This window comes from Carassius carassius, chromosome 5, assembly GCF_963082965.1.
Source record: "Carassius carassius chromosome 5, fCarCar2.1, whole genome shotgun sequence".
Classification (NCBI taxonomy): Eukaryota; Metazoa; Chordata; class Actinopteri; order Cypriniformes; family Cyprinidae; genus Carassius; species Carassius carassius.
In genome coordinates, this window is record NC_081759.1 from 22,835,827 (window position 1) to 22,980,005 (window position 144,179).

Below are 144,179 nucleotides of genomic sequence, written 5' to 3' on the forward strand. Positions count from 1 at the left end.
TACAGGCTTATGTCTTATTTTTGTAAAATGTATTGCATTGCATATTTTTCCCCTTTGTTTTTGACAGAACAGGACTTTGCTGGGAAGTAGTCCCCCCCTTGACCTATTTTAATGACAGTTTTACAGAAGGTAGCAATGCTATAGTCTTTTTGTCAGTGGCCATTTCTATGCTAATGGTTTAATTTTCCTTAATCAAGGCTTACATTTAGTACATCTGTTAGGAATTAACTCATCCCAGTTTTCCTCTGAACTGAAATTGAACTCTGTTCATGTTACCGTAAATCACAAGATGACTTGCCACAGTTGATACATATTTGGCATGATGAATTCGAGCAGCTTATTTCTCTTTAGCTGCCTTACAAAAAAGTAAAATGAAAATCTATGGATCTGGTTATTGTCCCCTTTTGGTAACGGAAAACCTGAATGCTTTGCGGTGGGTAAATCCCGAAGACTAACCGTGAGCTTGTTAAAAGTGGGGACAGAGAAGCCAGAACATTTTCCCTGTACATAAAAAAGAAAGAAAGAAAAGTGGATGGCCTGTGACCATGAACTCTCTGTAGGGAGCTCATTCCTGCTCGTGCAGACATGCCAGTGTGATCTTTACACATCAATGACTCAGCGAGACTGAAAAAGCCATCAAGGAGACAATCACAAAAGTCATAAATGTTGAAATGAGTGGTCATGGAGAAAATATATGTAATGTTGCTTTATGTCTGCTCTTTCAGTGTAAGGAAAGTTAAAATGGGACCGGGATGTTCACAAAAGCATATGGAACATATAGAGAGCTCTGTTTTATGCATTTTGCACAAATTCATTGTTCGTAGTGGTTACAGATGAATTTGGGATTTCTTTTTGTTTGCAATAGCAAAAAAGTACATTAAATAAGGCATCTTGTATAATCCTAAGGTGGTTTATTTTACCATAATGAATGGTGTAGACTGTCCAATATAACACTTATTACACAACATAAGTAAATGTGTTGATGAGAAATTGATGATTTAAAAATGTTACAAAAATCATGGTTTGTGTTCTACTGAAGAAACAAAGTCACCTACATCTTGGATGCCCTGGGGGAATGCAGATAAACATCAAATTTTCATTTTAGGGTGAACTAATGCTTTAATGCTTCATTTTAGTTATTTAGTTTAGTTCATTTTAGTTTTATATATAACATTATTTTTCATATAATTTACCATTATTCTACACTGTCCCTTCTCCTATGAAAGATCTGATTATTTCCTGGTTTCATGAAGCCCCTCCCTTAGAAATACACAATGGGCTCAGATTGGTTAGCTTGGCCAATGTGTTGCAATTCGCTAAACTGCATGCAGTCCAGAAACACCACGCCCCTCACCTCAGTAGCATGTGCTCCGCTGTTGTATTGTAAACAATGGCATCGTCAATATTACTTATCAATTTGAGTGTGTGTGTGAAATGCGGTGCTGAAGTGAAATAGCTGGGCAGTTTGAAAGCTGAATTATAATAGGCCGTCTCATAACCTGCAGGTCGGGTTGGGGCGGGTAAGGAAATTTAACTTTATTTGAGGGGCAGGCCAAATAATTTCATAAAAGCGGGACCCGCGGGTTGGAAAAAACCCCGACCCGCGCATCACTAGTGTGCATGTTATACTCATGGGAGTAGTATCGTAGTGTCACACTGCAATATGGCTTATTTCAGATGCCCTTTAAAAACACTACAATTATTCAACCCACCAAAGTGGCTAGTTGGAGTCATTGTGTTACCCGCCACAAGCAAAATCCACCCGCATTTGGCGGGTTGGTGGGTGTTAATGGCAAGCCCTGATAATGACCGCTGAATATCGATGAGCATGATTTCACCAAGTACAGCATGTTCCTAGAATCAACATTCCAATCAGAATTGAGACATAACTTTTCAGGAAATATCTGGGGAAATATGTATATGGGTAGGGTTAGGTTTTGTGGTAAGGATTGGGTTAGGTCTATATTTTTGGACAGTTTGATACAGGATCAACAAAAGATTTTGATCATGGAACATGTCTTACTTGGCAAAATCACGGTAACCGCTTAATATCATAACTAATCGTTTAAGCCTCGTTCAGACTGTCAGCCTAAATCCAATTTTGTGCATTTCTGGATGAAATCTGATTTGAATAACTGACTGTCCACACAGCATATTGCAACTGTTCATATCCGATTAGTGTGTCCATAAGCACTCTTTAATTTTTACGGAATGTGCATTGGTTTCTATGTTAATGCAGTTGTGTTGTTATGCCTATGCTAAAAACAACAGTAACAGCAATACAGTTTGCAATACAGATGTTGTCTTACGACATTACAACATGTTGCCGTCGCTAGGGCTGGACGATAAATCGAAAAATAATCAAAACCGAAATTCATAACCTCTAACTGACGTAAATTCCCCATTTCGGTTATTTCGTTTTTTTAATCCTCTTAACACTTCCCCCTTAAAAGCATACTAGCGCGTGTGTAGCCACATGACTCTGCTCTCCAGTCAGTGGCATAAAAGCAAAAAGCAAAACACGGAGGTGAACGCCGGTTCAACACATAGTGATGGCGTGTGAGCGGTGAGCCTTGCGTCTTCACTAAACTTTGTCAGTTGTATTTGTTTTATGGTTTAGACATTCAAGCGATTAGATGAATGGATGTGTATTCTTATATCGAGCTACCATGTTCACGCAGCTGCATTGTGGCATGAACACTCAGCGCTGTCCTGTGATTTATCACTAAAGTAGCTTAGAATCTCAAAACTTATTATAGCATGTTTGTGTGCAGCGCACATGAAGCACAAGCGTGTGCATAGAGAGCATCGGTCGGCGGTTGCGCTGCGGGTTCCCGGTTTGTGTCCGTTCTCGGCAGAGGTAGGTAGTAACGAGTTAAATTTACTTCGTTACATTTACTTGAGTAAATTTTTTGGGTAACTAATACTTTTTGGAGTATATTTAAATATGGGTACTTTTACTCTTACTTGAGTAATTTTTTGGGGAAAAATATGTACTTTTACTTCGTTACTGTGGGCCACGCTCCTCTCGTTACTTTTATCTTAATGCAATAAATGTTATAAATGCTTCAGTTTGATCCAAACGTGCTGTCTACTTTTCTCTGGGCAATGAGCGATGCCCATTCGCGAATTCAATTCAATTCAAGTTTATTTGTATAGCGCTTTTTACAATACAAATCGTTACAAAGCAACTTTACAGAAAATTATGTTTCTACAATATTTAGTAGTAGCTAGTAGTTTGTGCACGTTTGACAGGATTTTAGAAAAATAAAAATAATAATAATAATACAAGACGTAGTCAGCTAGATGATGAACTATCAATATTATTAATTAATAGTAATTATATGATGCAGTCACACATGTAGCAATAATTGTTAGTTCTGTTTGTTGATTCAAGGTTAGGATCATCTGGGGTCCTCTGAGGGTCAGCATCATCTCTTCTCAGGTGTTCTGGATCCAGACTGGAGCTTGTGTAAATCCTAGTCGTGGCAAAACATAGAAACAAAATAGAGACATCATTAGCATAGCTGCTGATCCAACAAAGTAAAATTAGTTTAACCCAAGCTAAAGAATAAAAATGCAGATGCAACTACACTCACAATTTAAGAGATACATTATTCGAATGCTTGGCGAAAGAGATGCGTTTTTAATCTAGATTTAAACAGAGAGTGTGTCTGAACCCCAAACATTATCAGGAAGGCTATTCCAGAGTTTGGGAGCCAAATGTGAAAAAGCTCTACCTCCTTTAGTGGACTTTGCTATCCTAGGAACTACCAAAAGTCCAGCGTTTTGTGACCTTAGGGTGCGTGATGGGTTGTAGCGTGGTAGAAGGCTAGTTAGGTACGCAGGAGCTAAACCATTTAGGGCCTTATAGGTAAGTAATGATAATTTGTAACTGATACGGAACTTAATAGGTAGCCAGTGCAGAGACTGTAAAATTGGGGTAATATGATCATATTTTCTTGACCTGGTAAGGACTCTAGCTGCTGCATTTTGGACTACATGTAGCTTGTTTATTGACGAAGCAGGACAACCACCTAGAAGTGCATTACAATAGTCCAGTCTAGAGGTCATGAAAGCATGAACTAGCTTTTCTGCATCAGAAACAGATAACATGTTTCGTAGCTTGGCAATGTTTCTAAGATGGAAGAATGCAGTTTTTGTAACATTGGAAATATGATTTTCAAAAGACAAATTGCTGTCCAATATAACACCCAGATTTCTGACTGTAGAGGAAGTAACAGTACATCCGTCTAGTTGCAGATTGTAATCTGCAAGATTCTGTGTGGTGTTTTTTGGTCCAATAATTAATATCTAAACCAGGTAGGATCTAAACCATCTTAGAGCCTGCCCTTGAATACCTGTATAGTTTTGTAATCGATCTATGAGTATGTCATGATCTATGGTGTCGAACGCAGCACTAAGATCAAGTAAGACTAGAAATGAGATGCAGCCTTGATCTGACGTAAGAAGCAGGTCATTTGTAATTTTAACAAGTGCAGTTTCTGTGCTATGGTGGGGCCTAAAACCTGACTGAAATTCTTCATACAGATCATTTTTATGCAGGAAGGTGCTCAATTGAGCAGACACAACTTTTTCTAAAATTTTAGACATAAATGGAAGATTTGAAATAGGCCAATAATTTGCCAGTACACTAGGATCTAGTTTTGGTTTCTTAATAAGAGGCTTGATAACCGCCAGCTTGAATGGTTTTGGGACGTGACCTAAAGATAACGACGAGTTAATGATATTGAGAAGTGGTTCTTCGGCTACAGGTAATAGCTCTTTTAGTAATTTAGTGGGTACAGGATCTAATAAACATGTTGTTGGTTTAGATACAGTGATAAGTTTATTTAGCTCTTCCTGTCCTATATTTGTAAAGCACTGCAGTTTATCTTTGGGTGCGATGGATGAAACTGAAGTGTTAGACGCTGTAGAATCTACATTCGCTATTGTATTTCTAATGTTATCTACTTTATCAGTGAAGAAATTCATAAAGTCATTACTATTTAACGTTGGTGGAATATTTGAATCAGGTGGCGTCTGGTAATTTGTTAATTTAGCCACTGTGCTAAATAAAAACCTTGGATTGTTTTGGTTATTTTCAATGAGTTTGTGGATATGCTCTGCCCTAGCAGTTTTTAGAGCCTGTCTATAGCTGGACATACTGTTTTTCCATGCAATTTTAAAAACTTCCAAGTTAGTTTTTCTCCATTTGCGTTCAAGACTACGAGTTACTTTCTTGAGAGAGTGAGTATTACTGTTATACCATGGCACAGTACGTTTTTTTCTAACCTTTTTCAATTTGATGGGGGCAACAGCTTCTAATGTATTAGAGAAAATAGTGCCCATGTTGTCAGTAATTTCGTCTAATTCATGTGTATTTTTGGGTACAAATAGAAGTTGAGATAGATCAGGCAGGTTATTAGAATCTGTCTTTGGTGGCTGGAACAATAGTTCTGCCCAGACGGCAACGCTGAGACATATAGTTAATATCAGTTATACGCAGCATGCACGATACAAGGAAATGGTCTGTAATATCACCACTTTGGGGTACAATATCTATAGCAGTAAGATCGATGCCATGCGATATAATTAGATCTAGTGTATGATTAAAACGATGAGTGGGCACGGTGACATTTTGCTTGACTCCAAAGGAGTTTATTAGGTCAGTAAACGCAAGTCCTAATGTATCATTTGCATTATCAACGTGAATATTAAAATATCCCATGATTAGCGCCTTATCAACTGTAACTAGAAGGTCTGAGAGGAAATCTGCAAATTCTGATTCATTCGAATGATTCATTCTTTTGAGTCCATTCTGTTCAAAGGATTGTTCAAACCAGTTGGCTAACCAGTGAATTGGTTCGTGAATCAGTTTGAATGATTCGTTCAGTATCCTGCCTTGCGCGCTGAGCGTTTGAAACGGTTCACTGAAAGAGCTTTGAATACGTGGCTGGATCTGCACTGAATTGAAAGCAAACCTGCAAAGGCTATTATTTGCTTGCGATGAAGATCTGTATTGGATGAACACCACGTGCGCTGGCTACGGTTCAACAGGTATAACTTGGGCCACACTCGATTACAGTACACGATACCACTATGACATTAGTTTGTTGTAGGCCTACGTGTAACTTATAACAGATGGGAACCAAGTTGAATGCAGCTTCCAAAAGACAAAAAATAGCCGATTAATATTTTCTGTATTTGATACAATCACACCGGCGTGAGAACTCAGCGAGTCATATCATTACCTGCTAAATTCAGATCTTCATTCGCTGGCTGGCGGTGAGCCAGAGACAGACGCGTTTTTACAGCAGTGTGCATTTTAACCAATCACACAAGATTCTGTTGAGCTTATTAAAGCATTGGCCAATCAGAGGTGTTCCGATGAGTCATCGCTGAAATGCCGGTGCTTCCTACACTCGCTCACTGACGGAATACCTCTTTCTGGCGAATTCTCTCTTCAGAAACAACAAAGTGCAGATGTGTGTGTACGAATCTGTAAATAAGATATTGATTTCACAGTGTTAACAGGTTCAGTGATTTTAATGGGAGTTTCTGAAAGTGATTGATAGACTGTCAGTGAAAATGATCTTTGATAATGTAAATGTTATTTGCTCTCTTTCTGAACAATGAAAGATTAGTAGCAGTTTTTATATCACATTGACTTTCAATGTTAAATTCACATTTAAGATGAAGTCATATAAAAAATATGTTATGGCATGACACCTATACAGACAGGTTTTTATAATAAATTACATAATTAGGCTACTTTGACCATTGCATATTATCATTATTAACAATTTATGAAAAGTGAGAATCCAGATATTTAATTATATAGTTCATGCTTCTGGGAATGTTTCTAATAAAAATGAAAAAAATAAAAATAAAATAATAATAATAATGCTTAATAATAATTTGCCAATATGCTGTGGCTGCTGTGTGTCACATGACGACCCCCTATGCCTAGACACAATTAATAAAGATATTTCCACAATATTTACGCTTGCAGAAATATACATTTGTTTACATTTTGCAGAACAGATGAAAGAAGATCCGTCAATGTGCATTTGGTTCGTTATGTTCAGATGTTCAGTAACTTAGCGGTTATGTTAGGAGTTTTCACTCTTCTTTGTGTCAGAGGTTATTTATACATATATAATACATACTTATATAATTTATTTTGTAATGCAAATCCGAATTTTCATCAGCTGATACTCCAGTTTTCAGAGTTATGATCCTTCAAAATATAAATCTAATATATTGATTTATTACCAGCACTGGAAACCGTTTTGCTGCTTAATATTTTTTTGGAACCTGTGAGATTTTGTTTAGGATTATTTGATGAATAGAAAGATAAAAAGAACATCATTGATAGTAAATCAACATATTGGAATGATTTCTAAAGGATTATGTGACATTGAAGACTGGAGTAAAGGCTGATGAAATATATATATATATATATATATATATATATATATATATATATATATATATATATATATACACACACACATACATTTTATCTATATATCTTAATAAAAATAGACTCAGTATTTATGACCCAAAGTAACTAGTAACAAACTACTTGAGTAGATTTTTTATCCGATACTTTCTTACTCTTACTCAAGTAACTATTCAGACTAGTACTTTTACTTTTACTTGAGTAAATATTTCTATAAGTACTTTTACTTTTACTTGAGTACAGTTTTTGGGTACTCTACCCACCTCTGGTTCTCGGACTGTTCTGTGTATTTTAACTGTAGAAAAGGTTGTTCCGAGTCGAAACTACGCTACAGAAATCTACATCAGTATATCATCATAAAACGCAGCCGTTTTTGTCTTACATGAACATAAACAGAGGAGAAAGAAAACGCACATGTGCAGTATTTGTGCTTAAAGAGACAACAGCCTAATAAACACGTTGCCTGTCATTAATGTTAATCAAAAAACAAAACAAAATCATTCACTGATCTTGACTGAATATATTTAATAACTTGATTAATCTTTATTTTATTTATAAAAAGAAAACTATGCAGTGTTTTTAAACTTTTAATTACAGTTTCTGTACCTGAAATTGAGTTTAGTTGTATTAACTTATGATATTGCTAATTGATTTGTTTGTTCCTTTCTTATTACTGATCTTATTTCTTGTCTTTAACACTTTAATATTTGAAATGTATATTAATCTAGTTGTTTTTGCTATGGTATTTTTTAAATCACAGGCAAAATTCCTCTTGCAGTGTTTTGTAGGCTGCTGATTTTTGCTCATGTTATTCAGCTGCAACAGAATGCTTTGTAAAAATGTTTGACATGTAAATGTTTGACTTAATTTTTTTTATATTGGATTTTTTATCTTATTGGAATCTAAACTAGGAATCGATAAGAATCGGAATCAATAAAATTCAAACGATACCCAACCCTAGTAAGAAATGTTACGAACATAGATAAAATAACTGCTGATAGTCAATCATATTTACAGTACAAACCTTGTCAGTGAACTATGAGGGCAAAAAAAACAAAACCGAAACAAAATAATCGTTCATTAATCGTAATCGAGGTAAAATGTTCAATTAATCGAGGTTTTGATTTTGGGCCATAGAATTTGCAACTTTATTCTGTGCTGCCATGCTGTCTCCACTGGTTTCAACACTCAAAACATGACTTGCAGTTTGCAACAGCACATGCTTGTTCTTTGCAAAGACGTTTATCATGTTTTCTACAAAAACGTGTGACGTGTTTATGTTTTACGTGGCATGAGGACGTGAAAAAGCTATGCTAAATCCAAAATAACTCTGGCAATGTCTCCAAAACATTTAAAGAAACCTGCAAAGCTACAGTACTGTGCAAATGTTTAGGCACTTGTGTAAAAATGCTGTAAAGTGAGGATGCTGTCAAAAATAATGCCATAAATAGATTTTATTAATTAACTTCTATTAACTTAACTAAATTAAATCAACATTTGGTGTGACCGCACTTTGCGTTAAAAAAAGCTTTTGTCCTAGGTGCACTTGCGCAATGTTTTGAGATAGCTTTTTTCAGGTAGGTTTCTTGAAGCGGTTTGGTTACACTACATCAGAAGATAGTAATAACTGTCTTAAAACCATTTTTTGTTGGCGAAAATACTAGTGGCCTAAGACTTTTGCACAGTACTGTATAAGACCTCAATACAACCAACAACTGCTGTGAAAAAGCCAAAGCTTCAACTTAACAAAAACTACAACCCTTGCTGCCTCTGCTTTGGCCAGAAGTGATCTAAGTGAGTGATAATGAGTGTTTGAGGGGGAAACCCCATTGCTGTTGCAGATGTTAGTGTCTCTGTGTTTGCCTTGTACTGAGTTCCAGATTTGGTTAGAAGCACGTTGGGACAAGCCCTCCCAGTGTGTTGGCTGCTCCTGCTAAATGAAGCTGATCAATCACAGAGGTGGAAGCTGCGACAGTGATTTAAGGACCCACTCCTTGGCTCTTTCAAATGTCGAGGTGGCCCGCGCTTCCTCTGGCAGACACCACCCGAGCCCTCCTGCAGACAGATGGTGGATAAGAGGATGAGACTTGCCCCCTCCCTGTCTCTCAGTCTTGAGGGCAGCTGCTCTGTGCATGGCATGGAGGGAGGCCTGGCATTGAGACAGTAGTGGAGCTCATGGACTGCGGCCTAGTGGTTATCCGTTTGAGGTCTTCCTGGCAAGGCTTCTGTCAGCGCATCTCGCTCGTAATGCTGGAACACATTAATGGCTGTTGGAGAAACTCGATTGATGTTGATGGAGATATGAGTAGAGAGTGGCAGGGAAGCGCTGACCTACATTGCAGTAAAATCTCAAAGTTGTCAAAATCTCTGAGCCGATTAAAGGTTCTTTGATACAAATATCATTGCTTAGCCATTTTTTATTACATGGCTCTCTGGAATACTTGATTCTGATTGTGCATTCAGTGGTCAAATATTTCCTAATATTCACCATTATCAATGACAATGCTATTTATCAGTCCACTTATCTGGGTAACTGAAACCGGTGTTACTTCCATGAATCTTGTCTCTTATTATCAACTGTAGTGACAAATAACATCTGAGAACTTCAGTGCTAAAATTACTGTAATGTTGCATTGTTTGTATTTATGCTAGAATTAGTCTTTTGTACATTACATTGACCTTTTTTTTATATTGCAGTCTTTACGATATTAAAATTATGAAATGATTTCCACTTTAATGGTATTTTGTCAAGATATTTATTTGAGTAGCCATGCAATATGCAACACAATGTGCATTAGTCACAACATCAGTTTTTCATTACCTGATTATATTGGCCAGAATAATTCACAGTAACTATACTGCTGTCATATCTGTAAGCAATTTTTGACTCAAAATATGAATTTGGGGAGGCAGAGGAAGAGTTTTTATTTACAATTTTACAAAAGTAAAAAAAAAAAAAAAACTTGAACAGAAACCTGTTGATTGACACATTATATAGACTGATGTCTTTTTTACAAATTCCAAAAAACTCCCACACTGGCTAACACATTTTTTGGGGGTGTTTCGCTTACCTCTGTTATCTCCAGCATGATTTTATATAGCAGTAGTAGCTCAACAATACAATGATTTCCCCAAAACTAAGGGATACAAATGTGGAAATTGCTATAAACTCACTAATGGCTGTTATGTCCCTGGTTTTAGGGAAAGCTGTATAGGTGGTGACCTATTGTCAATCAGAAACCTTTCTAGATGATTCCACCACCAGGGAAAACACTGTTCAGTTTGTTTACCATGAGGATGTTGATTAATGACATTTGAATTACCTTGTACCACATGGGCTACAATCTCAATCTGGAAACTTTGACTTGGTAAGTACCAGTGTATTATCTAACAGAGGTTATAAGACCTACATTGATTTGCTTCTTTTCCACGATCACTCAGTGCACTGGGCCATGTTTCTCCCAAGACAGAGCTGCAGAGGTTCACTCTTTATTAGTCCATCTCAGAGGGTCTTGTATTAACATGCAGAAAAGATTGATCACCAGGTGTACATTTTGGGTGCATTTCGGTTTACAGTTGTTCACCTCATGCATAGTAGGCAGATTTTCTGCTGTGAAACTGATATAGAACCAAGCCCCCAAGTATTATTACTGTTTTTAATTTTTTTTAATTAACCATTTCACTTGGCTGGACATCACAAGAAAAGAAGAAAAGATCTGTTCACTCTGGACAGGGCCAGTGTTGACTGATGATTGATTATATTCATATATTTTTGTTATATTGTGAATTTTGATATTTATATATCTAATAATCTTCCACTGACTTGCTGTTAAACACTGGTTTCTATAAGAGTGGCTGGTCCCTCAGAGCATGTCTTTGTTGCAGACCCAATTTGAGACTTTTTTTTTTCACTTTTACTCCCAGTGGCTAGACAAAATTACTGGAGACATGATCCAAACACTTCTCACTGTCATTTTGCCCTCGCTCTGGACTCTTAACTAATTGAAACTCTTTTCTCCTCTGCATTATATCTTTTGCAGAGGGTTTTTATGTAAACATTGGGCTACAGAAGTGCCTTATATCGTGTGAAGAGGAGTGGAAAAGATGAAGGCCCATTTTGGCACTTATTCTGTACATCTTATAAATACGTAATAGCCGTGGACATGTAGCGGTTAGTAGAGGTGGAAGCACATCAACCCCACCTCTGTTTGCCTTCTACATATTTCATAAGCTTAGGAGCGGGCTGTGGAATAAAAGGCAGTTATACAAGGGCCTGGTCTGTTCACTGTCATGGCAACACTACTATTAATAATAGCAGTCCAAGTGTCCTCACCACTGACAAGGGTCTCTGTTGTTGGTTTTTTTCCCCCTGCTAACTTCCTGGGGATGACAACAAAATTAAGCCCCTGTTGTAGCCATTACAGTCCAGCCTACGAGGACACTGAACAGGTCGAAGAACGTTTGTCTTGGAAATTGTCCACACGACTTCCTTTACAGTGAGCAGGTCACCGCAGTCCTCAATGGCCTGACTGTGTTGTGCAGGCCTGCTAATGTTCCTCTATTGTCACATTCAATAAGTGGTGACTTCAGGTGAGATCTGTGTTGAATGTCTCATTAAATTCAAAGTGATGTTAGACAAACTAATAAGGTAAGGGTCAGTGCTAGGGGTTTACATGAATGTTTTCATATCAAGAATCAAAAAACTGCAAGAAGACAACAAAGTTACAGTCCTCTCTTCAAGCGCTTTCAAGTCTGTCGCTTATTTTGGTAAGGTGCAATAATTGCGAACCCTTTCGCTGGGGTCCCTTGCTTGGGTTGCAGTCTTTATTTTGCTACAGCTGGAGTCATTTTGATCTTTAGTGCTGATGGGAAATGCAAGGCTTTTGTGTGCCAGTGCCATTTTTGTCCTCTTCCTATACTTATATCTTATCAAGATCCAAAACGGAGACTATCTCCGGCCGGATGGTTTCTTTATACTTTTATTATAGTACTTCCAGCTTCAAGCCTTTAACCGGGGGTAAAAAAAAAACAAAAAACGTATTTTATATACTGTATAATGTACATTATTGTTTCTCCTCAATGCCCCGGCTTCTGAAATGCGCCGATTTTTACAAGGCTCATCGCTCTGAAAACGAGGTGTGCTCTGATTGGCCAGCTATCCAGTGCGTTGTGATTGGCCAAATGTTTCAACCATTTGACGGAAATGTTACTCCCCTCAACATATACGTTATGGCATGTCCCAGTCAGAACACTGCATGGCATGACAGGACAAAAACAATAAAACCTATTGCAAACAAGGTTGTTGTTGCATCCAGTGGGAACATAATTACTGATTATAATGACTTATATTTGTGATCGGAGAAATGACAAACAACAAGTACTACTCTACACAGCTCAAAACTCGCGTTTGAATCATCAGTGACAAATCTTTTAAATATGTAAACCAAACTTACATACTGTGAGTCAGAAGCACCAGACTGTCTTTGCAAAGAGTGAGGAACAGCCAGGGTTTTGAGTAAGCGGCAGCCGGCGGCTAGAGTGAGAAACAGCCGGGGTATTGAGTGATGAAACGGCCCGTGGCTTGAGAGAGCAGCAGTCTGCGGCTATAACAAGGAACGGCCAGTGTATTCGACGAAGGAGCGGACTGGGGTTTCGGCAACCACATGTGACGACCCAGGGCTGGACTCCGCTTCGTCCACAGTGAAAGCCGATCCAGGGATCCACAGCGCCAAGTTGATGTATTTCCTCAGCAACCAGCTCGGATCAGCTCCAGGCATGACGAAGCGGATATCGTGCTCAAACAAAGTAGTTTCACTTTCACATTGATGTCAACAGAGAGAATTAAAGGTACGACTTCTTTATTTCCATGAACATTTGGGCAGCGTTTTGCAAATCTTTCCACACAGTGACGTAGACATGTTGGGGTATGTTTGAATGAGCAATTTTACAGGGGTGTGGACAAGTCTTAACTTTGATAAAGAATATCTCTTTGGATTTGAGACTTTAGTCTTTGCAACTTTACAGATCTTCTTCATGGACCAAGAGCTTGTAACACTCTAAAGAGAAAGGAAACTTTTAATTGCATCATTTGAACACTTTAAAGATAGATTTTTAAAGTGTTAAGCTTTGGTTTTTAAAGCTTTCAATCTCACTATTAAAGATTATTTAAGTATTTTATTTTTAATTATTTTGTGAAAGAGTTATTTCCAGCATTTGAATCAACTAGGCAACCCCGTTCACTCAGTCACTTCATTTAAAAGGGGGAATAAAGGGACATCCTCAAAAATTTCAGTCAAGGTTGCATTCCAATGACATCTTTCAAATCAGCAATACAAATTTACAATTGACACTTCACAAAACCTGCTCCCATAGTTACTTTTGCTACGTCCTGCATGCCATGGCACTCTCACATGGAACATCATGTTCTCACTCAGTAAAAAATTCATCGCTAAGCAAAGAGGAAACTGACAACGCGCAGACAGAAAAGAAGTAGGTTACTTCTGTTATGAAAAAAAGGCCTCAGCTTTCAAATTTTGTCTTTTTCTTTTTTTAAAGAAATTTAAACAACATACCATTTTGTGGCTCTTTAAGGTGTCGTGACAGATCACTGTATTGCCTCAGTTTAAGCAACAATACAAGTAAAGAATATAGGAAATAGGACTTTCTAGCACAGGTCGGTCTAGTTAATGTGAATACACATTCTACAAACTACAGGCATGGACTTAAATTTACGCCATCGTATTGAGTGTTAAAGAGAGTTAATATTTAGTGCATATTTAGTACAATTACTCTGGTTATGATTCATTCATTCATGACAGTCTGCAGATTAAAAAAACAACAAAAAAACAAAAACAAAGTGAAGCAGTCTTATATCCCTCGAGAGATATCACAAACTTCTTCTTCCCACAAGGTCTGTGATAAATGTCATTTTTGCATTCCCATGCATGTTCCTTGTCCTTATTTTATTTATCCATTTTATATATTTCAGTGTTTTATTTTTTTTGCTTAAAGTAGGGTAGAAGTAGATTACTTGGCAAGTTTTTGATATCATAAGCAGTGACTTTACCTTTACACCCAGTTAAATCATTGAGAAGTCACTGTGAAAAGCAAACCATAAAGTGAAAAGCACTGATTATGTGGATAAATTTGACACAGGTCCATTCTTAATGTGAAGGATGACAAGTCCAACTCTATGGTTATAAATGTAAATGGATAAACTGTGTTCGAGTGAAAGGCTTTTGGATTCATTATGAATTATGAAAGCTTCAGGATAGTTCTAGCTGGAGTTATATTTAGGGGCAGCCCACTGCTGACTTTTTGATTCCTTGACCTTTAAACCAAACATGTCTCTAAACTATTTTAACTAATTGTAGTATTTAGATTTAGTGATAAATTAGACATTTTATTCCATTAGTAATGTGTAAAGAGCTTTCTGTGTTTCTGCTGCTTGGCAAAACTAATGGCTTTTATTTTATTAATTAAACTGTATAAATAAATGTGATAAAATGCTTTTAATTTGTAATATTTGCAAATTTGCACATTTATTTCTTCTTCGATCAATTTTTAAAATGTATCTTTTCCCAGACTTTCTGAAACTACCAAACTCAGGTCAGATCTTCAGATTGGTCTGACTCCGGTTACTATATCTTTTCTAACAGATCCAGCTAACGTTTTTTGTAAAGCAGACTATCAAATCCACCTAAACTCCGACAGACTTTCATTGAGGGGTTGAAAACGTTTATACAATAAGGCTTGTGATGTATTTAAGCTGTCTATTGATATACCAAAGCTTAACAATTCCCTACTGAAAACAAAAACAAACTAAAAAAACGAGCCTAAGCTGATTGGCTGCTTTGGCTGATCTCCCAAGCAAGTGATTTTGGCCCCTTTTTTTTTTAGCAGGCCAGGCTGGTTTTTAGCCCGGGACACAGGAGACGAGAGATCCAAGAGCAGTGTGAGTTTATTGGGTAATCCAAAATCAGAATCAAACAAGCAGGGGGTCATAACCAAAATCAGTCCAAAAAAACAAACAAACAAACAAACAGGAACCCGAAATACTAGGGACGCGAGGAAACCAGGTGACGGAAAGTAAGGACTCCATGACACAGACAGAAAACAGACCGGTTTAAATAGACAGGATAATGACTATGAAAGTGAAGACACCTGAGTGCAATTAACAGGTGTGCAATTACCGTGATAAAGGGACAAGGCTTTGTGGGAAATGTAGTGTCTGCGGGCCAGGTACACAGAGGGAAACAGAGACAGGAAGTGCCAAAAACAAAAATGAAACATCAACAAGAAAACCAGGAGGGAGGAGGACAAGGGGGGAGGGACGGAGGGCCAGGTCCACAGAAGGAAATAGAGAGAAACCAAAAAGAACAAAACCAAGAAACAAAACACGAGACCAGGAGGGAACAGAAAGTTTGGGGCCCAGGGCCGAGCCGACAGGGCAAGTATCCCGGGTGGATCAGGTGGAACTGGAGCTGTGCGGTCAAGACAGAAGCCCACCAGGGCGGCGCAGAAGACCACCACATCCGTGCGGTCGAGACCGAAGCCCACCAGGGCGGCGCAGAAGACCACCACAGCCATGCGGTCGAGACCAAAGCCCACCAGGGCGGCACAGAAGACCACCACAGCCATGCGGTCTTGACAGAAGCCCGACAGGGCGGTGCAGAAGACCACCACAGCCGTGCGGTTGGGACAGGAGCCCACCAGGGCGGCGCCGAAGACCACCACAGTGGGATCGATGACACAGGAGAGCAAGTCTGGTCAGGCAAGTCTGAAACAGAGAACATGAACAGGTTAAGGGTGGCCTCAGTGGCCACGACAGGATAAGTCGAGCGCTCAAAGAGTTCGGCTGAGATGTGACGAGGCTCTGGAAGTTCCGCAGAGACGAGGAGAGGCTCTGGTAAGTCAGCAGAGACGTGGAGAGGCTCTGGTAGTTCAGCAGAGACGTGGAGAGGCTCTGGTAGATCCGTGGTGTTTTGACTGGATTCAGGAAGATCAATGGTGACTTGACTCTGCTCATGAAGATCAATGGTGACTTGCTTTTGCCCATGAAGATAGTCGGTGACTTGACCTTGCCCATGAAGATAGTTGGTGACTTGACTTTGCCCATGAAGAACACTGGTGACTTGACTTTGCCCATGAAGATCATTGGTGACTTTCATTTGCTCGTGAAGATCAATGGTGACTTGCCTTTGCCCATGAAGATAGTCGGTGACTTGACTTTGCCCATGAAGAACACTGGTGACTTGACTTTGCCCATGAAGATAGTCGGTGACTTGACTTGACTCCTGAGGTCTAACTGTGTTAGTGCTTAACTCATGAGTGTTAATGGTGACTTGACCTGACTCTGGAGGGTCAACAGTTACCTGACCCAACTCTGGAGTGTCACTTGTGGCTGTCATCTTGTGCAGAGGCGCTGGACCAGCGGCCATCTTGTGCCATGGCTCTGGGCTGGCAGCCATCTTGTGCAGTGGTGCTGGGCCGGTGGCCAACTTGCGCCGTGGTGCTGGGCTGGCGGCCATCTTGCGCTGTGGCGCTGGGCTGGCAGCCATATTGTGCAGTGGTGCTGGGCTGGCGGTCCTCCTGTCTGTAGACCCCGGTCTAGAATCGGCCATCCCACCGGGAGAGACAGGTGTGGCTGGGGTATCCCACTGAGACCGATGTTGTAGGTACAGAATGAACCCCCAAAAATCAAAGTCCTCCAGCTCATCCATTTCCCTCTCCGGCACGGGGTTGTCTAAACAGACGTTAAAAAAGTATTTCAAGGCCGCATCATTATATCCCAGCCCCACCGCCAAGGTCCAGAACTCTTTTGCCACACCACCCACCTTTGACGGAGGGCTATTTTCATGAATCTTCTCCTCTGCTCCTCCATGCTGGCTGGGGAACGGAGACAAAATCCCACACCGCTGTATCTGATTGGATGGAGTCCTTCTGTATTGTCGGGACACAGGAGACGAGAGATCCAAGAGCAGTTTGAGTTTATTGGGTAATCCAAAATCAGAATCAAACAAGCAGGGGGTCATAACCAAAATCAGTCCAACAAACAAACAGGAAATACTAGGGATGCGAGGAAACCACGTGACGGAAAGTAAGGACTCCATGACACAGACAGAAAACAGACCGTTTAAATAGACAGGATAATGACTATGAAAGTGAAGACACCTGAGTGCAATTAACAGGTGTGCAATTACCGTGATGAAGGGACAAGGCTTTGCGGGAAATGTAGTGCCTGTGGTGAGGTGCCTATGGGGAAGTGAATCCACTAGTGGACACCCAGGGAAACACAGACCAGACACTGTGACAAAATACTTGTGTAATGCCGCCCAAATGTTCACGGAAAGAAAGAAGGAATGTAAAGGAATGTTAGTTTTGAAGCAGCCATGTCATGGCACTTTATTTGGCCTTCCGAAAGTAGATATATTTTTAGGAATCTTTAACATTACTTACAACAGAACAGGAATGCATTTTATGGATGACCATTAAGTGGACCTAGGAGAGGAGGTAATCCTGACTTTACAATGACTATCTGGCGCTCCTGAATCAGCTACTGTAAGTATGTTTTGTTATTAGTTTAAGTATTTGCTATTGTTTGTTAAAATGTGGAGTTTTGCGTGTGTGTGTGTGTGTGTGTGTGTGAGAGAGAGAGAGAGAGAGAGAGAGAGAGAAAGAGAGAGAGAGAGAGAGAAAGAGAGAGACAGGGTCACACGGTGGAGTCAGCTGTCTTAACCGTCTGTGGCTTGTGTACTGCAAACACATACAAGCTTCACTGTGTCTGTTACGAGGACCTACAATAATCTACAGTATTTGACAAATATTGTTTTTGAGCATTAAAGCATGTCATCATGTTCTGTTACACCAAATACACAAAATAATGATCTTTAAAAAAGCATCATATGACCCCTTTATAACTTTTACAATCTTTCTGGCTAGGCTTTTTCAAGCCAACTTAACATTTGTCTACAAAAATTACTATCTAGTTTATTTATTTATTTAAGCATATAGGACTTATTTAATACTTGATTTCCATTAATTGCAAGTTATTTGTTATACTACCAGCATTGAACCATAGCAGAATGAAAGCCAAACAGTATGATGCAGGTTGTTAACAATACAGGTCAAAGAATCTCCTTTCCCTTCTGTTTTCATTTTCAAGGGAGCCTCTGGGTGTTCCATGGCCTCTCTGTTATGTTGAGGAATTTTTTCCCAGATAATCTCTTTTCAAAAGTTACTATGTCTAAAGCTATTATTTATCTGCTCATCATGGGGGAAATTGCAGCCATCAGACTAGAATTACTGCATTCTATGACCAAGTTCATCTTAAATTTGAATAATTGGACATTAAACCATAGAAAGAGCCTATGCTACCATTTACTTTGTAGTTGTAAGGGGGATTAGTGAGCAATTGGAGGTCTAAGAGTTAAATGGGACTAGAAGTTATGTACTACCCAGTTGTACTATCACTCATGTCAATACAACAGCACTGTCATCATTGTTATCTTAACAATATATTACATACATTCTATATAGAACACTTGCACTTCATTCATTCATTCATTCATTAGTTTATTCTTCTTTTTAATTCTTTTTTAATTATTTAAAATTGTGATGCATTATTTGAAACAAAAATGTTGTATAAATTTCAGTGGTCTTGACTATTTTGATTATAAAAGTTTTTTTTTTTCTGTGTCTGTACTGATTATAAATATTTTGCATATTTTGATGTAATAAAATACTTGTCATTTCCCCCCAACTTTGTACTCCATTTCAAAAAATCAATTCCATCTATGATAACCACAATTATGTAACAGTGCTGAGATACAAATTAAACAAACCAGTAACCACTGGATTCTGGTTGAAATTATGAGAAATTTAATAAAAGCTGACAAAATAGTACTAACCACTGGCTTTGGATAAAAAGCTCTGCTAAATGCCAAATAACCACTTTGACATATTCACATTCATTATCTTCACGGTAAGTTATCCAGTGCAATCATGCCTAGCCATAAGAGTCAAAGCATAAGTCTGCAGTGATCCTCACCACGCAATAACAACACCCTGTAATGAAATAAAACTGATAGGTTCAGGCTGAATGAGAGGATTGTGCGTGGTGGACTTTAACTTGACACTCTCTTTAGGAATAACAATATTTATATAGCCCCATTTTTTATTTCTGTGTGAAGGGCCAGGGTCTATAGCCCACTATGGTGATTCTGTTGAAATGTTGAACAGTAAGCCATTGTTCTACTTAAGAAAATAAAAATCAGTCCTAATCATGTAGCATGAGTACTCATAATTGTGCTGTAAGTAGAGGCTTGATGTCTCCAGACTGTAGTGATATTAAAGATGTAGGTTGTATTGAGTCAGACAACCGATTCAGTGGCCACCCATGGTTAGACATTGTGGTCAGAGAAAGAGCCTAATTTTTACTGCTTTTCTTCTAACGTTTCAGCGAACGTCTCTTGGTAACCATTTTCTGCTTACGTTGCCAGGCTTAGACCCCATCTTTGACACAACTACTGATATCTCAGGCGCAAACAAACTGTAACATAACATATGGACATACGGTTCAGTTGCCCTCAGAAGTATTTGTATGAAAGTGTTTGCATTATATTACAAAATATACATTTAAAAGAAAAATCCCTATTTTTATAGCTGTGAAGAGACTATTTTATTTATTTGTTTAATTTAGGCTTGCATTTTAATATTCTGTGGATTAATTTGTATATTTGTATAAGTAGAGCCTTTCTGACCAACAGTGAAGATATACAGTAGTTCACCCGCAACTGAAAATTCGATCATTTATTACTCACCCTCATGACATTCCAAGCCCGTAAAACATTAATTCATCTTTGTAACACAAATTAAGATATTTTGATGAAATCTGAGAGCTTTCTGACCCTCCATAGACAGAATTGTTTTCTCAGTTCTCCAAAAAGTATTATCATAGCTTCATAAAATTATGGTTCAACCACTGATGTCACATGGACTATTTTAACAATGTCCTTACCACCTTTCTGGGCCTTGAACGTGACAGTTACATTACTGTCTATGGAGTGTCAGAAAACTCTCGGATATCTTAATTTGTGGTCTGAAGATGAACAAAGGTCTTTAGGGTTTGGAACAAAGTCAATTTAAGGCAAGTCATTTCACTCGGTGGACATCTTTGAAACACCTCTAGGGAATTCAAATGCAGCTCCTATCTCTTTGAATGGGGAAACATAAAATTCTCCAAAACTGCTTAGAAAGCTTAGATTTAATATTTAAAGGGGTCATATGATGCGATTTCAAAATTTCCTTTTCTCTTTGGAGTGTTACAAGCTCTTGGTACATAAAGAAGATATGTAAAGTTGCAAAGACTAAAGTCTCAAGTCCAAATACTTTATAAAAGTTAAGACTTGTCCACGCCCTCCTAAAACGACTCGTTCTAACACACCTCCACATCTCTACATCACTATGTGGGAAGATTTGCATAACACCGCTCAAATGTTCACGCAAAGAAAGAAGGCATACCTTTTTTTCTCGTTGTTGTTGCCGGTATAAGTCATTATAATCAGTAATTATGTTCCCACTGGATGCAACCACTGCCTTTTTTGTAATGGGTTTTATTGTTTTTGTTCTCTCATGCCGGTGTTCTGACACGCCATAACAGTATAACATTTCCGTCAGATGCTTTAAACATTTGGCCAATCAGAGCACACCTCGCTTTTCAGAACGATGAGCCTTGTAAAAATCGACGCGTTTCAGAAGGCGGGGCACAGAGGTGAAACAATAATGTACATTATGTGTAAAATAATGTTTTTTTTAACCTTAAACAACATAAACACATTTCATTTCACCAAATACACAAAATAATGTTCTTTTTAGCAACATCATATGAACCGTTTAAAATCACCAATGAGATCTCACAACAGCCATCTTATAAATGTTGCTGTTTTTTTGCTAAAATATCATTTAAAAAAGCTTAGTCTTCAGGCTAGGTCAGTCAGCGTGTATGCGCAGTCGTAAGCGCATGTCTCAGAACGCTATCTGTTTCTATAGCAAAAAAGACTTTACCAATTAGCCATTGGTTCTCTTACTTAGAAGGTTGGGCTTCCTTTGATGGAGCATTGCATTTCTTCCAGTTCATAAGTATAGGAGTGACACGTCTTAGGTATCCTGTAGTCTTTGGGTTGAAATTACATGAGAGTGAGTAATTAATGACAGACTTCATTTTTGGATGAACGCTCCCTTTAAACACAATCAAAGTTAAAGTGAGTTATGACTTCCCAGTACATGTGCAGTGAGTAATAAATATACAAATAGAAGGATAGATTTTAGCAAGCATGTTCTAATTGATTTCATATCATGGCATAGGTGTGGAGAGTCTTAATTTTATCTCATATTTAAATATTTATTTTAGCTCACCCTTATGTCTTTTCAAACCTGTATGACTTGTGTATTCCACATAAGAAAGAAATCTTGGCAGAATTATCATTTTTATTTTGGGTGAACTATCCCTTTAAGGTTATCCTTCCTGATGGAGCTGTTGAATTTGAATTTTGGTGTAATTTTAATTTGATTCAGATTTGTTTTATATAGACGTGATGTTCTAGTGAAATATCTAAAATTATAGCACCTTCATAGACAAACATCACTATTAAGTGACTGACTGGGCAGCAATGCCCAGGTTTCAAACACAGCCAGCAATGTGGCTACATTTAAAAGGAATACTGTCTTCAACTCCATACAAGTCACACAAGCCCAATTAGAGAAATCCCTGGACTCCAGTATGATGTCCTGTATTTCAAAGCAATGGGATGCGGCGAGAACAATAAAAGCTGTCTTGGCAGTTGAAGAAGCAGACCAAAGCAAAAGCTTCTAATGTATGAAACACATGGATTAGCGGTTATCAAACAAGCGATGGGGAGATGTGGTTTGGTGTTTTCTTGGGGCCGGCTTGGCTTCTAACTGAAGTCAGTCTTATGAGAGGCCCAGGTTTCTTTTCTGCATGTGTAAATTGACAACTGTTTCAAAATGAGTAAATGTATAGTAACCTTGTCGAGAGAATTTATTTAGCTTAAGTAGACAGGTGCTGGGAGTACTTTGCCACATTCATCGAAGTATTAAGAAAGCAAACATGCAAATTGACCCCTACAAATTTGACATCTGAGAGTTAACTTTAGGCACATTTCTCTACAGTATGGCTAATGTAAACCCCAGACCTAACCTGTAAAAACCACACTTGCAATCCCTGCAGTCAAACAGGAATTTCCAGAGAGAAATAAAGCACAGGCTCTACACAAATACTGTGCATCTGCTGTGTGCTGCCATATAGAGTTTTTCTGTATTGCCAATTGCTCAATTCTAAAGTTACAAAAGGCTGCAATATTTTCATACAGTGGAAAGATAATCTTACACTTGACTCCAAATATCGAGTCCTTATAACAGGCGCATTTGGGCCATGAATAATGCACGAGTATTCAAGCTCCTCTCTGGCCCTGAAAGGAAGTGCTTACTCCCTTCCTCAGTCACAGGATATCAGCAGCTAATTCATAATTCAGCAGGCTTGTGCACTTGCCACTGGCCAGTGGGCCTCTTGAAGGGCCTCTTTTGATTTCCTTCCCACACTTCTCAACCTCAGCTGGCTGCACGTGTCTCTCTCGGTTCACACGATTGGTGAGTCACAGATGTCTTTGTTAACCTCACAAAGCTCACTGCAGTTGTGTCTGTGTGTGTGTGCACTGATATGGGGAATGTTGATGTTCTTCCATTTAAGATATCATCAGTGTGAGAAATGAGCAAAAAGTCAAATGCATTTGAAAAAATGAAGCTCTTGTCAGGATTGTTTCCGTTTTTGTCAACAATATTTACCTCATTCTTAGTTTTTTCGTTCAGATAATGGTGCACAATATAACAGTACCATATTGGTTATTAGAGATTTCATCAAATGCTCACGTAAACTTCATATTTTAAGAGGTCATTTGCAAAAACAGATAACTCAATTTTTAACAATTTTTTAAAAGTCTTTTTTTTTTCATTGTGCATTCCAGTTAATTTCAATCAAACTGCAGTCGGGCTATTTTGATTAGGTTAAAAAAATAGGAAATACAGCTAACACAATAAAACACAATAAAAACATGATATTATAATAAATTACATGATTTTTGAGAATGTAAAAAACTGAGTTATCTGTTTTTGCAAATAAACTATTTATTTATTAATCCAATTTAACTAAATTGTGATGCCTAAAAATCTTTTTAGGTTTTAGGGGGTGTTTTTCCTTGTTGTTTTTATTGTTTAAAAGTTAATATCAGTACAGATTTTAGCATTGAAAACTGTCTCATTTTCAATCGCTGAGTTAGAAAATTATTTAAATTGTCAACAGTCTATTTCTGAGGAATAATAGTTTAATAAATGGCAATTCAAAGAAATTCAACGTGCGCTCGCGCGCACGCACGCACACACAGTAATTTAATTAATTCAAGTTTTGAAACAAAATATCACTAATTACATAATTAATTTTGTTAATTAATGGAATTAATTCACTTATTCCATGGGAATTTTTTTCGTTTAGTTCAAATTAAATATATATATATATATACAGTGTTGGGAAGGTTACTTTGGAAATGTAATAGGTTACAGATTACAAGTTACCCTGTTTAAAATGTAATAGTAGTGTAACTTTTTCAATTACTTTATTAAAGTAATGTAACTAATTACTTTTGAGTACTTTTTGAGTACTTTTCTAAATTTGTGAAAATTAAAGAATAATAAATAAAAGCATACACATCAACATAAATACAGTTATCTAATAAGCATGTGACGTATTCTGTGTAATAAACTCCTGAAACATTGGTGTTTTTTTAAACTGCTGTCTCTTTGTACATGATGATAGTTTTCTCAAAATAAGTAAAATGCACATGAAGTGACACAGAGCAGTTCTAGAAATTATGTTTATGTGCTCGTGTACTCCTATATTGAGGCGGCAGAGGTTGAAAACACTGCGAGCTTCAGTAGGCCTATGTGTAGTAAATGAAACCATGTCTTTGCCATTCATTTACAGGAGGGACGGACTGGGAAAAAAATTCAGACTGGACAATTCAAACTCATACAAACAAATTCATGGACAAAACTATTTTTTATCTATTTTAAATCTTTAATTTGGGGACATACAAAAATAATCAAAAGTTCTCTCCTGAACTGCACCTTCACTTCCATTCTTCTCTTCAGTCTCTTTATTTATCTCTCTCATGACTTTAATACTCAAGATTGAACAAAACTATACTTTACAATACAATACTCTACAATACTACAATATCTTTATAGAAAAATCCTAATACTGTACACGAGTCATATTTTTCCCTTACAAAAACTAACCTTGCTTTTATTAGCCGATATAAAAGTAAAATAACCTTGTTTCATTTTTTTTTTGCAAATGGATTTGTATTTATTTTTAAATAAATACATTTGTAAAATAATTTTACATTTTTGTTTATCACAGTTAAACAATATTAACCATTTTCTCTGGATTTATAGTTAAATATTAAAATGTTAATTTTCGTAAGGGTTATGTTGTTGTCTGTCGTAGCTCCCCCTAAACCTATAAAAAAAATCGGAATTTTTTTCAGCTAAATTACTACTGTAACATTACAACAGATAATATTGATGTCCTTTATATGGTATTTTGAGTGATGACTGATGAGCAACGTGCTGCTGCTTGATTAAATAAATAAAAAAACAAAGACAAAAAAGCATCTTTACAGATGAAACTGACCTGAAACCCTGAACAGTAGTTCTGCTTCTCCGCTCCAGCTGTGCGCTTCCACAGTCCACTCTATTCTCTCTCTCTCTCTCTCTCGCATTGATTACTCTGAGTCTGATCCAAACCGTTTGGCGGAGGCGCGGAGAGCGCGCGAGTCATGACTAACAATTCATGATTTATTAGAGATCAAATGGCGGATTCGCAAATGATCGCTTTAGTACATTCGGCCGGCAATTATACAATAATGATATTAAATAGTGGGGCAAAATCGGCTGCCAGGACACCGGGAATTGTCCCGGTTCTCCCGGTGTCCAGTCCGTGCATGATTTCCACAGACACGCAGAATGTGCAAGTCATATATTGCATTTTTGGGGCTTAATATTCACAGACACTAGTCCATGTCATGTTTTGATTCAAGTGTACTGACCTACTTTTGATTTAGTCATCCAAAATGTGGCATATTGCGTCCGCGTTAGGCATTCCGTTTTTATGACTGGATTCTACGAACCAGAGTGTGTTTCCGCATCCCGGAAATTATTAGGGCGGTATGTCTAAGAATAGTCAGTGCAATTTGGGAAAGAAATAAGTTAAATCTGTATGTGGATGTGTGTAAATATTCAAATGTAATCCCCTTTTTAATCGTAAAAAAATTCATAAGTAACTGTAATTTAATTACTCTTTTTTTCTTAGTAACTGTAACTAATTACAGTTACAATAATTTTGTAATTAAATTACGTAACGCCGTTACATGTAATTAGTTACTCCCCAACACTGTATATATATATATACCCAGACAGTTAATAATTCTGTCATACTACACAAAAAAATTTACAATGAATTCTTAGAACTTAATTTAATTTTGATTCAACTTGAGTTTGAGTTTGGTTTGCCTGAATGACAATTCACTTTCAATTCTGACCTGTGTGCACATTCTTACAACAGAAACATCAAAACGTGGCTTGTCCTATGAACTTTAAACCTTTTCTAGATGGTGACCTATACTTGTATCACCCTTCTCATGTAGTGCTGTGTAACAGTACGAGATGAAGACATTGAGCTTCACATTCTTCTCTGAGTGCTTGTCTCCATGACTGAGACACTGGTCTTCTGGGATGTAACGGGACACAGGCATTTGTCAAAAGCCTCTTCCTGTTGTATTAGTTGCAAAGCAATGGATCTTTCTTGGCTTCTATCCAAAGGAATGAGTCACTGCTTTCTCTATCATGAAGATCCAGGGCCCATTGAGGTTATGCTATATGGAGATGGTGTGTGATGTAATCCCATTAATGAACTGTATGTACTGTGTAACTTACATTAATAGTTTCAATTTGTAGTTTATAATGATGGAAAGTGGGTAACAAATATTGTTAATTATTATACAATAAAATAGTGAATCTTTTTTTATGCTTTTAGTCAACCAAGCAAGAAAAAGAATAATTTAGAATCAAAATGACTTGTGAGCTTGAGGTTTGGGTCATCTGATCCTCTGTGTTTCCACTAGACAGAGCAACCATGGGAGAGTTGACTAGAAAGTGCTCTTGGTGTGCTGAGAGCAGGGAGAGGAGTATGATGGGTAACCAGATGTTACTGGGGACAGAGAGTAGGTCTAGCTGTCTGAGAGATGGCACATCCACATCCTCCCACCTCCATCCCCCATCTCCCCTGTTCATTTATGGCTCATTTACAACACGTTCTGGGGTGGACATCTGCCATGACATGTATCTCACAGATATGCTAGTTCTGTACTTCTGTACTCACACCAGATCCTGCTCACTTTCCTACAGCTAGTCATTTTTTAAGTGCATTTTTATTTTCATAATAATAATAAAAAAAAAAAAAAATATATATATATATTATATATATATATATATATATATATATATATATATATATATATATATATATATATATATATATATATATATATATATAATAATAATAATTCTGTCAAAGGGTACGGTTTAGGGTTAGGTTACAGTATTCAAAACTAGTAATAACTAGCCAAATAAGTGTGTTGGATGTCATCATTTAGATAGCTAAGTAAATGTGTGTGTGTGTGGGTCAGGTATACTTTACGTTATGGAAATACACAAATATGGCAATGTACAAAATCCTTGTCCTTGGGGCCTTTTTTTTTGGTCCCCATGTGAGAAAACAACCTTATAAATGTTATACGAGCTTATAAACATGATATTTTTTCTATAGGTTTAGGGGTAGGGGAAGGGGATAGAAAATACAGTTTGTACAGTATAAAATCCCCATAAAACGTAGAAACCCAATGTATGTATGTGTGTCTATGTACTGTATGTGGTTGTCTACAGTGCTGTCACAAGGCTATTTAATGAAATGTGACCTGAGGGATTGTTTAATTAGAATCTTCACAGGTTCCTGGCTGACTTTTAATGACACTGTCTGACACTGTGCTTTGCTCAACCATTTAATGAGATGAGAGTTCTTTGCTGAACCATAATCCAGGGAATAAATAAAATATTTTTAATCTATGCAAAAGTAAACATGTATTTATTTAATTATTTTATCTTAACTTATAACTCATTATTTATTCTATGATTTTTAATTTCCTTATAGATTTAAAGCATACAGGGGAAAATAGCAATTCCACAAATTGTAATGTTTCATTTGTTATTTAAAGATCTCATAACTTGGCTTTCTGCTGTGATGTCAACCACTACTTGATTTCTGTTCTCTCTGTCAAACACATAAGAGCAGATGAGTCTGGGCACTGATGTGTTTTGCGGAGAGCTCAGGCCTTCAGGTAGACACAGTTATGCCTGATTGAGCTCTCTGTCTCAGTGGTGGACATTAGTAAATGTGTCATTTATTCATACGGTCATCAAGTGTAGCCTTTTTTGACATTACCAAGGCCTTTTTCACCAGGGGGTGGAAGACTAGAGATAAAATGACAGGTCACTTGTCTGAAACAGGGCGGTCAGGGACACATTATATTTGGAGAATGCATGACCATATACTGTATCATTTTGTGGTTTGTTTGTCTGTCAGGGGCGGACTGGCCATCGGGAGCACCGGGACATTTCCTGGCGGCCTGGCGGTCATACTGGCCTGCCTGCTGCCGCTGTGTAGTCGATCAGGCTGACGAGCAATAGACTGGTATGCAACTGCGAATTAATTGTCTTATGAATCTACGAATCAGGCGATCGCGGAGTGAAAATGACACATTTATATGTACTAGGGATGGGACGGTTCACTGAAAAAACCTTTCCGCTCGGTTCACCACACACGGTTCGTCACGCGCTGAGACCAAGTGGGTATAGAGCGCTGAGGCGCTGAGTGCTGAGACACTGTTCAACTTAAATCTGACAAAGCATCTGTAATATGGTTTACTATAAATAACACGTAAAACAAACAGGGTTCAAATAATATATGTTTCTGTTTATTCAAGCGCATTCTGGATTCCCAGACATTACAACAGCGATGAAAAAAACCCTGTACAAATCATTCACTCTTGTTCAATACTAATACGAACACTGTATCAGTGCATTCTCTTAAAGTGACAGTCTTTATATTAATCGAACAGCAACAACAAAGAAATCACTGCTCTTGATTAAAAAGCTTTTTTTTACTTTAATAAAGAATAATCTTTAATTTATAGTCCAAAATACAATGCTGTTTTACATTTGATTACTTTAATTTCTGTACCTAAAAACTAATGCAAGACTTTCTTAAAAAAACCTGAAAGTCAGTTTATTTTATTTGTATCTTTACTCTATATAACACACTAGTGCTGCTAGTGCTCCTGCTGTTGAACAAGAGGGGGTGGACAGTTCAGCTTTTGAGTCAGAGCAGGAAACCTTCAAGTAAAGTTTAAGCTATAAGCAAAACCAAACATGCTGGCTATACTCTTAAAAATATGGGCTTTTATGATTTATAAGGTTATCAGTAGTAGGACTGTGATCATTGGGACATACAATTGATGGCTGCATAATTAATATTGATTACTGAAAGTGCTTATTTCATATTGCAGAGAAACTCAATGTGCAGAGTGAGAGAGGGGGGAGGGGAGGGGGGGGGGGTGGGTAAGGGAAAGATTATAGAGACAGTGAATGCCTTGATACTTCATTTGATTATTTTGCCCGTCCACAGTCTAAGGATTTTGATTTATTTTTTAACTATAACCCAACAGCTGAACGAGCCAAAGAGTTTAGCAGTCTGGTGGACACATTAATTGGGTGGTGGTGACTGCAGCAACAGAGGTGACCTGGGGTGGAGTCAAATTCCCGGCCTGATTTACTGTCCCAGTCTGCCACTGTTGTCTGTAATGCTTTGTGCATTGTCAAAACTAAAATTATGCAACTATTTTTACCAGAACTCGCCCTTAGAAGTGACCTTGATTGGTGTAACCTAGGGCAGTTAGTAAAGGTCAACTGATAGTAAATTTTACAGATAGCTAGGTTTGACCAAACTGGCCAATAGCTGATTAATCAACCGATAGTTTTTATAATGGATACTGAATGAAAAATTACATAGATTTTAACTTTATTACAAAAAAGTCAGTAATGACCCATAGTTTTAAATGGAATAAAATATTAAAAATTACGCGACAACTACGCGAGTGGCGCTTTGTGGCATGATAAAGGCCGCTCTTCTACTGCATAATGACAGCAAACCTCCTCAGCCTCCAGCAACAAACGCAACTCGGAAAAACTATCTGTACAAATTTTTGTTGATAGATGATATCTCCAGCTATCACCTTAGAGCCCTGCAGGGGCTTCAGATTTAGGCCCCTGCCCGAGACGCTCAGGCCCTAGCCCGGCCCACATCCGACAGCTTATCAGAAATACTGGCCTGAGCCCGACCAGAGCCTTTTTTTTTCTTCTTCTCCCAAAACAGCTCATACTACTGTTTCAGCTTTTAAAATAGTTAAGTTTTGTATGTAATATCAAAGTGAATATATTTCATTTCATTTTTATTTATTTTTTAATTTTTTAAAATATAAAAAAATAGTCAATTTAGAAAAACATTTGGAGCATTTTTTGTTCGTTAAATATATATATATATATATACACACACATATATATATATTATTATTATTATTTTTTTGTTTTTTTAAGTAATGACCAAGTGGCCAGCGACGGTGAGCCTACTGTATGTTTGATCAATTTAGCCTTCTCAAATCATCATTACTTGACTAAAATAAAATCTATAGATATAAAACAGTTCAAGCATATAACAAGGTTTAAACGTTAAACCTAGATAAATGTGCACCATATTCAATAGTCTGTGCGGAGACGCTTTGCGGGATATGGAGGTGCCAGCACGATCACTTGAATTTTTTTGAATGCTGTCATTTTTGTTCATAAAGGTGAGTAATCATTCGTAACTACAAACGGTCTACTTTTATTTGTGTGCACTCACAATATCAAATAAAGAAAACGAACATGATGTGCTTTCTGCCGTCTTGTCTTTAACAGAAGTTCAAAAATGAACTGAAACTCAGCGAATACATGCCTTACAGACATGATAAATATGTCTATAGAAAGCTTTAAATTACTACTTAACAAAATAAAAAAAACCGAAGACAAAAACTCTTTCATTATAATCATAATCCATAAAGATGCACTTCTCCCTTAAGGCACGTCTGAGGAGATCGAGTCAGGATCAGGAACTGCATCCTTGTGACACAGACTCAGAAAACACTAGTTTATTAGTAAATAATTCAAATATCTCCTTACTATTTCTCCCTGTCACATTTATGGTAATTACTTTTGCCGGTGCTTTGCTGCAAGCTTAAGCCTATTGTGTGGATTTAAATGCAGAACTGTTCAGCTGCGCCTTAAACAGACCCGTAGCCCAGCCTGCATCTGAACTATGACGTGAAAATTGGCCCGAAATCCGGCCCAAGGGGGGTAAAAAAAGTCTGGGCTTGTTGGGCCTGATCTGAAATACAGGGCTCTATATCATTTATCTGTACTGAGTGATCAGCAAAACCGATCAATAAGTCGACCACTTGTAGTTCGGTTGATTCAGTCATGCCATTCAATATTTCTGGTCCCTGAATCGGATTGGCCAAGTCTGAGATATAGTACATTGGGACTTTTTATTGTTTATGTCACTCTTCTTGTCCATATTTGCATTTTCTTCATTCTGTTCATTAGTGATTGGGAATTTTTCAGTGGGTTATTCTGTACATTAAATCAATACTTCAGTAAGTGGTGATATTTAGCCCAGTGGTTACCAATCTCGGTCCTGGAGGGCCGCTGTCCTGCAGAGTTTAGCTCCAACCAACTCCAACACACCTGTTTGAAAGTCAGTATGCCTAGTGAGATCTTGATTAGCTGGTTCAGGTGTGTTTAATTGGGGTTGGAGCTAAACTCTGCAGGACAGCGGCCCTCCAGGACCGAGATTGGTGACCACTGATTTAGCCGATATGTGATTGAAATAATGCACTCAATTGATTCGGTCAAACACTATAATTTTTTTCAGGAGTGAACAACTGACTCTATATGAGTAAGTAATTGAATCATTCACTCAACCTTTTTGTTCAAAAACACTGATTTATTCACTGATTCAAAGAACAAAAGGCCACAGTTGTGTGTTACGTGGAGATACATAACATTCAATTCCACCTTGGCTTTGTTTGGAACTGGGATTGAGTCTAAAATCTAAGTTGCTTAACATTTTAACTTTAGCACTGTGATGAGGCATTTGCAATGTTTTCTTTGTTATATCGCCATGTCTGCTGACTGTTGTCTTTTTAGACCCTTCTGAAAATTAAAGATCAAAGAATGTTATTGAAGGAGGGCAGATATAAACCACCACCGCACACTTTTTATTTATTTATTTTTTATTAAAACAGAAATCAAAAAGCAGTTGAATAGGCTTATTTTCTCGGGGGCATTTAGCTGACTTAAGCTCCTTCAAGTTGGAGAGATCTTCCTTCTGTTGGCATATGGCCACTGTTGTTTTCTACTTTACTGGCAATTTATCCCACCCCTCCCTTTTTCACAAGGATCAAATCAACCATGTAAAGGAGGGGAAAGAGATGTTTATATTGTTTATTTAATTGTCATGCTAATTTGGGTGATTGAAGTGATTAAATATTTGCAACGAGGCTTTGAAAAGAAGCATGCAGTTACCAAGGAGACCCTCACATTCAAACACTGTCTTGTCAGTCACAATAAAACTCAATCTCCAACCCGAAGAGAAAGGTCTTCATTCTCTCAAAGCCTACGAGGATTTACCAACTGCTCGTGAGTAGGAGGATGTGCTGGGAGTATTCACATTTTATGGAGATGAACAATTCTACATGCTTTAAGGACTGTATAGTGCAACAAAAATTAATTTATCCTTTGCCTCTAGGCTAGTGCTTCGCTTTAGGTCGAGCGCAATTGCTTCAGAATATTGATAGACAGATTCAAGCAAAACTGCTAGTCTGTGCATGCTCACATGTGCCTACCATATGAGAAATGACTGTCAGATATATATATTTCATATTTTTACCCAAGATTTTGATTTATTTTGTATCTGTTTACAGCCTTAATGGCTCTGAAAAAAAAGTTATCATCTAGAAAGTAACTTGGTAAGACTGTGTTTTTGTACTCAGGCTTCATTCAGTGATTGTACCGGCGATTTGGGAAGGCCAGCCAAGGTTTTATCCTCTTGTGTAAGATAATTGCAACTTAATTGTGATGTGTCTGTCATGACAGACGTGGTGTGAAAGAGGAACCAAGGGCAGGGTGAGAGATTGAGCCCTGACTTAGAGACACGGAGCACCCTGGGGTGGACGTAATGGTCTGCTTTTATTTGTGTCTTCCTCAGCAATGACAGAGTTCACCCTGACTGCAATCTGCAAGCACATGCTGCTGTTGTCCTGTATACAAAGACTGCCAGGATTCACGAAACCCATATAACACTATTCAACTACTCATAATAAAAAATATGAGGTCAGACCGAGTCATTTTAAAGATGCGGTAATTAAATTATTTTTTTTAATTATACCACTATTTTTTACAGTCAAAAATGGACTTAAAGGTATAGTTCAGCAGAAAATTTTATGTTAATTTAATTATTTCAATCTCATGTTATATGTCTTTTTTGTTTTTGAGTAAATGATGGCAGAATTTTTATTTTCATTTTCATACCCCTGAGAACTGAAACAAGAGCATGACCCCACGAATCGCAAAGTGCAGCCTTTGTCAACTCTTGCAGACAGTGTCTCGCTTTGTCTCTTACCAAAAGAAAGAGGCCTTCAGAATGTGCCAGATTTCTGGCGAATATTACTCTTTTTCTGTCAGCCACTTTGGAAATGGCGAGAGACAGGGTCCTTAAAAACATCTTTCTCTCACATGGACACGAGGCACAATTATCTCTGCGCCTGCTTCAGCCAAGATCTACCAGTCACATTGAGTGGGAGTGTCAGGCTGTGGGCGGCATGCCACCGGAAGGTCAGAGAGCCCATCTTGAAGCCAGATATCTCTATAGCTGCGACGAGTGCTTTTCAGCACGGCTTGAACAAGAGATTCCTGACCATCTGCCTTAACGAGGGATACATCGGTTTCCTGCTAAGGTGCCAAAATCTGTCATACCGACACAGACTCACAGCAGCTGTTGCGGGAACTTGCCATTTCTTACGTTATAGAGCAGGCATACTATATTCTGACATGCATGTAAAAGAATCGTAAATGCAAAAGAGTGTGGTTAACACCTAATCGACAAATTAACAATTATCTCACTGTCTTTAAAATCCTCAAAACTGTCTACACTGCACATAGTGAGATGGCGGATGCTTGGTGTGGACGGGTTTGTTGATTATGGTGGGAGTTGACGTAGTTTTGTAGCTTTGTGACTCTCGCTTGCTGTGTAGATTGTGCAAAGGAAACAAGCAAGTTTATATCCTCTGTAATTAAGACCTCAACAATCATCTTGCATCCATATGTTATGCCATGGTATGCATAAACTACACATGATTATCAAAAAAGTGTATTGCTACTATTACTTTGATATTGCATAATAAAATATATTACAATTCAAAAGGGATCAATGCTTTTATTCAGCTATGATGTATTAAATTAATCAAAAATGACTGAAAATGCATTTATAATGTTACAAAAGATTTCTGTTTGAAACAAATGCTGTTCATTTAAATTTATATTCAAGTGGAAAATTTTATTTAATAATGTAATAATATTTGACAATTTATTATTTTTATTATTATTAAAAAGACTAATTTAAATTAATAATAAAAAAAAAATTTAAACATTACTGCCCACCCAAACTTGTATATGCAGGTCAGAGCATAAACTTATTTCTGAGGTGTATGAGGTAGGATGTCAACTAAATTCTAATCCACAGGTGCTGGATATGAATCCAACTCGTTCAGACACAAATTAAGCCCCAGTTATGTTTCTTTGTAACTTGCATATGTAACAATGTTTCCAAATCATATTACACTTTCCCTCTGATCTCTGAAAGATGCTTAATCATTAATTGGGGACACTAAGCTAACAGTTACAGCGGGAGTTAGTTGTCTTCATATCTCTTGGGATTTTTCATCTCTGCGCATAAGCATACCTGCGCACCAAGTCCATCTGTTGCAGTGTCCCACTGGGCCTGACACAGGGCAGTGCTTCAGTGCTTTATGATTTCAAAATGGATGGTGAATTTGTAGGATTAAAATGTTGCTGCTTTTGATGCATGGTGTGGTGCAAAGTGGGTTATACCCCTTGGAAGGAGAATGCCATCATAATTTTCCTTGTCGTAGTTTAGGGACAGACTGGTAATGTTGGGAATTTTACATTTGCATTTGTGCATTTGGTATACACTTTTTTTTTTCTCAAAGCAGCTTATATTGCATTGAAGCTATGCATTTTAATAGTTTCTTCATTTCCTGGGAATCAAACCCATTACCCTGATGTTGCTAGTTCTATGATGTACAGTTTGAGCTAACGGAATATGTGTTATATAAAACGCTGATTAAGTGAAAATATATGGCCAGTTTTGAGCAGGGATATCTGAATCTGAGATATCTGAGCAATCTGAATCTTTATATACTATATATATTGTGTCAGTGATTTTAATAACACAATGATATTTGGTTTGGCTTACCCTTCTTGTATGTGCAATCTTCCATGCCTTGTGTTACTGTACTTTTCATTGCAAAAAAAAAAAAAAGTAGAAGTCTGATTCTCAAGCGGTTGACTTATATGAGCTGGTTCTTTGTAATGAATCAAAAATAGTGTTACCTGAGAAGTCTCTAGTTTCTCTAGTGAATTTCTATTATGGTTCTTTGAAGTAAATTTAAAAAACAGCTATGAATCAGTTTAAACAGTTTCTGAGTTTCTCAATTTTTTTTCCTTTCTTTTTTTCTAGATTCTGATTTAATATCTTTATGTTTTAATCAATAAAAGAAGGTCTAATTAATTGAATTCACAAAACATTAACAATTGAGTTAATGGTTTGTTGTAATTTTAATATATTTATACATTTTTTATTTTCTGGATTCTGTGTTTTATGATTTAATGCAAATGTATCATCAAAAACTGTGCTAATCAATGAATTCTTAAAATGTTAATAATATAATGAATCTTGTAAATTGTAATTAAATGAAAATACTACTAATACTAATTCATTTACAATAAAACAAAAGCGTCAAATAAAGTGGCACACAGAAGTTCACTGTTTAAATTTAAAAAAAGAAAATAAATTGAATTTAATGTAGCCCTGTTTTTGACTGATTATTCAAAGATTTGCCAAATTCCAAAACATATATTTAATCCTGCATATACCACATTGCATATTATATTGTGCTTAAAGATTGTGAGACCTAAATCAGAGTAGTTATTGACTGATTATTTATTGACAGTGTGTAGTTAAAAAATACACATTGTGAGTTTTGTCAGTAGAAACGAATGCAATATGTTATACCACTTTTTTTTCCTGGTCTGTTGTTTTGCGTTAATTATCGAAATGATCCCAGCCACAGAGCTGATCTGAACTGTTAATGGTACAAAAATGATTAAGAGTAAATGGAACCCGTACTTCTTTGAAGTAACTTGTAATATACAATATGCATCATTCAGTAGCATGCTGCATATTAAAGTTCCATGACAATGGAAATGTGATAGCATCACTTAGCCATAAAATTTCTACAATAACTTTTTGTGAGAACTCATAATTAAAAAGAATGTCCCAATACACCTTGATTTCCTTTTCTCTCTGGCTTCGAAATCCAGCGGCTCCCCTGCGAGCTTCTTTCCTGTTCACAAGCAAAGGCAGACAGACACTGTAAAGCCACTGTAGCCAGCCTGAATAGCTGATTACACATTTTCAAGACAGCAATGATGATGATTACTGTACAAGCGCTCCCTAGGAGACCGGTCCCACATGCACATGTGGCAGAGAGCATGTTTCTCCCCTGCCACTTCCTACAAGCTCCTTCCAGGTGGAGTTTGACAGGACCCCTCTGGTTCAGTGGCTGGGGCGTATACCGAGATGACACCAATGTCTCTCCCTCTCCCTGTTCCCTGCAGGCTCGGGACAGAATCTTCATTGTGTGCCTGGTGGGATTTGACACGCACCTCTTTGAGACCCCTGGTCCCCCAGAGACAGCGGCACAGCAGATAATACATACATCTCAATTTGCTCTTTGCTAATAACACAGGCGTCCTTTTAACTCTTGCGAGACGTGTTGATAACCGCCAGGGTTCAGCCGAGTGTGGCCAGGCGGGGAGCAGTAAAGAGCAGGGTTGGAGTACAGATGGGCTGAACTTGTTCATACAGCTTTACTCTCCATAGAAGAGTTGAAAGAGAGTCTTGGCCTAGTTTCTGTGTTGATGATGCCTTGAATAATTAGGTAATTTAGTTGTATTAACAACCAGCTATTATATGCTGCACTGTGCTGTCTGAAAGCTGTTACTGTAACTAGTGCACTCACTAGTGTCACGTGCCTTCTTCCTGTGGAGTGAAATAACCCAACTCTTAGATCAATTAAATGCACCATATTATATGTTAATATCTTTTTTTACTTATAATTAAATTAAATAGGCTTTTATGCTACCATGCTTTTTAAGACTTCTATATAAACTTAGCATGTTAAATCAGCTATAGTCCCTATTCTTGAGCCATTTCTTTAAGACTTAAGTCTAACATACTTTGTGCTGTCTCATACTTCAATAACATCGTCTACCAAATAGATTCACACAGCAATCAGAACTTGAAACATTTCTCACAAATTAAGGACAAACTGGATTAGGGACTTTGTTCTGTGCCATGCTTATTTCTTTATGACTGTTGCTGAATTTGGATATATAATTTGGAATTATATTTTTATTGTTTTGTTGTAATTACTGTATTTATGAGGGGAATCTGTGCCTTTTACAATTCATTGGTGAGAACTAGAAATCCTGTAAGTTAAGGAAAATGCCATAATGAAAAATATGTTTTCCAAATGCAAATAGTATTCATCTAAAATGCCAGAAATTAGCTTTCACACATCCAGTTAAATTGGTCCCGTCATCCCATCACAGATACTTCCATTAAGTCCCATATTTATTCTAATGTCTCCTTTAGGTGTAGATCTTGGAGGAAAAAAACAATTGGTGGTATTATTATTATTTAAAGTGATACTGTTACAGACAGATATATACATACTGAATGCTCACATATTCATGATCTTGAATTGAGACTAAAGGCCTATTCACACCAAGGATGAAAACAATAAAGATATATATATATTTTTTTAATTATAAGTTTATAGAATTAACTTTATAGAATTAGAGAGAACTATGTTTTATTATTATTTTTTATTAGGTTTGCTGAGAAATTGCTTCAGTTCGTTCAAAATTCAAAAAAGTAAAAATACAAACTTTTAGTTACAGACTATTACATAAACTACTGTTCGACACTGATTACTGCTTAATTATTATTAGTATTATTTTTATGTTAGACCTGTGGCACAGAAGCATGTCTGCAAGTCATATCCGGCCAAAATATTCTGCTGTTTATTTTTGAATATATTCTCACAGCAGAGTGGGCATTTTTCGGAAGCAGTGAAAAGTCAGAAGGTCACTCTGTGAGGTAGCACATTCATCGTTGCTCAGAGGACTGGCATTTTCCCATGTAAACGCTCACGAGTTGAAAAGGTCACAACACTGCCTCTGAGATGTGTATTCACAAAGGAATGGCAACATAGATGCATGCACACCAGTAATTTCCTGCACATTTACTGGGACCCTGACAAGAGCAACACATGCTTATATGGTAGTTTCCTACACATGGCATCATTGTAGTCATTTTGTAGAGTATAATGACCTCTCAAAGGCATTGAAGAGCCTGTTAGCAGTTTCGCTGTTCAGTCTCTCAAGAACAGAATAAAGCGCCTTGAGGGGAGCTTATGGAGTGGACCATTGTATACACAAACAAAACATTGATACTCTATAATGCACTAGTAAACATTTTTAGACAAAATTAGTGGCGCATCCATCCTAAGAAATGCTCTTCTGCCAAACAACGTCTTGGTATTTAGTGTTCATTTCATTGGGAATTGAACATATGCTGATATGAGTTATGATTACATCCAGACTATCATTGGCCTTTACCCAGTTGAGATTAGAATGTCAAGTGGATTCATGCGAAGACCTTATCATCAGAGAGAAAAAAATAATCACATAGCCTTAAGACAGTCTTGCCGAACATGGTGAATCACTCATTTATTTTCAGGACAGCCAAATTATCCAATTATAACCACATTCAAAGATTAGCCTGATATATTCCCTCACACACGCCATGTTACTTAGTCACTTCAGTCTGTCAGAGAGTATTTCAATTGCTGACATGACAGTGAAATGAATGCACCAGTAGGGCACGTTTTTCTGCATCCTCACATTACGCAAAGGACCCCAGCTGTCCGCCATCATTTATCGAAAATGTGGTCCATTTATTGCAAAGGTTAGCCAAGAGTTTCTACTTCTGTTATCTGAATGCACCTTATTGAGACTGCGTGTGTGTGTGTGTGTTCACGCATAGGGTGTGTGGGTTTGCGTTACGCCAGAATGAGATTCGTCTTGTAAGTGCAGGTGTTCTTAACCTCATAATACTCTACCGTGATGATCCAAACGCATATCAAGTACGGGGATTTTACAAGCACATCAACAATTTTTAGTAAACAGGCCTTTGAATTTTTACCTTTGCTGCCCCCTCAAATGTAGTAATTTGTGCTGTTCCGAAGCAGCTAATAGCTTTAATTTGCGAAAACCTGTTACAAACATGTCAATGGAATGAGCTGAGATGTTTTGAGCTGCTTATGAGGCTTATATTCTCATAGGAATGTTTTTCAGAGATGACAGCCTATTCATCCACCCACGTCCCCCGTTCTCGTACCACCCACCTCAGAATCTGAGTCACCTAGCGGCGCACAGTCTCCCTTTGACATGCTACAGCTCTGCAGCGTGAGAGATGTCTAGGTGGCGCAGATATCGCAGAGGCTTCTTGCAATTGCCGTGGCCAACATTAAATTTCCAAATGGGCCACAATTGCTATTCATCTATGAGGAGGTTTTTTTTTTCTGCTTTCAGGAATTTTGGCTCTTGTCCCTGTCTTTGATTAGCTAAATGCTATTAGCAAACTAAAGTGGCTGAAATGGATGTGCGGACAGAGAATTTACCTGGTAAGAGACAAAGAGCAGCTTTAGAAAGACATCTGCTTCTTATTTGGCCATTTAAAATATTTGTATTTTTTTAATAACATTCCATGGTCCATAAATTCATCACTTAGTGGAACAGATGATTTTGAGAGTAAGAGTAAAGATGACTGATTGATTGATTTTTTTTTTTTTTTACGTTATTAGTTCCTTTTTTAACCTTACCTTTTGGGTCTCATTCACTTGCTGTTTCCCTCTTTATATTGTTTATAACTGTGTGCAGTTTGTTATTATAAATAAAACAAACTTGATTTTAAAAGATCTTGAAAAATATCTACAGTATCATTGTTTCCACAAAAATACGAATGAAAACAACTGTTCAGCATTGATAATAATATCTTGAGCACCAAATCAGCATATTAAAATTATTTCTGAGGGATCATGTGTAACTGAAGTTTGGAATAACGACTGCTGAAAATTCAGCTTTACCATCGCATGAATAAATTATGTTTTAAAATATATGCAAATAGAAAATAGCTGTCTTAAAGGAACACTCCGACTTTTTGGGACTTTAGCTTATTCACAGTATCCCCCAGAGTTAGATAAGTCCATACATACCTTTTTTATTTCTGTGCGTTCTGTAAGTGTTATTTGACGCACCCACCGCTAGCCTAGCTTAGCACAAAGACTGGATGTAAATGGATACTGGTAGCATAGTAATCCCAATAAGTGACAAAATAATGCAAACATTTTCCTATTTACATGTTGTGATCTGTATAGTCACAGCGTGTACAAATAACAAGGCTATATGAGACAGAGAGCATTTTTAATCGTATAAATACTGGGAACTATATTCTCACTAGGCGTAGGAGCACAGCTAACGTTACTTGGGCGGAGTGATTAGCGCAGCACACGAGACCGTAAACAAAACAAACGTGACTAACTAGCTAGACGTGACTCGTGATCATGGCTGACTTTGAGGAATTGTCAGACTCAGAGGAATTTTACTGTATATTAAACCAAGATCCAGAACCATATAGTTTTGAGCCAGAATACACAGACGAGGAGTTACAAACTTTGGAAGCTGTAAGACGAAGGGAGAATCAGAACGAACACGGACTGGTGGTGTAAATGTGGAACATGCCAACCTATGCCGACAGAAACCGAGTGCCTTTGTTGTAATGAATGGGACCGGGTATAGCCATCAATGTCAAGGCTTGATAACAATCAAAATATTTGCGTCACTACCACGGAAGATTTCTCTGCCCTAATACACCCGGCAGTTGTCTTTTTTCCCCATTGTGACAAGATCAACTGGAAGAAACGCCCCATGCCGAGTGAACCTAATGGTCAGCTATCCACCAAGTAAGTGATTTTGTTATAATGATCATTCATAGTTCAATGAAATTGTAGTATAGCCATTGCATACAGTGTGTCACAATAATAACAATAAAGGGGATACACGGACCCCCTATTCACGTAATAGTGTCACTACTAAGGTTATATTACATTAGCATGGCACTGTTACAGTATGGCTAATGTTAGTCATCTCAAAACATAACGGAACACTTACCGCAGCAACAGGTGATCCAATTTGTCCTGTCTTTATTATCGATGGGATGGCTGTATCCTTTAGCACACGTTTCATGGTCCGTGTGGCAACTTGCATTTTTTCAAAATAGTCGTCTACAGTAAAATGTTCAGAGCAAACAAAATACTTCGTGATGGTGTTTACAGGTGTGTTTGGATCTATTTCCAGAGCAAGTAGCCATCGATTTATCAGGTCAGCGTTTTTGGTTGGAATTCTATGAAACATCATAGTAATACCTGGTCTCCCCTGTTTATTGTCGCAGTTCTTTACAATACAGCGATCATCCATGATTGTACACTATAAATCTACTATCTAGTAATTGCTGACTCTATTACTCCAACTCTGAGCGAACTCTCTTCTCCTCACCATGGCGCGTCTCGTGTGCTGCGCTAATCACTCCGCCCAAGTAACGTTAGCTGTGCTCCTACGATAGTGAGAATATAGTTCCCAGTATTTATACGATTAAACATGCTCTCTGTCTCATATAGCCTTGTTATTTGTACACGCTGTGACTATACAGATCACAACATGTAAATAGGAAAATGTTTGCATTATTTTGTCACTTATTGGGATTACTATGCTACCAGTATCCATTTACATCCAGTCTTTGTGCTAAGCTAGGCTAGCGGTGGGTGCGTCAAATAACACTTACAGAACGCACAGAAATAAAAAAGGTATGTATGGACTTATCTAACTCTGGGGGATACTGTGAATAAGCTAAAGTCCCAAAAATTCGGAGTGTTCCTTTAAACTGCAAAATTTCATAAAAAGACAGTTTTGAGTGTATTTGTAAACAAGTAAATGCAGTCTTGCAAAGTATACGAAACTTCTTACCAATCCCACATTTTCGAATAGTGTATGTTAAATTCCAGAGTACAGAGACTTTTCCACTTTATATCCATTTCCATGTAATAAACACAACTATTGGACCTATTTTTCTTAGTGGAGGTAAAAACTGACAAACTAACTGACAAAATTAGTCAATTACTTGATATTTCTTTTATAGAGCACTTGTTAAACAGTGTTCTCAGAGTAATCTCATGCTCACAATCATTGTAATGGATATCACAATTGCTTCTATTCAGCCATAGACACAAGGCCACACAGCATGTGAAATATTTTGTGGTACTTCTTACTTAAACATAATAATTTCTAATTCTTTCCTCCCTGTTAAAATCTATAGGTTCAAGCATTGAACTTGTTGTTTTTTCCAGTAGCTGTATTTGAGAAAAACTAATGCACTGTTGCAGATGCCTGAAGTTGCAGATGTCTAACAAGTGTTTTTACTCAAAACTGCATTCAAAAGCACATGCTCACTTTGTCCTCCCGGCTAGTCATCATACATTGTCAGATAATGAGCTCCCAGCGCAGCTCCGCTTGCCCTTCGTCATACAACTACAACCACGAAATGACTTCCTGCTAGCACTTGATCTTTACCACCCAGGGTTCAGCACCTTGGAGTCTCTCTCAGTATCTGTGATACTCACTTAATTGCCTTTCTCTGACTCTTGCTCACTGAGCTGTTCCCTGCTCTGAACACCTCTCTCCCCACCCCTCATTACCAATACCTTGCTCACAGTGAGGGGTTCTCTTCACCTCTCCCAGGCGTGACTAACTCACAGCGGGTTGCGTGAGGGCAGCTCTGTACCTTGGCAATCTTAACCAGGAGCGTTCGGGCGAGAGCGGCGCTCCTCCTTGTCCTTTGATCAGTCGGGTCGTGTGCAGGAGTCGCAGTTCTGAATGACCTGAGCGCACTCGGAGGGCTGATGCGGTTTTATTTTTTGCCAGAGTCAGGAAAGTGATTATGCATTTAGTTCAGGTACCATCTGTGATTTGGACAGGGAAAAAGCCATCTGAGTGGAACTATTTTTATGGCCTCATCTGGTGGTTAGTTGACCTGTTTTAAAGGTGTAGATCGCCAAAAAAAGTTCTCATCATTTACTCACTCTCATGTCATTCTAAACCTGTTTGACTTTTTTTCCTTCCATGAAACACCCACCAGGACATGTTGTAGAATGTGCTGGCTGTGTTTCTACATGCAATAAAAGTGAAGGGAACTGTCAAGGTAAAAGAAAATGACAAAAAGTACTATAAAGTTTTCATAGAAGTGCTTCATATGATGTATTCCAAATTGTCTGAACTCATAGCTTAAGATATTCATTGAAAATTGTTTCCTCTGCTCACTATTAAAATATACTGCTTTTATTCTACATATTAATCTAGAGAGCTTTAGTGTTTTTTTAACTGTTAAGATTCAAATTTGATAATTTTATACTGTATATGTCATGTATAGTAATAATATTTTATCGTTATTTTTATAAGCTTGGGGCCAGCCTGGTAAATCTCTTGTACTTATTTATTTGACCAAAAAAAGCAGCAAAACAATAAAATTATTAAGTACTATTGCAATTTAAAATATCAGTTTTTTTATTTTAATATGATATTAACACATGATTACTCGTAAATCATTTAATATGCTTACGCTGTTTTTTTTAGCTCAAGAAACATTTCTTATCAGTTTTTTTAAAACATCATGCTGCTTAATATATATTTTTATGAAAACCATGGTCCATTTGTTTTAATATTATCTGAAAAATAAACAGTTTAAAAAACATAATTTATCTGAAATGAAAATGTTTCTCTTTCATGTCACTTCTGATTAATTGAATGTGTCCTTACTAATTAAAAACATCAATTCCTTCAAATTAAAGAAGGAATATAAAAAAGTATAAATAAAATATTATTGACCCGAAGCTTTGGTAATGCGTTAACTAAATAGCGTTTCAGTTTATTCTTTGACATCTCGTTTTGTGTTCCAGAGAACAGTGAAAGTCATTCAGGACTCTAATACATATGGTGTCTTTTTTTCTCTCCCTCTCTCTCTCTCTCTTTAATACCATTTCTATATGTGCATGTGGTGGCAGCTAAGTTTATATGTGTGCTTCTCGCAGTACAGGCAGTCTGCAGAGGAAAAATGATGACTGTGCTTAAATTAATGAGATTAATGTTCCAGCAACTTCCTCTCTACACTTTTGGCCTTAGATCTGCTCCTCTGAGGCTACTGAGCTCATACAACGCTCAACCCTTCTCCTTAAGCCCGTAACCCAGTCCTCAGGATTACACCCCCTTAGAGAACAGAGTGAGAGAGAGAGAAGAGAGGGGTCTAACGAGTGGGTTTTGCTAGTCCAGAGCTGTTTGTTTTATCAGTGCTACTGTGGCGCTGTGGGAGCGGAGCTGAATGACAGCCGGTGGCCACAGCTTTTCCTTCTGAGGACTCGTGTGATGAATGTGCGGAGCCAATCTAGGACACTGCGACGGAAGTGCCATAAATTCTCCCGTGCTATCAGAAATCGAGTGGGAAGACGTCACGTGTTTGTGTGTGAATGCATTGTATGTGTTTGTGCATTTAAGGATGTTTTGCAGAAAATATCTGCATCCTTTGGGTACTTGAATGCTCTTCATTTTTCTCTTTTTTTTCCATTTCTGTACCCACTTTGTACCCAATATTTCAATGCCTGATCCCAAGTGTTTAAGAATGACTGTCCCCCCGTGTGTGTTTGTGTGTGTGTATGCCGCCCATCTAGGGAAGGGTTACAGGATTACAGCTGTCTTTTGCCTGTGGGAAGTGGCGTCGCGTTCCTTCCCATTTGTTGTTCCCACGGACCTGAGTTTTTGCAACGGGGCATTCTGGGAGGCCACACCAGGGACTTTCTGTATATCACTGCTTTGGCAGATTGTGACAAATTGCCAGCCGTATATCAACAGGTTGTGCAGGATTTGAGAGATGCCAGGAGCACGGAGCATAGAGGCTAATTGGCAGGAAAAATGCCTTTTCAAAATCCAGCCAAGACTTGACGTTCTGGGCTGGTCAAAGCGACAAACTAATTCACAGTAATTTTCTCTCTTGCTTGCATTTATCAGAGTTTTATGCAGGGACACCACAAAAGTAATCATGTTGGCCATGCTTATTTCTTGGCTCTTAAAGTATTTTAAAACTTTAATATGAGTATATAATGACCTACTGATGACCTTTGCTGTTTATAACAACAAAACAGGCTGCATTTACATATTGAAAGGTTAGTGACAGTTTGGTTATACAGGCGTCTAAGAGTAGAGATTTGAATATAACAATTTTTTTGGGAAAATTCAGTAATCAAATGTATTTGTTTTTTATTTAAAACCAAAAATACATGAAAGGCACATTTTGTTGATCGATTCTTGAGACATGGGGCAAACAGGCTAAACACAAGTGATAAAATATAAAATAATATGTAAATGAATATATAAAATGGTGTATGATCTGATATTTTGGTGGTGTTGACAAAATGTAAGGGCACAAATGAAACCTTATAAAAAAAGTATGTTTGGTTGTTGTTGTTTTTCTGTGAGGACAAAGTAATAATTGAATCTAACAGAAATATTGTTTTTATGGTCTTAAGAAAGGTGGTGGGGTAGTGAGTGGTAATGTAAAATAATTATTTTCAGTCAAACAAAATGGTATTAAATTTGTGATAGGATCTTTCTAGTGATCATCTTGGATTTATTTCATGGAAAAAAAAAAGAAAAAAAAAGAAAAGATTATATATATATATGCATATATATATATATATATATGTATATATATATATATATATATATATATATATATATATATATATATATATATATATATACAGTACAGACCAAAAGTTTGGACACACCTTCTCATTCAAAGAGTTTTCTTTATTTCATGACTATGAAAATTGTAGATTCACACTGAAGGCATCAAAACTATGAATTAACACATGTGGAATTATATATGGACTTATATACATAACAAAAAAGTGTGAAACAACTGAAAATGTGTCATATTCTAGGTTCTTCAAAGTAGCCACCTTTACTGATTACTGCTTTGCACACTTTTGGCATTCTCTTGATGAGCTTCAAGAGGTAGTCACCTGAAATGGTCTTCCAACAGTCTTGAAGGAGTTCCCTGAGAGATGCTTAGCACTTGTTGGCCCTTTTGCCTTCTGTCTGCGGTCCAGCTCACCCCTAAACCATCTCGATTGGGTTCAGGTCCGGTGACTGTGGAGGCCAGGTCATCTGGCGCAGCACCCCATCACTCTCCTTCTTGGTCAAATAGCCCTTGATGCCTTCAGTGTGACTCTACAATTTTCATAGTCATGAAAATAAAGAAAACTCTTTGAATGAGAAGGTGTGTCCAAACTTTTGGTCTGTACTGTATATATATATATATATATATAGTTTTTTTTTTTTTTTTTACTAATGACAGGAATATGTGGCACATGTTTTGTCCCCTGTCTCATGAATCAGTGAATCACAATTTTATTTGTGTGTAATGAAGTATTAACATTATTTTCCTGGTCAGTATTGCTGAGTTTCATTTAAAAAAGAAAATTGAAGAAAAAACAGCAGCAAAGAAAAGGGAGAAACTACTAATTAACTTGTTTGTGTGAGTGTAAAGGCTTATTCTAAATGTTTTTTTTTTTTGTCAGGAGTCCCAAAGGACATAAGTTTGGTAAACAGAAATGGTCATTCTCTTATTAACCTTTTGGCCACAATTTTCCTGAATGTCCATTAGCTGGAGAGACTGGCCAAGCACTGGAAATCCCCTGAAAAAGCCTAATGGCTGTCTATATTAAGCCAATAGCTTTAGTCTAAAGCGTTTCCCCTGGGTCCTTCAACCTGACTTGAAAAACCATTAGACTCATTCAGAGAGATATTTCTGTTTACATTATCCATTATTAGATTTATTCATTTTCTTGTTGTTAACACATTCATTTGGGATTTTACTCAACTGAATCCATTCAATACAATGTGAAAGGTGTCAAGAGGCATTGATACACGAGGACGTTCCGTAAATCCATCCCTCAGCATGTGGATGATTGGAAAAGTGACATGTATCTGTATCCTGATCTTAACTATTATTCCAAGAATCATAGCCCAAAGCCCCCTTCAAAAAGCCATAGAAGGTCAATTGCAACAACAATATCCCTCACTTTCTCTGTCCTGGGAGCCCAGGTGGCTTGAATTACACCGACGTCTGATCCACACAGCTAACATTCTTAGCATTGTATTCAATTACAGACGTTAGCGACAGAAAATAAATTAAATGTCACAAAGGCACCATTCACATCTGGTCCTCAGGCCTTGATTTGCAACAGAGAGTGACTAATTGCTGTGACGCGCAGATATAATGCACAATTGCACGTGTGGTCAGAAACCCAGAGTGATATTGTGCCATGTTGCTCATGTAATTATATATATCACTCATTCTCTGTTTGCTAAGTCACACAATTGAATTCATGAGGTTCATATGGCAAAATTACTAAAGTGTAAAATACTAAATTGAGACAAAGTGGATCATGACTTTTATTTGTAAAATGTAATGCAAGTTTCATTTCAAATACAGAAAGACAGAATAATCCAATGCATGTGAATATTAGGACACACACATTATGCAAAACTTAAATGAATTGATTATTTGGCTACTAATGAATTCTATTAGTTCTGTGGCAATTGCTAAATGAAGGATCATGTAAAACTGGAATAATGGCTGCTAAAAATGTAAGTATAAATTCAAGAATTAATGGTATTTTAAAGTATAGAAAACTTGTAATGATAGGTAAAAATTGATAGCTTGAATGCGCTGTAAGTCGCTTTGGATAAAAGCGTCTGCTAAATGCATAAATTTAATTTAATTTAATTTTGTAATGTTGTAATATTTCACAATGTTACTGTTTTTACTGTATTTTTGATCATATAATGCATCCTTGGTGAGCATGAGGGCAAAAGAGTTTTTTATCCCAAATTTTTAAACAAAAAAAAAGTGATAAAAGGTCTTCAATTTACATTTTAGTTCCTGTTCTAATGAGCCAGTTGATTTCTATTTCAGCAGCATTGCGCTATGGGATGAGTAGCTCCACACACTGTAAAATCCCATTGGTCCAAAACTGTGCTCTGTATAACTGTACATTAAACAGTATGGAAAAACAAATTGCTTGTAGCCAGAAACCGTTGACTGGTTAGGATGTGGTGTATATAAGATGTGTCTGTATGTGTAAGCTGTGTTCATTCACGGTGCTCAAATGCGCTGCCAGGCAGTACAGCAATTCTAAATGTCTCAAACTAATAGCCTTCATTCACTTTTCCCAGCTTGAAAACGAATACAGAAAAGTCATCAAAGCGCAGACCGGGCTGAGGTGTCAGTAAAATTTGTTGATGTATTTACACACATGTAACTAACTTTATGAGAATTATAGGACGTCGAAACATTGTGGTAGACCTCCTAATCTTTACTGAATTGAAGTCTTACTTGATGTGTTTTAGGATGAGGCCTGCCTCCTTTGAAGACAGCAGCATGGAAACGTGCCCAGGTGAATTGGCAGTCCCACTGAGAAGTGAAAATAGATGTCCATTCACACCGAGACGGCTTTTCGGGTCCCGGCCAATTCTGCCAGGCTGCCAACAGGGTGGCGTGACTGAGAGGGAAATGAATTGTGGGTACAGAGGGTTTCTCTTGACGTTCAAGACAACACCACTGTTAAGGAAGGTAACCTGCCTCTGGGCATGTGTCTTAACCAGACAAACATAAGCTATAGGCCTGTAAATGACCATTCTGTGGGAGTTTTTCTTTGAAACGTTACCCAGGGCTCTTTGATTTACTCTCGGCTGTTGAAATTAAGGCCGTTTGATAGTTTCAGAGCAATGCGGCTGCGAAGGACTGATGGAATCTGTTCTGACAAGAACAACATTTACAGGATTTTTGAAACCCTATAAAAGCAAATATACTGATGTAAATGTTGGCACTTTACATAAAATACCATACAAAGGAATATTACAATAAGTTGCAAAGCGCAGCTTGATGCTACAAGGATTTGGGGGATTTTGAAAGAAAACATCGGTCCTGATGCATTCCATCTGTGCAGATTTTTTTTTTTTAAACGTGTCTAAAAAGAGAAGACGGCAAACATATAATGGTTTAATGCTGTAAGAGAGCTCTTTCTCCTGTCCCATTTCAGACAACAGGGTGCGAGGCAAAGTACTAAACCAAAGCTTTTTGCTTGTCCCTCAATTTAGTGCTTTTAACAATGACCCCCTGAAAACAGAGCATTATTGTGATAATGCTTTACTTTACCATTTATATTCCCCTTGTTTTTCGAGTACTTGCAAGGCACGTCCCTGAGCATCTCTTTCTGCCCTGCTCCAGATGGGACATCACACTCTTGGCCAAATAGGATCTGGCCACTTACATTATATGTATTTCTAAAAGATGGATGCTAAAAAGAGCACAAAACGGTTGCTAAATTGAGGGAATTTTGTTATGAGAAACTATTCACACATATCTCTGTTTGGATGTAGAAAAGTCCAAAATACAGTATCTCTTGGTTTTGTCATGTTGCTTTCGCAAGATTCAGATTCCCAGTTGAGGCAGATGAAATATTCATTTATGTAATAAAAATATCAGCATGAGCTTTTGGCTGTGGGGCTTTCTCTCCATTTCAAACAAGTTTTAACAAGTTGTGATTGTTTAAATGCTTTTGGGATCTTTGTCTCACATGCAAGGCTCACCAGAGGCACCCTTAGACTTTCATTAACAGGTTAGGCACTTCTTAATGTATACACAACATTTAAAGATAATAATACCTGACATCTGGTCTTTATGATTACCATGCTTTCACCTACCGAGCCAGTGCAGATATGGCATGGGAAGGTGACATTTTCACACCTTACTGATTGCATATTGCCAATATGCAGATGATGATTTCATCCTCTCATTCTATCAATAATCTATTATTGTTATAAAAATTCTGAATTCAAAGGTATATAGTTCACCCGAAAAATAAACATTCTGTCATCATCACTCATACTCATGTTTTTCAAACTTGTATGACTTTATTTCTTTTGCAGAACCCTTTCCCCCTTTTGGACCCCACTGACTTTCATTCTATGTATAAAAACACAAAACATCCCTAGTGAAATACATTTATTTCATTCTAAGTGTACTACATTAATACATTTACATATTTATGCACTTAATAAAATTACCCTGCAATTGTACTCTTAGTACACTAAACTGGTATACTTAAAGTCTGCTCAACTGGAATTTGAAAACTAATTTTGTACTTAATGCTCTCTAATTATGCGGAAATAATGCTGCAGTCCAACTAAAAAGTATATTTGATTGTGCTGAAGTATAACTATTGCAAGTATATTTCAGGTAAACTTTAAATATCTTGCATTTAGAGACTGATATTATTCAAAGATCATACAATCCTCATTAACAGTGACATTAAAACACATTTTAGGCTTAATATTAAGAAATGGGCATTGTGCCCAAGTAATACTCTGAATAAAGTTTACCTATAATTTTTATATCAGTAAGTTTCGAATGATGTCAGTAAACATGTTAATAAATTACATGCAATTCCCTTATTAAGTAAAAGAAAGGTAACTTTTCCATTATTGTGATTTCACTAGAAGAAGAAGAAAAACACAGGAAAAGAAATACCACCTCATTTTATTGTGTCGTCAATTAACTGTACTCATTAAAGCTTAAACTTCACATTCCCAAATAGCAGTCTGTGGAAAAGTACAGAAGACATTAAAAATGAAAAGAGCTGACATTAACTAATGAACAAAAGTTAAGTTTAGTAGCAGCTTGAAGTTCCACTCAGAAATCCACACCCAAGTAGCAGAGTGTAAATGAACAGCATACCCCTGGGATACAAAACCTACCTTCTGATCAGCAGTGTGTCACCACTGGGGCTATGTCAAGATGTCGTGGCTCTCAGAGAATTCAGCCTTCACTTAGTGTAAATGGCATTTGCTCCCTATGCTAACACTGTAAGCGTGTGAGTTTGTGTGTGTGCCCTCTGGTGCTTTGACACCATTACCACATATCAATTAAACGTGTTACTCGTGCATTCAAGGTGCAGACGGATCAGAGCTTGGTGTGTTCTCTCTCATAAAGGGCCTTTGGAATAAGCTTGTAAAGTTTTTCCTTTAACTGAGTGAGATTATTCCCCAAATGAGAGGAAAAAGTAAATAAAAAATATATATGGAAATCAATTTTGAAATTATGTCAGGACCACTGAGGCCTCCTTGTGCTGACTGAACTGATAAACCAGGATGAAGAGAAAACATCAATTTTAACAAACATATTCAAGGAAAATGAAGGTGATTTTCTTTTCTAGAAATATAAATTGACAAGAATAATGGCAAGAATACCACTTTCAAATAGGGCCTTTGTCAGTGGGGGGAACATGTATATAAAGGAGAAATATGTGAACCACAATTAATTGTGTAGAGCAATAGCGTATACACTAGTGTGAAAAAAAAATTATTTTGTTTTGGAAAGAAGTCTTAATGCTGCATTTAGTTAATCAAAAATACAGTAAAAACAGTAATATTTTGAAATATTATTACAATTTAATTTAATGTAATAGTTTGAATAGTTTTCTATTTGAATATATTTTAAGTCTTCACAGTCCTCAGTGTCACATGATCCTTCAGAAATCATCCTAATATGTTGATTTGGTACTTAAGAAACACAAACAATGTTACCAATGTTTCGTTGAGTAGAAAAAGAACAGCATTTATTTCAAATCAAAATCTTTTGTAACATTATAAATGTAAGATTTTGATCAAAACAGTGCATCATTGCAAAAAATAAAAATTAAAATCTTAATTTCTTTCCAAAAAAATAAAATAAAATAAATAAAAATAATAATTCACATTTGGCCTCAAATATTTCCTCCAAAATTCTTTAGAAAAAAAAAAGAAAAAGAAATACGGCTATAAAAATTGTCCACATATTATAGTAGGTGTATAAAGCATACATCAGATTTTAGTATCTTTGTAAATCTGAGCACAGTTTGAAACACTGTTGAAAAGACACATGTGAGACTAATGAGGGATTTAGGAAGCAAAAGACTTCATTTGAACTTCCTGTAATATCAGTGCGGTCTACATGAAACAATTGAGGTATTTTTTTTCCTGCAGGCTCAGTTTATACTCATCTCATGGCACTGCTGCTCTCTCTAAAAACTACTGCTTTTTTAACCTTCTGTTCAGTTTTTTTAAACTTGTACTTATTTGAACAATGTCTAAAACTTGGTATTACAAGCACTTCCTATGTCTGTTTGCCTCTTTAAGAATAATCACTTTATGTATCACCCAATTGTAAGTCGCTTTGGATAAAAGTGGTTGCAAAATGACTAAATGTAATGTAAATGAATCACCTTCTATATTGTCTTCCATTTTCACTGGTAGTATAGTATAAATTGAGTGTTTTGAAACAATGAGGTTGTTTCAAAACAACCTTCCATGTCAGCTGATAGCCTGCTTCACTAGAAAACTCACAGCTGGCTGCAAATACATTGTCTTTCATTCCTTTTCTTTCCCCCCCGACACACCTGAAATAGAAGCTCTTGAGAAAGCATGATGCAATTGATTCATCGTCCATCACAAGGCAGGAATGGTTTCATCTGTTTATGAGCTGAGTCAGAGCTAAAGCTTTTGCCTGGGTGAGCACTGCTGAGTGTAAGACCAGCTCTGAGCTGAAAGAGTGTTTCTGCGCACTAAAGCCCCTAATGGTGCACCTCACCTTCTTCGCATCTTTTGTGTGCATTTCTCTCCACACCCTCTTTTTCCACACGTCGTCCCTGAGTGAATCGGCCCAGGCATCTCTGTCTCTCTGCTCCTTCTTGACTCTCTGTCGATTTGTGTGCATAAATATGGCATGAGGAGTTGCATGTATTATTTAAGTGGCAAAAGTATGGAGCACAGGGACTATCTTCCCAAAGCCAGTGACTAGAAGAGCTTGAAAGTTAGTGTTCAGCTCACTTCTTGGAGTTTTCTTTTTAAATGCACTCAGAATGGTAGCCAGGTTATCAAAACATTGTTATGTAACAGGTAAGTTCTCCGGATAAGGTCAGAGGTGATTCTGGTATAATATGGCACGCCCCTAACTCACATATTCAAGAAAGATGTTGACTAGAATAATGGCAAAAATACTACTTTCTCAGCAGAGCAGCTAGAGCAACCAAGAATGTGTGTGTGCAAGAGAAATGTGGCACACATACATAATAATAATAATAATAATAATCATAATAATAAAATGTATTAAGAGCCTGGAAGTGAAAACTTTTTGAATTTGAAAATCAGGGCAAATTGAACTTAACTTGTCTTCTGAAAAATATTAAGGACCCTATCATACACCCGGCGCAATGTGGCACAAGTGTGTTTGCTAGTTTCAGTCTGGCGCTGTTCACATTTTCCCATCCAGCGCCACGTCGTTTAATTAGCAAATGCATTTGCGCCCATTTGTGCGCCCATGGGGATGCTGGTCTAAAAAAGAGGTGTGTTTTAAGGAGCTGAAAATAGACTGCGCCATAGACCAACTCAAACCTGGTCTAAAGTCTAAAGTCAATGGCGCTTTATTTTTTTGTTATTTAAAGAGCACGTTGGTAGAAAATGCGCCTCTGTGTGGGTCCAAACACACGATCCCCTGATGAGAATGTGAAGAGGCTCTGAGGGAGTAATGTACACAGTGGATTCTGTTTGGGTTTCTTCTGGGGTGGTTATTGTTCAGTGGTAATGAGTGGTGAAATACAGGGGTGAAAAAAATGGAAATGGTGCGTGTTGAGTTTGCTTATTACACACAGGGATGCGCATCACACAAACATGCCAAATATTAAAAACAAAAGGATTACAGTGTAAAAGAATATTATTTTGTAGGCTACATAAATATAAAAATGTAATGATGGATTGTTATTGTGTGTATTAGAATTAGGCTACCTATTTGCAATTCAGCCTATTACTACTTATAATGATAAATTAAATTCTACTTCATCCCACGCCTTCTTCACCTCAGGAAGCTTTGGAGGATTCCTGCTTGTCCCGTAGATGATCTGCTCGCGTTCTTTAACTTTGCGCACGAGCAGATCGGTTTCTTCGCTTGAGAAGTGTTCAGGTTTCACAAATACATTTTTAGAAAAGTTACCTACTTCAGCTTTAATGCATTGATTTTTATTCCTTTTGGGGCATCAGTGAGCATCTGAAATTTTTGTAATAGTTGTGAATGAGTCCTTCAGTTGTCCTCGGTGTGAAAATAGGGATCTCAAAATCATACAATCATTGTTGGAAAGGGTTCAAATACGCAAAAGTGGCTGTAAAACCAAAGAATGTGTTAGAATTCATTTCTCTTGTGGATTATATGTAAACGTCTTTTATGTTAAATATATTATTATATAAAAATAATATTTTTGCAGATACTGCAAAGTGTATGTACAATTTTGACCACAACTGTACGTTAGTGTTCAAAGGTTTGGGGTCGGTATATTTTTATTTATTTTTTAAGCTTACCAAGGTTACATTTACTTGATCAAAAATACAAAACTGCAATATTGTGAAATATTATTATAATCTTTTTTTCTAATATTTCAAAATGTCAAATATTTCTGTAGTGGTGAAGCTGAATTACCCCAGTATTCGGTGTCCCATGATCCTTCAGAAATCATTCTTTTAAGCTGATTTGCTGCTCAAGGAATGTTATCCCTCCCCCAAAAACCCTACCAACAACTATACCTACCCTCAAAACACAGCAATTACAAAAACTGAGAAAAATGAGTTTTTTTTCATAGATGTAATTTTTCATAATCAGTTTTCTAAGAATCTGATCACAGTTGAACCAAATCCATTCAAGACAATTTCAGTCACAATCTGACTACCACTAAACTTTTTTACCAGAAAATTATTTACCTATGTTTTGCATTTTGATGGTTATTAAAGATTATGACATTTAGGGTATTTATCTATTTATTTGAAGTATTTTGTGTGGCGAGAGGTATGGGATGCTTTGAGAAGTAATAAATGTAAAACCATATCATGTTGGCTCATGGATATAGATATAAATAATTTATTAGGTAACACGTTTTTATAGTATCATTGTATTAATTAGGTAATGTAACATAGTTGTAACTGATTTGCGGAAAAGCAGATAACACTTTCAGGATTGTTTCTTCAATTTCTTGTTCTTTTAAATGGCCACTGACACAACCAGAGTCATTTGCTCTTGTCCTCTTCAGTTATATGTTTGCTATGCCCCTGAGTCTGGCTCAATTTAACCTCTGGCCATGATGTAAGAAAAGGATTGGCTAATTGAATTGGCTTATTGATTTGGAGCATATCCTTTTTGCATGATCACATGATTTCACACAGAAAGGTTTCTGCCTAAGCCTTTGCCTCACACAGAACCTTGACCCAATAAACCACATCCAGCAAGCTCCCCATGGCTCAGGTAAGGACTACACAGGCAAAGTCATTGTTGTGGCTCCTGCTAATGGCATTAACATTGTTTGGGCAATAAATAATGAGAACGAATAGGCACATAAAGAAAATTAATGAAATGTGCATAGAAGTGGAGCAGAGAGATGCATGGTTACACAGGGTGCGAACAAATTACTGGGGGTGCACAGGGTAAGGGAACAGTCATCATTCCATACAGCGAGTGGCTCAGCCTAACACATGTGTTTCTCTCCTAACAACTCACCCTAATTAGCCCAGCTGAGCTCCAGGGATTCCCATACTGTGCCCGGAACGGGTGGGTGGGATGGGGGTTAGGGAGCCAGAGGTAATCTTCCCTCCTCCTTGCTTCTTCTTGGTGAGTGAAGACAAGGGGTATGCATGCACCTCTCACTGATGCACATGCAGGCTCAGGTACTGGTTCCATTCAGCAATTCAGTCATTCATCATGGGAATGAAGCTGAATCTAATCTATCCATCTATTCAAAATAAATAATACTTTCATTCACCAATGTATTATTGCATTAAATTGATAAAAAAAAGATAAACTGGGTTCCTTTGAACTTTCTATTCATCAAAGAGACCTAAAATAATATCACAGTTTCCGCCAAAAAAAAAAAAAAGCAGTACAGCTGTTTTCAACATCAATTAAAAGTTTTTGAACAGTAAATCAGTATATTATAATGATTTCTGAAAGATCATGTTACATTGAATATGGGAGTAATGACTGCTGAATATTCAGCTTTGTCAACACATGAATAAATTACATTTAAAATTATATTAAAATGTAAAAAATAATGTAAATACTTCATAGTATTATTATATATATTTTTTAGCTTATATATATATATATTTATTTATTTATTTATTTATTAACATATCTTTATTGCGCGGATTAACCTCTTGAGATGAAACATCTCGTTTTCGAGGGGGTCCTGCAGTACATCAAAGTAAAAAAAATGAACCAAAACAGCAGAGCAAATATCACGGTCAAAAACAGCACATCAAAACACAACAACACACACATACCAGCTCACAATGCTCAACCCCACTCAGCACGAACCCCACAAGTGACATGACAAAAAACAACCACATGACTAGCATTGCACAAGATCACGGACTAAGAGGAACACAAACAAGAACATTGATGATGACAATAACAATAATAATCATAATAAATAAATAAAAATGAGAACATAAAAATGAGAAATAGTAAATACATGACCAATCAAGTCCAAGTCCAAGGTCAAACAAACAAAACTAGAAACAAAGACAAATGTTCCGAAGATTTTCCTCGAGGGCCCTTCGAAACTCTGTAAGTGAAGGTAAAGAACGGATAGAAAATGGAAGATTATTCCAATCATATGGAGCCTTAAAACAAAATGCATATTTCCCTACCTGTCTTTTAACTCTAGGAACAACAAAAAAGATCTGATCATTGTGTCGCAGGCTGTATAACGAATTATAAAGCACTAAGTGTTGCTTGAGATAAACTGGACAATTCAAGTAAAAACTTTTAAAAATAAACTGTAACCAGTGATACTGTCACCTGGCAGAAGGGGCAAACCAGGACAAATGTCTGTACAACACACAACGGTGTGTCCTAAAGGGACAGCGGAGAACAAAACGGCAAAGATTGTTGTAGACCACATCAATGGAATGCAAACAAGAAGCAGTAGTATTCTGATAAATAATATCGGCATAGTCCAAAATAGGCATGAGCAGCTGTAAGACTATTCTTTTCCTGACCAGAAAATTAAAACAGTTAACAGATTGATAAAGTATTTTAAGACGAGAGTTGGGTTTGTTTGTCATTGCTTGTGGAATATATATATATATCTGGTTCTCTGTAAATTTGAAGGCTGAGCTCCAGGGGCTTTTTCGAGCGACCCAGGCCCAATGTGGCCTCACCCTCTTGGGCATGAGAGTGAGATGGCTCCCCCTAGTCTGGTTCTCCGTAACTGTGGAGGCTGAGCTCCAGGGGCTTTTTCGAGCGACCCAGGCCCAACGTGGCCTCCCTCTCCTGGGCATGAGGGTGAGATGGCGCCTCCTACTCCGGTTCTCATTAACCGTGGAGGCTGAGCTCCAGGGGCTTTTTCGAGCGACCCAGGCCCAACGTCGCCTCACCGTCTTGGGCATGAGAGTGAGATGGCTCCCCCTATATACAGTATATATATATATATATATATATATATATATATATATATATAGCTCTTGATAAGCATAACAGACATGAAGAAACAAATATAAAAAAAAAAGTTTGAAAGTTTGTGTTTGTTTGTTTGTTTGCTTGCTTATTTTCTCTGTATTCATTTATAAAAAAGATGTATCACTGAAGGTATTCATGGTCTGTATGGATACTTATTCTTGTTATAAATACTCATGTTAAGGTCAAGAACTCTGTTGTGGTGTCCTTACAAGATAAACACCATGAAATACCACAGTGCAGACGATGCCTCACTATTGTATGATTTTGTGTTTGGTTATCTCACAATTGTGCCTGTACATACCCTCTTTCAACTACGAGCTCTGGGGTTAAACCAGACACAGAATATCACAGCCCTTCTAACACCCACATAAACAGCAGTCACACATCACTGAAAAAAGGTGTCTTCAGAGAGGCATTGTGTAGGCCCTAGCTCACTATGAACCATTCAGAGATCGCCGATGTGATAGGGTTACTGCTCTGCCATAATTTAAGTCACCTCGAGAGGAAAATGAGCATCTAATTCCATAAGAACAATGACATAAATCTCATAAGGAGGTACTTTTCTTACAGTCTAAAGTTTGGCATGCAATAGTAAGTGTTGGCTACTGAAACAGGCTCATCAATCAGGGGGCTAATTAAATGAGACTTGCTATCTTTTAGCATGTTCTCTATTGCATTTTTAGTACTAGAATGTGTCATTCAAATCTTCACCTATAGTGATAATGATCATCTTTCCCTGTGGCAAGATTGTAACAGTGTTTATATTTAGTATTAAGAGCTACCTGTGAATATGACAGAATCATGTGGCTCATTAGCCCAGGAACAACAAACAACGATAACATAGCCTTACTATATTTATTTTGTGCAGACCAAAACTGTTTTCTCAGAAAAGACTTACATTTTTATCCTGCAATTTTTTGTCATGATGTTTCCAGTTTCCTCATGCTGTTATTGTCTAATCTTCTATTTTCCTTCTCCTCATCTTCTCTTGAAGTAAATCACCTCTGCTCAGACTGAATAATATTATCCTACTTATGTCAACAGCATTAATTAAAGATAATATGTTTTACATGCAAGAGAAGTTCAATTTTCAGTGCATGAAATCAGAAGGAATCAAAAGAATCAATATACATGGACCAGAAGCCTAGGGTCGATCCCTTCAGAATCGCTGCCTGGAATCACTTCTGCATTCTCAGCATTCTGAGGGAAAATTAAATGGCAGGAAAGAATAATACACAAATCAAAGCAGACCTGAAGCAAAGGGTCAACCACTTTGGCGCTAAGATCTTCATTGTGGTCTAGTATTTAAACAAATAATAGACAGGCAGCAACTTCCTGAGGATTTTCTTTTTATTTTTCTTTCCCTTTTCCTTCTATCCCATTACTTTTTCTTCATTTTCATCTACAGCATCTTTCCCAGGGTTTCCTGGCCCATTCGAAATTGCGCTCATCCCCCCCTCACTCTTTCTTACCATCTTTGGCAGAAGACGGATCCCCTGCTCCTCGAAGGCTGACAGAAGTAGGCTGCGGTATGTCAGAGCCCAGGACCAATCAGAGCCGATATGCATAGTAATAAGAAGCAGGGGCGGGATAATGAAGTTCCCAGCTTGTAGCCTGGAAGGGTATCCTCCGGTGTGCACTGTGATTTATTTCCCCTGTCAAGAGCCAGGACAGCCAGGACTTGTCCTTCCCCATGGTCCCCGGGAACGGCAGTGCAACTCCAGACCAGATCTGAGAAGAAAGGTATACCAGGACTGGGCGTAAAACGCAGATGCCCTACATTTCACATTTGATTCTGTGTAAGACAGAACTGTCAGAGAATCTAATGTGAGGTTCTGCGGGTTGGAGATTAAGGCACCGGCGGTTTACTGGTTCTGACTTTACCTGCTTATGTTGTCTTTTTAATTTAGGTAAAAAGTACGCCTAATTTTTTATGAGTTGACATATTACTGTGTCTTCATTTCTGTTGTGTCTATTTCACATTGTAATTGCATATTATATACTGTCTTTCCCTACTAAAACTACATATAACACTGCCAAAGATAAAAAAATAAAAATCACATTGATGTCAACATGACATTAATATTTGACTTTTATAATGCACATTCTTGGTTGTAATCTGGATGATTAATTGGCTCACGTGTGTCTTCTATTCTATTCTATTCTATTCTATTCTCTTTTTTTGGCACTGTTAAAGTAATGCTCCTCTAGGTAGGCTGTTGGATAATATTGTGTACCTATTTTGTCGTTGTTGTGAACTGGCATCATTGTATAACTCTCATTTTTACCATTTACTTTGTTCACAAATAGATAAAAGCAAGTTTCAACCTTTTCCTCATTAAATATCCTGTTCCACTTTCGGTGTAAACACTGAAAACATTTATTATCAGTAGGGTGCAAAGTGATTTTGATCTTCCATTGCAGCATTAAGTACAAGACACATAGTTTCCTTTTTTAATGATTTAATTATGATAATACTGTGATTTTAATCTTGTTATATTATGATTTTATGCCACTGTTATGCTGGTGTATGCTCAAGTGCATCACATAAAGTACTGTAAAATACAGTAAAGACTCAAGCACTAAAAAACATTCTTTGCAAAACAGGATGTCAAACCATCTTTAAAAGTACAAAGAAAGTGATTAATTAAGAAAGTATATGCTAATTATTATAATTTTTTTAAACCATACAACTATACTGTCTATTTTTGCCTCGTTCAGACTAACCCATCTTCTTCAGATGTGACACCAGAAGGCTGCTTAGACCTTGTTTCCCTGGCTTTCTAGGGTCACATTAAATCTTCGTCAGACTTGACCTTGGCCAAAAGTGTTACATTTGTCCAATGAAGCACTTAATGAGTTCATTTAGGTAATTAAGCATTCAGGTGGAAGAGAAAAAAATACAGACCTAACATGCCTGAGGTTGGGTGTACATCAACTTGGCTGAATGATAAAAATGCTGAAGAATCTAATGTTTTTCATGCATTTCAGACATTAGTGCAGTTTGTTGGGTTATTCTCGCAAATGTAATGTCACGAGTTCATCAGCACAGGTCAATATCACTACACTGCTGATAATATCACCATGACAATATCTAATTATCATCACTCATACTAATTATCTCCTTTGTATAAATAATTATAATTGCCATTTGTTAATAGACTTGCTTTTGTTCCTCATCTGCAGTCCTGAGTGGTATTTGTTTAACCTCTAATTCTTTGTACCTTTGAAATTTAGATTAACAATTTTTTTTTTTTTTTTTTTTTGATTTCAGATTTCTACCAATAGAGTGAAAATGTCAATGATGCCAAGTGCCCTAGCAGTTTTAAGCAGTGCTTGAGAAGTGGGAAGGCCCTTGACCTCACTGAAAGGACCATTTACTATTAACTTATTTGAGGAAGACTTGATCATACTGTACATATACTGTACATTTTGATACATGAGACTTGACTCAATATTCCTTGACTACTTATTGTAATTTGGTTAAGTAGATAATAATGATAGAAGTTTTGATCCATTTTTATACACTGCAACACTGATGAGATTACAATATGTGTAAATGCTAATGATTTGGGAACTGACTGGTGAAAACCAGTAAAGAGAGAATCTGATTTTAAACATTCAAGACCAGTGTCTTGGCAAAGCTCAATTCTTTGTATGTCCCTGCTAGCTGGTTTGGTGAGGACAAAAAAGATGACATATGGACAAATGCACAGCTCTATTGATGACAGAAACCCTCTGGAACTGAGCCACTTGAAAAAAAATACTTGATGTTGCAAGTGTGGTGTAGTAACACGCTTTTGCAAGTTGTTTGCATTGCCTTAGTCTTTCTTATCTTGCTTGGGTTGGATCTAAGTGTAATGTAGTTAGTACATAGTACACTGCTCTTCATAGGGGAGAAATGCTCCAGTCAGCCCTGGTGCTCCAAAACAAGCACTTATTCTTCTAGATTTTTGGATTTTGATCAGTTTTTAATCATTGCAGTATCTAGTGTAGCCAGCTATGGGGTGAATGGTACTGACAATAACATGGCACTTTAAAGGGTACCATCTCATGCACAAAATACAGTGTAAATCCTTACATAGTGCAAAACACACACATGTCCCACAAGACAAACACACATTTATGCTGCTGGCCACAGATGAGGCCCAGAGCAGGTCCCTTATAAAATGCTAAGGTGACAGTGTCAGCTTGACTTTACTAATGAATACTTCACTCCTTTTGGCTCCCTCCCTTTCTCCTTTCTGCTCTTCTTTCCATATCCCCCTCTGGCTTTGGCCATCCTCCGTTGGCCTTTAGCAAACACCATCATCTTCAGTGTGACTCTGTGGCCTCTTAATGTCGCCTGAAGACTTACTGTCACTTTGACTTTGGTGAGGAGAAAGGGGTGAGGAGATAGTGTCAACTGGAAGCTAAGGGTAAATACATTAATACAATATCATGAGAGAAAAACACACTAGTTTAATAGGGTCAGTGTTTTGTATTTAAGGCCATTTCTACAGTAGCTTTTAGCATGCTTTATCTCTAAGATTTCTTTAAAGAAATGGTTCCTTCCCTCAAAATGAAAATCTAATCACCTCATGTGGTTCCAAACTGACATTCTTTTGTGGACCAGAAAAGGCTAAACTTTGAATAATGTTGTGGTCACTATTTTAGACTTGTGAAGTCATGATAGCTCATAATAATCTTTCTCTGCACTGAGCTGTTAACCGAAGTGACCTGGCATATGTTTCTCGAAAGCATAGTGAACTAAAGACCCTTGATGGCAATGGTTCTATGATCTATTTAGGCTAACAATGCTTTTGGGAAACACAGCCCTGATCATCGAGTCAGTGATTTGAAAATCAGATCGGTCTGATTCTTAAACAGGTTATTCATAATGGCTTTGTGAAATGGATGAAACGATTGATAAGATCTGATTCAAAAGAATGATTCATTTATGAATTGGAGATTTTTACAGCTTCCTTGAACTCTTATATGTCAACGAAATCCAAGGTGGATGACAAGATTTGCATTTAATAATGACGTTGTTTAAAACATAATATATTTACAGCACAAAGATACTGAATGGTTTATAAATATAACACATGGTCACTTTTTTTCATTGTATACTGAAAATATTTGACAGGATGTTACTAAACTCACTTTTTTTTGTGTAGAAACGGTTAGGGTAAGTAAATGAGTCACTTTAATTTCTAGTTGAAACACCTCCAAACAAGAAGAGTTTGGATTGAACTAAAGGGTTAAACCCTAAAATGATAAATAATTTAATCAGAATCATGTCATTCTAAACCCATAACACTTTCCTTTATCTTCGAAACACAAATAAAGTTATTTTAAATGAAACCTGAATGGGATTTTTTTTGTCCTTCCAATAAAAGTTTATTCCATCAAAACGCTGATGCTTAAAAACTCAGAAAGAAAAAAAAAAAAAAGATTGTAAAATTAATAAATTGTACCGATTTTATCCAAGTCTTCCAAAGAGAGAATATTGATAAATGTACATATATATATATAGCACATCAAATATGGTAAACATGGAAGCTCAAACATGCATGCTTGACGTTTAAGAACCAATGAGGTTTGTTCATGCTTGTCAGATAAGTACAGTTGAGCTTCCATGTTTACTATCAGGGTGAGTAACTGATGACAGAATCAGAATTCCTATTTGGGTGAAAAAGAGAGTTCTCTATTTATGCAAACACCATAAAAAACCTTTTTGGCTAGTGGATAATGAAACTTTTTTTATCTTTCTATAGCCCTCACGTTTTAGCCATCCCAGTGTCCTCTGAGGCCACTTCTTCGTCTGCTGGTGTTTTAGGAGCAGGTGTCGAGGTAGTGGTTGTGTTCTGGGTTTTAGCCACAAGCTCACGGCTCACATCTGTCTGTCCCAGTCAGCCTGTGTCCTTAGTGACCACACAACCAACAGCTGCTCAAATAGGTCACTGATGGGTGGATGCTGCAGAGATGCTCAGAGCTGGCCGAAGGGTACTGGGGACACGCATTAGTCTTCAAATGAAACTTTGAAACTCTTTCTTTAAGTCACAGATTTGAGGAATATAATGAACTGGAAGAGCACTACAGTAATATTTGAGTAACATAATAACATTTTCTGTTTTGCCTTGTAATTTACTTGAACCTATATCAAATCATTGTGAGAATAATTAATGCATAAGCTGTATATGACCCTGGTCCAAAAACACTTTTTTAAATAGCATGAGTATTTTGTAGCAATAGCCAACAATACACTGTATGAGTCAAAATTATAGATTTTTCTTTTATGCCATTAATCATAAGGTTATTAAGTAAAGATCCATGATGTTCAATGAAGATATTTTATATATTTTTTTACATTACTTAATTTAAACTTTTAAACTTTAAAGGCATTTTTTGCTCCTATCCTAACAAACTTACATCAATGGAAAGCTTATTTATTCAGCTTCCAGATTTTGTATAAGTCTTTGTTAAAAAAAAAAAAAAATGTACCCTTATGACTGGTTTTGTGGTCCAGGGTCACATATACCTGCTAACTTCATGTCACTTCATGTCTTACCATCCATCCATGATAATGATGTTTCCTGCTATGGCACCATCTTCACCATCAGTTACCTTCCCCTTTTAAAAGTCAGTTCCACTGTTTTATAGAACTTATTCCCACGTTCTTTTGAGTATTTGAACATTTTCATGTCAACTTTAAAGGGTTAGTTCACCCAAAAATTAGTCCATGTTTTACTCACCCTCAAGGCATCCTAGGTGTTTATGACTTTCTTGTTTCAGATGAATCCAAACAGAGTTATATAAAAAAAAGACTTGCTCTAGGGCTGTCAAAAAAAAAAAAAAAAAAAAAAAAAAAAAAAAAATATATATATATATATATATATATATATATATATATATATATATAGTACAGACCAAACGTTTGGACACACCTTCTCATTCAAAGAGTTTTCTTTATTTTCATGACTATGAAAATTGTAGAGTCACACTGAAGGCATCAAGGGCTATTTGACCAAGAAGGAGAGTGATGGGGTGCTGCGCCAGATGACCTGGCCTCCACAGTCACCGGACCTGAACCCAATCGAGATGGTTTAGGGGTGAGCTGGACCGCAGACAGAAGGCAAAAGGGCCAACAAGTGCTAAGCATCTCTCGGGGAACTCCTTCAAGACTGTTGGAAGACCATTTCAGGTGACTACCTCTTGAAGCTCATCAAGAGAATGCCAAAAGTGTGCAAAGCAGTAATCAGTAAAGGTGGCTACTTTGAAAACCTAGAATATGACATATTTTCAGTTGTTTCACACTTTTTTGTTATGTATATAATTCCATATATAATTCCACATGTGTTAATTCATAGTTTTGATGCCTTCAGTGTGAATCTACAATTTTCATAGTCATGAAAATAAAGAAAACTCTTTGAATGAGAAGGTGTGTCCAAACTTTTGGTCTGTACTGTATATATATTAAAAAGATATTGTTTACATTAAAATTGAAACCAAGGCATTCACACAGAACGCGTATTTATTGCATTTTCTAGAGGGAAATCTATCACAGGTGCACTCGCATCTCTCGCACAAGAAAGCCATGTAAAATTAATTCCCAACCCACTGCACCTCATGTTTTAAATTAAAAAAAGTAATATTTGTGTTTGGTTTTCGGTTCTATGTATTAAACTTTAAATACATACAGTACATGATGTTATTTTGTTTCTAATTGTTTAAGCAACTTAATAATATATGGTTTCTAAACATTATTTTAAACATTGTGCACATTTTTTTTAAAGATAGTTGTGCTATTTTATTGCTTTGAAGAAATGCGCATTAGTATTATTTTGCTAGATGCACCCACTTGTGGCCTCAGGAGAGAAGCCAAAAGCATTTTTCCCTCTAACTATAATTATGCCATTTAAATTTGAATATAATTTGAATATGGATAATATTTAAGTACAAAATTAGAATTTAGTTTTTCAGCCATTTTGACATCCCTACCTTGCTCTTCCAAGCTTTATAATGGCATGGGCGGGTTTTTTTGTTCTACAGTCCCAAAGTAGTCAAATAAAGCGCATCCATCCATATTAACCCTCTGGAGTCTAAGGGTATTTTTGGGGCCTGGAGAAGTTTTGTCATGCCCTCACATTTGTGCTTTTTTCAATTTCTTATAAATATATAAATGGCTAGTCTAATCTCACTGTAATCTGCACAAACTGGGCTATAATAATATGTGAGCAGCATGGATGTACATGATTGTGTTTTTAAGAAAAAAAAATGTTATGCATGGTTAGTGAAAAACTAAAAATGTTAAATCACTTGAATAAGGCCATAAAACACATACAGAACATTGGTTCCCGGGACTTTTGAGAACTGGAGCTTGTAGCCTAGAATTTTTCTTTCTAAATTATGTGAAAATCATCTTGTTTATTCACTTACAGAAAACAATATATTGATTTTAAATTTTCTAAGACACTTTTTGTTGGTAAAAGACATATGCGAGTAGGCGTCAACTATCATGAATATCATTGTGATTTACACATAAGACAAAGGCCTGCATAATGAGCTGCATAATGAGCCTTTCAGTCAGCTGTGTGTCTGAGAGGGAGGAGTAGCAAGAAAGAATGTGAGGACAAAATAAATGTATATAATTTTGTGTTTGTAGTTTATTTAGAATATATTTAATTATCCCACAACATAATTTAATATCCACTTGGGAGTGCAGTTAAACAGTTTATTAGGAACAATCAAAGCGGACTTTCAAACTGAATTTTTTGCATCATTACTCCAGTCACACAATCCTTCAGAAATCCTTTTAACAATCTTATTTTGTCTTCTGTCGTGTGGGCGTATTCAAGAATCACATTAGAATCTGAATAGAGCGTTCAGCACGGGGGCTTGGTCACATTAGAAGATAATGAAGGGAGACGTGAAAAATGGACATCGCTTTGTTTTCATATGGATTACTTTATCACAGAATATTGGTTTTCGGCAGCACTAGTTTAGTTTAAAAGTAGACATGTCAGGCTTTCTATAGATATACCTCTCATGTATCTTCATTGAGTATTTGTCACCTAGTGACCAACATTACATAAAATAAATCCGGTCCCAGCCACAGAAACAAAACAGACAGTCAATGTGCGGATACAACAAATAGTCTTTATTGGGACAGCAAGCACTAACTAGAAATAGTGTTACGTAGGGGGAAAGAGTTAACTAAAATGATGTCTCTGAAGCCGTTTGGAAAGAGGCTAAGGTTCGGTGGCTTCACGACAGTTCGCTCCAGCGGTCCTCCCTCCAAAAAGTCAAGCGGACACGTCCAGAAGGTCACGGCAGTCGTCCGACCCACAGGGAAACGTTAAGATACTCTCGGCGGCAAACAGCAAACGCTGAGGGAGATTCCGGTGTAACCAAGGCAGTCTTCACAGCAACACTGGGCCCAGGGATCCAAGGTGGATAATCCAGAGGCTAGAAGAGAGCACCACGAATGACCACCAACATCACAGATAGCGGGTCACACTTACACTGTAGTACGATAAAATATAATTACGGCCCTTCAGGCAGCATTAGAGAGCGTTGAGGGAGGTTCGAGGATAGCCACAGTCTTCAGGACAATGCCAACCACTGGAACCATAAGACAGGTATTGCTGAGGCTAAAAGCAAACGACCACAATGAACACCAACACCACAGAAAATGGACACGCATTCACAATGTGTGGTAATAAAATATATTTACAGCCCTTTAGGCAACATTAGAGAGCGTTGAGAAAATCCAGCTGCAGTATACCGGTGGTCAAACAGAGATGCCTGGGAACTTGGGCTTCGTGTACAGAGCAGGGAAGTGCACAGAACACAAAATGGCAGCAGAACAGCAGCCACCAGGCAAGACCCCTCTCTGTTCCAAAGAGTCAGTTTTTATCTCCTTCAAACTAGGCATGGCCAGCTGTTAGAGAATTAGTCACTAATTGCCATTATCAGCAGCAATGCAGAGGCAATAATAAAGTTACTCAAATCACAGGAAGTGTCGTCCAAATATGGGCAAAAAGGTGGAGCATGGTGACAAGTTCTAATGAATTCATTAAGTCACATTAGCAGGGAGGAAGCACAGTCCAAATATGGGCAGAATAATAAAACAGGAAGCGGGTTGCCAGGTTTGTCCATTAATAGGTGTCTATAAAGAGTCAAGCAGGGCAGATTAAGAAATAGAAACCCACTACAAATTTGATGCAAATGCACAGTAAATAACCACTAAAATTCAGAGTGCCAATATATTAATGCACACAGTAAACACCATCACACATGACACTGCACAATATAAGGCCCAAATGTCTCTGATCAAAAACAAACAAAATACTGAGTCAACCCTTGACATATTCACTAAGTTACAGTTCATTTTAATGGCTTTGTAAATGAAGATCAGCACAGACAAAGGCTGCAGACAGCACACCTTGTTTGTTATCTTTATTTTATAAGTGCATAAAGTTTTGTTGTTATTATGTCTGTATACAAAAAAGTAGACCCTTTACAGATTCAATTGATGTATTGCTCTTAACAGTAAGATAAAAACTGAAAGTGTAATTTAAGTTCTTTTCAGGGTTATCAGGACTAAATGCCTCATAACGCGTATATGCGTTAATCGACTTCAGAGGGTTAAAATGTGCCTCACACGTCTCCGGGAGGTGAATACAGGCCTCCGAAAATTTCCATATTTAAAAAGTTATAAACACCTTTCTTTCACTTCTGCTAACTGCCGTAGGTGGAATCCATTCCGACGGATGTCGTAGAATGTATGTGTCATCCACACACACACGCTGGTGAGTAGTGATGAGCACTGAAGTGCAATGGAAAGAAAACAAAACAAAACACAAGTACAAAACACTTGCGCTTGTTAGAAGTATAAAATGCTCCGATTATTGATGTAACCTTGGTTCCCTGAGATAAGAGAACGAACGTTGCATGAGACGCTAATTGGAAAACCCCTGTTTTACTCTGTACTATAGCCTGATTTGTTCACGTTTGTGTAGCTGCACAAACCAATGGTGCTTTAGCTCGCCAAGAAGGGTGGTCTTATATAAGTCAGGTAAGAGTGCCATTCATCAAATAATTCGGCTGAAGCAACAGACATCGATTCATTAGCAGCTTATAGCGTGGCAAGTGACGCAACGTTCGTTCCCTTATATCAGGGAACTGAGGTTACATCCCTTTCGAAAGGTCTATCCCATTGCGTGAGACGCTAAGAGGAATGCATCCTATCATGCTGCGCTATGAGCAGATACAGGACATCCTGCTCTGCGAGCCCAATCTCGGAACACTAATAGGGACCCCTGAGAACATGAGTAAATTGTGCCCCTAGCTAGTTTCTGAAAAGCACTAATATCTAATAGCTTCACCCAAGGAGGAAGAGTGGTTCATTAAACTGAAAGAACTCATGCATGTAAACCAGAGACATCTAAGCTATAGAATCTGGCAAATGTGAATGGCGACATCCATCCATCTTATGGAATAGGCACTCACACCTTTAGGGCACTGCAAGCCTTCTGAGGCAAAAGCCAAGGCTATTGCATCAACAATCCAGAGCTGCATTAACCAGGCCTGGTTCCTCCAGAGCGGGGCCACTAGGAGGAGAGAACACTTGGTCTCCCTGACCTGCCTGATGACCTGAGGAATCAGGGTGATCAGGAGGAAATGTGTATTGGCGAGCACTGGGCCAGAGCATCTTGCTGTATTAAGAAGTATGTTAGGCAGAGAGAGTTGTCTTCTGAGGAAAAAGAGGTCGACCTCTGCCCTCCTGAAGACTGACCAGATCTCTTAAACCATTTAAGGGTGTAGCGCCAATTCGCCCGGGGCTACCTTGCCTCTGGAAAGCATGTCTGCACCAAGGTTCAATCTGCCTGGCACATGAACTCCCATTAATGAGAGGAGTTCTTTCTGTGCACACACACAAAAAAAGAAGCGACGAGCCATCCTGTAAAGAGTGTGTGACTTGAGACCACCTTGGTGATTGATGTAAGCCACCACCGTCATGCTGTCCAACCGGACCAAGAAGTGGTGCCCTTTTAAGGCTGGAAGAAAGGTTTTCAGGGCCAAGAAAACTGCAAAAAATTTCTAGGCAGTTGATATGCAGGCATTGCTCCGGGACTGATCAGGAGCTGAACGCCAGATTGCCTTCCAACATGGCTACCCAACCCGAGTTGGGTGCGTTCGTTGTGACTACCTTTCTTCTGAAGGTCAGGCCTAACCTGGTTCCTGTTTCCAACAGACAAGAGGTCGTCCAATTTGCCACAGCCTTGATACAGTGGTGGTCTACCCTGACAAGTTGCTGCCCCAGTCACCAGGCCTGGGGTTGAATGTGAAGCAGGACCAGAGGAATTACAGAGGCAGTAATTCTCAGCGGGAGAGACCATTTGAAAGGGAACAATGATTTGTAAAGAAAAATGTCAGAGGATTTTGATATAAGCCAAGAGGAGACTGGTTTTCCTTTGGTAAAGTAAGGAAACTTTGCTTCCTTTGCTCCTGTAAACAAATGATGGTTTTCGCAAGAATCACACGAACATACGCTACGCATACATTTGGCGGTATCCACCAGAAAGGCAGTCTTTCATGAATCTGCATTTGAGAGTTATGCAGTTTTTGACGGATAATAGATGTTTTTTATAAAATAGGTTGATATTGGTTATTTAATTGTTTATGCAAGCTTGTTTCCTATGGAGCTATTATTATGACAAAATTATTAGAATTTGAATTATGTAAATTTGAATTATTTGCAAGTGTAATCTAACAAAATTGAATTTTAGGTGGTAGTTTAAAGAAGTTCTGAATTTGATTTTTTTAAACGAATATTGAACATTTGAAATTTAACAAACTGAAATGTTTTTATGGCTGAATTTTATAGACATGTATTTTCAAACAGCTAGTTTTTTTTTATCTGAATTCTTATACTGCAAATATTCATTTATTCACATTCAAGTTTTCAAGATGAAGAAATTCGGAACTTCAAATTCAGTTTTCTAAAATTCAATGTCAAAAATTCAAACTCAAAAATTCAGATCTTACAGAAAGTAGGTCACAGGTCATCCACAGGGAAGAGTAGATGATCTCAGAAAAGTCGAACAGAGCATTTTGGCCAATTGGGGACTGCGCAAGTTTTCCAGCGCGAACGTAGTGGTGGTTCAAGAGGTTGCTCTGACCTCTGACTCTGATCATGAATCGCCCGGTGTTGTGTTATATTCGGTTCCGTGAAAAACTGTTCCCGTGGGTGGAGTTAACATGAATATTCATTAGTTCCCTTATTGTGGGCGTGTCCTTGAAACAACGTTTGAAATTACTCTACAAACATAAACCTTTGTTTACATCTGTGTGTTGCTCAGCAACCACTTTGTTGCAACCACAACTGATCTGATGAATTACATTGTTTGATGGAAGAATAATGTTTTTATTAATATCATTACATTTTATTTGTTTTGTTTTATTTTGTGAAACCTTGCAACATATATCAAATAACCGTTTTATAAAAGCAGTAAGCCCTGTGAAACCATGGTTTACAGTGAATTTATAACAGTTAAGGGTTGTTGTCAGGCATGACGCGAACACATAGCTGTTATTAATTCACTGTAAACCAGAAAACCATGGCTTCACATGGTTTATTGCTTTATTCTATGGCAGTCCGACATAAATGAAAGATAACTCTGACATCTACATCACTAGAAATGTCTTTGTCGTGTCTCAGACAGTCCCAGCTACCCCCTGCCAGCATCTCCTGGAGTCCACCAGCTGTTGAGGGAGTTGTTGTGTTGGATATGGATGGGGAAGATCATGTGGCATCACTTGCAGTTGGGTGATTGTGGATTTATACTGTAGTTAACATAGGCAGGGGCTAAAAAATGGCACTGGACTTTTTAACACAGAGCGGCCCACCACATCATAAACCTACCAGCTCATAAGAGCTACTTTAACACCAATTACTAACATATACAGTACAAGTATAAACAATACAGAAATCAAAGTGCTTAAAAAAAGTTTTATCATTAACATAAATGAATTATCTTCATGCTTCTTTACATTATAATTTGTCTCCTGGTCCATATGGCAAATTTTAAATAATATTTTTACACATCTGTGTTTCATAGAGGCACAGTTTAATATCACTAAAGTTAAATGCCATTCCATAATCTCAGACCATACTCTGCTCTGCTCTAGAAGACTTGGAATGTAGTGCAAGATGTGGACTGTTTTTATTGTGCCTTTAAATTGACTGACATCTCCTGTCATTTATAGAATAGAGTTCCAGTTGTTGAAACGAGTATAAACAATTTTATGTTGATGAAAAATACAGTAAAGAATAATACAGTATGTAAAATATATAAAGTTAAAATAGTTGTTTTCTATGCAAATATTGTACAGTATATAGTAAAAATTATATTTATTTCATAATAACTCCAGACTTCAGTGTCACATGATCCTTCGGAAATCATTCTAATATGCTGATTTGCTCAATAAACATTTCTGATTATTATCAATGTTGAAAACAGTTGTGCTGCTTCATATTGTTGTGGAAAATATGACACAATTCAGTCTGGACTAATATATATATATATATATATATATATATATATATATATAAGAATTTATGCTTCTATTCAACAGTTGCATTAAATTGATTTAAGTGACAGTAAAGATATACTTATTACAAATTATTTATGTATTTTTTAAAAATGCTGGTCTTTAACTTTGTATTTAACAAATAATCATGAAAAGGTTAAAGTATCTCAGTTTCCACAAAAATATTAAGAAGCAAACACAGTTTTCAGTATTTATAACAAAAATAACCATTATTAATAATTGATCATAAATAATAATGTATCATAATCAAGCAGCAAATCGACATATTAGAATGATTTCTGAAGTATCATGTAACATTAAATACTGGACTAATGATGCTGAAAATTTAGCTTTGATCAAAGAAATAAATTACTATGTAACATTAAAACATTTACATTAAAATATGTTGTCTCGCAGCAAGAAGGTCCCCAGTTCGAGCCCCGGCAAGGATAGGAGGCCTTTTTGTGTGGAGTTTGCATGTTCTCCCTGTGTCTGCATGGGTTTACATCGGGTACTCTGGTTTCTTCCCACAGCCAAAGACATGCAAGTTAGGTTAATTTAACATTCTAAATTGCTGTGTGTTTAAGGACAAGACTTGTGTATGGATTAACTGGTTCTCACCATGAATATAGCCATAGATGCTGGATTGGGATTAAGAAAGAAATAAACAAACAAACAACATATCTTTACTAATCATGGCACTTGAAAGCGAAAGTTTTCAGATTTACAATGTTCTATCTAGAGTTTGAGAATTATGTTTTTACAGTTTTTGAAAAACATTTTCTTAGACACATGAAAGTACAGAAGAAATATAACAATATACAAACATCACTGAAAATTAATGTCTGTCATTTAACTTTTTTTTTAATCATAAACAGTTGGCAAATATTGCTAGAATTTGTCTCATCATGTTTAGCTGCTTATCTTTCCTCATCTCGCATTCAAGTGGTGCACAGCTCAGCTTCTGTGAACAGTAAATCCCGCCTTTTTCGATTTGATTGGATATTTCAAACATTTTGACATTGACACGTGCCTTTGTGCTGCTGCACTGAGCCAGAGCATGCTAAATTAATTAGAATTTTTGACTCAAGTGAGCCACGCGGGCCATTTGTCTGGGCAGATGGAGTTATATAGGCTACGTACATTTACTATAATTCATTCTTTATATATATTTACGCAACGGGCCGGTCTACATTGTACAGTTGCCCACCGGGAAAAGTCCTGGTGCTCCAGATGTCGATTCTGCCACTGACCATAGGGAGAGCGACTAGGGTGTGTGTGAGACCTGAAGTGGGTATTGGATAATGACAGCAGAGGCTTGCGTGGGAGAGTATAAGTTTCGCACACATATATAATCGAGCACACGCTCACCACACGAACGCCTCCATCTGTCTATTGGGTGGGGCCGCTGCAGGTCATGGCCTTGCCCACCTACAGCACAGGGCCGTGGGCTGTGACTTCCGCCGAAGCAGGCTGGGAGGGGAGGGACAGCTGGCTAATTACACACTACATCTGAGTGAAAGGCATTCCTGAGGTCTGGTGTCAATGCCACTACTCCACCCCTATCCACCTCCATCCACGGCTCAACACACCACCCCTCCCCCAGCCCGACCATCTCCCCACCAACCCCCCACATCCCCCTCCCTGAGATGGCCACTAATTGGCACATTCCCCTGCCAGTGTGGGTGCTGGGAATGTCAGTGTGCCACATGTCCCAGTCGCAAGCGGCAGGAGAAAACGTCTGCCTTTTGTTGCTGAGGAGGGCCTGTCCGCAGCTGAGAGAGAGAGAGAGAGAATTAAATGCTAATTCATCAAAGGCGGCGGCTGATGCCATTTCCACAGGGGAAATGAATTCATTCATACATGTATGATATTATATGGAGATCATCTTGATGCTGTGAAGCCCTGTGAATTAACATCAAAGTATAATAACATACATATAACCCCTAAATTTCATTTGACCCAATTCTGGATTCAAGTTAAGCTAAGTTAAAGTGCTAGTTCACCCAAAAATTAAAACGAGGCTGTGTTTTACTCACTGCAAAGGCATCCTAGGTGTATATGACTTTCTTCTTTCAGACGAATCCAGTCGGAGATATATTAAAAGTTATCTTTCAAGCTGTTTAATGCCACTCAGCGGGTGTTGCATGCATCAGTCCAAAAGAAGTTAAATAAAAATTGGCCCATCCATAAAAGTGTCTCATATGGCTTCGGGACTTTTTGTAAGAACAATATCCATATTCAAAACTTAATAATCACTTTAATGTAGCTTGAGCCAACAGTTGTACATAGAAGCAGCCTCGGGGCTGATGATGTATGAGGTCAGCATTGCGCATGCACCAGTGAGTAAGGAAACTTGTTAAAACAAGTTTCCTTACTTTAGCAAAGGAAAACCAGTCTCCTCTTGGCTTATATCGAAATTCTCTGATATTCTTCTTTACAAATCCTCGTTTTGTTCTTCTAATTAGTGACCATTGTTTTGTTTTGATCTCTCTGCTGCATTTCCACATGCTTTACTTCTGAGTGGCACATGGGCAAAACTGAACTCATATGTCATCTGCCCAGAACTGCTTCCATTTTCAACAGTGAGTGCAAGCTAGATTATCATATTTTGAAGATGGATGTTTTTCTTACAAAAATGCATCGATTCGTAACAGGATGCCTTTGTTCACCCCCTGGATTGGCACTTTTTATTTAACTTCTTTTGGACTGATGTGTGCAACACCCATTGAGTGCAATGAAACAGCTTGAAAGATCAAAGACAATTTTTAATATAACTCAGACTGGATTTGTCTGAAAGAAGAAAGTCATCTACAATTGGGATGCCACGGGGGTTAGTAAAACACAGCCTAATTTTGTTTTGGGGGGAACTAACCCTTTAAGTTAAGCTCAGTCAACAGTGTTCGTGGCATGATGTTGATTACCTAAAAAAAAAGTAGTTTCGACTTAAAAAAATGTAAGAAAATAAAAGCTAAATAATTATAAAATAAAAATAAAATAAAATGTAGTTGTTTTTGTCATTTTTTGTATATTTTAATAATTTTTTATATTACCATTGTAAACTGATTTATTTATTTTTATTTCATTTTAAGTTTCAGTTCAGTTTTAGTTTATTAGTTAAAAATTTTGTTAATATTTTTACATTTAAGCCCTATTCACATGGCATTAGCATTATCAAGGAACCTTTGAAATTACTCCCCACCCCCCCACCAACCACACATCTGAATTTCGTGTGGTGTATTCACATGGGATAAGCGAAGCCTGTGATTTTACTCAAATTTACTAACTTATCTCCCGGATACCCAGATGTCAAGACTTTGAGAGTCCCATAATTTACATTTCACCAGATTAAAATAATATCTCAAGCTTTAATGCTTGCTTTATTTGTAACACATTAACCTCAAAACCTATTCAGCTTTCATTTTCTGCAAATTATATTGTGTAGCGATATGATGACAGCACCCAAAATACTATCAGATACTACAGCGCAGCAACATTCTTCACGAAAAATGGGTAAAACGGCTCACAGGAAACAAAAACCTTGAAAAAAGATATACGACCTGCTAAATCCATGACAAATCACAGATATGTCGATTCACATGGGACTAATATCATCACAGGACCTTGAGTTCGGCGAAATATGGTAGGTCTTTTGCGGAGGAATTTTTACTTTACAAATTACAGACATGGCTGATTCGCACGGGATTAAGATCACAGACAACCTCCGCAATTAGTACAAATAACTGGCTAAAGGCCCGTTCACACCAAGAATGATAACTATAAAGATAACGATATTAGCGTCCACACCAGCTAACGATATTGTCTGTGTATTCTAAGCGGACGCGTGTCTGCTGCTTTAAATTCGCGAGCTCATTACAGCAGGATGGATTCTGATTGGCTGGCAATGTTTTTATCGTTCATCAGAAAAAAAAATCGTTCTGAAAGTGATTCCAACAATATCGTTTCCATGTGGCTTTATCGTTGTAGTTGTGGTGTGGGCTCCGCTATTCTTTAATATTGAGAACGATTTTTAGAACTATATCTTTATCGTTATCTTTATAGTTATCGTGCTTGGTGTGAATGGGCCTTAATCCTGTACAAATAGGGCTAGGTTAATAATTACTTCGATCTGTAACCCTGATTGTTTGTTTCTTTAATACAAAAGGGACAGAAAAGTGGAAATTAATTTTTGTGGCATAATCAACATTATGCCACAAGTGCTGTTGATTGAGCTTTAATTGATTTGAGAAACCAGGATTCCTTTTCAGGAACTCGAGCTGCGTCTAGCGCTTTGGGGAACGTTCCTGACGAGACCGACTCTGAATATCGTGTGCAATCTTTCCAATGGAAGGGCGTGACATCACGGGCGGGGATGACGTAGCGACCAGGAAGCTATAAAGGCACCTGCCACGCAGCTGGCTTCAGCTTCTTGTCCTTCAGCAAGCGCTCTGTGTGTGCATGTCTTTCTGTCTTGTCAGTCTTATTTATTGTCGTTTGTCACTATTAGCTCCTTTAAGTAGCTATAGTATGTCAGAGAGCAAAGCTAAGACTGGCATCTGAAGGGTGAATCCAGACCGCGTTCAGATTGTGTGTTCCTCCCTACTCAACAAAGCTAAACGTTAGAGGCGGGGATACACACGGTCTGTGCGTGGTCTGCCAGGGATCTAAGTGTGCTGCGTATGATTTCACGTGCGCTTCAATCCCGGAGGGCTCTCTTCGAGAAGTGAGCCTTCGCCAGCGTTCCTCGCGTTGCCGGTCCCGCTTTCGCCGAGCATCGGGCTTGAGGCTCTGCCTTTCTTTCTCCGAGGAGATTGACACGGAGGGCATCGGCGAGCTTGTAGTTGCACAAACATAAAGTTGCATAAGCACCAGTATACAACAAACAGTGTTATGCCTAACATTATACGGGCAGCGTTAATGAGCAGCTATTTAATCTCCGAGGGGATTAATATTGTTTGTGTGACTAAGCTATTCGCGCGCTGTCGAGGCAACGCGTGTATTACATCATTTTCATGTATGAAACACATATGAAATTTGTGTTTTGATGTGAATTTTTTCATACCCGAGCGAGTGTCTGGTTATTTAAACTCCAAACTGATTGTTTGATTGTTTTAAATTCTGAGGAATATGATGACTTTGAGAAGTCAATATATCACTACAATGTGTACTTTATCACAATCTAGACCGTGTTTACTTGTCTGATTGTTGGATTGCATTGGATTCTGAGGAATCTAATGACTGTTATCTAACTTCGAGAAGTTCAATATATCACTTCAATGTGTATTTTATCACAATCCAGACGACCGTATTTACTTGTCTGATTGTTTGATTGCATTAAATTCTGAGGAATATAATGACAGTTATTTGACTCATGAAGTTAAATGTACTGGAGGGACTGCTGGGCGGGAGCAGCCCCCTCCGCGTACAAACAGAGCGTTGCCACTTCGCTCTGGGCCAGTGACTTCTCAGCCTAATCCGAATCCGATGGAGCGTACTTCAGGCTGGGAGGTCCACGGCCAAGAAGTCATGACGCATTTCGGTCACGACTACAGAGGGCGGCCCCTACTGGGGTAGAGCGGTGTCCACCTCATTACACGGTGCCCATCTCACCTCAGTGCCCTCGGGAGACGGGTCTGCCAACCCTGCCAGAGTTTCAGGGTGCAGCGGCTTCCAGCGAGCACTGCTCTCAGTTATTTCCGCCCGTGAGCGTAGCGGAACTGAGATGCTCGCCGCCCCTTCGGGGGCCTCTTACACCAGAGATCAGTCTCGAGAGACTGAATCCCTTAGTACATTAGTTAGCAGCGTGGAAACTACTGCCAAATCTATCACAATGGGTCCTGCACACAGTAGAAAAGAGGCTATCGCATTCAGTTCGGCCATCCACCGCCGACATCCAATGGGGTTACACCGACAATAGTTGGCCCCCGGCAGGTTCTGGTTATGGAACAAGAAGTGAATACCCTATTAAGGAAGGAGGCCATCGAGGTGGTCCCTCCTCTAGACAGGGAGTCCGGGTTTATAGCCGGTATTTCATAGTTCCAAAGAAGGATGGGGGGTTGTGTCCGATCTTAGACTTACGTCATCTAAACCTCTCAGTAATGTCACTCAAGTTCAAAATGTTCACTGTCAAACAGGTTGTAGCTCAAATCAGATCCGAGGACTGGTTTGTCACAATAGATCTCAAAGACGCATACTTCCATATCCATCCTTCCACAACACAGGAATTTTCGGAGGTTTGCTTTCGGGGGCAAAGTCTACCAATATCGAATACTTCCCTTCGGCCTTGCACTCTCACCCCGCACGTTCACGATATGTGTAGATGCGGCTCTGGTATCCCTCCATATGCAGGGCATCCGCGTTCTGAACTATATCGACGATTGGTTGATTTTAGCTCAATCAGAGAAAATGGCACTTCGACATCAAGATGTCGTTCTCGCACATATGGGGGAGCTGGGTTTGAGACTAAACGCCAAGAAGAGTGTACTTTCTCCAGTTCAGAGAACCACCTATCTAGGCGTAGTGTGGGATTCGAACACGATGCAGGCACGTCTGTCTCCTGCTCGGATCGAGTCGATCCTCACATCAGTCGAGAGAGTCAAAGAAGGCCAGTCACTCACTGTCAAACAGTTTCAGAGGCTGTTAGGGCATATGGCAGCTGTGTCCAACATGATACCTTTTGGCCTCCCGCACATGAGACCCCTACAGTGGTGGCTCAAGACCAAGGGATTTTCCCAGAGGGGGAATCCATTACGAACTATCAAGGTCACGTGGCGATGCCTTCGTGCCTTAGACATGTGGAAGAAACCTTGGTTCTTGAATCAGGGCCCGGTGCTGGGAGCTCTTGGTCGCCGTGGAACGCTAGCGACAGACACGTCCCTCACCGGTTGGGGTGCGGTCATGAGTGGCCACCCTGCCCGCGGTCTGTGGAGCTGTCGCCATCTGACATGGCATACTAGTTGTCTAGAGATGCTAGCTGTGCATCGAGCATTGAAATATTTCCTCCCAGACCTGAGAGGTCACCATGTGTTGGTGCGCACCGACAACACATTGGCGATTTCTTATATCAGTCACCAGAGAGATCTGCATTCGCGCCCCTTGTACAAGCTGGCACACCAGCTCCTTCTGTGGTCCCAGGACAAACTCCTCTCATTCGGAGCAGTATATACTCCTGGGAGATTGACTGTGGGAGCAGACATACTGTCGAAACAGGGGCCAAGGCACGGGGGGCTTCACCCCGAGGTGGTGAAGTAGATATGTAGAGTTTTTGGACCTCTTTGCGACTGTTTCTCTCTATTTCATCCAGCTCCTCTGGGACTGGACGCTATGGTACAGACCAGGCTGAGGCTTCATCTGTATGCCTTTCCCTCTATCGCTCTGCTCCCGGGAGTTCTGACGAGAGTACGCCGGGACGGGGTCCGTCTTCTATTACTAGCCCCGTTCTGGTCGGGCCCGTTATGGCTCGCAGATCTGATCTTTCTCCTCGACGGCTCTCCATGGGAGATTCCGATCAGGACAGATCTACTCTCTCAGGCGCAGGGCAAAATAATTCACCCTCGCCCGGAGTTGTGGAAGTTGTGGGTGTGGCCCCTGAGGGGGCACAGTTCATAGCTTCCGGTCTTTCAACCGAGGTTGTTGAGACCCTCCTCCAATCCAGAGCTCCCTCTATGAGGAAACTGTACGCCCTGAGGTGGAAGCTCTTCATCCTCATGGTGCAGAGACCGCCAGCTTGACCCTGTTAACTGCCCAGTTGGTACAGTTCTTGAGTTTCTCCAAGCTAGGCTCTCTGCGTGGTTAACTCACTCCACCTTAAAGGTGTACGTGGCGGCCATAGCTGCTTACCACGTCCCTTTCAACGGTCAGTTAGTGGGTAGACACCCCCTAGTTACACGTTTCCTCCGCGGTGCACTGAGGCTGAGACCTCCAGTACGGTCCCGTATTCCCCCATGGGACTTGGTTGTGGTGTTAGAGGCTCTCTGTAAAGCTCCATTCGAGCCAATTCGAGATATATCATATAGACATCTGACCCTTAAGACTGCCCTGTTACTGGCTATTACTTCTCTAAAGAGAGTTGGAGATCTTCAGGCCCCCTCGGTGGCCCCTACCTACTTAGACTTTGCCCCTGGTATGGCCAAAGCATTCTTATACCCTCGAGCGGGTTATGTTCCTAAAGTTCCCTCTGTTACTCGACAACCCATAGTACTGCAGGCCTTCTGCCCTCCTCCCTTTCGGGAGCCAGACCAGGAGAAGCTAAACTGTATGTGTCCAGTTTGAGCGCTGGACGCATACGTCCACAGAGCTGCCCTGTGGAGAAAATCTGACCAATTGCTTGTTTGCTACGGTCTTCCTAAAAAGGGTTTTCCTGCCTCTAAGCAGACCCTTAGTCGTTGGATAGTCAAGGCTATCAACGTATCCTATGAGTCCTCTGGTCTTCCCCTTCCTTTGGGAGCCAAGGCTCACTCCACTCGGGGTATGGCTGCCTCTAAGGCCTCTCTAGCTGGTGTGTCCCTCTTGGACATCTGCAACACTGCGGGATGATCCACGCCCTCTACATTTGCCAGATTTTATGACCTTGATATGCGAGCCACTCCGGGCTCTTCTGTTCTCTAACCTTAGCTGTGCTCTTCGGATACACACTAGGCAGGGATTTGGAAGTCTGGCATCGTGGGCACATCGTTCCCCAAAGCGCTTGACGCAGCTCGAGTTCCTGAAAAGGAACGTCTCAAGGGTTACGAATGTAACCCTGGTTCCTTGAAGGAACGAGACGCTGCGTCGCAGAGCCAAACTCCCGGCATCCCTGCCGGTGCTTGCTTCCTACTCGAAGCTGAAGCCAGCTGCGTGGCAGGTGCCTTTATAGCTTCCTGGTTGCTACGTCATCCCGCCCGTGACGTCACGCCCTTCTATTGGAAAGATTGCACACGATATTCAGAGTCGTCTCATCAGGGACGTTCCCCAAAGCATTTGACGCAGCGTCTCGTTCCTTCAAGGAACCAGGGTTACATTCGTAACCTTGAGACGTTTTCCTTTAATATCGCTTTCTACACGTCATGCCTCATCAGCTCAATGTGTCATGTTTCTCTTGCAGTCCTCAACCATTTGTATTAATATAACTCAGGCTTCATTACTAGTACCACAATAACAATAGAACTGTACTCTGAATTAGGAAATACAGTTATATAAAAATCTCTCCATCCACCAATAACTTTATATTGAGGAAAAATAAATTTAAGCCTTGTGGCTGGAAGTGGACACCCTTGTGTCTGCTTGCCAGGCAGATAAATAACTGCCTTGTTAAAGTTTTTCTGCTCTTTTTTTATGGTGGTGAGTTCTATGTTTGAAGTCTTTTTACGGGCCTCTTGTCCCCTTTTTATGAACTGCTCCTGCCATCTGGAAAGTTCCAGCTGTGAAGCTCCATGTTTCATTTATGGCCCTTTGTCTGTTGATCTCAAGAGCAAGCACGCGCCAGACTTGTGCCCACGAAAACACCGTGAAAAATGTACATACACAATACATGGAGACAGTAAACCGAAGTGGAATGCCAAGTGCACATTACAAGACAGAAGGTTGTTGCCCACATTTAAACTTGCCATGAAATAAAATTTCACCCTAGATAAAAAATCCTCTGTTTTACAAGAGCATGTTATTTGTCCATTTGTGATTTTGTAAAATTATATATATATATATATATATATATATATATATATATATATATATATATATATATATATATATATATACAGTACAGACCAAAAGTTTCTTCTGCTCATCAAGCCTGCATTTATTTAATCAAAAATACAGAAAAAAATGTAATATTGTGATATATTATTAAAATTTAAAATAATTGTTTTTAAATTTATTATACTTTAAATTATCATTTATTTTTGTGATGCAAAGCTGAATTATTAGGATCATTATCACATGATCCTTTAGAAATTATTCTAATATGATGATTCATTAACAAAGTTGGAAACAGTTCTGCTGCTTAATATTTTTTCAGAACATGTGATGAATACTTTGATGAATAAAAAGTAAAAAAAAAAAAAAAAAAAAGAAGCTATGTAAAATATAAATATTTTGTAATAACAATATACACTACTGGTCAGTAATTTGGGGTCAGCAATTTTTTTTCTTTCTTTTTTTAATTAAAATCAATACTTTTATTGAGCAAGGATGTGTTAAATTGCTAAAAAGTGATAGTAAAGAAAATATATTATTACAATATATATTATTAGAATTTTTTTTTTATTTTGAATAAATGCAGTTCTTTTTAACATTTTATTCATCACATATATTAGACAGCAGAACTGTTTCCAACACTCATAATAAATTAGAATGTTAGAATGATTTCTAAATGATCATGTGATAGACTGGATGTTACATGTGACACTGAAGGCTGGAGTAATGATGCTGAAAATTCAGCTTTGCATCACAGGAATAAATTATTTTTTTAAGTATATTAAAATAATAGAAAACTATTATTTTAAGTTGTAATAATATTTCACAATATTACAGTTTTGTCTGTATTTTTGATCAAATAAATGCAGGCTTGATGAGCAGAAGAAACTTCTTTCAAAAACATTAAAAATAGTAATGTTTCCAAACTTTTGGTCTGTACTGTATATATATATATATATATATATATATATATATATATATATATATATATATATATATATATATATGTTTTTTTTTTTTGTCTTCACTTGTATTTTACCACGGATTTCTCCAGTCATTAAGCTTAAACCCGTCCCTTTTGTGCAATCTACTATTTTTCTTTTTTCATTTCCATCAGATGTATGTCACAATTATTATGTGTATGTATATATATATATATATATATATATATATATAAACGTTTTTGTTACAACAAGTTCAACCTGGTCTCATTAGAAGCTATAATTTGTTAACTCATTCGGTAATGGCGAAATCGTGTCATATTGTATGATTTTGTTCAAAGAAAATGTTCAATCTTTGCACCATCTTGCACCTTTTTTTTATCTCCTAGGTAGATGTTTGACTTGCAGTATAAAGTCTGTTTCACTATGCTACTCATTCCGGCCAAAAACTACCCACTTAGAAAGAAAGAGAACGTCTGACTGACACGGAAAGAGACCAAATATAGTTTGTTTAGTTTTTATGTGCCAGTTATAGCTGTTTAAAACTGATTGTACAGTAAAGTTCCACAATAATAGACTTTAGAAGAAAAAATGCAGTGCCAGGCTAGAAATAATATCTGCAAATGACTATGCAGAAACACCAAGAAATGTGTAAATAGTGATTTTCCACAGATTCTTTAACAGTCTCCGGTTGTTGCAGTCTAAGTCAAAACTCTATATTTGAAAGATATGAAGGTACAAAACTAGGAGCTTAGGTGCTGGTGATTTCTAGTTCTGTATGTAATATGCACCCAGCACAGTGGGTGGGCAATGAGCATGCCATCTGAGACTGAGGCTAGTAAAAACTTTGCAGAGTACAGGATGACGGTTTTGGGCAAGCGTAAACCAGGTGAGGAGAAGGTGTCATGTTAAGCGTTATGGGTCCTGAGCTGATATACCATTGTAAGCCGAATGGTTACGGAACGTTTTCCAGTCAACATATGAGTCACTCTGAAGAGATGCACTCAAAATAAATGGCCTTCCTGTTCCAGCCTTAAACCAAACCCTTGTGCGGTTTTGTGGCTAGTGACTCTGGCCTGGGCCTCACGGCTGGCCGTGTTGAGTCTCTTGGAGGCCTGACTGAGGGGTTGAGCGGGTGCGTGTGGGGGTAGCATGGGGGCAAGCATAAAAACAGACTTATTCATTTTTTCATTGTTCATTGTTTACCCACTGTAAGGAAGTGTAAGCAGTGGAGTGCCCATCGCCGGTCGCTCCGTGGTGGGCATGAGGTCTGGCTGTGTCCCCTGAGGTACCCTCCCCCTGTGGAAAACCTTACTGGAGCTCCTGGCATACAAACAAGTATGACAGCTGTCAATTGTTGAGCTGTGAAAGAAATAGTAAAAGCTGCACTCCCGGGTTTTGACAGCACACCAAGTGGTTTATGTGGTCAAAGGTCAACAAACTGGAAAACAAGTCTTTCCTTTTCTAGTTTTTTTTTTTTTTTTCTCGCATTGGAGGAACGAAGCGAGGCCTAGCGGACAGATGTGACATCATGTGAGGATGGGAGGGGGTGGTGGTAAGGCTCTCAGCTGGATGTCTTCTGTGGGGATGTCGGGGATTTCAACAAGCTTTGTTAGCTGTCAAGTGTCATCTTTATTAGTCAGCTGGGTGAGTCAGAGCTGAGATAAGGGTTAGCGGAGCCACCTGCGGGAGCTGCCGTTCATTACCGCCGGCCGCTGAGGTGTCACACTCTCCATTTATTATTTATGCTCTTTGCATTTGCACTGCCACAATTCAGACTCCCTCAGTCTGTAAAAATCCTGTGTATACTTAAAGCAAAAAAAAATAAAATAAATAAAAATACTCTGGATCCAGATGCAGATAAAGTCTTGATATGATCGAATTTTTCTTTTTTTTTTTACATAAATTCATAAGACGACATTATGAATTTTAGTTTGATGTTAAAATGATGGTTCACTCCAAAATTCAAACTGCTTTTTACATATAGTAGCAGGATAGCTTGTCTTGCACTATATTGCAGTCTTCTGAAGCCAAAAAATAAAAAAAATTTTTGCACCATCATAGCTGTCAAATGTCATTCTCATTTTACATTCATATTTAGTCATTTAGCAGACGCTTTTATCCAAAACAATTTACAAATGAGGACAATAGAAGCAATCAAAACGAATAAAAAGCGACAATATGTAATACAAATGATAAGTCTCGGGTTAGCCTTATGCAGAAGACGTAGCAAGGTCCACCAGGAGGGAACAGTTAATGAAAAAGCCAGTGAAAGTGATTTTTTTGCCTCTTTTAATTTTAAAATTGCTATACTGTTTAAATAAATTAAAAATAAATAATAAAACTGTAAAAATAACATCAGTAGTTTTAAATTCTACAAAATAATTTAAGCGTCACAACATTATGATGTACTGTAAGAAAATGGATATGAATTAACAGTGTTCATTTACATTTTAAATTGTAATTTAAGATTAAGTAAGCAATAGATGACAGTAATGTATAAATTCTGTAAATAATCATGAACAAATAAATGCAAATTATGCAAATTCTGAATGTAATAAGATACTGAGTAATATGTTAATAAATTAATAATGAATTAAATAATTTAAAAAGTCTATATTGTCTGGGAAAAGAGCTGGATGATGATTCAAATTTTTGTGCTCTGCAGTTTGGAACAATATGAGCGCAAGTAAATAATGACAGAATTTTAATGTTTTGAAAAACCTATATACACAAGCCCACCTCTAGTCTTGTATTTTTTATTCTAATTTTGGTAAAACAACACAAGAGCAGTGAAGAATAAATAGTGCTATCAAACATATGAGCACAAATGAATGATATGCAAACATTATTATTATTATTATTATTATTATTTTCCCAAGCTGTTCAGTGTTATTGTTTTTATTGTTTTCTTTCCTTTTCCGTGATCATATCTTTCCGCAGAGTAGGAAAGTAAGCTTTGCCCTTTGGGAGTACAGGGTTGAATGAGAAAGGTAAAAAAAAAAAAGATCAAACACGAATCACACACCTCCAAACCAAACATGCAAACACAGATGCTCACAGATGCACACATACATATCCAATCATACACATGCCTGTCTTCAACAGCTCTTGATTTGTGTTGTAAGAACAGGAGCAATGACAACAAGAAGGCCAGGGATGAGAAACAGCAAGTCTCCTTGACTTGAATTACAGCGGGAAAGTATCGTCACTTGAATGAACGCAACACTGGTTCCAGGTTTCCACACAAACAAGAAGACCTTCTTGCTTTTCCCCTGAGGACCTGCCACGTCAGAAGAAAATAATTGATGAGTTCCCTGATGTGAAGGCAATCTCAGTCAGAGACAGAGAAAAAGAGAGAGAGACTAGGAGGTAAAAGAGTGTTGTGAAAACTGAACACAATCCATATACACAAGGCTTGAGAAAGAGACCTCGCTTACTGAGAATGTCTACTGCTTCTGTTCAGACAGGCAGAGAAAATTATTTTTATTTATTTATTTTGTATCCATTTATTTGTTTGTATACCAGTTTTTACCAACCTAATCCAAACCACATTATATGATTTCAGATCTGATTAAAATATGATTTTTGTAAATACTTCACAGTTTGAAGGCACAGATGATTTTTTTTTTCTTCTTCTTTTTTTAATTCAGGATGTGATGTAAGTGAACAAGTGAGCTCTGACATGCAAGATGACAGGATGGCATATACTTGTAAATGTGGGTGAGGTTTTTTTTTTGCCAGGGTTACTTATGCTCATGATTGAGTAGCGGTCAATCCACCCTGTGAAGTCATGAGGTCCTGCTGTAGATGCATGTGTAAATTTAGTTATACCTCTTTTATGTTGTGACAATGGGTGTGAAATGAAGAGACAATTTTCAGTTTTCTTTTTTCATGAATAGTATGTCTGTGTTCATTGTGCTTAGGTTAACTCATCACTATGGCAACTGGTGTAAATGCTGTATATTGACTTTGACTACTTTCTGAACAAATGGATCTGATCACAGTCAGTCGGATTGAAAAGCAAACCAGATTTATGTGTAGTATGAATGGTGTCATTTGGTCATTCAAGAGTAGTTGATTTTGATTTCTCATTAATATCCATTTTCCGTTTTTTTATTTTATTTTATTTTGCTGCATATTATGGTAAATATATGTGGCTGGGTATATTGGTGGTGGTGGGGGGGAGGGGGTCTGTACTCTACAATCTGCGAGAAGAAAGAGTTCAGAAGTGCTTTTGATTTACTCCTTGACAGACTTTATAGTGAAAGTTCACTGCAAAACAAAGATCACATTTCATTTAATTAAAGTGAAACTTTGTACGAGGACATATTCTTGCATGCTTTTCATTTACAGTGTGATTCAGTGAAGTTATTCAATGCAACTGATCCTCGGAAAAAAAAAATGACTAGGCTACTTTTTGTCAGCAGGCATTATAAAGGAGGACATTTGTGAACTTGAAAGTGAAAAACAGTGAGGAGTGAAATGTCTATCTCTGAGCAATGACTAGTGTTCCTACAATAGCAACATTCAATTAGGAGTACTGGGCTGCCTTCAAGTGCTGCCAAACACCGGCTATAAATACCAAAAATAGGCCGATCTGGTTGTCTGTGTCAACATTTGGACAAATTTTATAGTTGTTAACGGCTAACTGCTGTACATTCAGAATGTTGCTTGTTACACAAATGAATAGAGGATCTTCGCCATGTGAGGAAACTGTTCACAATAGCCCTCCTGAGACAAAATTATGATTATGCCATTAATCACTTTTATTGCATGGCTCTCTGGAATATGTGATTCTAATTGCTGGAATTCTGCAGTCAAATATTTTTATATAAATTGTTTTTTTATATAAACCACTCAGGGTCCTGATCAATCTGTCTGTGTTTATTTTGCCGTAATGATCACGTAATGATTGCTGTATATATACTGTATATATATAATGTATATTTATAAATGCATTTCTGTCTGTAAGGGGTAAGTTTAGGTCAGTGAATAGAAAATATTGTTTGGTCAGTATAAAAGCAATAGAAGTCTATGGCAATCCCCCACAAAGATAGCTGTACAAACATATGTGTGTGTGTGTGTGTGTGTGTGTGTGTGTGTGTGTGTGTGTGTGTGTGTGTTGTTTTTGTCTTCTTGACACCAGCTATTTATAAATAAACAGCCATAGCATACTGAATGGTTTAATTTCCATTTTGATTGCAACAAATCATAAGCACTCTGTAAATAATCTGTTTTTAGAGTCCCATTGATGCTACATTAAGTGCAAACTTGCATTGTTTTTGTAAGCAATTTTAAACAAAGGTGAATATTATTTGAGTGCTACATGCAACACTTGAAAAATGTGTTTATACAATTTGATAAACAACATAATATTTCAACCTGTTTTGGGTGAAAGGAAGGCCAGAGCACCTGCGTAAAGAGAAGAAGCGTATGGAAAATTACTAGGCCAATGATAGCTGCTCTTTCACAATTAGGAAAGCAGTGGTCAGCGAAACCACAGAGGTTTTTAACCAAATGTATTTATGACCTGTGGCTTGTGTGCACACATGCAGACACCTTCAAACACAGCGACACATGCCATAAATACTCATCCTTATTATCGCCACGGAGCATGGCATAACACGGGCCACTTTTTGCCCAAGACTGGCCTCCCAGGTTAGCGGTCGCTCCCCTCTCCATCAGTGCACCAGTGTTAGGCCGATGACCACACGGTCCAGTCGGGTCCGGGCGAGCAGGTCACTGGTCCCGCGCTCAGAATGGTCCAGTTAGTTCTCTGGTACTGGGTAGCAGCGGGGCAAAGCGAGGTGGTTTTGTGTATTTTCAGTATGTATTCATTATCGAGTCAAAGGGTTGCAGTTGGGCTACACGATTGTGGCGCCAGCATGCGATTGTGGCAAGACGGCCTGACCACTCTAAAATCGCTGAGCTAACAGGGACTGGGGCGGTGGCGCGACAGACTGAGCAGACCAAGTTTACACTCGCCACTGAGCTCACACACCTTATAATGATAGATCATTGCAGGCAAAAAACCAAGCAACCCACCCACGGCAAATGTTTGCGAGGAAAGAAGTGAGAGCATGCGTCGAGGTGCCAAAAGAGTAGGCTGCTATGTTCTTGTGCAAACTGACAAACTTCAAAACAAGACAAGCCACCTCGCCGTCCTCAGAACAAAACTCCTACACAGACCGAGTGGGGAGATTGAGGGAGAAAGCGCGAGAAACACGCACATGCACAAACGGAGGGAAGAATCTCGAGAAAATGGCTTTGTAACTTTCACAGACGCGCAACAGAGCACATTCTTTGATGGCTGAGGATGTTTGATACCACATAAACTTTGCACTTCTTCCACCTTTGGCTCTGTAACGCTTCTGTCATACTACAGAGTTTTTGCCGTTCCACACCAGAAAGATCAGCACGCAAGTTCATCCCCTGCCTGGAACGCACTGAAATGCCCTGAAGGGAAGGTAAACGGCATGTAGGGTTCAGCAGTGAAAAAAAGCCTTCTCATCTTTAAGCAGCAAACAGACCGATAAAAATCAATGCAGAGATGGTTTGTCAAGTTTTGTAAGAGATACGTTCAGAAGGAATCCCTTGGTAATAAGCAGTGCAGTTGTGCTTTGGCATACGCCATGTAATTTTGCTCCAGCCATGAAATCAGCTCAAGGTGCAGGATTGCTTCTATCAAAACACTGTTTGGTTGCCTCGCTGTGCCTTTGCTACATCTGAAGGCCGTGGCCAGTTCCTTCCCTCTCTCTCTCTCTCTCTCTCTCTCTTTCTTTTTCTCTTAAGATAATCAGCCTTCCTAGGAAATCTAGCCTTCAGCGGTGCTACCTCAGAGAGGGAACTTGGTCATGTCTCATTGGTTCCTTGGTACAGGGTGGGTCAGAACAGCACGGAGAGTGTGAGGGCACACGGGGAGAGGGAAGGAGGGAGGAGGAAGCCAAGGGCAGTGCCCTGGATCCTCTGTAGGGGGCAGTCTTTCCTTTAATCATCTGTGCAGGAGGGCCCTTAGGGTCTGTACTGGAGCTCAACAGGCCAGCGAGACTGGAAGCGATGAAGAGGGGCAAAAGTAAAATGAGGAAATATAAGAACTTTGCCTGTCTAGTGCAGTACAATGAACAGAACCTATATATATTGAAGGAATTCTATCTGTGCATGTAAGATGCGTTCCCTTAATTATTTTCTTTCAATCTTAAATTTATTTATTTATTTGTTTATTTGAATAAAGCAGACCACCTGTTTAACAGATTAAATTTAGTGCTGCTAATTAAATTTAAGCGTTGAATTACCAATGTCTTAAAAAAGTTGTGGCAATTATGGTGCCAAATTGCTACATAAAAACCAAAGACGTGCATCCACAGCACAGTCTACCTCTACATTATTGCATGTATTTCTGTGGACAGTATGCCAATTATAGGCATATGTTTAATGATATAAAAATAAATAAACAATGCTTGCTTATTAATTAATTTATTTAAAATTTCACATTTATGTCTACATATTATATGTTAAGATTTGTGCTTCCAAGCCTTTTTAGAGGTAACATAGATTGCACAGTACTAAAATTGTCTTAGAATTACCTTTATTCGAGGTCTTTTGTCTGTAAGTGTTGATCAGTATTATTTTAGTATTATTTACATACTATTATAGTATTTATTGCTATTTTGAATAAGTTTTGTTTCTTCTAATATTTATATTTTACTTTTTATTTATTTTATTTCAGTTTTATTTAAATTTCTAAGAAAATATTGTAATAGTTATAGTTGTAGTTAACAATGACAACTTGGGCAATGATACCGATTGCTTGATTGACAGGCCCACACATTACTCGTGTATTAGGTTCTCACTTCAGGTGTACATTCCATGTATTTAATGCAACAGAATAGTAAATATATTTCCTTGATATTAAGAAAAAAACAAAACACTGAGATGCCCTCAGTTTCAGTCCTGCTCTGGGGGAGGGAGTGGACACACTTGTTAACCAAAAGATCCATCTATCAAAGGAAGAATTACATTGTCTCCTCAACTCATGGTCCCGGAGCATCTCCTCCTCTCTGACATGCTGCTAAAACCACTGAAGAACCAAATGTCTGCTAATCTAGTGCTTTTAAAAGCTTCGCTTTGACGCATTTTGTGTGCTCTTGTTGCTAAAGTCACAGCTCAGAGGCTGTCTTGATGTTGCTGCCAAGTTTGGTGAGGGGAATAACACTCACTGGCATGAGGTTTGAAAACTCTGAAGCACCTGTCATTCTGCAAACCTGCAACGGAGAACATTTGGTTGGTCACATAGTTCATATGGAATGTGGATGTTAGATGCCAACACTAGATGAAAACAAAAAACAAGACTGATAACCAAGTAAAGTGTAGAGATGGCACAGAATGGAAAAATATGAGTAGGAAGACTTCATGACAATGAAATAAGACACACTGTTATTAAATCATACTGCTTGGAAAAATAATCAGTGTTGTTGTATTGAAACTAAAAATCTTCATTAGATTGTTGTTTAAAGGGCTACAGACCCCATATAGTGATTTCTTAAACACCACCCCCTCCAGTATAGGCACGATCTTTGTATCATTAAATCCTGCACTTTATTTGACTAGCGAAACGTTAGTTACCTGCTGAGTGCAACTTAGATGTGTGTTACTTAATTGGAACTATATAAGGAATAATAAACCTGAAGAAATTAGAATGATTTCTTCCATTTCGTATTCAGAGGAAAGACGTGAAAGAATTCAGCTTGAATAAATAGGGAATTAGTTTTGTAATTGCTGTGATTCCAATCCATGCAGTACATGTTTATTTTGCCAGGCCTGGAATTGCTGGAAATGATTGATGACATACTTAATATGGTATATATTTACAGTAACCATGTCCAACTTTAAGTCTTCTTTCAGGAGCAAACAAAAGTTACTAGTTCAAAGGAAGCGTGTTCAACCTCAAGTGATTTTGTGCTGCTGGGTTGACTAGGTTCAGAGGGCAGAAGTATAGCTTACAGTGAAGGTGCCACACAGCTATAATCAAAGCACATGTGTATACTCCCATCACTTAACATTTGTCTTCACATTTATAGCTGGCTCCAAAACTACTCCTTTAAAACCCCCAAATACAGGGATCATTTACCAATGCATTGTGTAGGCTGTAATTCCCTTGGCCAACCGTTGAATTTGATCCCTTCATCTAACTCTATCCAAGAAATCTTGAAATGTGTTTTCTCCATCCTTTTTGTAGTCTACTGCTCTTCTTTAGACATAATGGGGAAAGTGCTCTGTGATCATTCTGCTGAAGGAAGGGCTTAAATCTAATTACACTCACTGTACACCTCAGTGGATTTGATTATATAAGGATAGGGGTCTATTGGATGTTTGTTGCCAGTGACAATGCATACACTACATGCTGTATCACACTGAAAAGTTAAAATGAAGAGAACAATTAAGGATCCTGCAATCGTCAAACTGGCATCTTTTAGAAAGGGTTGTTCTATGAGGACCCCATATGTTTCTTCTGCAATTCTGAAGAAAACCAGTTTTAGCCTCATCATATACAAAAGTCTTTGGATGCCTAAACATTCTCCAGTAAGTTCTTTCAGTGTTTTAGTTTGTGAAACCTTCAATTTTCTTTTAATATTATAAATAAATAAATAAACCGCTTCTTTTTTTCCATTAGAACAGATTTGTAGAAATTTACCAACAGATCCTCTGAAGTGAATCAGTGCTTTCAGAATGAGAATCTAACTACATGATAAATGCATCAGAAGATGCAGATGCTAGATCTGTATGTTATGTATATACTTCATAGTTCTTCTCCTGTTATACTTGACTGCTTAATCAATGCATCTGTTTCTTTATCTACGTATAATTCATGTCACATTTATTAAAAGTTTACAGCATCATCACTACCATACCTTAGCTCATCAAACAGGATTTCCCAGAGGATCGGGTCGTCAAGAAAACCCAACACCTTCATGCCCTTTCTTTGTTACAGTGAGATGGGCAGAGAGGGGAATGAATAACAGCTATTGCCACAGTAAAAAAATAAAAAATACATTTGTTTTCTTTTTTCCAGAAAACTAATTCGGAATAAACAGCACATTTAAAATGCATCTATAGTTTCAAAAATAGTCATGTTTTGTAACGTAACATGCTTAAGCAATACCTCTCCACTTGCTGATTATAAAGAAAACATCACAAAATAAATATAATGTAAACAAAAATATTCAGAAGAATCTTTTGTTCTGATTCTTCTAAGAGACATGTGTGCCAACACTGACATAATAAATACAGAACTTGTTTATTGCATACAAATATATGCTAGATAATGAATTTTATCATTGTTGTTGTTGTTGTGTATACGCAGTGTCTGGATAGATAATGAGCAGCACTTGTAGACATATGATCCAAACAGTTGGGGATAGGTGTGTGTGTGTGTGTTTCAACACCCACCCAGTGGAAAGCCCCCCTCTTTTTCTCTCTTTCCGTCTCTCTAAATCTCTCCCTCACAGGTAGGGATGAAAACTGCTTCCATGTCTTCTGCTGACCTATTTAGGTAATTGCACTCTTCATTAAAAAACTCTCATCTGAAAGAGAAATTACACTTCTCCCGTTGGTATCTAGGTAACGTAATCTCCCTCCGGCGAGCTAATTGCATAGCTTGATAACCTCATAGGCCGGGCCCGTTTAATTTTTCATCTCTTTTCAAATAATTATGGATCAGAAGAGAGAGGTATTGATTTGATTCATTAACTTCCTCGCTCTGCGCCAAGGTTAATGATTACATGTATCCCAATTATACGGTAAAGATCCACTGGGCTATTTGCTTTGATTGGCTTCTACTTTGTTATTGGCAAAGGTTGTGTTGAAACAAAGCCAAATTTGGGCAGAGAGTAAGCCTATAAGGCCGTCTAAGCGCTTCATTTCACTGTCCCTGAACCCATAATTGACAAATAAAATTAATATGTGGTGCTGAATAGGCATTAAAAAGGCAGAGACGAGCTGGAAAACAACCTCTGTCCTGTTTACGGTGACTTACAATAGCAGCTGAGAACCGCGTCTTTGCCATTTGTCATTACTGCCAAGCTTACAACAATGTTATGTATATTATAAGACCACCAGAAAGTGCAAATGCAAGGTTTAAATAAGGTCACTTGGCTATATAGGTAAAACCTTTCAAAAAATCAGTTAAGTGGGTCTTGTACACGATTGCCGTTGGTTTAACTGACATAATTATGACGTTCACTTTTGTGAGATCAAACAAGTTCTGTTCACTCAATAGTCACTCTTTCCTTGGGCCAGAACATTATGCGACCTTAAGTGAACAGCTACCTGTTCAGTCAATAACTCTCAAAGCCTCTGCTGACAGGACTAATACTATGTGACTTGTAGCAGTGTGCCGCTCAAGGGGTGATTTTAGGCAGACACAAGTACATTAAAATGACTGTAATGTCTAAATGGTTTCCTCTATTAAGTTCGCTCCTCCTGTCCCCCCACAATAATTTCTCTTATTTCCGCTGCGATTCACAGAAAAGGGGAGATTTGAACACCTTATTATTGCGGTCCTGGAATGAATTACTCTCATCTCTGGTAATGCCAGGGAGGGTGAAAAACATCATTAAAGGCTGGAAAAACAGGGGCAAAGCCAATTTGTCAGTTGTTTATGTAAGTGGAGGCCCTCCTCTGTCTTCTTTCGCTAAAGAGATTCTGTTAATTTGAGGCTACTACACATTGTGGCATAAGATGCAATGGGACTCTTTGTCAATCAAACATAGAAATTAGTGCAGAAATCAACTTAAGACAGAGTTCACGTGTGATTCATGTATGCCACCAACCTCACCATACGAATGATTGTACCTTATAAAATTTGGTGGCAAAAAAAAATCGTCATTTCAATAGCACGCTCTTTAAAGCATCCCGGTTTAGAAGCCTTGCCCCTAGAGGTTGTGGCATATAGAAACATAACCCGACCAAAAAGAGAAAGTAATATCATAAAAGATCTTTTTTTTCTTACTCCAAAAACACCCTTTAAACTTGTATTTGCAAACAGACACCTTTATTAATATGCATTAAATACCAGTAAATATAACAAAACATTTACAAACATTATAAACACTATTTAGTTCCCCTCAATTCACAACAAATTCTTTATATTTAATTATTTAAACTTAAACAGTATTCAGAACTGAACAAGAATTTTCATTTGAAAAATAAATATTAAACTATAAAGTAACACACAAATTAAGCTCTGGTGGTATTCATTTTATAGCAACAAACATTAAGATATATTTAAATTGAAACTGAAATGGCATTGGGCTCACAAGCCTCTCAGAATCCAATTGCCATGTACACGAGGCTTTGTATTTCATTCATGTTCCAATTTCTGGGTAAAACTACAATGAACAAATTTCTAAACAAACAAAATGCTGTGATTATACAACTCTATGCCGGATTTACTATGCTGCTTGCAAGTTCAGGAAAACTCAAAAATCACCGCTCATCTCCATATTGATAAATTCCAAGTTCACATAGAAACAACTGTATGCCCAATTTTCTGTTGTATGTTCGTTTTATAAAGGAGGCCTATTGTCTTAGAAGAGCTGATATAATTGCTAAGACTTTAAAGTTCAGTTGTTAAGGTTTAATATAGGTTTCTTCTTCTCCTTTTTTTGTTGCCTTCTACTTTGTCTTCTTGATATTTCTTTAATTATTATTGTCTTCAATTATTTATTGTTATTTAATAAATATACTGTGGTAAATTACCCTTCATTAATCGCATGACCTTGGTTATTGTAGGTGTTCTTAAAAATGTTATACATGTTCATATGAAAATGAACGATAGTCCAGAGAGTGAACTTCTCATGTCTGATTGTATCATCATTTTTGATTGTCTTGTGTCAGTTTTTTATGTGCCTTATCATCAACATTGGTAATTTTGCATTATCCAAACACCCATGTCAAAGAATGGCATGGGAAATTGAAAAGGCTTGTACGATAATTTGGCAAATAGCAGCAGTTGCAAAAGTGAGATTGGTCAGTCCTGTTTTTAAGGGCAGTTAAATAGCTGGTATGTTGTGAGAGCATTGTTAGGAAATTAAGCTGGAAAGACGCTTTCCTGTGATGCAATGAAATAGCAATGCAGTCATCCCTGGGAAGTCCAGTTTGGCTGGTCTCTGTCCTGGCTTTCCACCACCACTGCCAACTTACTGTAGAGAGTTATTCCATGCCTTGCTGTGGCGCCTGCAGAAGCTCACAGGCTAAGAGCGCTAATGATAATCCATATGGACACCTCCACCGGTGGTCTTCCTTTCCCCCATCACTAAAACAATGGAAACTCCTCAGACTACACTTTCCAGAGAAGGTTGGAGGCCATGGTTGTCTAAGCCCCGCTCGAGTTGCCTTTCACCATCCATCTGCGGGGAGAGAGTGCAGACAGCTTTGGCCCGTTTTATTTGCCCAACGTTTCCAATTGGAGTGCATGGTGCTGCCAAAACTTCACAGGTAATAGGAATGTAACTATGATCCCTGGTCTCTACTGTCTAGTTTGGGGCTTTTGGACTCACTCGGGGGCGTGGTGGTTGGCACGGTTGGCTGGGTTTGTCATCCATCTCTCAATCAGCCCCTTCATAAGAAGAGAGCAAGCATAGGGACAACTTCTATTCTGGCCATACCTCCCTCCTGTTCTCCTCTTTCATCTCGCAGCAGTGTTGCAGAAAAGTAGAAAACTTCTCTGCAGGGTGATTGGAAGCTGTTGACATTGCAGAAAAAAGTTTAACAAGTGTTTAAAGAGTGTGGCCGGGGCCACGCTTGGTGACTTTGAATGTTTTGAGTATTCGCAGAGCTCTGGACGCTGAAAGGCCTGTAGAGCAGAGGGCAGTTTGTTTTAACAGGTACAGGGGGATCCTGAGACCGACATGCAACTGTGCAGCAGCCATCAGGATGTCACTACAGGGTCTAAGTAAGGTTTGACAACCCCCTGTAAGTGTGCTGTAAAGATAAGTTCACCTTAAAATTACAATGCTCTCATCACCTACTCACCTTTATGTTGTTCCAAACCTGTACACATTACCGTTTAAAAGAAGAGTGAGGTTCTTATGTTTTAAAAAAATATATTTTTGAAAGAAGCCCTTTATGCTTAGCAAGGCTATATTTATACATTAATACAGTAAAAACAGTAAAATTGTGAAATGTTGTTACAACAGTGTAAATATAAATGTAATTACAAACATTTATTACAGATATAATTACATGCACTTTTTTTTTTACATCTAAGTACAATGTAAAAACATTTATGTACACAATAGGTGCACTGCATCAAATTATTCATTTAACTGTAAGTTTATAATAGTTAAGGTCACTTTAAGTGGGACCCATTCATTCATTTGTTTGTCCATTCTTTAATTTGCTGTACAAAAATGATTGTTGTGAATAGATATAACAACTTATAATTCAATATTTAAAAATTTAATATTATGTTGTTTTAACTTAAAAAAATTAGATGTTCATACTTGAATTAAAATTGTAAGTTAAATTAACTTGGATATTAAGGTATCTAGGTTGGTATAATTAATTTCAGCAGTATTGTTTGAGTTTACTGCCAAATACAAGAGGGGCTGTTACGTAGGATGTTGTTCTTTTCCATACAATGAAAGCCAATAGTGACAAAGAATTGTGAAGTTCTAGACGGGGGGGTGGGGGGCTGTTATCCTGCAGGGTTTAGCTCCAGCTTGCCTCAACACACCTGACTGGAAGTTTCTAGCATGTCTAGTTAGACCTTGATTTGCTGGTTCAAGTGTGTTTAAATAGGATTGGAGCTAAACTCACTAGCTAAATGTGGTCATTAGTTCCACTGAACCCTATTGGTTATGCTTAAACTTGTCATAGTTGTTTTTGGGAAATACATCCCTGGGAAGGGATTTAATACAACCAGTATTATTCAACTCACCCTTAGGTTAGGTTTGGTTAGATTCATAAAGTCCATGGAGAAGACCTTTTTAACTGGCTTTAATTAGACACCTGTCATCTTCAAATTGTGCAATCAGTTTCTTTATACATGCATTTCATGCGACCTGCAAAACAGCAGGTTTGAGTGTTGTCTGGAATCAGTCAGTTATTAGTCATTATAGCATGATCAAAACAAAGACTTCCATATGAATGAGAAAGATGAGTCTACTCTTTGTATCATTTAAATAATACATGTATAGCCTCTTCTTGATAAGAGACCCTTGCTTAATTTCTCTTTAATCATTCATTTACCTGCTCAAATAATCTATAGGGTACACATAATACACCCAACAGAAGCAGCACAATAAAGAAAAAGTTTGGTTGACGGCACATGGTCAACACTATAAAATGTAGTTGCCACTGTTAATTGTCAGCTGTCTTCCTAATGTAAGAGTAAAAATTGTGAACTAATGCCATAAAAAGTGCTGACATGTTCAGAAAATACAGTTATTTTTTAAATTCCTCTGAGTAATTGTCGATCGTTAGAAATTTGCTTTCTGGCAAACAAAAAATGAAATGTGCCGTTTACTGTCCATTCAGTTTTTGAAAAGCTGACCCTGTGGACCTTTTCCAGATTTTATCCTCCTCTCTTTGTTTTTATATATCTGTTGTAAAGTCTCAGAGGTATTGGGAAAGCTAGACCATAAGGGTTCTGCAGTTTTCACAAAATTATTTTCACTCATTGGACTCCACAGGGTTGGATAATAGGCCCGAAAGACCCATGATTTTTTAGAGGAAATTAATATATAAAAGAATGTGTTTATGGCTTTAGGGAAACCTGAAAGGAAATTAGCTCCGAAGGAAATAATTAGTCCATTGCATTTACTTTCTCAGAACCATTATTTTCTCTTGTCTACGAACTTTAGTATTCTTACAATAAGTGCCCACGTGGTATTAGTGAGAGTTATTTTGAAACATCTTTTTGAAGTTTATCAGTCATTTGTTGTTCATAAAATAAAGTATAATCTGTTCAGTTTTTATTATTATTATTATTATTATTATTATTATTATTATTATTATTATTGTTGTTAATTAATTTATTTATTTAACTTTTTTTTTTACTTTTCTGTGTATAGTCATAAAAAACCCATGAAGTAACAAGCAGATTTCTTTCCCTTTTCGGATGTATTTTTTTTATCTATTGAAACAGGAAGTTGGGCAGTTTTAAAAGAGAGCTATTATGCCCCTTTTTACGATATGTAATATAAGTCTCAGGTGTCCCCAGAACGTGTCTGTGAAGTTTCAGCTCAAAATACCCAACAGACAGTGGCGGATTGGGACAGTATCAGGCCGGGAATTTGACTCCACCCAGGCCACCTCTGTTGCTGCAGTCACCACCACCCAATTCATGTGTCCACCAGACTGCTAATTGAATTGAATTGAATTGAACTGAATTGGGTTATACTTCAAAAATAAATCAAAATCCTTAGACTGTGAATGGGCAAAATAATCAAATGAAGTATCAAGAGGTATCAAGCCATTCACTGTCTCTATCATCTTTCCCTTAACCCCCCTCTCACTCAATATGTATTTTCCAATGATCACAGTGCTACTACTGATGACATTATATATCATAAAAGCACATATTTTTAAGAGTGCAGCATGTTTAGTTTTGCTAATAGCTTAAACTTTTTGTTCCTGCTCTGACTCAAAAGCTGAACTGTCCACCCCCTCTTGTTCAACAGCAGGAGCACTAGCAGCACTAGTGCTACTGTTGCTTCCTTCGTCACCTTCAAAATAAATAAGCATTGTACACTAGGCTACATATTGTAGGCTAGAAATGGAAAATCAATTTCTAGTCAATTTTGGCACTAAAAAAATACTATATCCCCATATGTAAAACAGTGTGCTAGTTTGTCATTAAGATGCTCTTTTAAAACATCTATCATTATATACATTTGTTATATACAGTACAGACCAAAAGTTTGGACACACCTTCTCATTCAAAGAGTTTTCTTTATTTTCGTGACTATGAAAATTGTCATGAAAGAGTCACTCTGAAGGCATCAAGGGCTATTTGACCAAAAAGGAGAGTGATGGGGTGCTGCGCCAGATGACCTGGCCTCCACAGTCACCGGACCTGAACCCAATCGAGATGGTTTAGTGGTGAGCTGGACCGCAGACTGAAGGCAAAAGGGCCAACAAGTGCTAAGCATCTCTCGGGGAACTCCTTCAAGACTGTTGGAAGACCATTTCAGGTGACTACCTCATGAAGCTCATCAAGAGAATGCCAAGAGTGTGCAAAGCAGTAATCAAAGCAAAAGGTGGCTACTTTGAAGAACCTAGAATATGACATATTTTCAGTTGTTTCACACTTTTTTGTTATGTATATAATTCCATATATAATTCCACATGTGTTAACTCATAGTTTTGATGCCTTTGATCTACAATTTTCATAGTCATGAAAATAAAGAAAACTCTTTGAATGAGAAGGTGTGTCCAAACTTTTGGTCTGTACTGTATATATATATATATATATATATATATATAATTTTTTTTTTTCTAAATATATTTTGTCTATTGTAAGTCGCTTTGAAAGAAAGTGTCCATCTGCCAACTGATTATGTAAATATTAGGGTGGAACAGTTCAACTTTTTCACAGTTCGGTTTCGGTACCATTGTATGTGCTTTGTTTATGGAAAAACTATACTTTCAAAAAATATATATATTATCATATTATTAAGAATATTCTAACTACAAGCAACAGCACAAATAAAAACAATAGAGTAAAGACACAAATAAAAAAAATACAAAATTTAGGTAGGTCTTGCATTAGTTTTTATAGGTACAGAAATTAAATAAAGTAATCAAATGTAAAGCAGCATTGCCATTTGGACTATAAATTAAAGATTATTCTTTTTTAAAGTTAAAAAAGCTTTTTAATCAAGAGCAGTGATTGATTTCTTTGCTGTTGCTGTTCGATTAATATAAAGACGGTCACTTTAAAAGAATGCACTGATACAGTTCGTATAAGTATTGAACAAAAGTGAACGATTTGTCCAGGTTTTTTTTTTTTTTTTCATCGCTGTTGTAATGTCTGGGAATCCAGAATGCGCTTCCATCCGCAGAAATATTATTTGAACCCTGTTTTTTTACGTGTTAATTATAGTAAACCATATTACCGATGCTTTATCAGGTTGAACAGCGGTCTCAGCGCGTGACGAACCGTGTGTGGTGAACTGAACAGTTAGTTTTTTACAGTAAACCGTCCCATCCCTAGTAAATATAAATGTAATTCTGACCGACCTGCTCCCTTACTGGCGAACATGGCTAGCGTTTTGCAGCAGTTTGCTGCGTCTGTGGCCAGGGCTTTTCTCCTTTTTATAAGTACCCTCTCTGCTCCTCCTTTGCGTTTACGGCTATATTTTTTGTGCAATTTTCTAAGATAAAGCCTGTCTCTGGATGTTTGGTTATGTGGTGGTGTCATTTTCACTCCGCGATCTCCTGATTCGTAGATTCATAAAACTGTCAATTAATTCGCAGTTGCATACCAGCCTATTGCTCGTCAGCCTGATCGACTGCACAGCTGCACAGTAATTCATTTACTCAAACAATTCATTTACACTGAATGAACTCCTGTGAAGCGAGAACTGAATATGAACACCGAGCTGAGCCAGATAACGAACAAAAGACTGATTCGTTCTTGAGTCAAGAACCGTTTCTGTCAGACACGTCCGATTCGAGAACCGAGGAGTTGATGAGTTGATGATACTGTGCATGTGTTGTGTGATTCAGCGTGAAGCAGAATGACACACAGAGCGTCTAAACCGAACTGGTTCTTTTGGTGATTGATTCTGAACTGATTCTGTGCTAATGTTATGAGCGTGGGTAAAACGGAAGACTTGAATCAAGAGCAATCATCGCCAATGATGCCATTACGTCGAGCACAAAAGAACCGGTGAACCGTTTTCTTAAACCGGTTTATTGAATCGAACTGTCCGAAAGAACTACTGGTGTTCCGAAAACCGATGCAACCGGTTCTTGACTCGTGAAAGAGTGAATTCTTTGTTCATTATCTGGCTTGGTTGGTGTTCATATTCAGTTCTCTCTTCACAGGAGTTCATTCAGTGAATTGTTTGAGTAAATGAATTGCTCCGGGATATTGGTTTGTTTTAACTCATAGGGAGTGTCAGCCACATTAAAAAAGTTAAAAGCTTAAGTAATTTGTGGATTAATGTATATTGGAGATGCGAACCGTTTAAAATGATTCAGTTTGATTTGGTGAACTGGTTCAGAAAGATCCGGTTTGCATCGAATGATTCGTTCGCGAACCGGATATCACAAAGTGCTTTGTTTTGAACTCTCTCACAACAGACACGGGAGAGAAGACAATGCTGAATAAAGTTGTAGTTTTTGCTATTTTTTGGACCAAAATTTATTTTTGTTGCTTCAAAAAATTCTAAATGACCCTCTGATGTCACATGGACTACTTTGATGATGTTTTTCTTACCATTCTGGACATGGACAGTATACCATACACACAGTTTAAATGGAGGGACTGAAAGCTCTCGGACTAAATCTAAAATATCTTAAACTGTGTTCCGAAGATACAGTAAATTGAGGTCTCACAGGTTTGGAACGACATGAGGGTGAGTTATTAATGACATAATTTAGATTTTTGGGTGAACTATCCACTAAGTGGTGGTAATATTATAATAAGTATAAAGTTATTCACTCATCGTGATGAGTCATGATGTCTACACTCCACTCGAGTTTCCCAATATGCGAAATGCGAACAAAGCATTTGTGTCTCGTGGACCTGTTCTGCCGTTGCCACGGCACAGTTTATCTCACCTCACGGTCATTGCTTTGATCTGTGGCATCCACACACCTCATCTGTATGGGTTGTCAGATGCCACAGATATTATTGGATTGTTATGACGATTAAGTTATTGAGCACAGAGTCGTTTCAGCCCTGTTTCATCGTAGTCACCATCGTTATATATACAGCTATACAGTATACATCTTGGCCGTGCCTCTCTAATATACGTGTTATTTGTGTGGAGAGCCTCGCTGGCATGATCATATTTAATTACTTAATGGAGAGAGGCTTTCTAGCTTTCTCTCCTAGGGTGTTTCAGCACCTAGAGTTGTTATGGGGAATTTCTTTTCATGAGTTAAGCAGAATAGGTTTAGGAGTGGGCAGCCTCCCCGGGCTTCTGGGTAGTTTTAAGTGGGCTGTCCCACTGAATCCTGATTAGTGGGTTTGGGCTTAGTACACTGCCCCCGCCTCTTCAGTTCTTAAGTGAACAGTCCCTGCTCAGAGTGTAGCTGTCTGCGGATGATTATGCCCCAGCTCAAGCTTACTTTGCTCTGAAATATGGCGGTCTGAGGGATGCCAATTAGGGAAGTTCTGAGGGAAGTTCTCTCAATTAAGCACTGAAGTCTTTGTCTAGGAATCTGCTATTTGAGGATAGCTGTGTTCAAGCCTGGAGACTGCTCCCCTTTTTAGGGTTTTTAAATAGTAGTCTCCATGAGCCCCTTGCATGGACTGTGCTGTCTCCCCTTCAGGGTTTTAAGTAGATGGCCCACTTCGGTGGTCTTGGCTATCTTCAGCCTTATCTGAGTGAACTGCTATTCCAGAATAGCTATGTCCAGCCCTCTAGTGTTATGGCCACAGCTTACATCAGGCTTTGATCTCAGACTAATGATGTTTAAGGGTTCGCACTTTAGCGAATCATTTACTGATGGTCTGGATCTCCCACTTGTGAGCTCCTGGTCAATAACACTGTACTTCACTAGCATACTGTGGGACTGATATAGATTGGGGACCTCCTTAGTATAGCCACCTGAGGGTGGTTATATCCTAGCCATAGTTATGGCAGGACTGGCTTACTTGAATACAGCTATCTGAGGCTAGCTTTATTCTACTGGAGTTGTGGTGAGCCCTCTTCTGGAGTGGTCACCTTTTTTATAGCCTAACTATCTGAGGATAGCTATGTGCTAGCTCAGTGATTGCTCCCCTACCTAAGGTTCAAATAGCGTTCTACTGAGCCCTTACCTAGACAGTGCTGTCTCCACTCTTTGAGTTGTAAGAAGACAGTCCACAGCTTGTGGTCTGGGTGGCCCCTGTCGGTACCCCTTCTGGTAGCCCATCCTAGGTGCATAGCTATCTGATGATATCTATGTGCTAGCTCAGTGACTGCTTCCCTTTTTAGGGACTTTAAGTAGTAGTCTCCTTGAGCCCTTGCCTAGAGAGTGCTATCTCCCCAGCTAGGGTTTTAAGTAGATAGCCCACTCTCTGTGGTCTTGCCAGCTCTGCAGGAACGCTATCTAGACTAGCTGTGTATTGTCTACTGTGGGACTGACATGAATTGGGGACCTCCTTAGTATAGCCACCTGAGGGTGGTTATATTCCACCCATTGTTATGACAGGACGGGCTTACCTGAATACAGCTATCTGAGGTTAGTTGTGTTCTACTGCAGTTGCGATGAGCCCTCTCCTGGTCCTCTTTCCTAGAGCCTAGCTATCTGAGGATAGCTTTGTGCTAGGTCAGTGATTGTTTCCCTGCTTAGGGTTTCAAATAGTGATATCTTGAGCACTTACCTAGACAGTGCTGTCTCCCCTCTATGGGTTCTAAATAGAAAGCCCACTCTTTGTGGTCTGAGTAGTTTCATTCGGTCCCCATTCTGGTAGCCCTTCCTAGGTACATGCCTATTTGAGGATATTTATGTGGTAGCTCAATGACTGCTCCCCTGTTTTGAGTCTTTAAGTAGCAGTCCACTTGAGCCCTTTCTTAGAAAGTGCTATCTCCCCTGCTGGGGTTGTAAGTTAATAGCTCACTCTCTGTGGTCTGGGCAGCTCTGCAGGAAGGCTATCTAGATTGTTATTCGTGCCTACAAGCCTTCATTAGACATTTAGGACATAGCTATCAAAGGATAGCTGTCTTTTAGCTCAGCAGCTACTCTCATCATCAGAGATTTAAGTGGTGATCTCTTGAGCTCCTCTATAGGCTTTCTAGGTTAGCCTCTTCAGCGGTTTGTGTATCCAGGCTAGTATTGCTCACATAGCATAGTTATCTGAGGATAGCTGTGCTCTTAACTTGGGTGGGGTGTTCTCCATGATATAATCAGGTCTCTTCATTTCTGCCAGGTCATTTGAGCAGCTGTGGTATCAGTAGCCTGGCCCCTTTCTGAAAAAAAGCTTTTGTGTATGTCTGTTGCATTCTTGGTGCTCTCCCACCAGGTAGACAGGCACGCAACTTGACAAGACATGGATGGATTTCATTCCCCAATGTGCCCCCAGGGAGCGCAGTGTGGAGTTCCCTAGATGGGGAATATCGCGGGTTATACATGTAACCATGATTCCCCAAGAGGGATCGAGATGCTGCACCTCTCTCCATGCCTTCAGCCTGCCTGTTTACAACTCCTTTAGACAACTAATTGGTGATGTATTCAGCAGGTGCCCTTTTATACTTCCAGGGCCATGTGGACCAATAGGATTGGCGTTGTTTCGCACGTGCTTCAGACACCGGTCATGCTGGCGGCTTTCCCTAATGTGTCCTCTAGAGGGCGCAGCACCTCTTCCCTATCAGGGATCCATGGTAATATGCATAACCAGAGACGATTTTCGTGATATTTAATTTTTAAATGTATTATTTTTTATTTTATAGTCCTTTTTATTTGACAAAAATTTGTATGATATTTCCCAAGAAAAAACAAAACAAAACAAAACAATGTTTTATCTAAAAGTTTTGTTAAACATATACACTTTTAGGTAGTTGCATAGTTAAAGCTAACAGACAACGACAAGGAGAATAAACAGAGATCAAATGAGGAGGGTGAGGAGAAACACAGGTGGGCCAAATTAACCAATAATCAGATTAAAAAATGGGTGGGGTTAGACAATTGACATGAGAGCACATGGCTTTTGTCTTTGTTTCCTGTACAAAAGCCATGTGCTCTCATGTCAATTGTCTAACCGCACCCATTTTTTTACCTGATTATTATTAATTTGGCCCACCTGTGTTTACTCATCACCCTCCTCATTTGATCCCTGTTTATTCACACAAATCAAAAACACAAGCACATGGCCAGCAAAACAATCACAAGCCGTGTGCCTGAACAAAACAACACACGAACATGCAGATAATGAGAATACTCATAAGCCGCATGTTCACACAAGACAAGACAACATGAAAGAATGCAGCCAATGAAAAACACAAACTGCATGCTACACAGCACACGATTTAACAAGAATGCAGGCAGCTGAAAACATGAGCTGTGTGCAACCACACAAGACATGAGGACAGAAGAGTATATGGCCTGAACACCAAAACTGAATCTGAACAAGACATGAGTGCTGGGATCCGAACACCACGCTCCAACATGAAACAACATGAGCACACTCAAAGCCAAAAGCTCACAAGAGAACAGGACATGACAGGAGTGTCAGGGCTATGTCACAAAACCATGAATAAAGTAGACTGAAGCTGCAGAACCCTTACAAATAGACACATAAAAAAAAAAAAAAATCTGCTCTCTGTAAGCAGGCACCTCAAAAACATTTTGTTCAAATTAATTTACCACAAACCATTCCACTTTTTTTCAACCTTACACCACACCACTTATACAGTCGTTGTGATTCATTGATGCCAGTGAGTAAGCAGCCCCCAGTTCTAGCCACCAGCAAGGGCCTCAGGTCTATCATGTCTGACTGTCTGACCAATGGCGCTGTGAGTCAAAACATAGAGTACATTGTGACACCTATCAGACAGATTCTGAGACAAGGAACTCAGTTTGACTAATTTGTGGTCTGTGATATATAAGGAAAAGGAAGTTCAATGTATCCCCTCAAACCTGCCAATGAAAAGTCTATCTGAAAAGAGAACGTGTTTGTTGAGGGTAGGTTAATTTTACACATTAAAAATTACCCAACTTTTTATGTATACTTGACAAGATTCTTTTGATATTGTTTTGAAGTTATTACACATTATAAGAATATTATTTCTCAGGTTTTCAAGGATGCCTCATTGAATTTGTAACTTTTAAATTACGTTTGAGTTGAACGTGCCTGTCCGCTTCAGTTAAAAACATTGAGGACTTCATCCAACATGTCCTAAAACCAAGCAGAAGTCACTCAATATACAACTGATTATTCACTTCATAGTAACATATTAAAGCCGACAGAATGACAGTAATCTTTACCACAGCATAATTATCTCGACTCAGTGTCTTGGTCTGTTAATACCCATGTGAACATCAGGAACTATTAACAGCAGATTCCACATCAATAGAACAGATGTGGATATGCCCTTAATGAAGAGTTGCTAACTTATTTTCAAACAGTAAAAAATACACAAACCTTTCTCAACTGCACAATCCACAGCAATAGCAGTATGCTTCAGCATTAAGTAAACACATCCAATTAGCATGCGTTTTCTCAGTGTTCATTAGAATGGTAGTCCCCTCCAGCTACAAGGACATAAACAAACATGGTGCACGCCTTGACAATCACCCACTCTTTGTCTGTCGGATTAATCTAGGAAGGTAGAATAACAAATAGCAAAGTGCCATTCCAGGCCTTCCATTACCCAGCAGTCCTTCTTTTCCCCAGGGGCAATTAGGGAGTTAGATTTATTAGACATAATTAAAAGACTACACGACTCCTCTTTCTGGCCCTAATATTTAATTTGCTCACTATAATGAAACAGACATAATAAGACCTGGACTCTGTGGGTTGCAGATAGCTACCTTCTGAGGTTCCTTGGAGATAAAGAGTTTGTTTGAAATAAGGACCCCAGATTTGCAGATTCAGGTAGTATTTTCAGGTCTTTTTCAGATAATGGTGTGCACGCACACACAGTGTTTAAGTACTTGCAAGGTAGAAGTTAGCCACTGGAGTAAATTGAAGGCATTTCTGCATACTTATAAGTGGCCGTATCAATCAGTAAGTCAGATTTTTTTTAAGGCCTAATTAATGGCCAAAAGGTTGAATTAAGCCTTCAGAGACATAATTTTAATATTTGCCCTGTAGTTAAAAAAAATAAGTTTGCATGTAGGCCTATCCTTCATAAGAGAATTATATTTAATTTAAAAGATAGTTAAAGCACTATTCAGGGTTCAATTTAAGTTAAGTTTGATAAACATAATTTGTAGTCACTTACAATGGAAGTAAGCTGGGCCAATTTTGAAGTATTTAAGCATTTCAAAATGTGATGCTTTAAGTTGTAAATGTTCACAGATCAAAACTGAAAGGTCAGATATAACATTTATTTATTTACATACTTTTTAATTAAATATTTATTTTGCATTAAAAAAATGTGGTTATGCCACATAATGTCGACTAAACATAACTTTTATTGTCCACAATATATTCAGCTATTATTGCACACCACAAAACAAGATTCATGAACAGTTTTGAATGAATGTCCATGCTTTTGTGCTGAGAGACACCCACTTACATCCTTACATTTGCTGTTTGTGTGAGAAAAAGAAAATTCCACCCTCTCTGTATGGTCCCACAAATCTGACATACAGCTGGCATTAAACACGTAGTTCCCCATATTTCGCAGTTGTGAATTCAATGGGGTTGCTTTGCCTGGCAATTACAAAAAAAATTTCCGCACTTTGGAACATGTTTATGCCATGCTGGAAGTGTATCGGTGCATGTCTCAACAAAATGAGTCTTTAAGTAGCCTACCATTTTAATGTGAGTTTTCCCTCCACTTCTCTATGGCATTATTTAAGATAAGAATCTATTGGCATTGTGACGGCAGTGTAGTTCATCAAACCTATTTCTGACTAAATGAATTCCGGCAGAACTTTCACAGCTCTGATGTTTATATCATACTGGAGAGAAAGGAACACATTTGTTCGGCTCAGTCAAATCCTTGCTTCTGTAGTGACAAGATGTAATCTTTAAACAAAAGCTTCAGTCTCCAAGATCTTGAAATCCTACTTTTATGTTGTGTGTGTAATTGTCTGATAACTTCAAAGACAGGCCTCATTTACAGCAATTGTTGGTAAATTTTGTCTAATATGGCAACAACAAAGGAAATGTATAATTATATAATTGTGCTTGAGCAACACCTTAATTCCCTGGATGTCTCCCTGCCCTCATTCTGTCAGGGAAAGTTCACACCCCACGTTTTATTCTGAAGGAGAGAGACAGGTTACTGTTTACTCTATAACTAGAATATAACAAAATACAGCATTAGGTCAGTTTGTGTAGAGATAAAGCTTCCTTTCAATGTAGGAGTTATTTATTAATGGGGCTTATATGTGTGCGCTGGTACAAAATATTCCATGTCAAGTTCTCAGAATAGAATATTAATGCAAGAAATACCATAGAAGCATATTACTGGTTTCAGAATTATTGTTGCGTCTCTAAAAATAGTGTTCTGTAATATTTGCAGAAGCTCAGATGGAAATCCCCTTGGATGCAGCAGCCAGCGGTCAAAAGATTTTGCAATACACTTCCCGTATTTCCTACAAGTTCGCAAATGCAGGTTTTATTGCCATCATCATCAGTGACAACACATAGGTTTTTTATTTTTTTTCTACTCTACAGACATCTGAAAGCCAGCTCGCGCAGGAAGGGATGGTTTTCTGTCATTCATTCAGTGCGGACTCCTTAGGATTCAGACTTCCTGTATCACTTCCCCTAAACAGAAGTCCCTAAATGAGTCGGACAAAGAAATCATTAGGTCAGCTCTGGTTTCTCAGTTGTACTTAAAGGGATAGTTTACAAAAAAATTTAAATTGTGTCAACATTTGCTCACACTCACACTCACACTGTTGGAGTCCAAACAACATTGGGCCTCATTGCCTTTCATTGTATGAATAAAAAAAAGGGTAAACTATATTTAAACATATCTTTTATGCTCTACACAATAGTTAAGACATACATGTTTGGAATGACATAACAATCTATTGTAAATTCAGAAATACATATTGTGTTACTGAGGCACTTAAACTTGAAAGACAACCATAACATACAAGAACATACAAATTAATACACTGCCTGGAGAAAACAACCTGTTAGTTTAATAGTGTAATAGTGATTATAGGTGTAGAAAACAAATAAAGAGGAAGATAAAATATAGGATAGCATCAACTATCCTTATAAGGTTATAAGGTGAGTTGCTGCATGCATGTTTCACAATTCTTATGGTTTTCAGTCCTATAGATAGTTGAAGTTTGTGAAGATGTGTATTTGTATTTTATTAGAGATATTTTAAGCCTATAAGCAAAATCAACATTCGCTTATGTATTTTCAGCATGGTTCCTTGTGTATGTGCACATACAGTGCAAACCAAAAGTTTGGAAACATTACTATTTTTAATGTTTTTGAAAGAAGTTTCTTCTGCTCATCAAGCCTGCATTTATTTGATCAAAAATACAGAAAAAATAGTAATATTATGAAATATTAAAATAATTAAAATAATAGTTTTCTATTTGAATATACTTAAAAAAAATTTATTCCTGTGATGCAAAGTTGAATTTTCAGCATCATTACTCCAGCCTTCAGTGTCACATGTAACATCCAGTCTATCACATGATCATTTAGAAATCATTCTAACATTCTAATTTATTATGAGTGTTGGAAACAGTTCTGCTGTCTAATATATTTGATGAATAAAAGGTTAAAAAGAACTGCATTTATTCAAAAAAAAAAAAATTCTAATAATATATTTTCTTTACTATCACTTTTTAGCAATTTAACACATCCTTGCTGAATAAAAGTATTGATTTTATTTAAAAAAAGAAAAAATAATTACTCACCCCAAATTACTGACCAGTAGTGTATATTGTTATTACAAAATATTTATATTTTAAAAACATAGCTTCTTTCTGTTTTTTTTTTTTTTTTACTTTTTATTCATCAAAGTATCCTAAAAAAGTATCACATGTTCTGAAAAAATATTAAGCAGTAGAACTGTTTCCAACTTTGTTAATGAATCATCATATTAGAATGATTTCTAAAGGATCATGTGATCATGATCCTAAAAATTCAGCTTTGCATCACAGAAATAAATGATAATTTAAAGTATAATAAATTTAAAAACAATTATTTTAAATTGTAATAATATATCACAATATTACATTTTTTTCTGTATTTTTGATCAAATAAATGCAGGCTTGATGAGCGGAAGAAACTTCTTTCAAAAACATTAAAAATAGTAATGTTTCCTAACTTTTGGTCTGTACTGTATGTAATATAAAAGTTCTTCTTGAGCAGCAGATCAGTGTATAATAATTATTTCTGAAGGATAATGTGACATTAATAGTCACTGAAAATTCAGCTTTGCCTTCACAGGAAAACATTTTAAAATATTTTAAAGGGGTCTTGTGCTTGTTGCTAAAAACAACATTATGTTGTGTATTTGGTGTAATGAAATCTGTTTATATGGTTTAAGTAAAAAAAAAACACATTATTTTCCACATAATGTACATTATTGTCTCTGCTCTATGCCCGCCTTCTGAAACACGTTGATTTTTACAATTGAGTGAGTGAGGAACAGCCGGGGGCTTGAGTGAGGAACAGCTGAGGGCTTGAGTGAGGAACAGCTGAGGGCTTGAGTGAGGAACAGCTGGGGGCTTGAGTGAGCAGCAGCTGGCGGCTAGAGCGAGGAACAGCCAGGGACTTGAGTGAGGAACGGCCCATGGCTTGAGTGAGCAGCAGCCAGCAGCCAGCAGTCAGCAGCTATAACGAGGAGTGGCTGGCGAATTCGACGGAGGAGAGGCCAGGGGTTGTGGCAACCACATATGACGATCCCGAGCTGGACTCCGCTTTGTCGACAGTGACCAATTTTGGTGGCATTTTGCAATTCTTCTCACATAGTGACGTAGACATGTGGGGTCGTGTTTAAACGAGGCGTAATGGTTAGAGATTTTAGGTTAATGTGTAAAGTATATGTGTGTGTGTTCATGTACATTCAGTGTGAGTGTTTGTGGTTCTTTATTGGAATGGTTGAGAAAAACCAGGGAGAGAGAGAGAGAGGAGGGGGTACCAGCACTTTCACTTCCCCAATTTGGCATCTGCAACTGTCCATTACTGGCAGCTTCCCATCTACGAGCGGCCGAACAGCTATCCAACCTCAATAAAGCCAGACAAAAGCAAAGGGAGTTTTACCAAACACAGCAATAAACCAACTGTCATTCTTTCATCACGCTCGGTAACAGAAATTAAGTGACTGAAATCCCAGTTGAACAAAATTAATTCATATTGTAATACAGCAGAATGACTCTTTGGTTTATGCAAATGTATTTTTTTAATCTCCAAGAATATAATTATTTACTTAAAACATAAATATAAAAAGTAAATAGTTGTGCTGAATAGAAAGTTTTTTTTTAATTTCAGTTCAAGAAGTTGTAGGCTCATGATAAGACTGTACATCCCATGTTTGATTACTCTGAAACTTGAATACTTTAAGTCAAAATTAAAATTTCTACCCCCCCCCCCCCCCGCCCCATTTCTTTTTTTACTTTGAATTATATAAAAAGTACAGTAATATTAAGATTTTGTCAGGATAAGGTTATCTTAAAAATAAAGGTTCTAAAATTTGGTTTTCAAAGCGATGCCATAGATGAACCAGTTTTGGTTCTACATATAACCTCTCAGTGAACAGTTCTTAAAAGAACAGTTGAATAATCTAAAGAACCTTTTTCCACTGTAAAGAACCATTTTGTGGAAGGAAAAGTTTCCATGGATGGTAAAGGTTCTTTGTGGAACCACTGACGCCAATTAAGAACCTTAATTTTTAAGAGGGTAACACAGTTTGACAAATACAGATAAGAGAAAAAGACAAAGAAAGTAACACCTCATTGAAAACTTTTAAATTGGAATAATGTTTAAAATATATATTAAACATCTGAACAATTAATCAAACTTTTTTTCAAAAAAAAATCGCAGAGCATTCCATTATTAATTATAGTAAATCATGATTACTGTAAATCAGACCTGCTATGATTAAGAAATTAATAAAATCATAAATGCTGTGTATTTATGTTTTTTTTTTTTTTACTTAACTTGAAACATACCGATTATTTTGATAAATACATGCATCCTTTCAGGCCTAAACTGCAAATTTATCTGACATTTATTCATGATTTAATAACATTTATTAGTGTTAATTATAAAACATGACCATTCATAAATTTAAATTTAAACAATATTCAATCATTAAATACATTTTGCATTTAACATGGTTGATATAATACGTCATATTTAGTTCATTTAGATTAATTATGTTTCTTTCTCATAAACTTTATGAATTGTAATAACGAACTGGTTTGATATATCTCTGAATCAGTGTTAAGGAGTCAGAAATGTGAAAATGTTTCACTAAAACACTCCTCTTCATCTTGTACAACAACTTCGTATGTCCTTGATCAGATGTAGGATTCAGTTATCATTGCTGTCAGCCAGTCCATATCAGTTACATGGGCTACTGTGATGGAACTGCACCATTTGTTTTGGCCATGTGGACTGTAGTTTGTAGTCTCTCCAAGATGTCTGGGGTGGGGTTTGTGTGTTTTAGCTGGTGGCTGCTGTATATGTTGTGTGTGTTGTGTGGGTGTGTGAAAAGATCTGCCACGGTCCAGCTGCTCAGTGTTCGACCCAGCTAGAGCCACCACACGGCCGTCCTCTTGGCTGACTCGCCGGGAAGTGCTCCACAAATCAGATGTGAATCTGGCCGCGTATCCTGTTGTTTACAGGCCATTGAAATGTTATTTGCTACAATTCCAGGAGTGTTCTGTCCCAAGGAAAATGAGCTTCTCAGGAAGCTTGTTAAACAAAGCTTAACCACATTCAAAACACTGCCTCATCCACAACAGACGTTTGTTCTATCTATCTATCATCTCGGTTACGTTTGTAAGTTCAAGTTCAAGTTCAAGTCTGCTTTATTGTCAATTTCCACATGTACAGTACATACAAACAGAGAATTGAAATTGCGTTACTCTCAGACCCCGGTGCATACAGATAAAATTAACATTAAAGCCTAAAAATCTAGATCAAATATAAAATGTAGATACAACTATACAATAAGGGAATGTAAAAAAATAAAAAAATAAAAAATAAAGGGCATATAATAAAATTAAAAATAAAGTTAAATAAAGCAGCGCAAGGCAAATGACAAATATAGTGCAAATCAATGAAGTGAACAACAGTGCAGATAAAAGATTTTTAGTGCAAAAAAAATCCCTTATTACCTTATTAAGTCTGATTAAAGTAACAAGTGACAAAGGGCTCAAGGGCAGTTATTTTATTTAACTGACTGATGAGGTAGTGGAATGACGTCAGTTCTATGCTGAATGAGGTAGTGAGCAGACCAATGATGCACAAAGTGACTAGTGCATGCCATCATATAATTAGTATGGGGGGGGGGGGGGGGGGTTCATAGTTCAGTGGTGCCTGGGGCAGAAGAGGGGAGGGGGGACAAGTTTGGGAGGGAGTTCAGCTTCCTGACAGCCTGGTGGATGAAGCTGTCCTTCAGTCTGCTGGTCCTGGCCTGGAGACTCCGCAGTCTCCTCCCTGATGGCAGCAGACTGAAGAAGCTGTGTGATGGGTGAGTGGGATCACCTGTGATGCAGAGGGCTTTGCGGGTGAGACGGGTTCCATAAATGTCCTGGAGGGAGGGGAGAGAGACACCAATGATCTTCTCAGCTCCTCTCACTATGCGTTGCAGAGTCTTTCGGCAGGACACGTTGCAGGCGCCATACCACACAGTGATGCAGCTCATCAGGATGCTCTCGATGGTGCCTTTGTAGAAGGTGTACATGATGGGGGGCGGGGCTCTGGCTCTCCTCAGTTTGCGTCTCTACTTTCTATAGAGTAGAGACGCTGTTGTGATTTCTTGGCCAGTGCTGCGGTGTTTTCAGTCCAGGAGAGGTCCTCTGTGATGTGGACACCCAGGAACTTGGTGCTGCTCACTCTCTCCACAGTCACACCATTGATGGTCAGAGGAACGTGCTGAGTGTGTGCTCTCCTGAAGTCTACAACAATCTCCTTTGTCTTCTCCACGTTCAGAGAGAGATTGTTGTCACTGCACCACTTGGCCAGGCGGCTCACCTCACTCCTGTAGTTTGTCTCATCTTTGTTGATAATGAGACCCACCACAGTCGTGTCATCTGCAAACTTAATAAAGGGGTTGGAGTTGGGTGAAGGTGTGCAGTCATGGGTCAGCAGAGTGAAGAAGAGGGGGCTCAGCACACATCCTTGGGGGGCCCCAGTGTTCAGTGTGATGGTGCTGGATGTGTACCTGTACTGCCTGAGGTCTTCCAGTCTGAAAGTCCAACAGCCAGTTGCACAGCGAAGTGTTGAGCCCCAGCTGAATCAGTTTGTAAATGAGCTGTTGAGGGATGATTGTGTTGAATGCTGAACTGAAGTCTATGAACAGAATTCTGACATATGAGTCCTTTTTGTCCAGATGTGTGAGTGCTGAGTGGAGGGTAGTGGCGATGGCATCATCGGTCGACCGGTTAGACCGATATGCAAACTGGAAGGGGTCCAGGGAGGGGGGGAGGGTAGACTTGATGTGGTGCATGACTAGCCGTTCAAAGCACTTCATGAGGATGGGGGTAAGTGCAACAGGACGGTAGTCATTGAAGCAGGATGGAGATGGCTTCTTCAGACTGGAATGATGGTTGTAGTTTTGAAGCATGTGGGAACAACAGCCTGACTCAGTGAGATGTTGAAAATGTCTGTGAAGACATCAGTGAGTTCTGCTGCACAGTCTTTCAGTACACGCCCAGGGATGTTGTCAGGACCCAGAGGTTTGCGTGCATTGATCCTGCTGAAGGATCTCATCACGCTGTCTGAGGTCAGCGTCATCACCTGGTCGCCGGGAGGAGGTGCAGTCTTCTGTGCAGTGGTGCTGTTTTGTTGCTCAAAGCGAGCGAAGAAGGTGTTCAGCTCGTTCAGTAGAGAGATGTTGCTGTCACAGGTCCGTGGTGGGGGCTTGTAGTCCGTAATGGTCTGTATCCCCTGCCACAGGTTCCTAGTGTCTCTGCTGTCGCTGAATTGATGAGCTATCCTCCTGGAGTGCTGTCTCTTAGCCTCTCTGATGCCACGGGACAGGTTGGCCCTAGCTGTTCTCAGGCCCACCTCATCTCCAGCTCTGAAGGCAGCGTTCCGTGTCTTCAGGAGTCTGTAGACCTCCCCTGTCATCCATGGCTTCTGGTTGGCCCGGACAGTAATGGTTTTTGTGACTGTTACATCATCAATACACTTGTTGGTGTAGGCAGTGACAGTCTCTGAGTACTCCTGGAGGTCAGTGGTGTTATTGCATGTGGCAGCCTGCTTAAACATGTCCCAGTCAGTTGTGTTGAAGCAGTCTTGAAGAACCTCTGATGATCCTTCTAGCCACACTTTAATCTGTTTGTAAACTGGTTTGGCGACTTTAATGAGTGGTCTGTATGCAGTCATTAGCATGACAGTGATGTGGTCTGAGGCTCCGAGGTGGGGGAGGGGGAGGGCTTTGTAAGCTCCTCTCTGTGTGGTGTAAACAAAATCCAAAATGTTATTTCCTCGTGTTGGAAAGTTAATGTGTTGGTGTATTTTTGGAAACACACTCTTTAGGTCAGCATGGTTGAAATCCCCAGCTATGATGAGAAAAGCATCGGGGGGTGCTGTCTGCTGCTCATTTAGTGCGTCGTTCCTGTTGCCGATGATGTTGAATGGGGGAATATACACCGAAATGAGCAATAAAGCAGTATATTCCCTCGGCAGTTAGAACGGCCGGCACTTAATAATCATAAACTCCACCAGGGGTGAGCAGTGATTGCTGATCACAACAGTATCGCGGCACCACGCGACATTGATGTAAACATAAAGCCCGCCGCCGCGTTCCGTGAACACAAAAACACAACAGTCTCTTACAGTCCTCTGAGTTGAGCGTAGTAATCGAATGTAGTCCAGTTTATTATCCTAGCCCGGATACCTCCGCGTTTACCCCTCTTCTGCTTCCTCTCACACCGCTTGTGGCGCCTCAGCTGTGGGCGAGATGTAGTAGTGGGGGTCGGTGATGGTGAAGGCCTCCTTAGCAGACCGAGATCCCGCAGCTGTTCTGCGTGCGCAGAGTTTAACTGCAAAAATGCGGTTCTGCCGACATCAAGCAGAAACTCGCGACTGTATTTGCGCTTACAGACAGGTAGACGCGACGACGACGTACAAAAACACTGTGACTCACAAGACAAAAAACACGAAAACACCGTTCTGTCGGGACAGAGAGAAGCCGCTGCGTGTGGACGCGCCGCCATCTTGGTTCAATTATCAATTAAACCTTGTTCCCTGAAGGAGGGATTGGAAGCGTCACTTCGGTGACTGACGAATTGGGATCTAACTATGAGAGACCAATCTACCTTGACAGTAAACAACTGAAAAGGAAACAAGACATTCCCTTTTAGTTGGTCACTCTCAACATCACGTCGTTTACTGACGAATTGGGGTCCCTACCAAAGTGCCATGGATGCTCCCCCTTCCAGTGTCCTGTGCAAGCCTCCAAACTCTAGGCAGGAATCGTCAACCGGAAATGTGTGCAGGTCCCCTACCCTCTTGACGACCAGGTAACGCTTCCCTACCGACTTCCCCTCCTCAGGGTTATGTTTAGCAGCAATCACAGCAACGTAGACTTTAAGGGTGGAGGGAGACAGCTTTCGCTCCAAAGCTTGCTGCAAAAAGGAAAGCATGACCCTGATCAGGCATCTCCGGGGTCTTATCTGCAAGAACACCACTCAGCAAAAAGGTGAAAAGCAAAGGCATGTCTCATAGATGGTGCTCTCGCCAAAGTGATGGTGTCAACTACTTCTTAAGGTAGGTCACCTAGAACCTCCATGTCCCATCCAGGGAACAGACATGAAGTTTCCAGAGGTCTGGATGCGGGTGCCACAGGATGCCCCGTCTCTGAGTCAGTAGATCCTTCCTCAGAGGAATCTGTCATGGAGGGGCTGTCACGAGGAGCATTAGTTAGTGTGCCAGTGCATTGATGCCAAGTGTTCCATCAGTCAGGGAGTAAAACAACTGGCAGTGAGAAGTCTCTGGATATGCAAACAAGTTTACCTGAGCTCCAAAATGTCTCCAAATCAGCTGGACTGTTTGGAGATGGAGTCTCCATTCTCCTGGGAGCGTAGCTTTGTGACCTTAGAACCTTCCGACTCCAAAGGAGGAGGTGGTGGGAGAGTTGCAACATGCAATGGGAGTGCAGACCACCTTGTAGGTTGATGTACACAATGGTCGCAGTGTTGTCCATTCTGAGCAGCATGTGCTTGCCTTGTAAGTGCCCTTTGAGATGGTTCAAGGCAAGGCACAATGCTAACAACTAGAGAAACACAAGGTCGGACCACTAGGTAAAGGTTTGGTGACGGGCCAGTGTAACTTGGAACCTGTGAATGCTGCGCTGCCACGCCCATCTCGGGACTTGGCCATGAAGCCAATGTTGAAGCGGCCTCATTTGAAGGAGCCCCAGCGGTGTAACTGCCGCTGCAGTTCATATGCCCCAGGAGCCTCTGCTTCAGTGGGACCGCTATCCTGTCCTTGAATGTATTCAAGCAGTTCAGCACCGACCACACATGTTCCTGCCACTTTCTGCCATCAGGACGAACACTAGATCACAGCAGAGGCAATGGAGCTCCGCCCCCTGGAGGAAACAAAGCCTGGCCCACAGATCCAAGATGGTCATCTTCCAGCAATGGGAAGATGTCTCATCCAAGAACACCACCTCAGCGTATTCAATGCCCAGACACACGAGGCAGCGACCGTGACCATCACCTGGCACCAGGTAACGACTGCACCCAGAAACGCACAGGTGAAACAGCATCTTTTTAAAAAGACGATCCATCATTTTTACAAAGATGAACCAATGTAAGCTCTTTTAGAGAAATAAGCTCTTTCAAGGAAATACTCTTTTAGATGCTGAGATGCACAGGGGAGATGGCCGTTTGCAGCACAACAAGGGGTAGTGCAGCCTGTAGTGTGCAACCCACTTGACACAGAAATGACCACCGCTAAAGTGCCCTCCGCCAACACAAGAAGTTCCCTAGAGTGCGCTAAACTCATCACACACAAAGCAGTTGGTATAGGAACAGAACGATGTTGTAGCTCAGCTCAGAAGTGAAAAGCTGGTATGCGTTGCACTTGCTGCCTTCTTATGCTCACGCTGTGATCAGCGGTAGCTGGATGCAGTTATCATTTTTATGTCTGTCTGTCTATCTATATTTCTTCAATGTTTTATGTCTTTAAGTCACTTGCCTGATTAAATAAATGTTGATAATTGCATTCTATTTTTAAGTAAATATTTGGTTGTTTCCCCCCTCCCCCCACATTATTTACTTGATAGAGCATGATCAAAGCACTTTTTTTATATAGCAGTGACCTCTATACTGAATTAGATTCTTTTTCTGTTAAATTCATGTGATAAAAAAACCCTTAATACCACAAATTGTCTAATGATTTTCTTTCATGACCCCTCATGACAACCGGAAACATCACAACTTTCCCCGACCTGTTTTGAGAGCAGTCCATTTATGTCGTACATCTCGTAAGTGCTCGTACATCTTCAAATCAGAAGTAAGGGCCAAAGGAAGGAGGAAATAAAGAATAAGAAAAGATTGTACTGAATATTTCTATAGCAGAGGTCATTAATGAGCATTGCTCATGCTGCCATAGCAACCATTAGTCCAGTAATGTCACTAATAGCATTGGAGACAGAGCATGGGAGTGATGTGAAAATTATTGTCAGATTCAATTAGGATCCTTCGTAAGTACCCAGCAGGTCCTGTCTGTAGCCATCATTGGTTATAGCCTTAATTAGGGGTGCATAAATGTGTGAAAATGCTTCCAGAGTCAAAAAAAAAACAACAACACTGTAACTTATTAGAAATTACATTCATCCAAGTATATTAACAATAGCACAAGACCGAAGTCTTGAAGGGATAGTTTACCCCAAAATGCAAAAAAGTCCTTATTTACTCACCCTCATGTTGTTCCAGATATATATACATTTCTTTATTCTGTTGAACACAAAATAAGTTATTTTGAACAATGTGGATAACCAAAGAGTTTTTGATAACCATTGACTTCCACTGACTTTTTTCCCCTCAGTGGCTACCAAAAACTGTCCGGTTAACAAAATTCTTCCAAATTTCTTCTTGTGTTCAACAAAATAAATAAATGAATACAGATTTGTAACAACTTGAAGGTGAGTAAATGATGAAAAAAAAGAGAGAAAACACTTCAGAACACAAATTAAAAAGTTTTTGATGAAATCTGAGAGCTTTCTGAACCTCCATAGACAGGAATGTAAATGGAAAGTTTACAGACCCAGAAACAGTATTGAGGAAATAGTTAAAATAGTCTATGTGACATCGGTAGTTTAACTGCAATTTTACTAGGGGTGGGAGGAAAAATTGATTCACCCAACTATCACAATAATTTTTTAAACTATTCAAAAATTACTGCTTTTATTCCAAGTTGGGGCAAAATGTATGTGTTTGACTTGAAGCAGCACCACACAGACCGACTGGCATACAACATCAAGGGTTTGTGTACTTGAAAGTTTCATGGTTCAAGGTACTTTAAAATATGCACTGTATATGTGTATGCTCCTGAAATAAAAGTTCATAAAGATGTGATGCATTGTTTTGTTAATATGACTCATTATATACAGTCTCTTTAATGATATGATCAAGTATTTTCCATTGTCTAGTCTTTAATAAGCAAAAAAAAAAAATCACAATAAATTGTAATATCGAATTGCAATAGTTAAATAATCACAGTAATCAATTATTGCAACATGCATTGAATCGGCACACAAGTATCGGGATAGTATTGAATCTGCAGATTAGCGTATCATCCCAGCCATACATTTTACGAAGCTACAAGAATATTTTTTGTGCGGAAAGAAAACAAAAAATAACGACTTAAAATTCTTCTCTTCCACATCACCGTTCTCAGCCATTATCAAGATTTCCACAACACATCAAGGATTGTTGAATAAAATTACAGTTGAACTGAGGGCACATGGACTATTTTAACAATGTCCTTAATACCTTTATGGGACTATGGACATTTTAGTTACATTGTTGTCTATGCATGGTCAGAAAGCTCTGGGGTTTCAAAGATGAACGAAGACCTTACGGTTTGAAACGACATGGGAGTGAGTAATTGATTAAATTTCATTTTTACTATCCATTTTAAATTATTTTTCTCAGTAACTGAAGAACTGGGTTTATATAGCATGCAAATTATAAATATGTTGATATCAACTGGAAATCACACGCTGCTGTCTGCACAGGTGGTTGGTGTGGCAGCAAGTGAAACTATAAATATTTTACTGGATTGAGTGGTGGCATCAGATTGGTGAATCATGTTTGGTTAACATGTTTGGACACTATGGAATGTGGGCGGCAGCAGGCCTGCCACATAAAAACAGACAACTAGAAAGTGGCATAGCTGTGGCCAGACGTTGATGGTACTGGCAACTTGTATTAGACCCTCACACCACCCCAAACTCTGCAGAGTAACTTTCTACAATATACTACGAGACGTAGTTTATATGGCCAGGTTACTCCATTCAGCAAAATCCTGCTTGCGGCATCATATCAGATTTCTGGCAAAAAAAGTCTCTGTGTCTTTACTACTGCAGTGCAGGGTTTCAAACCTTTTTACCTTGCTTTGTGGTCACAGCGTGTTCAAGACCCATTATAAAACCAGCTTGGATGTTTTGTTGAACGCTTTCTGATTCATTTACTCAGAATTCAAGGAATGTTACACCGTCTAATCTGACAACCAGCAAGCCCTTTGTATAGCATGGATTTAAAACTGTGATAAGGGTTTGAGTTCAGGTCCTCACCTCGGTACAGTAATTAGACGTGCCTTATTATGTGTTCTCGCTCCCTGTCCGAGAGGTCGGAAACGACATATTTTGTTAATTTGCAACCAATTTTCCTCCTCAGGCAAATTAATCACATTGTTTGACCACCCCTGACATTTTGTTTCCTTGGTTAATGAGCCAAGACCTTAGACCTCTGAGATTTTACTGAGGCCAATCTGAAGAAGACTCATTTCTGTGATTTGGTGTTACGTGCAAGCTAGTCTTTATGTAACAAAATAGTATATCAAGTATGCTGGGCAATGATTCATCTGCAGGCAGTTCATTCTGAAAGAGTCTGAACATTCATCACTCTCACATATCTACAGACGTCTATGACTGAGTGAACATAAATAGCATTTTTGGGAACATTCTTTGTCCAGAACAACTTGCCAAATCATGTATTGTGTGCTTCTCTTTGGAACTAGATTCTGGCCATGTGCCTTCATCTTCACAAAGACAATGCAGGAACCCAGAAGTATGAAGACCATGCCTGGGTGGAGTGCCTCTCCCTTGGGATTCTATGGTCTGGGAACCAGTCTTGGATTTTCCTTTGGGACTTACTGGTTTTTAGACTGGGTGCAGTCTTGTGGTTGTTGAGAAGCTAATTGTTCTAGTTGTCTAATGATCCTTATTTATTTGCACAAGACAAAAGTTTGTGTGCTTGTGTGTTTGTGGTAATTTGAGGACCTTTGTGACTACATGTAGATTTCTATAATGGTTTATTTAATAGTACTGGACAAGTTCTTAAAAAACTTTATGTATGCAAACTGTAATTTAATTCTGCAAGATATATGGGGATGTTGACAATAAAGTAATGTTAGTAAGTAAAGAAACTGAGACAACCTCATTGGAAAACATAGTACATTAAGTATGGTTATAGCACACATAGATTTTCATTTGTACAGAAATTGATAATTAATGTTTGTATATTCTTGATCAGCTTTAAAATACAGTCGCCCAGTAGTGCACAACACAACAAAATCTCTGTGACTTGTTTCAATTGTGTTGTGCTAATTTCGTTGTGGTGTATTTCCTTTGTATTTTGGTATCTTTTTATTAGGTTGCGGCTGGTTTCCGTCGAGTTGCGACTTGCTTCCATTGTATTATGACTTGTTTCCATTGTGTTTCTACTTTATTCTGTTGTGTTGTGCTAATTTCATTGCTTTTCGGCTTGTTTCCTTTGTGTTATGACTTGTTTCCGTTGTGGTGCAACTTGTTTCCATTGTATTGCGACATATTTCTGATGTGTTAGCACTTGTTTTTATTGTGTTGTGCTAATTGTGTTGTGGCTTGTTTTCATTGTTTTGCAACTCGTTTCTGCTGTGTTAGGATTAGTTTTCGTTGTGTAGTGCTAATTTTGTTGCATTACGACTAGCTTCCGTTGTATTGTGCTAATTTTGTTATGTTGTGACTTGTTTTTATTGTGTTGTGGATATTTGATTGTTTTGCACCACTGGGCCAACGTATTAAATGAATAATCCAGGATCACTACAAGTTAAATTACTAGCAAAATTAACACTATTTGTGGCACATTGTTGATTACTGTTTAAAATAACTTTGAATTGTCCCTTATTTTGTACCTCACGGTACCTTTTATTTATTTTTGTTTATTTTTTGTCTCACAACTACTATCAGTTGAACTTTACTTGTATTGAAACTGAAATATTCTTTTAAGAGTTGGGTTATAGGCTCAAAAATCTATTAATAAAAAGCTATTGAAAATGTATTTAGCAGTAAAATGTAACAGTATTTTTTTATAATATAAATGTATAAAGCTGACTTGAGAGAATATTCTGCCACTGAATCAAGTATGCAGTATATTTAAGCACATTGAAGGAGGTATGGCAAGGGTTTATTCGACTCATGTTTAAACAGCACATTATGTGTGAGGGCTGGACCCCCAAATGGTGCATATCAAATGACCTCAATTACTCCAGACTGCCGTCCACAACACAACATGCTGCACTTTGCACGAAAGCATCTCATTTGAAGTGCACGCTTGCAAATTATTCCAGAGCCAAAACCAAAATTATATGAACTGCAACAAATCTACCGGTTTTGTGTGGATGGTAAATTCCTTCAATTCTTGTGGGCACTTCTGAAGGTTTCATTTTTATAAAAAGCATTTGTGGCAGCTGAGCAGGACGGGTGCATTGTAATTGGCTGCATATAAAGCAGACAGAGATTGAAGCAATCTTCGTCTTGGTGGTCACAATAAATGTCCTGCAGACATTGAAGCCATTTTTTGTCATTGTTTGAAAACTAAAGCAAATTATTTCTTCTTTTTAACTCTACTGGGCAACTTTACAGATGCAGTTTGCAAAAAGCAGCTATTTGGTTCGTCATGTTCATTTATAAATCAATAGACAAAAATCAAATGCGCATGGCAGTTACTGTACCAATAGAAAGATACAGCTGTCATGGTTGTCACTCATTTAGATGGACAGCAGGAGCTCATTAGAGTTTAGCCCATCTAATATTATTATGGATAAATAAAGAGGTCTACCTATACCTGTTATTATCCCATTATGCAACCTGACCCTGTCCTGCAGTCTTCAGAACATTTAGACCTCAACTGTTTGCTCTGGGTCATATTTATAACTGTCTCCCTTGTGACTAATAGTATGTCCTAAGCAGACAGCATATGTCAGCGAGAAGCTGAGAGATGCCCAGGCCACTAGCCTCTCCTTTCGCTTTAACACTATTTACAGAGGCAGTACACACGAGCCTGAGCTTTAGCTGATATGTAACTGGCTGCAATTTCTGTTGATGCCCAGTGGAACCAGCTCAGGCCGCTCTCGCCCAACTCTATGCCACACACACCCTTTCTTACAAATGCTCAATTCTAGACCTCCTACTGAAACTGAGTTCCATTCTGTCCAATTGCAGTCACATTTGGCCTTCTTCAAAGGCGAAATAACACAAAGGCACAAATTATGAACTGTAGCTTTTTTTTGTTAGTTTATTTGTTTTGAGACTGTTTCTTAGCTTACTTTGGTTTGCTGGGAAGCAAGTTACATTTTCATGTATTTATTTATTTTTATCCTATAATACCTTAGTAATTGTTATCCTAATTTATTTTTTATTTGATTTAATTATTTTATTTTATTTTATTTCATATCTTTATCAAAGTTAGTACCCTGCCACGCCCCCTAAAAGGGCTCATTCAAACCCCTCCCCCACATGTCTACGTCACTATGTGGAAATATTTGTGTAATGCCGCCCAAATGTTCACGCAAATAAAGAAAGCATGGTTTCAGTAACCGCAGTTAGTGTTGAAGCAGCCATGTCATGGAGATGCTGTGTGTATATGGTGAAAGAAAAAGCACTTTATTAGGCCTTCCGAAAGTAGATGCATTTCCGATGAGTGGTTGCGGTGTTTGGCAAATCACAATGTACTGGGTCAGCTGGCCAATCAGAGCAGACTGCGCTTGTCGGAAGGAGGGACTTTGTAGAAAACGACACATTTGAGAGAGGCGGTTTATAAAGGAACTACAATAATATACAGTATTTGAAAAATAATGTTTTTGTTTATTAATTTTTTTTTTTTTTTACTTTAAAGCATGTCATCATATTCTGTTACACCAAATACACAAAATAATGATCTTTAAAAAAAAGCATCATATGACCCCTTTAAATAATCTCATAATAGTCTTCACTTTCAAATACACATTGCAAGTGCTACTTTGTATGCAGTGTTTATTGTAGTATTTTTATATAGCCTAATATATTAGTTTTTATTCATATTTTAAAAGTATATTTTTATTTTCAGTTTAATTTATAATTTTCGTTGTATTACTATTTTAGTGTGTTCTTTTTTATTTTTTTATATTACTAATTAGTGTTTTTTCAGTTCTAGTTTTACATTTATTTTATTTGAGTTTTTATTTATTTACATATTTATGTTTTATTTTATTTCAGCTTAATTTAAAATAACAAAATGTTTGTAATACTTTTGGTTTCAGTTTTAGCTAAACATGATAACCCTGTTTAATTGTTGTTGTAATGTACACACAGTGTAGCTCCCTCTACAGTAGAGAAATACAGGAAGTTTGACTGATGTATGATGAAGAACGTGTTGGAAAAGTGCAGTTGTGCTGAAGCCACAGGCTCGGTAACCTTGGTTTCACATACTACTCATTGCAAATATTGTGCTATTTGGATCATCGTGGAGCATTACAGGGTGCTTAGGGTGTAATAATTTTAAATTACCAAATCCAGGGATTTCATCTACATAACAAAGAAAACAGGTTACCACATTTGCTTCCTTGGAAACAAACAGATAAACACACTTGTAGATGATGAAGACATTACCACCTCATAATGCAAGTATACATATATATTTTGTAGCTTTGTCAGAATATCTGTTCTGTATAGGTAGGTGTATCATTTCAGACCAAGTGGCAAACAAAGTACTTCTGCCAAATAGCCGTTAGTCAGTCTGCGCCAGCGATCCTGTCCTCATTCTGCATGTCAGCCTAACATACGGAATTGTCGTTCTCTGCGAGATACCGTCTCGGTCCACTGGTGCCGGGCTTTCCCTGCAAGCCGTGCTCTGTTTCTCTGCCAGCAGAAGAAGTCAGAGACCTTCTCTCAACCCAGGGAACCGGACATTGAACAAAAACCAGCACTCTAGACCCAGACAGCAACATAAAACTGAAGGACATTAAAAGTCCATTTCCACAACTGCAATAAGACAGATTTATTTTTTTTCATCCAAATGATCTTAGTCTTGATCAAAGAAGTAAAAGAAGTTGGCCCTGTCCAACTTTCAATAGACAAAGAAAGAGACGATTAACTCTGTCGCCTTGTCTTATGGCTAAGCTTTACTAAAAGTATAAATCGTACAGTAAATGTCCTATTCCATTAGTAGTACTTGTAGCCACGAATGTTCATTTTAGAGAATGTTTAAGTATGTTGATTTTACATTTGCAAGCTCCTTGCACAAAATGAAATTGGTAATTTATAAGAAAGCGAGGGGAAATGAGAATAGCTTTGTGTACACATCCCTCTGGCAAAGCATTCCATAAACTGAGGGGTAATCACAATAATTGTCTGGTGACAGAATATGCTGATTATATGATTATTTATGCATGTAATTGGCATTATTGTTATTTTTAGCTGGAAGTTAATTGCTAATGTAGATCCTGTAATTGGATCAGCATATTGCAACATTGCAATTCTATTAGCTCCTAATAACTGCCACAAAGTGGGCACACTTGGAGTGGGTGGAAGGTGTTTTTTATCTCTCTCTCTCTCTCTTTCGCTTTCTCTCTCTGTCTCTCTCTTTTTCTTTTTTGGAGGCTAAGTATCTGTCTCTGTGGAACAGGAGAAAAATTATAATACTTTAAAGAGTTTAATTAGAAAATATTACAGAATGTTTTGCCAATGGAACCAGGGACATTTTGCACAATATTCAAGGAATCATGTTGTATTCTTAAGCACAAATATCCACATATTGTGTGTCGGAATCCTTTTAACATATATTATTATGCTGAATTTAATATTGTATCTGAAAGAAGCACTTAATGAGGCATTTAACTTTATTTTCAACGCCAAAAAACCTAGAGAGATGCTTACATAAGTTTCCCAACAGTCAACACATTATTTCAAATGTGACAGCAATATTGTCTTGTTAACAGGGAAGGACACAGAGAAAGCTAGTTTAATTGCCTCAATCATTCACAATCAGATCAGAGCAAGTAAAAAGAACGGTGACATCTCGGTCAAAATATAAGAGCATGGATTGAACTCTGTAATGCATCATTTGACAGAGGAAAGCTTTGTTATCACATGAAGGCATTGGATCATATGTCTCTCTGTCACACAAGGGATGGGTCCAGTCTCGCCACTGATATGAAAGGCTCATCACAGGGCTCTTATCGTCCTGGTATGAAGCTAATTGACAGGGTCTGCTAGTCAGCAGTGATTGTCTCCACCTTCTGCTGTTGGATATCTGTCTTTATCAGTCATCTGATCCTTGACTAGCAGATTGCAAGGAGAAAGGGACAGTCGAGAGTGTGTGGTCTTTCCTCAACTTGTATCTGTCTCTCACTATCCATCGCTCTGTCTTTCTATTTTACGTCTGACATGAGTTCTTCTGGGATGCTGCCTGTCCAAAAGGCTTCAGAAAATATCCAGGAATACCTGTGGACATGAATCTGTGGAATATCTGCAGACTGCTGCTGAGATGTTACAGCATGTGTAGGAGTCATGTCCAAAACTCTTGAGACCACGTTTATATATATATATATATATATATATATATATATATATATATACAGTATATGTATGTTTATTTGCAGCATAGCCCCCCCAAAAATTGTATGGGTCAAAATTATAGATTTATCTTTTATGCCAAAAATCATTAGAATTTTAAGTAAAGCTAATGTTCCATGAAGATATTTTGTAAATTTCCTACTGTAAATATAACAAAACTTAATTTTGGATTTGTAATATGAATTGCTAAGAACTTCATTTGTATAACCACTTTAATATATATATATATAAAAAATATATAATATATATATATATATTGCACCCTCAGGTTCCAGATTTTCAAATAGTTGTATTTTAGCCAAATATTATTCTGTCCTAACAAACAATACATAAATGAAAAAAAAAAAAAAAAAACCCTTATGAATGGTTTTGTGGTCCAGGGTAAGTTTTAATATTTTGCAAAAAAAAAAAAAAAAAGAGAGAAGTGTTAGGGTGTAAAATAAGAAAGAAATTCCCCAGTTTAAAAATAAGCACTCTAAGGGTATTAAACATGTAATGTAAAATGTAAAAATGTACTTGGAATTCTTTGGTAATAAATACAGTGTATATGCTTACTAACATACTAAACATACTAATTTTACTATGACCTAGAACTTAACATAAAATGATTCAGCTTTTAGTGGCTTTAAAATATATATATATATATCTTATTTAATGTATGTTCAAATGTAGACCTACTGCAATATGTTTTAAATATGTATGTAATGAACATTTGCTTCAGCCTGCTTTTCAGCAAGATATCTTGAAAAATATTTTAACAATTTAATATATTTTATAAATTATATCAATTCACATATACATTGTACAGTCCTGCTATAAAATATGCAATAGCATTACATTGTACTAATCACAGCCATATGCAGTTTTTTAAGCAAAAACCATCAAATGTTAGCTCTATATTCTATAATCTAAATCTAATAATTCTAACTGTAGTTCAAGAAGTGTAAAAGTGTATTTTAAATAAAATGTAAATGTCTTAAGCATGTGAGATTAAATTAAACTAAAGATAGTTGATGTGGTTCAATTTTATCATAAATAATACTGCATATTAAAATATATTGCAATTAGCTTAAAAATGATCTTAAGAATATCTTAAAGGACACAGCATACTTAAAGTTGTTCCAAAACAACACATTTAATATGCACTTAGTATAGTACAATTAAAATATAATCAGTGCATAAATATTAGTACAAGTTAAGTGTATTTTTTTTCTTTTCTTTTTTCTTACCTTAGTCTTGTTTACCAAAGCTGCATTTATTTGATCAAAACTACAGTAAAAACTGAAATATTGTTAAACATTTTGCAACTTAAAATAATAAAATTTAATTTATTCCTGTGATGGCAAAGCAAATATTTCAGCAGCTTCGGTAAATAATAATAAAAAAGTAAAAACATAAGAACAGCATTTATCTGAAATAAGTTTTAGTAACAATGTAAAAGCCATCACTTGAATGCATCCTTGCTAAATAATCACTTTTTTAAAGATGTAATTTTGATGACTGCAAATATTTGAATGATTGTGTGCATCTTTCTTTTTTTTATGTCAGAAATTCAAAAAAAAAAAAAAAACCTTTTCATTAGTGGTTTTGTTATTTCGGACAACCTTTAACAACCTTTTGAAGTCCTCCACCTCAAGATTTCTACAAGTCTATATGTTATGTACAGTGGAGGACTTCAAAAGGTTGTTAAAAGGAAAGAGAGCTGTGCTCTATTGGTTTTGTGTTTGTTTTCTTTCAAATGTGATTTTTCTCATGTCAGACATTGTATTGTTTCACTCTTAGTCAGAATCAGTGTGGAGGTCTGAGTAGATTTGTTTGAAAGTATTGCTGAGTGAGTTGGGTTTGAGTCTTCTTGTGTGTAGGTTTGCACTGACAGTGTGAGGACATGAAAAATACTGTAATAACACCTTGTCATTGTGAACCTAATGATGCATGTCTGTTCCCAGTCCCCAGACTGGCAGGGTGACAGCCTCTCTCTCTTTCCCTCTCTCTCTCTGTCTTTCTTCCACCACCCACCCCGTGTGTGCACACACACATACACAATCAGACTCCATTTTGTGACCAAGAGAAATGACACAGCCATGACACGTTCCCTTATGATGAGAAGTACCCCCATTAAAACACAATTTCTCGGTTCCAAAACCCTAGTGTTGCCTCTGCATATAAGGTCATCATATGTGCTCCCAACATGAAGTTTGTTCCAACAGGTAGTCAGGTAAATTATTCTGCCTTTTAATGCCACCTTTTTCACCATCCTCAATAAATGACAGCCCGGATGACAGATGTGTGGAGTTCTGATCATATGCATATTAAGAATTTCCACATACGATTTGGGCTTCAAGTGCATTACATTTTTTTCTTTGGTCTAAAACTATTATATTGGTGGAAAACACAGTAAGAATTACCAATATTTCTTTCACTTAACCAAATTTTGTAAAATGGTCGGTTATGTACGGACCCCTGCACATGACATGCGGGGAAAAAATGTAGGCTAAATCGTGTGCACGATTAGTAATTCGTTTACTTCATCAGAAATAATTATTTTATATAATTTTTTTAAGTATAAACATATATATGTTGATGTCCAATGATACGCTGAAGTCTTGTTGGGAAGTTCGAATTTATGAATTGGGAAGTTGTAATTACAACATTTGGCTCATTAAAATCACTTTAGTTGACACAAGATGTATCTTATCTATTTAAAAAAATAAAAATAAAAAAGCAAGGATTTTGAACTTCTACAAAATGATAAAGAAAGAAACAATTAATGGTGTTGCAAACTCATTTGTAAATTATTCTTTAATAGTTGTACAATACTATGTTATTTTTATGCACAACTTAGCTAGTATTAATGTAAATGAAGAAAATAATAATGTCAACAAATTTTTACCATCAACTACAGATGTTGCATCCATCATGTCTGCCATGTCTGCCATCCCCAGGGCTAAAAGTAAAATCAATAGTTTCCCTCAAAGTTTCAAACAATTTTGACTTGAAATCACTATGTAAAATGTTCTGAAACTGTCTTAGAAAGCAGTGGGCAGTGAAGTAGCTCACTAGCTACTATAAGGATTGAGGTGAAGCTCCGCTCAGACCCAGAGGGTTTGTTTAAACAGCAGGGGCTTGATAAAGCTCAGATGTGAGTCTGCGTCAGAGCTTAGAGTTGCCCAGCCAAGGTACAAATTCCATAGAACACGAGATTTCTATTAATTAAATCGTAATTGGGTTTTATATATTTATTTGCTTCAGACGTTTGGCAGAAGCGAGGAGCGAGATTAGACAGAGATTTACATGTAAAATGTAGGAGATTCATTAGAGTACCTTGGCAAAGATGAAATAATTTGACTGCCTGCAGGGCACACAGATGGCTCTGTATGTTTGCTAATTTGCTCATCTTTCAAGGTCATTAGTTCTATTTGGTGAACTATCAAAAAGTTTATTTGGGGGTGGTAAGATTTATGCACGGGGTAAACAAAAACAGTGCCCTTGTTATGACTGCATTGCTGAAATCTTTTGTTATGTTCTTGGAACATACATGCTTAATGGCAGTCATACCTGTATTCATTATGTTAAAGATAAATTAAGAGCCATAAATATTGATTTATCTTGCCATATGAATATGCAGATAATTGTGTGCGAGTACCTTTCTCTCACAGTGTAAGTGGATAATTACCTTTCAGGTTCGCCGTTCAACACTGGAAAGATATGTGTAACTAGGAAAAATCTAAATTTTCATATAATCAATAATATAATCTTCTTCCCCTTCCAAACCCACCCGCTCTCTCAATATTACACTTCTCCCAGGTGGTCTTGCTAGGAAGCTGAGTATGTTTCTTTTTTTTTTTTTTTTCTAAAATAAGGAAAGAAAGAAATTTGCCATTTTCTCCTCCCTCATTTGAAAGGGCTATTTGTTTTTGCTAGACAGGAAATGAGTTTTGACATAATGGATTTTCGCCATGCATTACATATACTGGAAAAGGGTCGCTCTGAAATAAGGGCTCTCTGCTCTTTGTTTGCTTTAGGGCTAAAGATTGAAGAACTTCTGAATGGGTTTGAAATTTTTCAGCGGCATTATGGAGAGATTGTTCTTAAGGATGTTGTAAAAACCTATAAATAATCTCATCGCTTTTGTACAGCACATTATGCTCTGTTGTGCAGCATGCAAAAAATATTTAATGATTAAATTCTGGTTAGCTAATTTGTTCTTTAACCAGATTTTTGTATTGTGAGGCTGTATTTTGTCTTTTCTTTTTATCTTTTTCTTTCTTTCTTTTTTTTTTTTAAAGTGCGATGTTATGGGTTTTGTGCTCTTTGAAGTTGAAAAGAGGGCATACAATTAATCAATTTCCCTGCCTCAAATCTGTTCTCCTAAAATAATGAGGGAAAAGGTTTTATCAATTTAAGTTGATTTTCACTCTGGCCAGTGTTCTCAGTGGAGGACAGGGTGTGAAGCAGTTTCCCCTTTACAGTAATTTATTCTAAATTTTTCCAACCCTTTATCTTCCTTCATTTGTTATGCTTTTGGAGTCATTTCATAGTGCCTGGATATGAGTTTCCTTTGGGAGAGATGATATGGTCAGGGAGATACCATCTGCCCATGGGGGAGGGGTAGACTAGTCATTTTACATTCTGTCTTCATGGTTTAGCTTTAATGACAGATTAAAATGATGGGCTATGCAGAATGTGTAACAAAGCAGGGTGGTGAGAAAAAGATGGGTGGAACTAGTAAGCACATTTAAAGTAACACTTTCTTCTCTACTTTTGAGTATTCGTAACCTGAGATACAGTGTGACCCTTAAATAGTGTCGAAGCATGAACAGAAAATCTACGCAAAAAAATCATGAATTTACATTTTAGCACTGAATCATCATTTCAGGAATAAAAGATGGTCTTATTTAAGCAACTTTATGTTTATGACATAGTTAAAGTTTTTAAAATCGGGGCATGATCAGAGAGTTCAGTTGCTACTAAGGCATTTAACAGTCTAGGACAATGCATTCTCCTTCAAAATCACACAACAATTGATTTTAAGATGCCTTATATAGAGAATTAGCTGCTAAAGTCTGGGGCTGAGAAACCTAGTTAGAATTTTTTTTTTATTGGAAAGTCTTCTTGACATCTAAATATGTCAATATTTGGACTGGTCTTATTTTATTTTATTTATTTGTATTTTATTTTATTAATAAGTGGAACCATTTAACTGGCAATAACCTTGCACTTTAATTTGGCATATGTTTTATTTTATTATCTTTATTTAATGGTTTATTTTTTCATATTGCTATGACTAAGGCATATTAGTATATGCCAAAGCAGTCTTTAATGAAGGAATCCGAAGGATTATATTGTCCAGGGATTAGATTTTATTTTCCTTAAAAGCAATTTTTCAGCATTTTTAAAAAATAATTATACTATGTCTTTGCTTTATGTTGCTCTTTCTTTATGCTAATTGGACATACTTCAAAATAGGCCAGTCTTATGCTTCACTGAAGGACTTTTTCTATGAATTTCCCAAGCGACATTCCATAGGTTATGTGACTGAACCCCTCATTCCTCCCTCGTTCACTCAGTGTTCATTCCAGAATGCTTTCTCTGCATTTCTTGCTGTCCTCATTCGATCTTACCAGCACATAATAACTCTGCCAACGCTGAGGAAAGAAACATAATGCCATTCGTACAGTCATATTAAATCTGCCAAAGTACAGTAAGGAGGGAAAACAGAATAAACTGTTAGGCTTTATATCCTGATTGGGAATATCGTACAGGCAGTGCCTTGCACACAATTAAAGATGCAAAACAAAAGACCGTATGGACTTCAATATTCATCTTTTTCTTGTCACAGTTATTGTCACACTTGCATTTTCAGCTGAAACAATGGTATGCAGTGTGGATATGACTGCTTTTCCTTATAGACCACCCCAGTGCGATCACGTCTTTGACAGCTGGCTCTATTAGAGGATTATGAACGTGGCTGTGGGCGGCAGAAGGCCATGCTGACAGACCTGTTAGTAAAACCCTATATACAAATGACTGCACAAACTATGACAAGCCATCTGAGTTCATATGGCCATTCGGCCTGGAATGCAGAACAACGTACCGTAACGAAGAACTAAAAATACAGCATTGCCATGTGCTTTTTGGCGTGGTTAACCAATAAGAGCACAAAATGGGTAACAGGTGACTACTGACTATCAATCACGTTTTAAAAGGGCCACAAGGAAGTTCAGCGTGAGAAATGAGGTTATGTGGTCTTTGGCCTGACCATAACAGTTTGGTTGCACAACAGCGGATTAAAGGTGTTTCGGGAACTGTACAGCGCTTGTGACAGTACTGTGGTTTACGCTGCATGGATGTGCTTGCGCAGCAGTTAGAGTGGTTTATTCAGCATGTTTTAATTTTAGACTTGAAATCAGGCAACTGATTTCAGAAGTCCTCATTGTGGCATCAATCTGGAGTGATTACCGATTCAGTTTAAAAGCAGAATAAGAAAGAGCTGCACAACCAGAGGAAAAACAACAACAACAACAACTGAACTGCTTAATGAAATATGTTTTACACATAAACCTCTTTAAAAGAAAACCAAGACCCCTTTAAGATGATGATGATGGTGCTGATGATGATGCATATTATTATTATTATTATTATTATTATTATTATATTATAATTAAAAGTTTTTGTTACTGAAACTTAAATAAAGAAAAAAATAAACAACCAATGTATTATTTTCATTGAGTTTAACTTGATTTAAAATAAAAAACTGAAAAAATAAATAAATAAAACACAACTAATTTAAAAATGAACAAAAAATAAATGAATAAAAAATAAATGGTCCCTAGCTATGTCTCAAAAACAAATTTTTATTTAATTTTATTTTCCTTTTCTTTTCATTTGATATATTTTCTCTGTTTACCTAAATGTTATTTTTGTGTGTAGATGATTCCCTTTTTTATTATATTGACTATGCGCACAGTATGTACAATATGGACAATTTAAACAACTACTTGTTTAATGAGATATTTTGCTTCACTTATGCTGTTTTTTTTTCCAAATAGATTCGATTAAATGTCTTGATTCCAACACAAGCTGATTAATTAAAAAAAAGTATTAATTAACATATTTGTTTATAATATTTGTTAATTAAAATGAATAATATTTTAGATGGATAGAGAAAATAATGTGTGACATGCAACACAGCAAACAGACATAATAGTATAGCCACATTGGGCATAAATAATGTATTAATTATTATTGAGATTTACCTGAGACTTTACATGCACCGCACAAGTGAAAAAAGGCATTAAAGGGTCTGACTGCTTTTTAAAAAGTGTAAAAAAAAATAAAATACTTAGAGAAAAAAACACTGTGTGTATTTGTTTTTGGAGTGATTGTGTGCATTGTCAACTATATGTACTCTGTGTGTGTGTGTGTGTGTGTGTGTGTGTGTGTGTGTGTGTGTGTGTTTGTGTGTTTGTGTGTGTGTGTGTGTGTGTGTGTGTGTGTGTGTGTGTGTGTGTGTGTGTGGTGACTCAGGAGTAGATTGATATCTAGGATGGCTTGTAATGGTTCAGATAGGCCACTCTCACCCACGGTGACAGGGAGATTGGACAGTTAGGAGACAGAGTGCAGGCAGAAAGACCCTTACACAGCCTCATTAGCCATGTAGAGTTATCTCCCAGGTGTCAATACAGAGAGTGCGGCAGAGAGAGATAGCAGGACAACAGGGAGGGGGCCAGGAGGATCTTGACTAAGAGAAACAGGATGACCGAAACCTTAAAGGAAGAAGCAGGTGATACAAAAATAGGGAGCCTGCGACTGAAGGCATGGAGAAATGTTGGTGTGGATGAGGTGGGGAGGGGGGCAATCTCACACACACACATAAATGCGAAAGAAGCTGGCAGACAGTGGAAGAGAGAGGTATAAAGCCTCATATACTCACAAATAGTGGTTTGCTGACAGAAGAAGGGACAAACACTCACATGTGCACTCTCTTTCTCTTTCTCTTTCTCTTTCTCTTTCTCTCTCTCTCTAACACACACACACACACACACACACAGGAGCTGACAGAGAGAGGTGGCGCTCCCCCACCATCCCAGCACCTGTCACACTTTGAGATAATCATCCATCATGGCCGGCCGTTGGCCTGTGTGGTCCTTTTTAATAGACACTATTGACACTAGTCGTCTCCTCTCCCACCCACAAGCTGTCACCAGGCAGAAATGATGTTGTGTGCGTGAGAGAGAGAGTGAGAGAAAGAGAGAGGAAGAACTCTGGATTTTGTTGCAGACATCAAAACACTGGCAAGGGAATGGTTAAAAAATTTAATGGATGAAATAAATTACCTGGAGACAGGGGATGTTCTCCATTGGGGGCAAAGTGTTTTTTGTTTGTTTGTTTTTTACTACTATTTTAAATGCACATAGTTATAGAACAGTAAATTAGTTAAAGGTGCTCTAAGCGATGCCGGGAGTCGTAACTTCTTGTTGACGTTCAAATTGTTGTCAAACAAAACGCAGGCTAGCTAGACCCTCCCTCCTCCTCATCCGTGCACTAACCCCCCAAACCCCACCCCCAAATCTTTCTTGTCGGTTATTGGCTGGAACAGTTTGTTATGTTTCATGGTGCGGGTGAGCCCAGTTTGTTTTTCTTGTTGTTTGTGGAGCCTGTGGTGTCTAGAGAGACCCCGTTTTTTTTACAGTGTGTTCAGGGGACAAGCGAGGATAGTGATAGTGAGGAGATGTTTGCTGGATGTGACAAAAAATGTTTTGGCCTAAAAAATGTGTGACATCACTTAGAGCACCTTTAATCCTTGAATCTGATTGGTCGAGCAAGTGTTATGATATGCAGTCTATCTATGAAAAGTTGGATAAGGTGCACTAATATTCAAAAGTTTGGGGTTAGTAATTATTATTATTATTTGGAAATAAATTATTATTTTAAATTATTATTATTTAATGCAAATAAAATTGACTGTAAACATTGTTACCTAATGCATTAACTAAGTTGAACCCTATTGTAAAGTGTTGCCACTGGGCTACAGTTTAATAAAGGCTGATTTGCCACTATATTTGTGTGGCACATTAATTGAGATGTGTTATGAAGGCATTGACCCTGACATTGAGATGGCCCAGAAGGTGCAGACAGTGGGGGAACACATGAAGCTATTTGAGAGGACTCTAAGTGCTCCATAAAGGACATTTGGCACAAAAACAACTGGCTTTTACAAGCAGCCAAAGCATAGTTATACTTAAACTTTGAGCAAACTTTGAGTGATTCAGACTCACAGGTCTAAGAGCGTATGCAGTGTTAATGTGTTTGGCAAGCACTCTTCGTTGACCTTCTCATTGCATACGGGGAAGCAGCTGAAACTATAGCTTGCAAAGTTTCAAAGAACTTCTTAATGGAGTTTCTAAAGTGGTGAAGTTTCATGGAATGAAACAAATAAGCTTATTATATACAGTATATATATAAAATAATATATAATATATTAAATTGGTCATAATCCATTGAACGTTATACAGGATAATGATCATAAACTATGCATACTTTAAAAATATACTTCAAATTATAATATGTTTGGTTTTATTTAACATTGCATTAACATGAAGATCAATCATTTAACCTTTTTTTATTTTAAAGTTTAAATTAAAAATAAATATCAAAAACCTGTTGAAATCAGTGTCGCATTTGGATTCATCAGTATATAGTGTAGTAAACTGGATGTGATGAATATTTTTCTGCATCATTACCTCTGGTAAACACTGTCAGAAAGAGCTGTTTATGTGTTAAGATGAGTGGAAGGAGAAAACGTTCCTTTCCTGCACATCCTTTGTCCCACTTCAGAGGATATTATACACATTCATCTTAACATTAAACAATTATAAAAATGAATTCGCTACTCAATTTACTCACCGTATTGTTGTTCCATTCCTGCATAACTTTATTTTGCAAAATACAATTTAAAGAATGTCATAAATACATAGAATCTATTGTCCATACAATGGAATGTTCTTCAAAATATCTTCTCTGAAGCTAGTTTCTGAAAAAATTCTATAGTTGTTAACAGCTCATCCAGCCCTAACCTCGGTTGTCCATCTCCAGCATGAGGAGGCCAGACACGCGAGCGGAAGCAGTGGAGGCTAATGGAGGCTCACGGTGGGCCGGCAGGGAAATGAGGGTCTGGGTCTGGGCAAAGGGGCTGGTCCCAGGAGGCTCTGGAAGACTTTAATAGCGGAGTCAGGGAGATGCCTGCCTGCTGTGGTTTCTCGGTTGCAGATGATTTTAGTTTCAGGTGACGTGCATCATGCTCTATTAGCGGCCTCTTCCGACCACAGTTTTCTTTGGCGTGTGAAAGGCGCACTGGAGCTCCGCTCTAGACGTGTAGCTTTTCAACACACGTACACACACATACACACGGCTACACGTTTAGATGCAGGTCTGCATCTCTGCAACCAAACATAGGAACGATAGACTGACACAAACACACACACATACCAATGTGCACAAGCTTTCAGCTACTCATATTTCCAGCTTCCCCTAAAACACACATAGACACCGGACATACAGTATATATGATTTAAAGGAGTGATTCTATCACTTCAAGTCAGTCAAAGAATAAAGGAGTTTGAGAGGTGACTCTTAGTCCTCTTAAAGGAATAGTTCACTCAAAAATTTAAATTCTGTCCTTATTTACTCACCCTCATGTCATTACATTCCAGACCCATATGCGTTTATTTTTTTAATTTTTTATTTTTAAGAATCATTAAGCAGCTCTTGTCATACTAGGAAAGTTTATAGTGATTAGAAAGAAAAATACAAATATAATTAAAAGTGACCAAAAATAATAAAATTATCCTAAAAGTAGTCCATGTGACTATTGTTGCACACTCATTTAAAACATCACTGTCGGCAAATTCAAATTCAAAATAGCTTTTATCTAAGCTATACTTTTTATCAGTTCAATCATTATCTGTGAATCAAACCCACGACCGTATTGTTGCTTGCACTACTGTTTGAACTACATAAACATAGACTAAATTAAACGTTTCACAGAGTATCGTAAGACTATCAGTGAATAAAGACATTATTGCTCCAAACATTATTGTAAGACATTATTGTCAAATTTTCAGTGAATATAAAGACATTATTGCTCCAGCAAAACTATGGTTATAGAACAAGAGTTAAATATATATTTTTGGAGTACTTTTTGGAGCTTAACAGTTGTGGTCACAACAGAGTGTCATTTTATGCATATGGTTTTGGAACAACATGGGTGAGTAAATAATGAAATAATTTTGGGGATAAATATTATGTGATGAACAACAGATAATCTCTCCATATGAAACTGAAGGAGGAAATTGAAAAATAATAGATCAATAAAACCAATGTGTTAGCTTATAAAATTAATATCAAAGATTGGTAACAATTTAGTTTAGGGACCAATTCCCACTATAACTAGGTGCTTATTAGCATGCATATTACTAGCATATTGGCTGTTTATTAGTACTTATAAAGCAAATATTCTGTATAACCTTATTCTATGGTACATCCCTAATCCTACCCAATACCTAAATTAACAACTACCTTACTAACTATTTATAAGCAGTAATTAGGAATTTAAGATCTTGAGATAAAAGAGCAATCTCACATGCACAAGTATGACTTAAACTCTTGTCTTTGGCAGTGGAGCCAGATGAGGGATCCGGCACGAGTATATTTACACCACACAGAGGTTTGTCCACACGTCCTGTAGCGGCTGTGTGAAGTGGTCGGATGCTGGTCCCTCATGCGGTCCTCGTAAGTCTTCCAAAATCCTGGGTGGCTGTGAATTTCACCGTAGCTCTTTTACCTCCCCTTCTTTCCTTCTTAAACCTAACTCTTTTTTTTCCCGCTTAATCTAAATGAAGGAAATTTCCTGTCTGAGGCAACTCTTTGTTTGTGTCCTCGGATGAGTTGGGAAAAAATTGTCTGAAAGAGGAGGCAGAGCTCGCATGACACTGCCCAGCTAAACATTTGAGCCTAATGTGCCATCTGAACAGGCCCTGAATGGAAATTTACAGGGGAAGATGTCAAAATGGGCTTCCCTTATTTCATTAAGGTACAACTGTAGAATTAAACCCTGTTTTTTCAGCCTCTCATTAACAGATTATTCCTGAAATGCATTTGAACGCACCTTCTTACCCAGCCATAATGGCATACAGCACCATCCTGATTATGCACCCATGTAGCCATTTGGTGTGTAAACACCCCATACGAGTCACAAAGGATTCACACACAGCAAAGAACTGAATCCAGACACAAAACTGAAACTGCTTTCATATTCTAATAAGAGCAGTCTGAACATCAAAGAGCCTCATGCAGATTAAGTCATTAATGTAGAGAACCTGTTATTGAGCTCGCATGTGAGCAGTTACACAGCAGATCATCTGTGCGTCACGCTCCGTGAGAGAAACTGTAGACAAATGAGCCCAGTGGAAAGTCTTTTTTTTTTTTTGCATTTCAAGTGACTGGAACGGGTCGCACGAAGGGTGTCTGTTTACACTTGTCAAGTTTTGAACTTATATTCTTACAGAGCGTGTCGGGGGCAATGAATAACACGGTTGTGACAATTGGAGCCCACAATCCGTAACCGAATGGCAGGGAGTGAATGAGTTGTTTGGTCAATACACCAACTCCTTAGCAACCATTTCTGTGGCTAAATGAAGGGAATTTTATGCTCTGGCCCCCACCCAAGGCACACAGAGCTGACTACGACTTCATTGCGGCGAGTATAAAAATAATTTATTCTGGCTAAACCATTTCGCCAAATCTTTTAATCACCGTAAAGGCCTTTCAGTACGTGTTATGTCGTTGATTCCTTCAGATGCCTATGTGAAATATTTATGATGTGTTCCAAACGTGGCACATTTAAGGCCGTGATTTATTTTGCAAGGTGGAGAAGGATGCTGTAACACTGGTTTATGTCATAGATGATCCGAAATCGTATTTGACACTCGCTGGTGATGCTTCAAGAGCTTGTGAATCATTTGATGTAAATGTCTTTGGAAGTTATTCGCTGGGATTGAACTTTTTAACTGAAGTGGCCTGTGATTCTGGGTCCAAACCTGTGTAATTTAGTTTATAAACAGTAGCCTCAGTGAACCATTGAAACTTGAATCAGTTTGTATCCTTATGTTCAAGAGAGTCATTGCATTTAAAGGCAGCCTAGCCTGTTGGTCTTGGCAGGATGGTGGTTTTTCTCTGCTTGAAATGCAGCGGTTCAAACCCCACTCAGAGCTTTGATGTGTGACTGTTATAAGTCTGTTCAACGGTAATATATCTCTGTCATGTCTCATAAATTTCCTACACCAGTTCTGTAAAATCAGAAAAATGTCACACATTTGCTACACCCGGTTCACACATACATATTTTTGACATTATCTTGTCTGTATGTGCAGAAAACACATTTTTTTCTGCCTTTATGAATAATGCAAAGAAATCGCATGCTGTCTCCTATGTTTAAAGAAATGGTCAAAAACATCTCATCTCATTAAGTAACCTTGTTAACCTTCACTTACAGCGTCACATGACTCGCAAGGCATATGTTATTTATGTTCTCAGAGCTGGAAGATGTTTGCAGAGAAGGATAATTTGACAGTCCGATAAACCAGCAGACAGACCTATAAACAGTCTGCCTCGTCGCCACAGAGATCTCATTGTCAGTCTTACTGAAACCCTTGTTTCTCACTCCATCCCGACAGCCACGGGGCAATATTTAAGCAGACAGTCAGAAGACGTCCAAATATTGAACAACATTTTCTCTTTATTTCTAACCCTCTGCCTTTTTTTCTATTACTTCTGTAGCTGATGTTTTTATTTTTTTGGCTAAAACCACAAATCCCAAACAAACAGGACGGCCGAGGAGCAGGAGAATGGGCTGACTCATCAGAGAGAGTGAGAGTGAGAGAGATGGAGAAGAGCTCTCCATTCTCGCTGAACCGTAGCAGAGAGGACCGTCCAGTGCTCGGCATACATGTTCATGGACCACCCAGGTCTCTCTACTATAAAGTAATATTGCTTTAGCCACCTCTACTACGCCACTGGTTAGGCTAAAGGTATGAGGTTAATACATCTGTCTAGAAAACATTATGCATTCTGAGGAGTACAGACTTCGACAACAGAGCCTTAAAAGGTGCTTAAATTCCAAATTAAAACTAATAAATAATTCTTATTATTAGAAGAAGTATTTATTTGCTTATTATTGTAATAATTATGCATTTTAAGAACATTTGAAATTTTCTATATTGTCTGTATTTCTTGTATTTATATTTATATATATATATATATATATATATATGGGGTCTTGTTTTTAAAGTTCCCTTTTCAGTTCATATCTGAAAGTGGTTGCCAATAATTTGATGATTATACATTTCCAGTGTTTGGTGTAGAGTCTCCTCTCTGCAGTAATTGTCTGTCTGTTTTGGTTGGCACTAATGTCATTGCTATTCCTTTTTCTTTTCTTCTGGTGGCCTTTGGGGGAAAGGCTAATATCTTGTGTGTCATCTCACAGCATGAAAACTTTTAGATCTATATAAGGTTACTCATTTCAGAACTTATTTTCTAAGAGAAAGGGAGGGAAAAAATAAATACATTATTTATGAACATATTCCCAGTCCAATGGTTAATTGTTTATCTTTTCACAATTGCTTTGATGTAACCAGAAACATAATCCATAAAAGAAAGAAGAAAGTTTTCCTGTTTTTTTTTTCTTAGATTAATTGTTGCTGCATTTTTCGCTCGTTTCCTTTTAATGATTTGTGACAAGAGGACATATAGGTTATTGTAAAAATGATTCCAGTTTTTCTCTGTGTGAAGACATGCATGGCCCCCAAAGCCTCATCAGCTTTGATTAAGAACAACTCCTCAGCTGCCTACTCTCATTAAAGCTGCCATCCGCTACAACTGTAAACTTATTATATCTCTAGCTCAACTGACCATGTCCAAAGAGTTTAATAATGTAAGAAATTAAACATTCCTGGGTTTGTTTTTGGACTTAAAACACTGCACACTCAGCCTTTTCATGCATAGTGGTGGAGACAAATTCACAGCAGAAGTCAAACATGGATAAAAAGGCTGAAACAACAAAATTATCTGGCAGTACTAACCTTAAAAGGAAAAAAAAGAGAGAGAGAGAGAAAATTGTCACTTTGCAACTAACAAAATAAAACTATTTTTTGCTTGCCAGGTGCACAATATTAGACGTTCTGTACTAGAGACAACTGTAGTAGTCTCTTAAGGAATATGGTGAGGTCTGTCTCGCCAGCAGAGCTGGCAGAGAGTGTCCAGTATATGGCTGCATATACACTGCTGTCTGTTTATGTCAGAATGAGAGATGGGGGATTTTTCTCAATGAGTCTTTTGTTCATACTATGGCAGTAGTTACAGCAGAGCTTACAGTATATGAGCCACATTCGAAGCATTCAAAATGCACTGCAAGAATATGTTAGTGGCATGTATTTTCAGTCATAGTTTATCCCATAATCATTTAATTATCATTTTATTATAATGATGAAAAAAGGAAAATTGCATAGTGAAGTTAAATGCTTTATACACATTTACTGTACATAGAGTATATCTTTATTGTACTTTGTTTTATTAATTAGAATTATGTATATAATATGTATTAATTTATCTCGTATATGGTTTTTACTAATTTAAATTTTGTGTATACAGTAAAACTAACATCAGTAAAATATTAAATATTATTATTATTATTAATATTTATTATCCACAATGGACAGATTTATAAAAATTAAGCCTATTTTCCCTTTTTGTTCATTTAAAAAGTATTTCTCATTTAAAGGTTTGTTAATTGTCTTATCTTTTATTCTAACATTTATGGACATGTGGAATGTGTAGTCAGTTACTATATTATATTATAATATTTAATGCACTGGATCTAATGCAATGAACAATTTTTC